Here is a 144,179-nt window from a genome sequence, read left to right as displayed (position 1 = left end):
AGATTTTAGAGGGAAAAAAAGTTTATCCATTTAGTTCAACCTGAGCTGATTCAGATATGCAAATGATGAGGGCTAATTCTAGTTTATTCTACAAAGAAATGGTCAGGTGGTAGAATGAGTCAAATGCTGCACTGCTAACAAAAACATGGCAGTTTGAGAAAAAATGGCAGATTGCAAAAAGATCAACCAGTCAACACCCTTGCTGTTTCAGAAACCCTGCTAAGCTTTTGCTGCTCTATCCTATGAGGTCACTATGCGTTCGAAATGACACTCTAAGCAGGCTCTTGTGTGTTTGCTCCTTTTACTTTTTAAAGTCAAAATGTAGATATTTTAAAGAAGCTAAATTTAGATACAATAAGAAACACTTAAGAGCAATTAAACTTTATTTTAGTAGTGTCTTGTAGTTCATAATAAATAAGATCATAAATGCTTAAGATCTTTTAAGCAATTTGCTGATATTAAAATTGAGGTAAAAGATAGTTGTTTTAATTAGAAGTTAACATTTTTGGGGAAAGATATAGCTATATTCAAATCTGCTAAATAGTGTTTATTTTTCCTTTATTTTGTTCATTTTTCCTCATTTTAAATGGTTACTATAAGAGATATATAAGAACAATGTTTAAAGAACTCATTAATGATAGATTTATTTCATATAACCCAAACTACCCTTCTGACTGAAAGATTCATTATTTTCAATTTTTAAGGGAGGAATATTAATATTAAATAATATTTTTAAAATTTATTTCTGTTTTGAAACATCTGATTCAGTCTTTGATTGTGTGCTTCGGAGTAAAGAGTGGATTGGATTTACCAAACTACATGATCATTAAAAAAAGCTAATGATCTGGCATTTCTGACAGATCAAAGCTGCATGGGAAGTCATGTCACCTAACTTATTTCCTTTTTGGTAGGTAGCCTAACTGTGTGTCCTGTTTGCTTTATTCCTCATCCCAACATTCCTAGAAAAAAAATTTTTTTTCATGACTTTTGTCATTGCTCTACAACAGAGATTATGTCTGGATAATTTGACTTGGAGGAACAGCTAAGACTATTCCATGCATAGGGCCAGTGAAACATCCAAGGAGATTGTTCAAGCTTCATAAATGCCACTCTGATGGTTTTATCTGGTTGCTATAGTAGATATTTATATCTCGTGACTATCATTTTTATTTAATAAGACAATCTTAACTTTTTAACTGTTTTTATTTCTAATTTGTTTCTTTTAAATCTATTCACTTACCTACAGGCTTAATTAAGATTTACCTTTTAAACTTGATGTCTTCAAATTAGACATTCCTTGATTAAAAATTGTGGGTTATATTCAATTGTTAAAATAATGCATTTAGAGTATGGCACCTACATGCAAGAACCTAGTGCATTCTAGGCTAATAGATATAAATCACCTTAAGAACTGAAATAAAAATTTTAACATAGACCGACAAGTTAGAAAGAAGATGGAATGACTGAGAGAAATTTTTGTACTTTGTTATTTTTTTAGAGGGAAAAAGAAAGTAGTGTTATCTCAAAATAGAATGTCTGTACCATAAAGTGAGAGACAGTAAAGGCTAATTTGAGGTTATGTTGGTAAGTTGTAAAAAGTCTGAGGTGAAGTGAACTTTGGTTTAGTATAGAGAACCAGAAACAATGAAATGCTTAAAAATTGTATGAGATTAGGTCAGATTTGGTGTATTTATTCTTAAGATAAAAAAGGCTGATAAATCATCACAAAATGATCTATGAGTGATAATTCTAAATTAACAATAGGATCATAGTCATTTTAAAGGGGTTAAGTAAACCTAGAGGCTATATCATGGCTAGCTTATAACGATGATCAGTTCAAGTAAATGTTAATTATCATGTTAAGTACTTTTGGCGAGTAGAAGTGAAATTGAGAAATGATTTCGTATAGACCACATTGATCCTTGATAGAACTGAGAAACAATGGCAGAAGGTCTGGTAACTTAGGTTTGATGTTGTATTTTGAATTTTCAAGCATTGTAATTTGTTATATTTCAATTTGGTCTGATATCTGTCTGACTTTTAATTATCTTTGTTTATATTTGCATTGGTTCAGAAATTTCCCATCAGATATGAATATGTGCTGGGTGGTGCAGAGCTTCAGTAGTATGCCTTTTTCCCACAAGGCCAGCATTGAGCAATTAGTTCTGAGTTAGTGCACCTAGTGACATAGCCTTGGAAGGTTCTCTCTGGTCACAGTGAATTTTTTCATGAAAGCAGTTTCACTTGACTTTCATTTTTGTGATGACTAATTTAAAAGAACAGCATGCAGCTGTGAAATTTTATTTCCTCCTCTGGAAAAATGCCACAGAAATTGTGTTTTTGTTTGTTTGTTTGGTTGTTTTTAAAACGTTTTATTAGAGGCCCATACAACTCTTATCACAACCCATACATACATCAATTGTGTAAAGCACATCTGCACATTCATTGCCCTCATCATTCTCAAAATATTTGCTCTCCATTTAAGCCTCTGGCATCAGGTCCTCATTTTTCCCCTCATGAGCCCTTGATAATTTATAAATTATTATTTTGTCGTATCTTGCCCTGTCTGACGTCTCCCTTCACCCACTTTTCTGTTGTCCGTCATTCAGGGAGGAGGTCACATGTAGATCCTTGTAAACTGTTCCCTCTTTCCAACGCACTCTCCCTCTATTCTCCTAGTATCGCCACTCACACCACTGGTCCTGAAGGGATCATCTGTCCTCAATTCCCTGTGTTCCTAGTTCCTATCTGTACCAGTGTACATCCTCTGGTCTAGCCAGATTTGTAAGGTAGAATTGGTATCATGATAGTAGGGGTGTGGGGGGGAAGCATTTAGGAAGTAGAGGAAAGTTGTATGTTTCATCATTGCTACACTGCACCCTGACTGACTCATCTCAAAGTTATTTTTCATAAGGTTTTCCCTATTATCTGTCCCCATCCACCATTGAAACCAAAAGCCCAGAGGAATACGTGCCCTTGTTGCTATTGCCACACACGTCAGGGTAGCAAGCAGCCTCCAATTATCCCCTCTCCCTGTAGCTATAGTCCTTGGACAATATTTGCTGTACCAGCATTTTGGAGGATTGAAGGACTGACCTTCCTCAAGGGAATTATCCCCTATCACTTCTTTCACTAGTCTGCACAGGGTGCATAAGATTGGGGCAAAATGGGGAATGAAGGACCTCTAATACCCTATCGTACCCTAAAAGCTTGGTAGTTTTTTATTTTAGTGGGGCAAGGATAGGTTTGACCTTATCAATCACCACATCAAGGGCCACCTTGTCTTTATCTAACCACACAACCCCCAGGAACTTCACAGGGGCAGGAGAACTACAGATGAACACAACAGTATCGATATAAAAGAACCTGTGCACTGCCACAGGCTTGACTCACCTTTCTAGATTCTGTCCCACTAGACCACAGCATGCATTGGAGTTGTGCAAATACTCCTGAGACATGACAGTGAAGGTCTAGCTTTCACCATACCATTGAAAGGAAAAACTGTCCCTGTCCCAATGGCATCGGGTGCTGTGGAATGTTTATGATTTTATTTATAAGTTGAATCTAATTTTATGTATTAAAGAATATAAATTATATATATTTAAATCATTTTATTGGGGGTTCATAAAAGCAGTTTCTTTTATTTTTATTAAAGGCATTTATTGTCCATCTTTACTGAGATTTTTTTTCAAAGGGAGGGGCTAAGCACCAAGACTGACAATTCCATGTTGTTCAATAAAAGTAAACTGAGTACAAGTATTTCAAGTTATGCCATGAACTTACATCTCTATATAGCTGAATCCTTTGAATTGGGATCACAAAACGCAACACAAATTTGCCCTATTTAAAAACTTCTATGTTGGCCCCTCTCTGGACACCAAGGAGTGTTTGTGGGGAGGATGACAGCGCTGCCCTGAAGGATGACTGGAGACAAAGGGCTAAGGGGCATATGACAGTAGTGACAGGTGACAGCCCCAGCAGAGTACTAAAAGGGCTGAGGTTACCGATTCTCCTGTGCAAACTGATCCCTAAAGAGCAAAACCTCTACGGAGTTACTCTACAGATTTCATAGTGATTTATTTCTTTCCCCCATTTCCCTATCCTCTGGCCTTTCCCTAGCCCACAATCAACCCATGCAGGACTCACCATCACCGCGAGTAATGAAGACCCAGATACGCGATCCACAGCCGCTGCACCTCCACAAGGTCACCGGCATGAGCAGCAACACCCGGTTGCCGAATTTCCCAGCCTGGAACACGTTGACCAAGACCCTGCTTCGCACCCGCGTGGGGAAACTGCAGCGGCAGCTGCGACAGGGAGAATATGACTGCTTGAAGGGTGCTGTCCTGTTTGAAGGTGACTTCATGCCGGTCACCAGCGAAGGCCACACTATAGACATCCATCGCCATCCAGAAATGGTGACCATGGCCATCACCTGCACCAGCCCTCTCCTGCCCCTGCCCGACGTGCTGCTGCTGGCCCGGCCAGCCTCAGGACCCCCCGGGGCCCCCAAGGGAAAAGGCCAAAAGGCTCCCAAAGCCTTAGAGCTCACCCGGCTGGTGCCCTTGAAGTTTGTGAGGGTCTCCGTCCACAGTCGGGAGAAGCAGCAGCTCTGCTTGCAGTTTGCCTCCGGCCGCTCCTGCTACCTTCAGCTCTGCCCCATTGATCCAAACGATTTCCACCTTTGGGAGCAATTAATAAAGGTAATTTTCTCCCCAGGGGACCGTGGGTGTGGCGCCAGTCTTGAAAGGGGTACAGCCACCCCCGCTCGGGCATCCTCAGGAGAAGCTGTCCAGGGCCTCCCCACGACCCCCAGCATGTTGGAAGTGGCTCGCAGAGTGGTCAGCCTCTACGCCCACCCCAACCGGCCCGAGAAGCCTGCTCCAGAAAGTCCACCTCCCGCGCCTCCGCCCACACCCCTCCCCAGCAAGCCGGCGTCTAGTGAGTCGTGGGGCAGCCATGTGGACTCCGGGTCCAGCACGACCCCAGGGAGGGACAAAGGAACGGAGGCAGCGGAGGGAAAGAGGGAGGAGACCAGCCATCAGCTGGAGGGGTTTCCTATCATATGTGAGAGGCCTGCATCCTCCAGCCCTGCAACTGTGGGGTGCAAAAGGGCCAGACGCCGCAGGGAGACCTGCCCTGGCCGCTCAGGGGGCCACGGATTCACTACCCCCAAGCGCCCCCGCCCCCGCCCACTGCAACTGGTTCTGGGACATCAAGATCCACAGGAGTCAACCGGCTCAGGTCTCTGATCCCGAGCGCGAAGGGCACTCTGAAGGGTGACTCCCAAACTTGGTCCCACTTGGTGAGCAGTGGCCTTGAAGTCAAGCACCGTGCCTGAGAAAACAGAGGGTGACCAGGCCCTGCAGGTGACCATGCCAAGTCAGAAAGGACGACAGAAACAGCCAGAACTAAGACTGAGTATAGAGACATATCCCCAATAATTTGAAACTATTAAATGTGCAAAACATAGATGGTGTTCGTGTTTGAATTTTCGTGAATCTCACCAGCCTGTCAGTGACACCGCAGTTGACTCTGATAGCAACGCTCCTGCCTGAGAGCTACTCTCCTGCCCAGTTAGCTGTGGCCCACTTCACAATCAGCTCCCATCCATTCACATGGAGGCTCAGCACCACCACCAGTCCCCTTTCTGGCTTGAGTCCCTGAGGTTATGAGTAAGACTCAAAATGAGGGCTGGAAAGCTCCACTACCTTCCCCATCCTTTAAAACAAAAACTTTCCTCTGAAGCTTTCTTAGGAACAGTCCATTCGGACAGCAGCCCCACGAGAAGACATTATAACTAACCAATAGACTCTTCAAGGGGATGCTAAATAAGTATGGTTTGTCGTGACGCACTCTGGGTGTGTTAGTTGCCCAAGTAATTCCCAGATATTTAAGAGGGTAAATGACCACCAGAGAAGCAATATTTTCTGGTCGTCTTGCCCACAAATGGCCCACGGGCCCACTACACAATGTCACTAGGTTGTGTCTCAGAAATATGCCAAGGAAAAAATAAAAGAGTCAGTTTGGGCTAAAAAGCTGGTAAACCCAGAGCACCTCTCTTATTTTTCTAATCTTTAGCTGCTGCTTTTAAAAGATACAGGATTTTATCTTAGGCTGATTTCCCCCACAAGTTTTGGGACAAATAGAGTCAAGGTGTAGTTTTACTTTGTGGGTCTTATGAGAATTTTCCAACCCTCAAATGATCATCTTTACTGGGTTGGCACTTTCTGTAAATCCCAGAAGTCATTTGAAAGTTCTTTTGATCTTGCCATCTCCGTTTGCTGATTCCTGTACCTCCAGGGAATTTAACAGTAGACTCGAGCTAAGACTTTCAACTCTCATGAGGAGGTAGAATAACACATTCTTGGAAGTTAAAGATGTGTAGCCTCACCAGATAGAGGTGAGGTAGTAAGGGGCTACCCAGGAAAAATTCTGGAAACATGGGTTTGGGCTCCTTCCCAAACAGATTTTTTAACATGTTAGAGAATATGAGGATGTGTAAGGTCCCTATCATGATCTCCTCTGCTCTTTTTCAGATGAGAAACCAAAACACGGTATCTATGGATATACGTTGGGGATGTGTTCTTAAAAACAGAGACAAGTCTGATCCTTGGACCTAGAAAGAAACAGGCTTAGAGAGATGTAGACATGTGCTTCAGAGAAACATAAGATTCCTTCTACCTGGCACCTGTGGATGCTAGGCAACATTCTCATAGACAGAATCATCCAATGTACTAATAAAACTTGGCTTGTATTGAACAAGCAAGCCTGTGAACATGCTTTTGACATTTCGAAGCATCATTCAACTGGCAACCTTCAGTACTCCCCAGAACAATGTTGCAGACTAATATGCTGAAGGAACTAACCATCTTTCACTGCAGTATACCCCTGAAAATCATTTTGTGCATCCTGCTGTTTTCCAGCAGAAAAGGCAGGACGAAGCTTGGATTATTTGAATACATTCATTAATCTCTGTGTAGCCCGAGATGGCTTCTTGTATTCAGTGAGTAGATAAAAGCGAGGGCATCTTTCTTTCAGTTTGTATCAAAACAACCAAAGATGCACAGAACTTTGAGGGGAAAGGAAAGGCAGCTGGAAGACCATGACTTAGCAGAAAATGGCCGGAGCATTGAGCAATTACGGAAGAGCTGGGGCATCCTCAAAATCTTGAGAAAACTAGCTTACTGGTTCAGTGAGGCCATTCCCCAATGGTTTTCTCCATCTTATTCCTTGTGGAAAGAGATTTTCTACCTCCTGAATATCCAACCTGAACAAGTATCTCTAAGTTTCAATAATTGGAATGCAAGCTAGAATCATCCACGTGCCAACTCTCATGAGCTAAGTCACCCTGGCTGCTAGCTAGACATATATAATGGCTTCCTGGCATCAGAAATGTCTACCGATATTAGGATTTTCCTCTTACAGCAAATACTGAAGAAGAAAAGAACGAATCAGTTAACTTGTGGCTATCTTTACTTAGATAGCATCCTTAATACCTGTGTTAACATTGGTAGCAATGTATGCCAGTGAACAACATTAAAATGACCGCCTCCTCTTAAATACTTGTACTCACACAGCAACCATCTAAGTGAGGCATCGACTAAGTCCATGTGGAAGAAGCACGCCAGTCTGTGTGCTCTAAGAGTTGTAAATAATATAATCCACATCTAAAGGAGGAAGTTATATGAGAGCTTAAATTGTGAGCATCTGGTTTTCGGAAGCATATGGATGACAGTGGAAACCCAAAATTCATTTGCAGTGACCACATATGGATTAAGCATCTGGTCAATGCCCTCTGACCATAGCTGAGGGAGATGAGAATCCCTGTTACTAGACACAGGCTATTGTACAGTTCAATTATGGCAGATACGCTTATATCATTTGATATCATAACTTTTGACCTATTTGAAAGCTGCTTCAGCTTTTTTGTTAAAAAATGTGTGTGTGTGTGTGTGTGTGTGTGTGTGCGCGCGCGCGGGCGCGCTTACAAACCTGGTTACCCCAGAGGATGTACACTGGTGCAGATAGGAACTGAAAACACAGGGAATTCAGGACAGATGACCCCTCAGGACCAGTGGTGAGAATGGCGATACCGGGAGGGAGGAGGGAATGGAGGATAGAAGGGGGAACCAATTACAAGGATTTACATATAACCTCCTCCCTGGGGGATGGACAACGCAAAAGTGGGTGAAGGGAGATGTAAGGCATGACAAAACAATAATAATTTATAAATTATCAAGGGTTCATGAGGGAAGGGGAGCAGGGAGGGAGGGGAAGGAAAAAATGAGGAGCTGAATCCTGGAGCCCAGGCGGAAAGCGAGTGTTTTGAGAGTGATGAGGGCAACGAATGTATGTGCTTTACACAATTGATGTGTGTATGGATTGTGATAAGAGTTGTATGAGCCCCAATAAAATGTTTTTTAATGTGTGTGTGTGTGTGTGTGTGTGTGTGTGTGTGTGTATGTGCAGGAGGGGGGAAATACATGTAGATTAAGTCTCTGGTGAGTCCCTTCTGACTGTAGATCAGAGTCTGGTGAGTCCCTTCTGACTGTAGATGTGGATAGCCTTGCTAACATGGAGAAGAATGCATTGGAAAGTGGATTGTTCCAGAGGTAGTTAGGTTACAATTTAGCACCCTACCATGTGATCTCCCTTATTGTCCATTTAATTTTGTTCCAGTTTTTAGTCTTTTCTGCTTTCTTTTCGACTGAGGTTTTGGTCTTTGTTATTCCTGTTAGTTTTTATTTATTTTTAAATGTTTTCCTGTATATGAAATCCAGGATAGGTAAATCTACATAGACACAGGAACTGGTTTAATGGTTCCTTGGGGGTATAGTAGGGAAGGTTGGGGGAAATGGGGGAGCTTATAACAACAAGGCCAAGAATGAAGAAATTGTTCAAAAACTGATTCTGGTGATGATTGTATGAGTCTTCTTGATGTGATTGAAGTATAGAATTGTTTGATATGTGAATTATATGCTAATAAAACTGTTAAAATGGTCTCTATTACCTATCTTGTCTGTTGTTGTTAGGTAGTATTGAGCAGCCCTATATACAACAGAATGAAACTCTCCCTGGTCCTGCACCGTCTTCACAATTGTTATGTGGAAGCCCATTTGCACAGCCACTTTACCATGCCATCTCCCTGAGGAACTTCCTTTTCTCACTGGCCTTCTAACTTGCAAAATATGATGTCCCACTCCAGAGATTGGTAGCTCTTGATAACCTGCCCAGATTATATGAGTCAAAACCTTGTGACTCTTGCTTCTAAAGAGCATTCTGACTGGACTTGTTCCAAGACAGATTTGCTTGTTCTCCTGGCAGAACGTGGTTGAAATACATCAATTCTGCCATATTCTTTATTCATTTTTTAAATTTCCCATGCATATGAAGTGACTAAACCTACCAAAATTTGAGTCAGGTGCACCTTAATCCTTAATCCTCCAAGTGATATCCTGGCTCTGCAGCACTTTAAAGGGGAGCTATGCCCAATGCAACGTCATTTGATTTATGGACTACTGCTTCCATGAGGGTTGATTGTGAATTCAATCAACATAAATCCTTGGGAATAAAGCTGTCTGTTGGTTCAGTGATGAATATTTTTGTTTCCTTTCCATTGAGCTGCATTACATACTGAAGGCTGCAGTCCTGGGTCTTTGTTAGGAAGGGCTCCAGGTCATTCTCTCTTTTAGCAAGCAAGAATGTGTCATGTGCGTACTGCAGGTTGTTAGTAAGCCTGAGTCTATTCCTGGTGCTGCATTCCTCTCTGAATAGTTCAGTATCTTGGATTGTTGCTCAGAGTACAGTTTGAATTTGTATGGTGAAAGGACACGACACCGATGCACACCTTTCTTGATTGTAAACCATGCAGTATTCCCTTGTTCTCTTAGAAAGATCACTTCTTGGTCGACACAGAATTTCCACGTGAGCATAAGGAAATGTTCCTGAAATCCATTTACCTAAATGTTACACAGTGTGTTAGAGTCCACATAGCCAAATATCTTTGCATAGTTAATAAACCATGAGTAAATATCTTTCTGGTATTCTGTTTTCAGCCAAGATCCACCTGACTTCAATAATGGTATCCCTCATTCAGCATCCTCTTCTGACTTCAGCTTGAATTTCTGTCAGCCTCTTTTTTTTTTTTGCTGTATTGTTATAGCCACTTTTAAAATTATCTTCAACAAAATTGTACTTTCATTAAATATTAATGATATTGCTAGATAATTTCCACATTCTGTTGGGTTATCTTTCTTTGAAATCAGCACAACTATGGATCTCTTACCATCAGATAACTCGTTAATTATCTTCCAAATTTATTGCTATAAATATATGAGTTCTTCCAGTGCTTCATCAGCTTGCGGAAACATTTCAGTTGGCATTAGCCTTGTTTTTTGCGAATCCCTTCAGTACAGCCAGGACTTCTTCCTTCAAGACCATTAATTCTTGAGCCTGTGCTACCTCTTGATATGGTTGAGTGGCTACCGATGCTCTTTGGTGGAGCGACTGGGTACTCCTTACATCTTTTCTTGCTGCTTCCTCCATGGTTCAATATTTCACCATTTCAACTCAAGACTGGAATTTTTTCCTCAATTATGTCAGCCTGAGATATGCTTACTGTATCTGCCTTTTTGGCTTTCTAACTCCAGGTCCTCACACACTTCATTTTAATACTCTACTGCATCTTCATGGGGTTTCTCTTGAAATGTTCTATGAATCTCTTTTACTTAATCATGTCTTCTTTTTGCTTTACCCCTCTACAATTAAGAGCAGGTTTCAGAGTCTCTTCTGACATCTACTTTGGTATTCTCTTTCCTGTGTTTTGTAATGACCTTTTGCTTTCTTCATCAATGATATTCTTGATGTCATCACACAGTTTGTTAAATCTTCTGTCATTACTGTTCAATGCATCAAATCTCTTCTTCAAATGTTCTCTAAATTTGGGTGAAATATAATCAAGGTCATATTTTTTGGCTCTTGGGGATTTATTTTCATTTTCTTCCTCTTCAGCTTTAACATTCAGAGGAGCAATTTATGGCCTGTTCTACAGTTGGCCTCTGGCCTTATTTTGGCTGATCTTCAGCTCCTCCATTGCCTCTTCCCACAAGTACTGTCATTTTGATTCCTGTGCATTCCGTTTGGTGAGGACCATACGTAAAGTAATCATTTGTGTTGTTGAAAAAATGTTTGCAACAAAATCTCTGGCCTTGCAAAATTCTATCTTGTGCTCTCTCCAGCTTCATTTCTGTCTCCAATCCAGTTTCCAGCTACTGTTCCTTCCTCTTTTTCCAACTTTTGAATTACAATCACCAATAAATTATCAATGCATCTTGATTTCATGTTCAATATGTTTCATACTGAAAAGTTCCCAGAATACTTCAATATCTTCATCACCAGCATTAATGGTGGGTTTGTAAATTTAAATAATTAATTGTATCAGCTGGACTTCTCTATAGGCATATCATAGCATTGTACTTTAAAATACATCTTAAAATGTTCCTTCTGATGATGAATGTGACACCATTCTTCTGGGATTTGTCATTCCTGGCATGAAAATATATACATATCAATGCATGACTCAAAATGGCCAATTGCAGTGAATGTCAGCTCACTGATACTTAGAATATTAATCTCTTGTGATGGATCTCTTGTGCTCCAATTTTATTTTTGATGATTTCTAGTTTTCCTAGATTTGTATTTTGAACATTCAACAATCCAAATTTTTTTTTGTTTTAATCACCTTTAATTCTCCACGGCATGCTCATTCTTATTCTTTTTTTTTTTTTTACATTTTATTAGGGGCTCATACAACTCTTATCACAATCCATACATATACATACATCAATTGTATAAAGCACATCCATACATTCTTTGCCCTAATCATTTTCAAAGCATTTGCTCTCCAACAATCCAATTATTAATGGATGTTTACAGCCATATTTTTCTCATTTTGGGTCATGCCCCATGACCAAATAAAGGTCCCCAAAGCTTTCCTCCATCACATCATTAGGTAGACTGCCTTTAGGTGTCAGCTCTTCCCCACTCTTATTTTGAATGCCTTCCATCCTGAGAACATCTCATCTTCTGACATGACACCTGGCAATGTCCTGCTGCCATTCATAAGGATTTCAATAGCTAGACCCTCAGTAGTGGAGAGCCTACTCCTTCTTCATGGCCTGTTATTCTTCTGGAACCTCTGCTGAAACATGTTCACCTTGGGTGATCCTGATGGTATTGGAAATACCAGCGGCATTGCTTCCAGCTTCACAGTAACATGCAAGCCACCGAAGCACAACAAACAAGATGTGAGATTCAGGTGATGCATCCAGTCTGGTGTGTCACATAGCCCTTGAGGGTTGTGGTTTTATTTCTCTGTTTAATTTTCTTTCAAAAAGATTATCATGAAGTGTACCCAACACAGCAGAACCAGTACTACTGATAGCAACAGCAAGAGGCAAAGAAGAAGTATGAATTTGGAAGTAAAACAGTAAAAAAAATTAACACCAAAACAGTGAAAGCAATTGTTTGCAATTTAATCATATTAGTAACATATCCAAATCACACAAATCCTATTTCACAGACAATACCATTGATACGAAGTGACATACGGCAGTAAAATGATAGCTTTCTCAAATAAGTAAGAAATCAGTTGGGACTCTCTTGGGGCTCTCCTTCCTGATGAGGGTGTTTCCAATGTTCGACTTAGGATCCTTTACCCACCTGTCCATTTATCACTCATGCAGTTCGCTGTTTGTATGTTGTCGTCAGTTGATTCTGACTCATTGTGACCCCACCTGTGCAAAGCAGAAATGCCCATTGGGTTTTCAAGCTTGTGACCTTCCAAAGCTGAATGCCAGGCTTGTGCTCCAAGGTGCCTGACCTCTTAAAAAGACAAATGAATTTTGAACTACTGGATATTTCAAGGGGGGAAAAGTCTTAAAAGACAACTGATGCTATAGTGAGTGGATATGTGAAGGGGCTTTGAAAAATTGAGGAAAATGGAACTAAACAATAATGGAATTTGTCCATGAACTTTTTGAAGCTGCTTCATACATGGAAAAATGAATCATCTCCATTACTTCCTGCCATATCTAAAACTTGATTAGAAGTTTATGGTAGACTTAAATATAAAAGCTAAAATTGTAAAACTTCCAAAAGAAAGCATAAGATAAATTTTCCTATCCTTGGGGCGTGGCAGCCTGTTCACTAGGAATGATCTTTTACTTAGGAGGGTGGAGTGTCGGGGTCCTATTTGGTTTGAGGTCTAAGCTGTGCTGACCCATGTAACTCTAAGTCACTGGCACATGGAACTGAAATTGCCTGCTTTCTATTTTCACTCTGGGTCAGTACTGAGAGAAAAAGAGAATGAGGATTACTGGCACTCCTGACTACCAATGTCCAAGAACACACGAGTCTAATGTTTTGTTTTCCTTGGACATAGGTATTACTAGCTTTTTGAAGGCATGACAAGAGTGAATGATAATGGTTTCTAAAACTTCTGATATCTCTGGGAGAAGCCTGCTAAGATTCACAAGGGACCACTAAGGCAACTATTTTGTCCAGCCTGTTCTTGGTAACTGTCTCTTTTTTCATCTCTGTTGTGATGTTTGTGTTTAAGCCTTCTCAGATAATTACTGGGGTGAGAATTGGCAGTTGAACACAACTATCAGAACCCTATCAGTGTCTGTGCCCTCTGCCATCTTCCTTTTCCAATTCGACTTTGGCAAGATAGGCAGAATTATCTCCAATCATGCCATCAAAGGACTCCCCTATTAGCATGGCCCCTTGGTCACCAAAGCAGCAGCCTGATTCTCTGAAACAGGAAAAGCGGTCCCAGCTCCACAATGTATCAGTCTCATCCTTTCCCCTCCATGTGAAGCTCTTGTCACATCCATTAGGCAAATCCGTGTCATAGCCATGAATGGCAAAGCATATATCAAAGGATGAGAAAACAGAAGTGAAGAAAAACACTTTAGTTTAACAAATGAACGAAAAGAATTACAGAGCCACCCACTGAGTGTGGAGCTTTGAGCTCTGCTTTAAATGCAAACTAAAGTTACCCGCTGGAGAAATTGTATCACAGGGAACATTTCCCTAAGAGAAATAAATTGTGGGCATTGGTTAGAGAAATTTCAAAAGTTCTCTCCTATTAGATGTCCTGTAAACCTACATGGTGTGATTTTTTAAAATTTTCAAATGCCCAGTAACAGCTATTTGAAGACATTAAAATCTCATTATTAGTCACCTGGTGACACTTAGTCGCAAGAATTGCAGTCTTCAACGTGGATCACAGTACAATGTGAACACAATCAAAATCCTCACAAGTCGACTAACAGGTATCATCATGATAAAGCAGGGAAATATTAAAGTTGCAAGAATTTCCCCTCATTTGAGACTTAATCAATGCTCATGAAGACAGCAGTCAAGAGATTAAATGATGCTTTGCACTGGGTAAATCCACTGCACAAGTGTTGAAAAGCCAGGAGCTACTTTGAGGACTCTTACCATAGTGAATGAAGGGGGAAGTGCAGAGTGGAGACCCAAAGCCCATTTCTCAGCCACTGGAGATCCCCTCACAGAGGGGTCTAGGGGAGGAGATGAGTCAGTCAGGGTACGATGCAGCACTGATGAAGCATACAGCTTTCCTCCAGTTCCTAAATGCTTCCCCCCCACTCCCACCAACTATTATGATCCGAATTCTACCTTGCAAGTCTGGATAGAGCAGAGGATGCACACTGGTGCATATAGGAGCTGGAGGCAGAGGGAATCCAGGGTGGATGATACCTTCAGGACCAGGGGTGTGAGGGACAATACTGGGAGGGTAGAGGGTGAGTGGTTTGGAAAGAGGAAACTGATTACAAGGATCTACATGTGACCTCCTCCCTGGGGGATGGGCAACAGTAAAGGGGGTGAAGGGAGACGTTGGACAGGGAAAGATATAACAAAATAATAATTTATAAATTATCAAGGGCTCATGAGGGAGGGTGGAGGTAGGAGGGAGGGGAAAAAAAGAGGACCTGATGCCAAGGGCTTAAGTGGAGAGCAAATGCATTGAAAATGATGAGGGCAAGGAATGTACAGATGTGTTTTACACAATTGATGTATGTATGGATTGTGATAAGAGTAGTATGAGCCCCTAATAAAATGTTTTAAAAAAAAGAAGAAGAGGACTAAGGTGCATCTGACCCAAGCCATGATGTTTTCAGTGGTTTGTAATCCACACTGAAGGCTGCAGTCCTTGATGTTCATCAGCCAGTGCTTCAAGTCCTCCTCAGTTTCCGCAAGCAAGGTTGTGTCATCTGCGTATTGCAGGTTGTTAATAAGCCTTCCTCCAATCCTGAAGTCCCTTTCTCCTTCATAAGGCCCAGCTTCTCTGATTATTCTCTCAATACAGAATGAATAAGTATGATGAGAAGATACAACTCTGACACACATCTTTCCTGACTTTAAACCATGTACTCATTCTGCCTACACAACTCCCCCTTGATCCATGTAGACTTTCCCCATGAGCACACTGAAGTGTTCTGAAATTCTAATTTGGTTTTTTTTTTTAGTCATTTTATTGAGGGCCTGTACAACGCCTTTAAAATTTTTTATATGTTTTTTAAAAATCATTTTATTAGGGGCTCATACTACTCTTATCACAATCCATACATACATCAACTGTGTAAAGCACATCTGTACATTCATTGCCCTCATCATTCTCAAAACATTTGCTCTCCACTTAAGCCCCTGGCATCAGCTCCTCATTTTCCCCCTCCCTCCCTGCTCCCCTCTCCCTCATGAACCCTTGTTAATTTATAAATTATTATTTTGTCATATCTTACACTGTCTGACGTCTCCTTTCACCCACTTTTCTGTTGTCCATCCCTCAGGGAGGAGGTGAAATTCTAATTCTTTTCAAGACTATCCATAGTTTGTTATGGTCCACACAGTTGAATGTCTTTTCATAGTTAATAAAACACAAATAAACATCATTCTGAAATTGATTCAAGATCCATCTGACATCAGAAATGATCTTACAAACAAACAAACAAACAAAAAGAAATGATATTCCTTGTTCCACATGCTCTTCTGAATGCAACCTGAATTTCTGGCAGCTCCCTGTCAGTGTACTGCTGGGCCCATTCTTGGATGAGCATCAGGAAAATTTTCCTTCCATGTGGTATTAATGATAATGTTCTATGATTCTTCTTTGGCCTTCCTTATTCAGTGTCCAACTTTCACATGCATATGAGGGAATTGAGAATACCACGACTTGGGTCAGGTCCACTTTGGCCTCAAGGTAATATCCTTGCTCTTCAACACTTTAAAGAGGCCTTGCATTGTTTAGTCTCTTCACTACTGCTTCCATGAGAATTGATTGTGGTTTCAAGCAACAAAAAATAAATCCTGACCACCTCAAACTTTTCTACTTTTATTATGATGTTACCTAATGGTCTCCTGCAATTCTTGACAGACAAGAATTGGTAGTAAAGTGTAGAGGCTTTATATTGTAATTCAGGGGAGAGCTGCCATTTCCTCTGGGTAATTTCTCCATCTTTTAGGCAGTCCAGTTGGGGACCAAACATATAAGCACACAGTGAATGGTTCACTTAACCCAAACAGAGACTTCAGTGGGATTGCTATATGAATGGTGGTAAAGACATTGTCTTTCTCCTGAAGCTTCTGGCTTAGGTGTATGAGTCACTGCAGCAAGCAATAGCCATCTTCAATGACATTGGAAAAGAACCTGACTGAACAAGAAGACAAGTGTGTGAACAATATATGTAAGAGGTGAATGAGAGAAACACGGGTGCTGTTGATTTTGAGTTTCTCGTTCTTGGCTCTTAAGGTCCGGTGCTCAGCTCTTCTTTTATATTTTGAGCAACACAGTATCTTTCTCTACCTGAGCCTGAAAATGCATTTTTCCCACTTTGTTTGCCCCTTGGTATATATCTACAATCCAAATAGTCTTGAAAAAAATCCTGCACTAAGAAAATATATGATTTTTAAGAGAGAATGAGGCAGTAGGAGAAAGACACAAGGAAAAGCATATTGTAGAGTGAGCATTTAGAGTCAGTACAGAGGATAAATTGGGTGTAGAGGGAAGGTCAGGGACCTATGCCTGGAAATAGAGGGGAAGACTAAATCCAAAACAAACAAACACACTGCAATCCAGTCAATTCTGACTCATCGTGAGGCAAAGAGTACTAGAGGTAGCCTGCTGTTAATCAGTGCTGGGAAGGTGACCTGGCTAAGATCGTGTCTGTTTAAAACTTGGTTTGCAGAAAAACTCAAATGTAACAGCCAGCCCCACGTCCCTTGCAGTGAAATGCACCTTCAAATTTCAGAATGTTCTAGATCAGCAGGTTAGGAAAAACAAAACCATCTGGGCAAGCAGGGTCCTTCAGATAAGGGATGGAGCCTAACGCCTGAGGGAGGGACAGGATGCCTCCGGTTTCTGTGAACCAGGTCTCCTCCGTCCCATTGCTGAAGCCCTCTGATCATTATATTTAAAAATAAAAAAATAACTGTTAAAACTCCATCAACTTGCCACATCGTTCAGGGAACATTACCTGCTCGCTTCTCACTGAATCTCTGAAGCAGTTTGGGGCGTTTCCAACCCTACTGCTTCCTTCTGTCAAGTCCTGGAGAAGTACGCTTAGAATGTCTCAAGTCAACCTGGTCTCTGCATTGGACTGAAAAATGACAGGCATCCTGGACCTAATCACCTGGCATCCATCACGACCCTGTAAGACAGAATAGAAATGCTCCATAGGATGTTCAAGGCTGAAGTCCTTTAAGGAAGCTGGTGGGTTGCAATGACTGACAGCTGGTGGGTTGCAATGACTGACAGCTGGTGGGTTGTAACGACTGACCTTTTTTTTTAGGAGCTGAGTGCTTCGGCCCCTGTGCCACCAGAGACCCATGGCATAGAGGGGAAGGGAAAAACTCCAAACCCAGCGCCAAAGAGTCACTACTGATTCACAGTGGCCCCCTGTGTGCTTCTGAGCCTGAAACTGTGTACTGGAGTAGAAGCCCAGTCTTTCTCCCAAGGAGCTGCTCGCAGTTTCTGTAGGAACCCAACTTAGCACGAAGGACTCCATTATGTTTAAAACTGCCAGCACCAGGCTGGCCCTACCGTCCGTCCCCTCTCGATATCCTGAGGGCCTTGACTCTCTTGAGATGTCTCCAGACCCCTCCTAATATCCTGTTTGCCCAATAAGCAAGACATGTAATCTATCCTGCCAGACTCTGATGTGTCACCTGCAGGGGTTCCCTCTTAGGCCCACCCCATGTCTTGCCTGCCGGATAAGCAAAGGATGTGCCTGTCTGAATGTTCCCCCTTCATCCAGCCCTCTGCCTTAACTGTTATATAAGAACTCTGATTCCTTTGCAGGGGGTCGAGAGTGAGTTAGACACTAGTCATCTCTCGTTCCAGCAGCAATAAGGGAGTTTAGCTTTATTAAAAGTGATGTGATTTGAATCTCGTCTGAGTCACAGGAGTTTCAAACTGCCAACCATGGGCATCAGAGGCCAACACATAACCACTACACCACCAGGGCTCCACAGAGGGAAAGAAGAGCAGTAGAAAAGACTAGATAGGCATCAAGAAGAGGTTCATCTGGCATGAACCAGATTTAGGAGACTTTTGGTAAAATCTGCTATTGCTAGGTTTCTCATACGTTTATTTTAGAATTAACATTAAAAAAATTCTGTCTGGTGGTGATGACAGCACAATCTTTTCAGTGATTGTTGGGTGCTGCTGACTTGCTTTCCGTTCATAGCAACACTGTTGGACGGAGTAGAACTGCCCTGTAAGGTTTCTCAGAGGCAGACTGACCATCTTTCTTCTGCAGAGCAGCTCAAGGCTTCCAACCACTGACCTTTCTGCTAGCCGCTGATTGCTTAATCACTGTGCCACCAGGTCTCCCTCATCAGTGATTGGAGACTCCAGGTGTTTTCCTTTGAGCAGGCAGGTTGACACCTGGAGTTTGAAAACAATAAGAAGTCACGGAAGAGTTTTACACTGCGTAGATGGGAGGTGATGGTAGGTCACATTTGAATATTTAGAATGATCGCTTTGACCATTGTGTAGAGAATGGATTGAGTGAGAACAAATACAAAAACTATGTGGCAGGTGTTGCTCTAGAGTCTGGAAGTGGGTCTTGAACTAAAGGCTAACGTTGCTGTCTTGAGAGAGCTCCCCACGTTAGTGGAGGAGTTAGACTAGGCACACACGAATACACTCATGTACACATTAGAGGGAACTGCACATTTCCTTGTAAAATTTGAATGACAAGGTAATGTATTTTTTTCATGATTTTTTGGAAGCTCCTTCCAAAAAATATATTCCAGTTGATGAGATGTGCTAGCAACAAAGTAAAGCAGGACATGAGGACATGGAGTGCAGGGATTTCAGGATCCAGGTTGCTGTTTCTTTACTAGAAAATCTCATTTAAGCAAAGACTTGGAGGAAATCAAGGAATTCCAGGTACAGGTAACAGCAAATTCAAGGTAGGTGTGTTTGCAAAACAGCAAGGAGACCAAGAAGGCTGGAGGGAAGTAAGCAAGTGGGGAAGTGGTAAGAAATGAGAAAGAAAGGTGGTGAGAGTCAGAGCACGCCAAGTGCTGAAGACCAGTGCAAAACGTTGTGTTTAACAGTGCACGCGAGGAGATGCCAATGGATGATTGTGAATAGGGAAGAATTACAACCTGAAAGAACTTGGAAATATTTGCTCAGCTGCTTTGTGGAGAGTAGACTTTGGTGGGGGGAGTGGGGATGGGGAGTGGGGGTAGAGCACTTCGGAAGCTATTTGTATTAAACTAGATCGAGGCTTCTCATCTTTAGCACTATTGACATTTTGGAGCAGATAATTTTTTTTGTTCTTGTAGGAAAGTCCTGTGTGTTGTAGAATGGTTAGCAGTATTCCTAGGCTCTCAACCCCTTCCTCCTGCTGTGACAACCAAACATTGCCAAAATCCTCAAGGGAATGAGGTGGGCAAAACCAACCGCAGTCAAAGGCCCTTGATAGAGCTAAGAGATGATGTAGACATGGAGGGGTGGTAACTGTGGGTGGGGAGACATAGGGAGATCCTCATTGCAGGCTGAAGGCAAGACACACAAGATCTGTTGATACGTTAAGTGTGGAATGTGTGAAAAAGATGAATCAAGATGGTTTCAAGAATCTTGACTTGACCCAATGGGAGCATAAAGCTGCCATATACTAAGATGGAATAAAAAGCAGGAGGGTCAAATTTGAAGAGAAATCAGGAGTTAGAGGTAAGATATGTTGCATTTAAGAAGCCTGTTGAATCCCAAAGGAGATGCCAAGTAGGCAGTTGCACACATACTGAAGTCTAGAGCTCAGGGATGAAGTCGGGCTAAAGCTATAAATGGGAGAATCATTAACTTGTATATGACATTTAAATACATGAAACTGAATGAGCTTATCTAGATAGTGAGTATGGATAAAGAAGGTGTGCTTAGCAGATGTCATACACTGTATGATAACCTTCCTTTCAATGGAGCAAGGACCTGGGAGTGGTTCCTATCCAGCAGAATCTGGCAAGGTGATAGGAAGTCACTCCTATTCCATCCCATAAGACTATTCTAATAGATTGACGTGAGAGGCTCTCCTGCTGACCTTGAAGAAGCAGTCATGCTGCAAACTTCCTGGGGAGAGGGCCACTTGACAGAGACTGCATGTGGGGCTCTAAGACCTGAGATTGACCTTCAGCCAAGAGCAAGTAAAATGCTGGGGCCCTCATTTATGCTGGCACCAGGAAATTCATTCTACAAACAACCTGAGTGATTGTAAAAGTAGATTCTTCCCCAGTTGGGCTTCCAAATGAGAACATAGCTTGGCCAATAGCTAGAGAAAGAATCTGAGCAGAAGACACAGCTAACTGGTGGGTGGAAACCAGGAATGCTGCTAAATAATCTAGATTGCATGTTGTTGTTTTCCAAAAGTTTTATTCAGCTATAATTCACATATCATATCATATACTTCCAAAGTTCATTTATATTTAAAAAAGGAGCTGTATATACATCACCACAATCAGTTCCAGAACATCCTCCCAACTTTGTATTCATTATCTGCTCCACATTTCCCTCCAACCACCCCTGCTGTATCGCCAATAAGCCTTTATATCAGTTATATTGTCTCTATACATCTGTCTATCCAGTGTTTCTTATAATGGAAAACATACTCATAGAAAACAATTTTTTTAAGAAGAAAGAAAAGACCATGATATTAAATAAAATAAGCCGGAGGAAAAACACCCCTATCAAAGAAAAAAAAGCAGGAAATATTGAAAACTAAAGCAAATCCAAATGTGTCTAAAGGGTGATCAAATAACCAGGTACCATATTTAAGCCTAATTAAGTCTGCCGTAATTGAGTTCATAATAGTCTCACTTTTCTTAACTGTGGTCCAAGATGATACATTAGAGGCTTACTCTTAATCGTAGGGATCCTGCAGATGGATTGGGGCTTCCACTATTCTCCATAGCTGCCTGCAATTTGGGTGTTGACAATTTAAGCTCTGATAAATTTCCCATCATCATATTTGAATTTTGGTATTTATCACCCTTGTGTCACACAGGATGATGTGCTTTTCCATGTAGACTTAGTTGACGTCTCACTTAAGTAACTACTTGCTTGAATATAAGCCTGTGGTAGTTATACATTTTCATGTCAACTTGTTAAAAGAATGAAGGAGTGGAGCCTAGCCTGTCAATTAAGTCACAGTATGATGATCCCTCCTTGTGGGCGTGGCCTTCTCATGAAGATTCTGGGAACTTTGTCTCTCTTGACTCTCACTAAAAGAGGTGGGCCACTATCTCTCTCCCTCTCTGCTTCACATTCCAGTTGAAAATTCCACATGGAGCACTGCTGATGGCATCCAGAGCCCTGGAGATCTGTCCGCTGCCATTGGATCCACAGGATTGTCCACCTACTGGCCTGTGATCTTCCTGCATTTGGCATCACTGCATGTGCTGTGCTAGTCTAAAGAGGAATTCATGGGCTACTATCAGGCTTTTGGGCTAATATCAAACTTGGGGGCTTGATCTGGACTGGGCTGGGATGTTTTGTTGATGCATAATTGCTACTCGATATAAAGTTCTCTCTTACATATATATGAATGGCTCTGGATTTGTTTCTCTAGTCTACCTGATCTAACATATTATGGTACCTTGGTAGTGGGGTACTAGAGGAACAAATCATGAAGATGGAGAATGGATGTGTGTCTGACCTCTGTCTCATGGTACTTTTTCCTCTTTAGCTAGCCGGAGGTCAGACATAGCCATGCAACTTACTGGGTTGTTTTCTGGAAAGAATATGGCAGTTAAAGTTTTGATTATTTCCTTTGGTTGTTGTCTTTGGTTATTCTGGTTTGAAACACCAAAAATAGATGTGATAAATATAGATTTTGAACTCAGGGGGAGAAATTGCCCTTTGAATTTCCTAGAGACCATGCTGCTTAGTGAAAATAACTGACAGAGGGTCAAAATGGCTGACAGAAAGCCTGGTCCTGGCTTGATGCTGTCAGAGGCCTAAGGCCATATCTTGTCTCAATGGCATAGTTTTAGACAAGAATTAAGATAAGATAGATAAGGATTGAACTTGATTGTTTAAAGGGAAAATGAGTTTAGGATCTGGCTGTATTAGGTTTATACTGCTTTCTTCTGCCTCTTGTTATTGATATAATGATTGATAGAAATAATTATTGGAAAGTATACCTAGAGAGTTTGTAAGCCTACTTGCTTTTAGCCATCAATTTGAATCTTTAAATGGGTTAGGACAAGCCTAAAAAAGATAAACCCCACCCAGTGCTTTGGAATACTCAAGACATTTGCATTCAAAGAGACTTGACTAGGACACTGTTGACAGACTGAAGAAGGAAAAAAAGGTTCTTGGATTGGGTTAGACTTAAGTGCAAGCCCAAAATCCATTAACTTGTCTATGGATTACATATGTCTCTGGTTTACTTTAGAGACCTTATTATCGTTTCATGACAAAGAACATTGCCAATGTTCCCTTAGGGTATAAGGTAATGCTATTGATAGTGCCATTAATTTATCTAATGGTATAGAATTACACATTCTATTGAAAGAAAGGAAGTTATACAAGTATAGGAAAATATGGAATGATTCACAAATGTGTGTGTTATCATTATTCAGGGGCCCACTTCTATATAGAGCTCCAATTTTAGTATATGTCCTGCTGACCTGAGCCCAAGAATACATGTTGACTAGAGTGAACCAAGAATGGGGAATGAAAACAGGAAGATCAAATGTGTACACCAATGTTTTCTAGTAGTGTTTGCATTTGCTCACATACACTTTAATAGAATTTATGTTCACCTTGAACATTTTTAAGTTTACACCTGAAATTTTTCATCATAAGTTTATATAAGTCTTTTAGTAGTTAGAGATTCAAAATATGAAATAGTCTCAAAGGATGGAATTGGTGTAATTAGAATAGATTTTTTCCTAGTACAATTTTATTTTTAATAATAAAAATTGTGTTTACATCTTTTCATTGAATAAATCACACTGAGTACAAAATTAACAGAAACATATTTAAACGTTGGTAGTCTTTTTCTCATGTATGTGTTAAAAATAAAAAAGGAAGTCCCTCAAAATATTTCAGTTTAAGTTCAAATAATTATTGTCACAAAATCAAGCTGAAAACAAAACAAAACAAAAAAACAAAATCAAGCTGATTTTGTTTTTCTGATTTCAGAACATTGCAACATCAGCCTAAATACTCTTTTCGAATATCAGTCTTTGAGTTTAACAGCAAGAGAGTAAGCCTTAGGTTTAAAGGTAACAAGATTAACCATGGAAGGAGATGACCTGAAATAAAAGCACTATGTCAGTTTATTCTTTGACATTCCCCCAAGCAATTCATTAGAATCAAATTTGGGAGGGGAGATGTACACTACATTGTTGCAAAGTGAGAGAAGGATTGAGATATCAGACGCATTCTTGGACATATCAAATTTATGAAGAATACAAATGGAAGTAGACAATTTCAAAATAATTCTTTTAAAATTATCTGTGCACAAATATTTTGGAGTGTTTTAGACATTCTCGGGGCCTCACACCCCAGTGGGGTGATCACTACATAGGCAAATCTTTCAGAAAGGATCATGTGAATGGGAAGGTTAAAGAAATGTAGAAGTTGTTGGACGAAGCTTATTGTATTTTTTATAAAGGAAGGATTTATGGGAATGATGCATTGGAAATGCACATTAATATGAACTCCAAGAGAGGTGTTTGTAGAGGGCTGGGAAGCACAAGTTGGGAGCAGGGTCCCGAGGACAGGAACCAAAAACCCAAATTCACTGCTATCCAATCAATGTGGACTCAGAGTGATCTCCCATGGGTTTCTGAGACTGTAATTATTAACAAGAGTAAAAAGCCCAGTTTTATTTTCCCACCAAGGACAGTAGGGGCACATAATTTCTGATAACAGCTTCACACACCTCTTCCTCTATGACTTTGCTTTATCTTTATCTTTTGATTTATTTACTGTACAATTCTTCAACTACAGTAATCCATACTGAAGGCTGAAATTCTTTTTTTTAAAAAACATTTTATTAGGGGCTCATACAACTCTTATCACAATCCATACATACATCAAGTGTGTAAAGCACATTTGTACATTCATTGCCCTCATCATTCTCAAAGCATTTGCTCTCCACTTAAGAAGGCTGAAATCATTGAACTTCATCAGCAAGTACCTCAAAATCATTCTCACTTTCAGCAAGCTACGGTATGTTATCTGCCTCTGGAAGGCTGTTATGAAGCCTTCCTCCTATCCTGATAACCCAGTCTTCAAATAATCTGGCTTCTGTAATAATTTTCTCAGCATACAGACTGAATAAGCATGGTGAGAAGATACAACCTTGACACACATTTTTCTTGATTTTAAATACCAGGTAGTATTTCCTTGTTCTGTTTATATAAGTGCTTCTTGATCCATCTACAGGTTCCTCATGAGCCCAATAAAGTGTTCTGAACTCCCCATTCTTCTCAAGGCTATCCATAGTTGATAATGAGCCACACAGTTGAATGCCTTTACATAGTCAAGAAAACACAATTACACATTTTTCTAGTGGTCTCTGCTTTCAGCCAAGATCTATCTGATGTCATTGGAGGTCAATGATATCCCTTGTTCCACAACTTCTTTTGAATCTGGCCTGAACCTCCGGCAACTCCCTGTCACATATTGTTCCAAATTTGAGCATTCTGTTATGTCACATTTCTTTGTAATAGGTACAAACATGCATTTCTTCCAGTCAGGTGGCCAGTTACCTGTTTTGCAAGTTTCCTGGCATAGATGAGTAAGAGATTTCAGTGCTTCATCAGCCTGTTGAAACATTTCATTGGTATTCTATCAATTCTGGGAGCCTTTAAAAAAAGTATTATTAACTGGGAGTTAATACAAATATTATTCCATAGTTCAATCACATCAAACAGAATTGTACAATTGCTACTACAATCAGTTTCCAAACATTGTTTTTCTTCCTGGACTCATTGACATCATCTCCCTTTGACACCCTCGACTCTCACCACCACTGTGCCTCCTCCACCCTCAAAACCCTTATTCTACTTGCCGTCCCTGTCAGTTCATTAATCCTCAGTTTCATAGACCGAAACACAGGAAAACATACAACACAACTTCATGAAGGTGACCTCCAATGACATAACACCTCTGCGATACACCCTACTGTGAGAAAATAAAACAGAATATCCATGACAGGTTTGCTGGAATAGTACATATCTTACTACAGCATCTAGGGCATTGATGTAGCAAGACTGTGTTCGTCTGTCTACCAACAGCTCAACAGTCTTGGCACAGCTGTCTTCCCCTTCCTCAGACACCATGTATTTTCCAACTTGAGTCCTCAGGTTACAAGTGTGTCTGAGGAAGAGACCAGTTCACCCAGTGGAGTGTCCACATGGGATCTCACTGAGGCAGCCTCGGGAGCATGCTGTGCACCTTGAAGATCCAGGATTCAGTGTTCCAGTGCTCAAGAGCACCAAGCCTGAGTCCCCAGAATGCACCCAGAAGACCAGCTCAATGTGGCCCATACAGTGCCTGAAAGCATTTTCTGTCATTCTTCTCCCGAAATACAAGTCAGCCCTCCCTCTTTTCCTACCAACAGTCGTGCATTTGTGTTCCTCCAGACCTGTTTGCTCCCTTTCCCCTCTCCTGTCTTGTTTTTCCCATCAGTATCCTTCATTCCTCTGACAGGGCTGTCTACCTGTCTGGGGGTACCTCATCATAGACTTACATTGGAGCCTTATTTCTGACCAATGCGTTTAATTGCAGCTTGAATGTCTTCCTTTAGCACCACTGGCTCTTGTTAATATGACAGATCTTGGTTGAATGTCGACCAGTTCTTTTTGATACAGTGACTATTTTTTTTCCATCCTCTTTGGGTGCATCATTCACTATTTTTCCTACAGAATCTTTCTATACTGCAATTCTAGGCTTGGATTTTTTCTTGAGTTCTTTCAGTTTAAGATACGTTAAGTGGATTCTTCCCTGGAACTCTGAAATTTGCTCTTAATTGTAGAGCAGCTAAGGCAAATGGAAGAAATTATGAAGTCAAAGAGCTGAACAGAAAACTTCAAAGGGAAGCTCAAGAAAACAAAATAGAGTATTATAATGAAATGTGCAAAGACCTAGATTAGAAAACCAAAATGGAAGATGATGTTCGGGGAGAAATAACATTATGAAAATGTGAATGCTATCTAAAACAATCTTTAAATATAACACAATTCTGATCTGGATTCCAGAATCATTCTTTAAAGAGATGGAAAAACTAAGCACCCTTTTTCCATGGAAAGGAAAGGGCCCCAGGGTACGGAAAAAACTATTAAAGCAGAAGAATAAAGTAAGAGACCTCTCACTTTCTACCTTCAAAACACAGCCAAAGTATTCAAAACAACTTGGTAGTGGTACAGTGAGAAATCCGTAGATCAATGGAACAGCGGGGAGATCCCAGAAATAAATCCATCCACCTACAGACAATTCATTTTTGACAAAGGGCCAAAATATGTCAAATGGGGAATTATAATCTCATCAATGAATGTGTTGCCAAAGTTGATTTTTATTTGCAGAAGAGTGAAACCGGACCCATACCTCACTCCACACAAAAACAAACAAACAAACTCAAGTGGATTAAAGACCTAAAAGTAAACTGTAAAGCTCATCATTGAAACAATAGGGACAAACTTAAGGGCTTTAATGCACAGTATCAAATACAATGAAAAACATAACAGATGACAAAAATAGATGTTTAGGACCTCTTAAAAACAAGATATTTAAGCACATAAAAAAAGTAAAAACCAAAACCCACAGATTAAAAAGAAATTCCAGGCAGTGATATATTGGACAAAGCACTACTCTCCGAAGTAGTCATTTTTTAAAAAATGGGCAGAGGTCATGAACAGATAGTTCATCAAAGAAGACATCTAGGCAGACAAGCATATTATGAAGTGTACTTGATCACTAGATTTGAGAGATGAAAATAAAAACAATGATGATATAACTGTTTGAGACAAGGGACAGGCTGGGAACAGGGAGGGATGGGTTGTTGCCAGGGAGGGATGAAGAATGGGATGGGGAAGACAAGGAACAACTTATATGGAAGGGTTAATAGGATACTGTTGTTGATTTCATGGCATGAGATGGGCTGTGTAAATATATCGTATGTTTTTGTTAATTAACTTATTTTTTCTTTTCAAATTTTTAAAACATTTTATTAGGGACTCATACAACTCATCATGATCCATACATGTACATATATCAATTGTATAAAGCACATCCGTACATTCTTTGCCCTCATCATTTTCAAAGCATTTGCTCCCCACTTAAGCCCTTTGCACCAAGTCCTCTTTTTTCCCCTCCCTCCAGCTCCCCCCTCCCTCATGAGCCCTTGATAATTTATAAATTATTATTTTGTCATATCTTACCCTATCCGGCGTCTCCCTTCACCCCCTTTTCTGTTGTCCCTCCCCCAGGGAGGTCACATGTAGATCCTTGTAATAGGTTCCCTCTTTCCAACCCACTCACCCTCTACCCTCCCAGTATCGTCCCTCCCACCCCTGGTCCTGAAGGTATCATTCACCCTGGATTCCCTGTGCCTCCAGCTCCTAAATGCACCAGTGTACAATCTCTGCTCTATCCAGACTTGCAAGGTAGAATTCAGGTAGCACCCTGACTGACTCATCTCCTCCTCTAGACCCCTCTGTGAGGGGATCTCCAGTGGCCGACAAATAGGCTTTGGGTCTCCACTCTGGTAAGATTTTTTTTTTTATGATGCCTTATACCTGATTCCTTTGGCACCTCATGATCACACAGGCTGGTGTGCTTCTTCCATGTGAGCTTTGTTGCTTCTGAGCTAGATGGCCGCTTATTCACCTTGAAGCCTTTAAGACCCTGGGCACCATCAGCTTTCTTTGCCACATTTGCTTATGCACCCGTTTGTCCTCAGCGATCATATCATGAAGGTGTGCACCCAATGATATGATTTTTTGTTCCTTGATGCCTGATAACTGATCCCTTCACAACCACTCGATCACACAGGCTGGTGTGTTCTTCCATGTGGGCTTTGTTGCTTCTGAGCTAGATGGCCGCTTGTTTTTCTTCAAGCCTTTAAGACCCCAGACGCTATCTCTTTTGATAGCCGGGCACGATCAGCTTTCTTCACCACATTTGCTTGTTCACCCACTTTGGCTTCAGCTGTTGTGTTGGGAGGGTGAGCATCATAGAATGCCAATTTAATAGAAGAAAGTATCCATGCATTGAGGGAGTGTTTGAGTAGAGGCCCAAGGTCCTTCCGCCACCTTAATACTAAACCTATAAATATAGGCACATAGATCTATTTCCCCATCCTCATATATATATTTGCATGTACATGTCTTTGTCTAGACCTCTATAAATGCCCTTTGCCTCCTAGCTCTTTCCTCTATTTCCCTTGACTTTCCTCCTGCCCCAACTATCATGCTCCGTCCCCACCTGGGTTACAGCTATACCTCTTCGTTACGTTACCTTACCCTTGATCATTCTCTACCAGGCCTGCCACTCCCACCTCACCACCAATTTGGATCCCATGTTGTTCCCTTGTCCCTGGGTTTGTTACCACCACTTCCTTACCCCCCACCTCCCCCTATCCCAAGTCTCCCCGGAACTATCAGTCCCATTGTTTTTCCTCCAGATATTTCATCCAGCCTGTCTTATTTAGACAGACCTGCGGAGATAATAACATGCACAAAAACAAGACAGAGGAAAACAAAGCAACAGTATACAATAAGATATCGTATGTTTTTTTGGGGAAAAAATTCCCCCCAATTCCTTATCACTCAAACCTAAATAGTGATCTGAGTGGTTTCCAAAAAGAGAGGAAGAAAAGTGAAATTGTATGTATTTGGAGTCTTAAGCAATAAACCAGTTCATCTCAAAAACAAAAGAAAACAAAATAATGATGCGTCAACACCTTACACTGGCATGGTAAGCAGAGTTCAAAAAGTAGAAACCCACAATTGCTGGAGAGGGTGCGTGGAGAGTGGACCCCTTACACACCGCTGTGAGGCTATAGAAGTGCACAGCCATAGTGGAAGGCAGCATCGTGCTTCTTTAAACAGCTGGGAATAGATAACACGGTATGACTCAGCGTTCCCTCGACTTGGTGTACACCCCAAATCCACACTAAAGCACAAACAGATACACGGACAGCTGACAGGTCTCTAGATTAGGAAGAAAACGGGGTGTCTTCCCAAATGCCTCCCTAGCAGGGCCACAATAGAGGGGTTGGAAAGAAATTGTGCACGCTAGTTAGACAGCCACGGGAAAAACGCAACCTGGGCCACACACAGTACTAGTACCAGCCACATGACACCACACAGGTATGCTTAAACTCAGTCAATAAGGTGGAACAACACCCTCAACCATGCCCCCATGCCACCCCCCCATGTGGAGATGAGGGTGTATAAAAGCACGGGGTAAGCCACTGCCCTTGGCTCTTCTCTTTTTCAGGTGCGCCTTGCAAGTGGAGAGTGAGCCCCGCTCTCCTGGCCTCTGGGGATTTCCCTGCACTTGGTTCAGCATGCATGGCTGCACGCCCCTGTTCAGTATTCTTTGCACGGGGTTGCGTGTTCAGTCTCGATCTCCCACGCAGTCCTTGAGCTGCCTTGCACACTTTCCAGAAATGGCATGTACTTTGGAGACTGTCAAGCCGGAAACTTCCCTTCACCTCCTAAAAATCACTTGGATTACAACAGTGCTCCTGCCTCATAAATTCTTTCAGCTCCGGGAAACAAGAATCAAGGCATACCACTTCCAAAACCCAACACAGCTATGTACATTCATTGGCACACTACTTCCAACAACAAGATGGAAACAACCAAACAACCCACCAGTGGAAGAATGGCTAAATAAAATTTGGTACACACACCTAGTAGAATATTATACAACGCTGAAAAATAATGATGCAACTGAAATACCACATGACATTGATGGATTTGGAGGACATTATCCTGAGTGAAGTTAGTCACACACAAAAGGATCAATAAAGTAGGAGGCCACAGTTAAGCAAAAATTAAGATAGAGCTGACCATACCTAGAGAAGCAGGCTTTGACAATTACTAGCAGGAGGGGTGGAGGGGTGGGAAGTAAATGGGTAGAGCACAGACAGGTGCTATTTTGATGAAGGGGAAGTTCAGATCCCACAAAAGGGAGATGGAAAAGAAGGGAGGAGGCAGGGCAAGCTAATGGGAGGGTTGATCAATTATTAATGTTGGAAAATACAAAACTGATGAATTGATATGTACACTCCCACATAATTTGCGATATAAATAAAAAAATTAACTATCCTGGAATCCCTGTCTGAGGTCTCCACAAGTCAAAATTGACTTGAGGGAAGTGAGTTCGGTTTGGGTTTAATCATAGTTCTTACTTTAAATGATGCTAAGGAATAATTTTTCTAGAGATAAATCATGACTCTCATACAAATACAAAAAGAACATTTGTCAAATATCTGACTTAACTTTTTAATAATTAAGAGATCCTACATGTCCAAACCACTATAAGCAAGAATTCAAGTAGACACATATAATCAGTGGTGCTGAAATGATTTTGCTTCGTAGACCTCTGACTTCCTCCAGAGATGGGAGAGGGTGAAGATCGTACTTTCAGGAAGCAAAACTCATCTGCAAGCCTATAGACAAGAATCTTTTGTATTGATAGCAATTACCTACAATTTAAAGACTGATAAAATAGCTGAAATCCAAGAAAGAAAAGATAACCACATAGAATCAGATAATCTGGAAAGGTGCACTAGAACCACTTATTTTTCCATTAAGAAATCTCTAAACTTTTCAAAGCTTTTCATGGTTTTTTCCTATAATGCAAACATAAATAAATAAATAAATAATCTTTACAATTTCTACTAGTTAGTTATGTCATAAAATACACATCACAGTATATTCAGGTTAATGCTCAGGGGTCCTAAATCCCACTTCAGTGTCCCATAAATAGTTATTATGATCACTGGGTACTCATAATATTTACTCATTAGAGACATGAAGTAGAATTTGGGACACCTTGAGCATTTATTTGTCACCTAATCGTAACGGGAAATATTCAGGAATCAAGCCAACCCACCTTAAATCATCTTTGAAGTGAAAACCAAACACACACACACACACACACACACACACAGCCATTGAGTGATTCAGACTCATGGAAACTTTCTGTAATGTTTCCAAGACTGTAAATATTTACAGAGGGAAACACAGCCTCATCTTTGAAATCTTCTCTGAAATGAAACAGGCTGTAAATGTTCAATTGACCCTCGTGATTCTGTTTTCACAAAAGAAAAAATCAAAGAAATAGAAACACAAGACTTATTCTGAGCAACGTAGAGGGAGGCCACCCTGACGTGTAAGCAACAAAGCAAATAGCTCCGAGGATGCTAGTTGCAATGAAGTTTCTAACACTAGAAGGAGAAGTATACATCGACCAATGGCTAATCTTAACATGAATTGTTTAGATCAATTGATAGCAGATTAGGAGTGGTCTCTGGTCTGATTACGAACACTTTTACTATTGACTGCTCTTGGAATATGAAAGAATGAATAAGTCCTAGAAACCACAAACAGTTCAAGAATTGTTACAGTAAATATTTTCGTGGGTGAGAAAAAAGCCCATAAACTCAAATTAAGATATTTATTAAATTTCAGGGGCAGATTACTTATAGAGAACAATTTCACATGACTATTTTCATATCTTTGGGCATAACAGAATGGGAATGCAGTAAGGAAAGCAAGCCTGAAAGAACACCAAAGATACATGAGCCATTGTAGGGCGGGAGAAATGCCTCCACCCGCCCTTTAAGCCACTCTAGTCCGTTTGTGATTTCCCTGCAGAGCGTGCTCAGGCAGCAGTGCCACCGCCGACTGCACGGGGGCAGTATAGCACACTGAGCTCTGGGGTGGCGGCCCAGGGCCCCTCTTGGCCACGCCCTCAGGAGGCCCCGCCCGGTGCCCTCGTTGATTGGTTGCGGGGCGGGCGCTGCCATGTTGGCGGAAGCAGTGCCCTGTGGGCAGTGGAAATTGACCGTGGCTGCGGCCGGCGCGTCTGTGCAAGGCCTCCTGGTCTTTTTACCTCGTGTGCGTCTCGGTCCTGAGAGGCGGCGGCTAGCGGCATGGAGAAGACGAGGATGAACCTCCCCAAGGGACCGGACACTTTGTGCTTCGACAAGGATGAGTTTACGAAGGTGCGCGCCCGAGCTTCCTGTCCCGGAGCCGGGCCAGGCGTTAGGTTCTGGTGCCGTCCCACCCCCGCCCCGGCGCTCTCTGCGGGTTTCCGCTGTCGCTGCCGCGGTCCTGTGCAGCGCACGCCCCCTCCCAGTACCGGCGGGGTGGGACTCGGGAACCTACCCTGTTGACGGGTCCTTGAAGGAGCCCTTGTAGCACTTTGCAGTGAATCTCCTGGCTCACAGACGTGGCCTCGAGTAAAGCCCGCTGTGAAATGGTACAGATTTGGGTGCAAAGGCTTCCAGGTTCCGGGCAAGGGGTTGTGAGCTTAATGTTGAAACCCTCGTTATTACCGGATCCTGTCTCTGCTGTGTGGTCAGATTGCCAGGGCCCCTGTCAGACAGAATCTTGTGTGAGCACTGCCGTGTGCACATAGAAGCTCAGCAATTCTTAAACTCGATGCACGTCTGCTAAGATCGAGTTGGCGGGGGTGGGGTGGGAGGCACTTAATCTAAAACTCAAGGAGCCCGGGTGGTGTAAAGTTTACGCGTTGGGTTATGACCCACAGTTAAAAACTGCCAGAGAAAGCTAGGGCTTTCTATTCCCATAAAGAGTTAGTCTCGGAAACGCACAGGGGCATTTCTACCTTCACCTACAGACTCGCTTTTAAGTCGGTATCGACACAGTGACAGTAGTGAGTTAATCTAAACCAGCATTCATCTTAAATTTCTAGATCGAGACATGGGATATACTCCCTAATTTTGTTACAGTTCAGCAAACAACCGTTTCCTTTTCTAAAGTTGCTGTATGTCTCTTTATAAGATGAACCTAAAGTTAGCCTGCAGATAATTGTAGGAAATAATTTTCAAGAAAATAAATGTGAATTGAAAATGTTTATTGATAAAGAGTAATCAAGTACAGCCTTGAAAATGCCCAGAATTTGAATCAGAGATAGAGGAACTTTGGCTACTTCTTTGGTATATTCTTCTGACCCCATTTATTGACACCACTTAACAGCTACTTTTAGCGTTTAAAAAGTTAAAAATTTTGACTCATGGTAGATATCTAAAATTTTGGAAGACGAAATTTCTCTTTCTCAATACATTTTCAAGTTAAAATGCATGCTTGTTTCATTCTCCAGACAAATCATTCTTTCTGCTTTTTTATATTTGCATTCAAATCACAGCTCTCAAACTTGAGATTAAGAAACTGTTTTTAGCTGGATCATTTTTAGTGTGGCTATATCATTTTTAAAAATCATTTTACTGGGAGCTGTACAACTCTTATCACAATCCATACATACATACGTTGTGTCAAGCACATTTGTACATTTGTTGCCATCATCATTCTCAAAACATTTGCTCTCTACTTAAGCCCCTGGCACCAGCTCCTCATTTTGTCCCTTCCCTCCCCACTCCCTCCTCCCTCATGAACCTTTGATAATTTACAAATTATTATTTTGTCATATCTTGCACTGTCCGACGTCTCCCTTCACCCACTCCTCTGTTGTCCGTCCCCCAGGGAGGATGTTATATGTAGTTCCTTGTAATTGGTTCCCCCTTTCTACCCGACCCTCCCTCCCCTCTCCCCCCTCCCAGTGGCTATATCATTTTTAATATGCGAGAACCATATACATCTAGGAATAATGAATGGTTGCTTTGAGCTTGCTAAACCGCCAGAGTAAAACATGTAACCAGAGTGGTTGTGTCCACAGGAGGTTGTTAACTTTCTGGTTTAGGAATTGGTTTCACCTCCTGGCTGAGTGCAACTCTGAAGTAAAGGAAGCATGAACTAAGGACACATGATTGGACAAAGGACACAAACAGATTAGGAACATTGTTCTGACTTTACGAATACAGGAGTACAGAATATCTTGTTTATCTTTATTTCATCAGACCTCTTTTGTTCTCAACACTGCCCCATTTCCTTTCTTAATCTTAGGTGACAGAATATCTTTGGAAAATGAAGTTTCAGGACGTAGAAATCGTAAAATATTACTTCCAAGAGATAAGAGAGGGAGACAACTGGAAGGGGTAGCAAAAATACCAGTAAATCTGTGTTTTTCCTTGGAAGTATTATAAAATTTATTTCTTGAATAAATGAACTCATGGCCCCTTGAAACACCGATTTTTACTTGTGATATTTCTTTGAAGTTAATAGCAGGAAGCTTAAAAATAGGTTAGTTTTGTTTCACTTGCCTTATTGCATTTCAATTTTATTTTGCGCATTTACGTAACAGATTAATTGCATATTGAGGCTTGGGGCTTTTTTTTTTTTTTCAAGTTGCCCAGAGCTGAGAACTCAAGTAAATAAGTTGAAAAGTAGGCTAAATATGCCATAGATTATCATCTTTAAATTGGGAGAAATAGGAGAGGAAGATAAGAAATCTGGCATGAAGCATATTAGGTACTCAAATATTAGTTAACTAGATGAATAAATTTTCCAATTAGAGATTTCTTTTGCCGTTTCAGAAATGCACAAGTAGTCCTTAACAATGTTTTGAGTTGCAATGACCTGTTATGATAATTTTTGGGTGTACATCTTACCATTAGTAATATGTACTAAATACATTATTGTGGTGTTAATGTGCTAATGCCATCATCCTCAGATATTCATTTATGGTGTCCAAGGATAGGATACACCAAGATAACATAATGATAGGCAATAATAATGGGGGGGGCGGGGAAGATATCCTACTTATCAGAACCAACTTAGCAACAGTCACTGTAACAAAACCCTGTCATAAGCTTGGGACTGCCTGTCATGTCAAACACAGGTATAATATTAAACGAAGGAGCTAGACATGAACTTTAATTAATCATTAGAAAGAATAGTAGTTCTTTATAATTTGTTATTTCAGCATATTTTAAGACAGTCTGTTCATAGATGGTAGACAGAACTCTTGCATACATTGTTTCTCAAGCTTGAATTATTGGGTAACCAGATAAAGATTTCGATTTAGGGACATGATCTTAACTTCCAGATTTGTTGTGTCCTGTGCAGCGGGAACACCCAGTCTCACAGCCGGGACTAGATTTGAAGGCAGGGGCTAGATGGTACAGTTTTAGGGTTGTGGTATGGATTTGGGGTGCCAGCCCCCACCACTAATCATTGAGAGATAGAAGAGAGAGTCAAATAATGGAGTCAGACACAATTCATGGTAGCATGCTCACCTGGATGGCCATGATCTTACCAGCCAGGTCCACACACAGTGTGCGCCGAAGGGAGGTGGGGTGGAGACTCTGCAGGAGGCTCGAGGACCAGGTCCAGCGTGAGGCTGTAGAACCTGCTTACTGCTAAACAAGGGTTATATTTCCTTGGGGGGGGGCATGATTACAGGTAACCACACATAACAGGAAGGGGCAGTACAATAGACATACACATTGTAGGAAGGGGATGTATGATAGGCATAAGTGTGACAGGAAGGGGATGAACTACGGGTATGCACCTAGGAATGGGAAGGTCTAGGGGTATACATGTGATAAGATGTGCAGACCCTAGATTCAAGATGGCAGCCTAGCCTTAGTCATCCTTGGGCACATTTGACCTCTCTGGGGTCTCCTACAAGGAAACAGACAACTACTGTCCTTATCAAAAGGGAGTGGGCCCTATTTGTTGTGGGATAAACAGTGGTGTCTGCTTGGTCTAGATAGCTGATAACCTTCAGGGAGAACAACCCCTGACCTACTTCTGATGACCTCCAAGTGCATAGTCATTCGTAAGCAGCCAAGTTTGGCATATATTTTGGGGAGACAGCTTGGGAGAAATCCTTCTGTCTCCCACATAGGGTTGTCAGTCATCGCCCACTGTTCCTTAGGGCAGTAACACTCTTATGTTTCCTCATGGCTAGCTCCTTTGTCAGTACTTTTTCTGATCATCTGAGTTAAAGTACCTCCCCTCCACTGCTCTTCACGGTGCCCTTTTAATTTTCTTTCTGGCACTTATCACAATTCATTAGTATCATGCTGATGTATTGTGCCATTTTCCCAGGAGAATATTTGCTCCTTGATAACAGTTGTCTTTCTTTTTTGATATCTATATCCCCAGTACTTAAAGTAGTACTTGAGGCACATAATAATTATATTTTATTATTGAATATACAAGGGCATTTGTTCATCTCTGTAGCCCTTTAATCTTTGGAAATGGTTTGAAACACATTCACATATGTTTACATCCACATAGATCATATTAATATATTACTTCCAACCCTTATTTTATTCAGTTTAGCCCTTGATGCTTTATTGTATAAACTTTTGTCTCAATGAGATAGTACAAGATTCAAGGAGACAGATCATATCTTAAACATTGTGTTCCTTCTTTGAAATATTTCCCACGATAATGAATATAGAGTGATGATTCCTGGGAGAAGTTTGATCCTGTCATTACTGTATATAACTAGATGTTACAAACGTTGTTGTCAAAGAATTTGTCTTACATGGGTCCATAATCATTGCTCCTGGAAGTAGCAGTCAGGAGATCAAATGACACATTGCATTAGGTAAATCTGCTACACAATATTATAGGATGTTACTTTGATGACCCAGGTGAGCCATGGTATTTTCCCTCATCTTAAATACATGTGAAAGTTAGACATTGAATAAGGAAGACTGGAAAAGAATAAATGCATTAGAATTGTGCTAGAGAAGAATATCGAAAGTACCATGGGCTGTTAAAGGACAAACAAATCTGTCTCGGTAGAAGGTACCACCAACATGCTTCTTAGAGGCAAGGTTGATGAAGACGTCAATGTGCTTTGGACATATTGTCAGGAGAGACTGGTCCCTAAAGGACGACATCATACCATGCTTGGTATAGTGGAGGGCAGTGGAAGAGAGGAAAGTCCTCAAGGGGATAGATTGAGCCAGTGGCTGCAACAATGGGCTCCGGCATAGAAACAATTGTGAGGATGGAACAGGACTGTGCAGTGTTTAGTTTTGTTGTACATAAGGTCACTATGGGTCACAACTGGCCCCATGATAAACGTCTACCTATCAATGACTACGGGATAGTCTTCCATTTGGGTAGGTCTCTTTTGATTTCTTGTAATAGGTGGTGTCTTTGGTGTTCTTTGTGTCGGCCTTTTGTTTCTTTGGGTGGGTACATTCCTATGTATTTCATTTTTCTGTAGCTATTATAAATAGTATTGATTTCTTCATATCTTTTCAGAGCTCTCGCTGCTGCTTTACAGGGATCCAGTTGATTTCTGCCTGTTAATCTTATATTCCGCTACTTTACCAATTCTCTCAATTGCTTCTAGCAATCTTTGTGGAATTTTGAGGGCTTTCTTTATATAAAACCATACCAACAACAAAGAGTGAGAGTGTCATTCTTTTAATGAATTTTTATTAACCCTCCTAAAATATATTTTCCCATGGTTTTTCCAAATATTTTAGTGTAATCGGGTATTGTGGAAATAGATTTCATGAGGAAAGGTGAGAGAGCAGAGTGATAGAAAAGGCAGGAGAGACGTGTAAGCAAATATTCAGCTCAGAAGATGATTTCTGTATGTGTCTTAGTATTTCCATTCACACACACACACACACACACACACACACACACACACACACACACACACAATGACGCCTCACCTCGGTTGTCCAACAGCTCCAAGCTCCGACTTCCACTCCTCGAACAGCAAAGTTCAAAAACATTTGCTCAATGTTCTTAACTTTGCTTGATAGTAAAACCAAAAATCCAACTTGAAAAAACTTGTACAGTCTGAGGATGAGTCACTCACGGCGTGTCAACACTTCATTGTAAACGCTGCTCTCTCAGACAATATAATGCTTTGTTAGTGCGCTAAAACATGTCATTGTGCTTTATTTGCATGAAATATCATAACCATGGCTCCAAAGCAGGTTAGTGATCCCAGCAGTAAAGCTAGAGGAAACCTGAGAACCCTGACAGACTGAAAGAAAGAAATCATTGCAACGTTTGAAACAGATCCCTGCCTGTCTGATTTGATGGCCAAACAACACGGCTAACTCTCAGCATCATCATTTTTGTGGGGGTAAATGTGATTAAAGCAGCAAATGTTGTGAAAAGGGTGAATTGTTAACCATGAAGCAGAGATCATCAAAGAGGTTGAAAAGTTAATGTGAGTTTGGATATATCAGAAACTCGATTGGTGATAGTGTATCTGAAATGGTGACATGAGAGAAGGTCTTAAACAGTGATATAGGAGAAGGCTAATAAGCCTCTATAGTATTCAGAGTCCTGAAAAAATGAACTTATAAGTGTAACTTTTGGACCTCAGTACCAGTTGCTTGGTTTTCCATTATTTCTTACTGGAACAATGCATCCAGTTCTTTTTCTTTTTGAACACTTGAGTTTAACAACTGAGGTATCACTGATATATAGAAGTAGAAGAAAAGATGGAAAGAAAAGGAAGAAACAAAAAGATAAGAAAAAGGAAGCGGTGTAACTGGGCTGACAAGAAAAAACAACGGGGGGGGGGGGGGGGGGGAGTGTAGGGTGGAGTTCTATTGCAATGATAACCCGAATTAATAGCAGGACTGCTCTGGGGGTGGGGGAGACTTGGTTTGAAAAAGTGTATAAACCTGAATTGGGTAGGTGTGTTTGGATGTGCAGTTGTGCCGATGTTTGGGAGGTGCCCATATCAACACCCCCTCACAGGAAGAGAAGTAGGCAGAAAAAGGGAGCAAAGTACAAATTCTTTCCCCCAAATAAACGAAGTTAAAAAAAAAGTGCAGTTTGGGTAGGAATCCCTGATTCTTTGGCTGTGTTGCTGTGTGCTTGGCATCAACCATGTGGGTTGGCGGCATGGGAGAATGGTCACCGGGCAGGGGTTAAAAATGGGAGAAAGCTTTGTTGGGTGGTGAGGATGGTTGCATCACGCAGCCCATGTGATCTGCTATCCATGCAGGGTCAGTGTGGCTTGGCTCACAGATAGGGAAGGATCCGCTAGTCCGGGGATGGGGAGTGCTCAAACGCATCTCAGACTTCTAGTTAATGGTGAAGGGGAGTCAGTGACATTCAAATCTCCAGCTTTAAGAAACTCTTAGATTTCTCAGGTAACAAATCACCTTACTCAAGAGAAAGAATTCACGCTGAAGCCTGGTTTGTGGTCCAATTGGGCTTTTCTAAAGGATAGAGTTTAAGGCTATGCAGTCGCTGAACACAGGCACCCTTGGGCGGAGGAGCAGCTGGAAAAGAGAATGGTGGTCTCCAGGTTCCGGCCTTTAGGGCCTTCAGCTGGGAGGCGTAGTCAATGGTACTGATTGACCCCATTGGCTTAGTTGGGCCCACCCAGGTGTTCCGCCTTTCTGGCTCAAAGGCCTGATTTGGTGCATGCCTTTTAGCTTTTACAGGCTTCCAACTTCCTGTAAGGGGGTGGGTGGTGGGCCTTGGCATGTAGAGGAACAACCCTTGTTCCTGTTTCTAGCAACTTAACAAAACTGGTGTACTCTTAGTTTGTAAGCTTTTTTCTGGCTTCCAGGGAGCACTGGTGGGACCTCTGGTGGTTGCCGAGACACTTTTGTGCTTCTTAATTGGCAGCCATGTTCCCCGAGTCTCCATCCTCTTTCACTTTTCCGAGAGTGTCCTTTGGTGCACAAGAGTCTTTAATTTTTACGAAGTCTAACTTAAAAACATTTTTTGTTGCTGTTAACTTGTGCTTTTGCTGTCATGTTTTTCAAGAAACTGCTGCCAAATCCAAGACCATGCAGATTTTTGCCTGTTTCCTTCTAAGAGTTTTATAGTTTTAATTCTTACAGTTAAGTGTTTGCCCCATAATGAGTTCATTTTTATAAGTGGTGTGGAAATAGGAGTCTACACTGCGCTGCAGGGGACACAGTGTGGGAATTGTGCCTGGTCTGACACGCCTCTGCACCTCCCCCCCCCCACACACACACACCAGGTAAAAACATGAAGGATGCGCAACAGAGCAGCAAGGGGAGCAAAGCAACGAAGTTCCCAAGGAATCCCAAAGATGGACTTCAGACTCAGAGGGCTTGGCCCCTCACCAGACTCAATCAGAAAACTTAAATAAGGGTCAGCAGACAGACCTGGAAGGATTTATAGCCCCGCCCCCTTATTTTTATTTTCTCATGTCTGTAGAGCTAGGCAAGATAAACAACCCTGAGGAGTAAACAATGGGACCAACAGTTTTAAGGAGACATGAGAAGATAGGGTGGTGGGGAAAGAGGGGGGAAAGCCAAGGACAAGAACAAGAAGAGATCTGAAATCGATGGCATGGAATCCCTGCTGGGGTCCTATCAAGGGCAGTGTAGCTGAGAGGAATTACTGAGAGCCAAATGAGGGTCCAACATGATAGTGGGAGAGGAGGAAAGCAAACGGTACTAGAGGGTAGAACTAGCAGGCAAAAGACATAGAGGTCTAAAGACAGGCGTGTGCATATGTAAATATATTAATATATAATCATGGGAACATAGGCCTATGTATATATATATTTATATGTTAAGTATTAAGGATGCGAACGAGTGGAAACCCAACGCTCATCTGTAGAGAGTGGGCGTCCCCTCACAGAAAGGTCCCAAGGAAGGCAGGAGTCAGCCAGGGTCAGCATAGCACCGAGGAAACACACAACAGCTCTCTAGTTCTTTAATGCTTTCCCCCCACCCCCGCCCTCCCACTAGCATGACCTCAGTTCTACCTTACAAACCCAGCTAGACTGGGGCATGTACTCTGGTACAGATAAGACATCCATGATGGCAGGGGAAAGTGGGAGGAGAAAGGGAACCGATAGCAAGGATAGACTTATAACACCCCCCACATCCCCCACCCCCGACAAGACAAACATAGGTGAAGGGAGACAGCAGATAGTATACGATATGAAAACAATGATTTATAGTTTATCCAGGGTTTAAGGGTGGAAGGTAGGAGAGTGGAGAAGGGAGGGTAAAAAGAGCTGATACCAAAGGTTCATTTAGAAAGAAAATGTTTTGAAAATGGTGATGGCAACATATATACAAATGTGCTTTATACAATTGGTGTGTGGATTGTTATAAGAGCTGTAAGAAACCCCAAAAATAATTTTAAGAAATTAGGGGTCCACATTCATTCTTTGCATGTAGAAATACAGTTGTCCTAGCATCATTTATTGAAAAGACCATTCTTTCCCAATTGAGTAGTCTTAGCACATTTATTGAAAGCTGACTACAAGTGTATAGTTTTCCATTTTTTTTCATTATCACTTCGTTTTCAATTACTTTTAAAGAACTACAATGTAAAGTAAAAGTATTTGTGGTTTTTGAAATTAGTGGTTGTTGTTATAAAGCTGACTAATCTAGTACTCACTGATATTCTAAGTAACTTGGGTCTTTATATTAAGCAATATTTGTTTTTCTGAGAATAAATACATAATGGGAAAGTTTTGTACTAATATTACCTAGTAATATTTTTCCATTGTAACTGCACTGTACATTTTACAGTTGTATCATGGAGTTTAGCTCTGGAAAGAACTTTAAAGAAAGAATAGTTAACGGGCTCATAAATGGTTTTTCTACAGTCATATATATATATATATATATATATATATATAATTATTAAGGAATAAGGACAAATATGTGAAGCACTTCATAACATCGATGAACCTTGAGGACATTATGCTGATTGATATTATAACTCACAAAATGATAAACAGAGATCATTATTATAAAAAGTCAAGTAAGTCACAGGCTAGAGGCTAGATAAATGTTACCTTGGATTGCTATGGATCAGATCTGACTCAATAGCACCTCAAAGCATGATGGAGAACAAGTGATGAAAGCTTGGTAGCCATAAACACCTTGAAGGAATGAGTCACGGAACCCTGGGAATCAGAACAGTAGTTTTGGGGGACCACAAGGTAAACTGGCATCAAATAGTTCACAAAGATAGTATTCTGTCCCTACTCTGGTGAGTACCTACTGGAGTCTTAACGCTGTGAGCTGGCATCAAAGTAAAGTACAACTATTGGTCTCTCCTCACCCAGAGGAAAGAATAGGGATGGAAATTGAAAGGCTGGTAGATTTAGAAACAGTTATTGCAATGGACACACAAATCAGAATAAAGAGATGGTGCCCAACTTCCCTACCGACTCTGAAAATGATCACATTAAAAAGACATGTAGAATGAGGGAACAGGGAATGTGGAATAGAATTCAAAATACAGACCATGGCTTACTGGTGGAACCCCCCACAAGATTACAACCCTTGGCCACCCTGCAGGTGTGGAACGGAACTTATTCTGTATTTGTAAAGTCAGCTGTTGAAGATCATTGAAGCAGTGTTAACCCAAGGACAAAGTTCAGAGGGTTTGGGGAAGAAGGAAGAATGAGAACAAGGATCAGAGAGAAGTAAGACAAGTGAGGGTGCATTGAAGGGATTGCAGTGGGTGCGTTGAAATAAAATAGATGAATTGTTTAATTTAAAACTGATAATCTCTATAAACCTTCACTTATTTCACATTATAAAATTTTAAAAATAAACGTATTTAATGGGAAGTCTAAATAAATAAAGCCATAGAGAGAGTCAGTAGCAAGGCAAGGACTTCATGATGATTCCTGTCTTATTTTCTTTCTGTGGTATGCTACGTAACTCATAATGGAAGATGTTTCCTGAGATAGTCTCAAGATGCAAAACGTCCAGATTAATTCTGGCTCCAGGTAAAGAAGCAGATGGTTTTCCAATGGGTGGCTATGAAATGAGATTTGGTAAGAATGCTTATCTGACACTGTTAGGCAGATATTGGATAGATTAATTTAAAAAATCCATTTAAATAGGACCTTTTAAGGCATAGACGCCTTGTGACATGACACGGTGGGATAGACATTGGGTTTCTAACCACAAGATTGGTGATTCAGATCCACCAGCTACGCTGGGAGAAAGATGAAGCAGTCTGCTCCCATAAAGATTAATAGTCTCAGAAGCTCATAGTGAACAGTTCTGCTTTAGAACCTTGTAGAGTCACTAAGAGTCAGAATTGACTTGATGGCAGTGGATCTTGATGCCTTGATGGCAGTGGATCTCTAAGGAATAGGACACACAGATCTAGATACTTTAAAGCATATATAGGTATGTTTTTTAAATTTTATTGGTGTAATGCGAAATTATTTCTTCTGCAAAATCAATCTACTGGTTAGATTTATATATTCTCTCTCTTACATTAAGCTTTAGTTTCTCTTAGGCTATCAAACCCTTTCTATTTGTACAGTCCTTCTCTGCCTTGCACCACCCAGTTGTTGATGATTATCTTCCCATGCCTAATTTAACAGAAGTTTTTCTTAGCATCCTGCCTGTTTTAAGCCTTTCCAAAGCATTTGCCTTGGTTTCTATAAAAACAATTTTCTTATTCTCATATTTTGTTGTTCTATAGAAGACAACATAACACAAACAAGTGATCTAAATAAGTTTGAGGGAATCACAGATAAAATAGATAATAAGTAACTTTCTAAGCTTGTAAGGAATCAGGAGTATCTGAATGTTATAAAGTGGAAATGAGAAATACATACCATTTACACTCGAATAAAAGCTGACCCGAATATAAGCCGAGGCACCTAATTATTACCTGGGAAACCAGAAAAACTGATTGACTCGAGTACAAGCCTAGGGTGGGAAATGCAGGATGTGAATTCACAGAGACCAGAGGGGAGAGATGGAGCGCACCCACAGACACATCCTTACCAGTTCAGCTGCTGGAGTAAGTGAATCAATACGGGTGCTTCTGTGAATTGGAGCTGTCCACGTTATAGGACGGCTCTGATTGGTTAGATGTGAGTAAACAAACATTCAAAGCCCTGTCAGCGGGGCTTTGAATGAACAGTGGAGGAATGGCAATCACCCGCAAGATATTACACCTCGCTGGTATACCACTGACCTGTGTATAAGCCGAACCCCAGTTTTTCAGCACATTTTTTGTGCTGAAAAACTTGGCTTATACACGAATATATACGGTAGTTTATGAAACCACTACTTGTAAATTGGTTTTAAAAACCTCAACATATTTTCACTTGCATGTGCAACATCAATATGATACTAAAGTTTTATTCACTATCACAAAAAAAAGATGGTACTGTTGAGTAAATATTGTACTGCTAACCACAAGGTCACCAGTTCAAACTCATCAGCTGCTCTTCAGGAGAAAGATGAGGCCATCTGCACCCATAAATCTAGGAAATGCCATGTCAGGTCATTGTGAGTTGGATTGCTATCACAAAAAGCCCATCCTAGGTATTTTATTACATGAAGAAAAAACAGCACGAATATTAAGATGTGTGTGTGTGTATGTGTGTAGAAAAGTCTGGAACTAAAATTTGAATCATAGAAAAATATTAATAGTCCTTAATCTAGCACATCAGTGTGGGTGACTTTTTGTACTTTCTGTCATGTAGTTCTGTGTTGCTTGAAATTTTTTACCATTGAACATTAATTATAAAATTATTTTGAGCTTTTCATTTTGAGAGGAACCTTTTAAAAATGTGTCATTGTGACAGAACATCTCGCTGGTAGAGTTTAGGTAACAGGAAAGAGTAGTTGAGGTTAGTCATTCATTCCTTCTTAACGTCCTCTGAAAGTGAGCCAACCTCTTGGTGTCATCTCTCTGTAATACAGCAACGTTGCCTTAGAAAAGAACGGAAGAGGATTTCTCTCATTTTATGTAACTTGCAGTGACTTTTCTTTCTGGGTTTATTTTGCAGGAAGATTTCGATGTTGATCATTTTGTGTCCGAATGTAGGAAACGGGTCCAGCTAGAAGAACTTAGAGATGATCTTGAACTCTACTATAAACTTCTTAAGACTGCCATGGTTGAACTCATCAACAAGGATTATGCGGATTTTGTCAACCTTTCCACAAACTTGGTAAACTGAATTCCACTCTTCCTACTAGCCAGTGCATGTGCGCACACACACACACTCACATTTCTGTCAAATTTACTTAAATATGCTGTGTGCTGTTAGAAACCTTTTAAGTTGATTTTCTTCCTATAACCTTGAAAGGGTTACTAATTTCATTTATAAAATGAACAGACTTTCTTCGTTTACATTTTTAAAACATCTAAGACTGTTCTAGCTGGGTTATTTTTTTATTGAGGTAGTAAATATTAGTGAAAAATAAAAGATAATAACATCAGAGTGATTTTGTGTGTGTGTGTGTGTGTGTGTGTGTGTGTGTTGTTATCTTGCTTACTTGTTACCAGGAGTCCTGGTGGTGTAGTGGGTTATGTGTTGGGCTACTAACTGCAAGGTCAGTAGTTCAAACACACCATCTATATGCAGATCAAAGATTTACAGCCTTGGAAACTCTGAGAGCAGTTCTCCTCTGCTTCTAGGGTTGCTATGAGTCAATTGTCAATTGACTTAATGGCAATGGGTTGGTTTGGTTTACCGAATACCATGGAATAAGGTAAAATGGAGGGGCAGCAAAGAAGAGGAAGGCCCTCCACAAGGCCGATTGCCACAGTGGCTGCAATAGTGGGCTCAGGCATACCTGTAGGATGGCGCTGGACCAGGCAGTGTTTTGTTTGTTGTGCACAGGGTTGCTATGGGTTGGAACTGACTTAATGATACCTAACAACAACAGTATGAAATAAGGAACCCTGCTGGTGCAGTAGGTTAAGCATTGGTCTGCTAACTGCAAAGCCAGCAGTACAAACCCATCAGCTGGTACATGGTAGAAAGATGAGGCTTACTAATCCTTTAAATATTTAGTCCTGGAAGCCACATGGAATAGTTCTACTCTGTCTTACAGGGTCACTGAATTGAATCAACCTGACAGCAGTGGATTTGGTTGATACCATAAAATCTTGCTGATTTAGACTAATTTGCAAGAGAAAAGAAAAAAAAAGCATGCTTAAGGAAATGCTTAATTTACTTCCAGGTACATGTCTTACCCATGCTAGATTGAGGTAACATTGTTACTTGTAAGTCAATTGGTTTTATAAAATTGAAAGAATAATTTGTGATGGAGGTATAGGTTATTTGCAAAAGTTATTTATACCACCTCAGTGCGATTTGTCTTGCACTGCTTTCTGTTGGGTTTCCCAGCACAGGAGGAGTGGATGTATGATGATAGCAACTGATACAAAGTGTTGTAGGGAATGCAGGGGGAGGGGGAGGGAAAGATGGGGATTTCAGGGGTGAACAGTGGAGGCAGGAGTGGGAGGGAGCACTAGAAGTGATGGTGACTGTATAGCTCAGTTTGAAGGTGAGGTGACTGACATGGAGGGTGCTGGGGGCTCTAAGATCCATGTGATGTCCAACTCCCTAGGGGTGTGTGATTGAACAATTGAACTGTTCAACTGTTTAACATGTGAATTGTGTGCCAAGAAAGCTGTTGGGGGAAACTAGTGGTTTAGGAACCTTGCATTTTAGTACTCACAAAGTTTGTCTTTCATCTTCTTGTTCAAATTTTAATTTCCTTTATTTGTCAAAGAAAGTACAGAAATTAGTCAACTCTGTTGGAATTTTAAAAGCATTAAAATTAATGAACCATATTTATTTTCATGAAACATCAACTAAGGATGTTCTAATAGTTTTAGAAAGTTAGAATATTTTATTTGAATTCTAGTTAATTTGAATTTCTCCCCCAAGGGCTATAATAATTTAAATGAGATCCGACTTTCACATCAGCTAGTTGAATATTGTAAATTAGAGACAGCTCTTCACCTCTAGTTAGAAATCTTCAAATTCATTTAAAATTTTATCCAAAAGAAAATTGTACATACAGAGGATTTCACTTATTTTGACATCCTTTATTTTTATTGTGCTCATCTACATACCGTAATTTAGTCATGGTTTATCATTATTTAGTGGTAAAGTAACGTTTCTGGTACAAAACCTAAATTCATTACATATATAATCATTAAATTGCTTTTTCCTAATTTTGATGTGTTTATATCAACATGATTAACCTTGGCAGGTTGGCATGGACAAAGCCCTCAACCAGCTTTCTGTGCCTTTGGGACAATTACGAGAAGAAGTTCTGGTAAGTCCCCAAGTAATACTACAGTTTCTCACGGAGCATGATCTATGTGTGCGCCTCCGATTTGCCAGGTTTTGTTTGTGCGTGTGTGTAGTATCCGTGGTAATAGTACTCACCCTTATGGCCCTCTCTCAGATTATAAATTATTCTCTCTTTGGTGTGTGATGTTACAACCTAAAAAGAGTGCTTGACTTAAAGATAACAGTTTCTCAGGATAAACAGCTTCAGATTGTCAGTGAAAATTCAGTTTATTAATGGCACAAAACTGTCAGTGCTCCCCAACTTACAAATGGCTTATATTTCTTAAATTTCTCATTCTCAAATTACTTTCCCAGACAATATGACAGCTTCCTCAACTGGTACACAAAAGCTATTTAGCCCATAATATAGTTGGAAGATAATATTAAAATAATATAAGAATTAACAAGTATTATATTTTAATGTTTTCTTACAAAAATGTCTGTTATGATCCCTGAGCCGTTGGTGACAGGGTTTTCATCTGGATGAACAATTGACTTAACTTAGATGTCACTTCCCACTTGCCACCTTCAGTCTGTTTTAGGGCTCCTCTTGTGGACTCCCTTACAACTCCTGTTCCTTCCATTAAACTTAGTATTATCCTATGCCTGTCACCACTGGATTAGCAGCTTCTTGTATAATCTTACTCACCTAGCTTGTAGTGCCTGGCCCGGAGAAGGTACTATTAGATAATATAAGTAAATATTTAGTACATTTATCTATGGGGGGGGACGAGGGAAAGGAATGCACAATCACAGAAATATTCAAAATCAAGGAAGACAGGAAAGAATTCTTAGAAGAGAGCTGTCTTGAATTGGGGCTGGAACTAATATTTTCAGATTCTTTCAAAGATTGACATCTTGGTGCTTGAGTGAAGCTTACACCAGCTTGTTAAATACTTTTCTTTGGCTTTGCAGCAGAGTGGCTTTTGTGGTGCACCGCCTTTGCCGGTCTTTCCCTTTCTTTTCCATTGTGCCTTTCCCGCTTCTTTCCTTGTAGGCGTTGTCATTTCCGAAATGTCAGCTTGCCACTCTTCTCACGCCAGATTCTCCTGACTTCTGCCCTGAACTCTGGTCCTTTATTCACACACACACAGACTCTAGTCCTACCTTGCTGACAGCCAGCTCCATCTCCATTTCCCCTCTCTTCCCCTTTATAATTACTTTTCTCCTAATCAATAGGCCCCAGAGCTTTGCTTCCATTGTAATTCACAAAGCTCGGAGATTTTAGGTTCTCTCTCTGAGGGATCAGGCTGTTTCTATTTTGTGTGTTAATGACCCCTCATTGACTAGCACAGTGACTGGCATTTGAGAAGTATTTTCTTTTTATAGAATCATTTTATTGGGGGCTCATACAACTCTTATCACAATCCATACATCCATCCATTGTGTCAAGCACATTTGTACATTTGTTGCCACCATTTTCAAAACAGTTTCTTTCTACTTGAACCCTTGGTATCAGCTCCTCATTTATTTTCTCCCTCTCCCACACTCCCTCCCTCATGAACCTTATAATTTATTAATTTTTTTCATGTTTTACACTGACCAATGGCTCATTTCATCCACTTTTTCATTGTCTGTCCCCTAGGGAGGGGGTTATATGTAGATCATTGTGAAAGGGAGAAGTATTTTCTTAATATTAATTAGTTAACTGAATGATTGACTTTTTATATAGAATTTATTTGCCCTGGCTTACGCTTGGTTCTCTGGAAAAGCAAAACGGGTGAAGAGGTGGTTATCAAAGAAGTAACCCTAGTTCAAAATCTTTGAGGCATATGTCAGCCTAGAAGCTTCTCTTGGCTCTAGAAGCTGTAAGAACTGATGATCCCAAATCTGCAGCTCAGACAGCAGGTTTTTGGTTGACAAGGAGAATGAACCAAGGTTGCCAGGTAAGCCAGCTGGCCCCTGAGGAGTCCCAGGAGAGGCAGGTCAAACATCAGGCTTTTGGCTCAAGTCCAAAGAATTGGGGTCAGAGGACAAACCATATGTAATGTCCAGACATAGCCAAAAACAAGCAAGTTTTTTTCTCGTCAACCTTCTGTTTGCTTGGATTTTGTGTCTGGGTTTGTACCAGTTGTGGTCCATGTCAGCCTGCTGATCCTGAGAGTGGTCTCAGCCTTGTCATGTTCCTGCTGACTTTGAATCCAGGCTTAATCTGTGTTCTCTCCACTTACTCTTTTATATTCCTGCTTCATCAACCAGCAGAAGAGGGCTTCAGCTAGCATCTGACTTAAGGACTTGAGTTGGACTGGGTTGGGCCGCTTCTATGATATAAATTTCTTTATTCACATAAAGTTCTTTCGTGTGTGTGTATATGTATGTGTGTACATGTCCTGGTTTTCTTTCTCTAGAAAACAGCCTACACACATGGGTGATTAGTTTTTCCATCTCTTTAAAGAATGATGTTGGAATCAGGATCGGAACTGCATTATATTTATAGATCTCTGGTGGCATAGTTGGTTCCTGCTAACTGCAATGTCAGCAATTTGAAACCAACAGTGACTCCTCAGGAAATAGATGGGGTTTTCTATTCCTATAAATAGTTACAGTCTCAGAAAATACAAACGGACAGTTCTACCCTGTCCTATAGGGTCATGGTGAGACAGTTGACTCAGTGGCAGTGAGTTTTCAGTAATATTGATAGTTTCACAGTTTTCCTATCCATGTACATGGAGTATTCTCCCATTTATGTTGATATCTTTTGGTTTGTTGTAGTAGTAGCCTTTTTCCCCCAACAGTTTTATTGTCACATATTTTACATATCATACAATTCAGTAGTTGAATCATTCAATCATATATCAAGAAGAATTGTATAATCATTACCATAGTTAAATCATTGAGTCATATCAAGAAAAATTGTATAATTATTACCACATCAGTTTCAGATTACACCCACCCCCGTGGTTGAGTCGCCTTTAAAGTGAGTTGTGCAATCACAGTCATTTCTAGTGCTCCCTGCCCGCTCCTGCCTTCACTGCTTATTCTGGAAATGCCCTTTCCCTCCCTATCACCTGCCCTAGAAACCCTTGTATCAGTTATTATCACTATGCACCCGCTCCTCCTTTGCTGCATAAACTGAGAAACCCAACAGAAACAATAGAAATAAAAATTAGGGGATGAGGATAAAACAACAGTACTATAAAGACAAAAATACAAATAATGAATACGAAAGAAAAGACCCCTATCAGCATTCAAAAAACCATGGAAGAAATCCCTGTCTTGGAACAAGTAAGATACTTGTACCCAGAAAAAATTCAGGTTGGGTCTATAGAGAGGTCAGTTGGCCAAATGTCAAGTTCGATCCAGCATTACCAAGATTTCAATGGTCTGTGTTTGATGGTAAGGCTGTTGGAGTCTCTTACCTGAGGCTACAGGTGCTCTGCCAGCAGCTCAGTCTGACTAGATCCTCTGCAGATGGGTTTTGGGTTCCCACTGTCCTCCATAGCCTTCTACAAATTGGGTGTTGACAATTTCAACACTGATACTTTTCCCTTTCTCATATTCGGACTATGTTATTGTCATTGGATCACACAAGCTGGTGTTCTTCTTCTGTGTGGACTTGGTTAACTCCTCGCTTGGATGGCTGCTTGTTTGAATGCAACCCTTTAACACCCCAGACATTCCAGTTGATAGCCAGGCACCATTTGCTTTCTTCACCACACTTTGCTGTAGCACCCTTATCTTCAGTGATCATTTCATAAAGGTGAGTATCGAGCAGGGCCATGTCATCACAATGAACTGTTCTTCAATTGGGCTAGAGTTGAAGCAGGAATCCAGACTCCATCAGCTTGTCCATGGGGTTTACACATTTCAGGTTTACTCTGGTAGTCCTAATATGACAAAATCAAGACCGTATAAGGCTAACTGCTCCAATAGCAGCCATAAGCCAACCAGTAACGAAATAGAACAGAGAGAGAGAGAGAGAGACTGACAAGCACGAAAGCAAAAACCCAGATAAACAAAGAAGTGCAGCATTGTCAATCCCCCCCCCCAGGGTATAAGTTGGTTGCAATATTACCATCATCAATTTTCCCAGTGACCCAGCACTCCACTCACTGTCGGGATGAGGAGTCTGTGTTCGATGAAAGTACAGTTTCATCTTGCCCTACACAGTTCAATCTCGCATTTAATTGGACTCTGTTAACCCTAAGTATGGGGATTGGTGCTGGGGGGAGACCTTCCTGGATCAGTTTTTCCAAGTGCAGATCCCTGCTCAATGGATCAGAACCTGTCGTGCCACTGCATGGTGGTCATCGAGGTACTTCATATATGGTGGTCCTGGTTCCCCTTCCATTGGATACCTACCAGCTCAGTGTGTTCCCCCCAAGGTCCAGTTCCACAGTCCTGGAGTGGCCACAGTCCTGGAGCAGCCATCCAAGTACCCCAGTCCTCAGGCCAAGGGTGCAGGCAGCTTCGAGACAGGATTCAGTTCATTCAGTGGGACTTACGTTAAGTTCTTCAGGTGCAGTCCCTGCATTATGCCATGCTGCCTGCAAGATCATCTTCCATGATCATTATGGTGCTTAGTCCAGTCACTGGAGATTGGGTAGAAACGGTTGGCTAGAAATACATGTGTAATGCCCCCCTAAGTTCCCTACACTCATTGTTTAGCATCCCTTCCCGCTGTGAGATTAGATCTCCCCAATCACCCACCATACTCACAAACAGAACTATCAGCGTCTCCTCTACAATGTTAGTCCCCTCTCCTGGTTTTGGATTGAATTTCCAGCAAAATTCTCTTTCCATTCCTGTGGGGAAACCATTGGTTTGCTCCAGCCTTGTTTCGATGTTCTTTAGTCTCAGGTGGATGGTCATTTCCCAAGTCCCCCCTCTTGTAGGAGTGACCCCAGGCATTGTGGGGTTTCGTCCTTCACGCTGGCTCTTCTGGAATGTGTTAAAGGGAGATGATGTATGAGTCATGGCCACCATGGAGTAGTAATCTTTATACATGGTTTCCCCCCCGCTGGTTAGGTTTACTCTGAAGTATTTAATCTTTGGGGTAGCTGTTGTAAACAGTGTTGTTTTCCTTTTTTTGCTCTTAAAATGCAGAGATTGATCCTGAGTCTTGCTGAGCCAGACAGCCGTGGGAAATAGAACACTACACCAAAGCTCAGGCAATAGGGAAGCTGGGCTCAGATGACATGCATGGGCTTCGTCACAGAGCAGCTCTTTCAGAGAAGGGGAAACTAGTAACCTTGGGACTGTAACAGGCTAAAATGGACAGACTGGGAAGGTGACCTTAGTGGGGGAGACTAGAAAACTTAAGGATATGGTTTTCATACAAATATCTTCAATTGAGCGTGTCAGATACATTAACTAGGGAACTCACAGTGCCACAGGGAGCCTCCATCTGCAGGGTCTGCACTTCACACACATTAATGCTCATTTCTGAATTGGTAGGCACCCATGTAATCTAATGCCATCACCACTTTCTGTATGTGAACACCCCTCGCCGCCCCCACCCCCAAAGTATTTATGTATTAATCACAGCTGTGCCATGCTTGCTTTTCTCTTCCCAGGAGCCCATTTAAACAGAGACTAGGTGAGAAATGGAAGGTTAAATCCCCTGTAGATCACGCTGACAATTAAGGAGGGGTAGACCATGTGAATTCAGTTGGTTCGTGATTTAAAATACAGCTTCTCAAAGAAAAGCTACCAATATGGACTACCAATATGGGTGGTTTCTTATTCCAGAGAGAGGTGAATCCATGAATTAACTTCCTGAAAGCCAATTGCAGTCCATTTATCCCCAAGATCCCCAGTAAACAGCCGTATAAATATCCACAGCCCTTGTACCTCAGCCACAGAACTGGAAGCAGGTGAAAAGTTTACCCTGGAAGACATGCCTTGCCTTGTAGGTGTCAGAGCCCTAGGATGGAGTTCTCCCCAGAACTTTCTGATGATCTTTGCCATTAGAAGCTTATGTGCCCCAGGTATGGAACAGCTCTGGCCACTATCCAGGCATCAAGCCAGAATGAACAAAGGACTGCACATCTGTTCTGCCCCTGACTGATAAAATAGCACCACCCCCAAATAGGTGTCCTTTTTGCCCATTGTCAAAGATTAATAGTCATGTTTTTTCATTTATTTTTCAGAATTCTCTTCATTAGTATACAGGAATATGGTTGATTTAAGTCTTTGTGATTTTCTACATATAGGAAATTATAGTGTCTGCAAATGGCGCGATTTTTACTCGTTCTTTGCCAATTTGGATGCATTTGATTTTTGTTGTTGATTTTGTTGTCTAATAGCTCTGGCTAAGGCTTTCAGCACACTGTTGAACAAGAGTAGCTATAAAGGACAGCCTCTCTACTTTAAAGGACATTCTTGCCTGCTTCCCATTCACAGAAAGAATGCTTTCTGTTTCTCCAGATTGAGCGATATGCTGGTTTTATGCCTATGGCCTTTATTATGTTAAGGAATTTTTCTTCTGGTTCCTATTTAGTTGAGTGTTTTTTATCTAGAATTGGTCTTGGATTTTTCAGATGTCTTTTCGGCATCAGTTGATACTGCATATTGTTTTATTTATATGCAGTGATCATTTTTCTTATGTTGAACTATCCTTGCATGCCTGTTATGTATTCCATTTAATCATATTTGTTTTTTTCCTATATTTTGAAATTGACTAGGATTGTGTTTAAAATGTTTGCATCTATATTCATAATATCTATTATTTTCTATTATAATATCTTTGCATGCTTTTAGTCTCAGGATTGTGCCATCTTTTTAAATATTCTGTAATAGTTTGCGTATCATTGGTGTCCAATCTCTGAATGTTTGGTTCAATTCCTAGGTAAAGCCAGTTGGTCCAGTTTTGTGTTGGGGTGTATTTTGATGGCTTCATCTGTTTCTTCTTTTGTTTGGGGTCTGCTGAGTCTGTGGTCAAATGCCTTTTCTGCATCAACTGATATTGCATGTAGTACTTTGCAGGGGGTGTTAATTTAGAGAAGTAGTGTGTTTCTAAAAATTTCTCCAAGGTTTGCAAATTGGTTGGTGTGCAAGCCTTCATGGTGTTGTGTTACCAAATTTTCCGGAGTGCTGTCCTTTGTCGTGTTTGCTGTTACCTCTCTTAGTTGGTTGTTGTGCTGTCGTCCCTTTTCTTATCCATGTTATTTGCATCTTCCCTCCTTTTCCTTTGTTAAGTTTGCTAGTGGTTTGTCAATTTTGTTAATCCTTTTACAGAGCTAATTGTTTTCTTGTGGATTCTATTTGTTTCTCATCCATGTACTTCTGTTTTCATCGTTATTCGTGTAGTTGAAGGATTATTTTGCTGCTCTTCCTCTACTTGTTGAAGATGTTGGGTTCAGGTGTTTACTTTCATTCTTCTTTTTCGATGTTTGAGTTTATTGCTATAAAATGGCTTCTGAATACATAGCAGCATCTGAAAGATTTTAGCATATTGTATTTTCATTCTTGTGTATTTTAAGGAATTAAAAATGTTTATTCCTTAATTCTTTAGTTAGTATTTTTAAGCAAAATAGTGTTCACTTTCCATGTATTTAATTTTTCCCCTTGACCCACTTATTGTAGATTTTTAATTATATAGCCCTGTAGTCTTAGAAGGTGATTTGTAATATTTTGATGATTTTATGTTTATTAAGACTTACCGAGAGGAATTACTGAAGGCTGAGTATGATAGTGGGCCAAGAAAAAGTAAAAGTAAATAGAGGAAAGAACTAGGAGGCGCAAAGGGCATTTATAAAGGTCTAAATATAGGCATGTACATATGTAAATATATTTATATGTGCTGATGGGGAAATAGATCTATGTGCATATATTCATAGGTTTAGTATTAAGATAGTAGGTTTAGTATTAAGGTAGCAGATGGACATTGGGCCTCCACTCAAGTACTCCCTCAATGCAAGAATACTTTCTTCTATTAAAGGTGATGCTCACCTTCCCGACACAATCACTGAAGACAAAGCAGGTGCATAAGCAAATGTGAAGAAAGCTGATGGTGCTCAGCTATCAAAAGATAGAGTGTCTGGGGTCTTCAAGGTTTGTAGATAAACAAGCAGCCTTCTAGCTGAGAAGCAACAAAGTCCAACCTGTGTGATCATGAGATGTTGAGAGGATCAAGTATCATGCATCAAAGAACAAAAAATCTTATCATTATGAATGAGGGGGAGTGCAGAGTGGGGGCCCAAACCCCATCTGTAGGCAACTGCACATCCCCTTACAAAAAGCTCACGGGGAGGAGACTAGCCAGTCGGGGAGCAGTGTGGCAATGGTGAAACATACAACTTTCCTCTAGTTCTCTAATGCTTCCCCCCCCCCCCACTATCATGATTCCAATTCTACCTTAAAAATCCAGCTACACCAGAGGATGTACACTGGTGCAGATAGGAAAGGGAATCCAGGACAGATGAACCCTTCAGGACCAGTGGTGAAAGTGGCAATACTGGGAGGGTGGAAGGAAAATGGGGTAGAAAAGGGGAACCTGTTACAAGGATCTACATGTAACCCCCTCCCTGGGGGACCGACAACAAAAACGTGGGTGAAGGGAGACCTCAGACAGTAAGACATGACAAAATAATAATTTATAAATTATCAAGGGTTCATGAGGGAGTGGGGAACAGGGCACAAGGGGGTAAAATGAGCTGATGCCAGGGGCTTAAGTGGAGAGCAAATGTTTTGAGAATGATGAGGGCAATGAATGTACAAATGTGTTTTACACAGTGAAAGTATGTGTGGATTGTGATAAGAGTTGTATAAGCCCCTAATAAAATGATTTTTTAGAAAAGACTTAACATATATACTCGAATATAAGCTGACCTGAGTATAAGCCAAGGTACCTAATTATTACCTCAGAAACCAGAAAAACTGATTAACTCGAGTATAAGCCTAGGGTGGAAAATGCAGAAGCTATTGGTGAGTTTCAATAATCAAAACAAATGAAAATAAAATTACTAAAAATTGAGACATCAGTGGGGTATCATGGTAATGCCCCCCGCCGCCCCCGCGACATGTTAGCCAGGAGGAGGTGGGGGAGTCCATGCTGGCGGGGGATGCAGGATGTGAATTAACACAGAGACCAGAGGGCAGAGATGAAGCGCAATCACAGGCACATCCTTACTTACGTGAATTACTACGGGTGCTTCTGTGAATTGGGGCCGTCCATGTCATAGGACGGCTCTGATTGGTTAGATGTGAGTAAACAAACATTCAAAGCCTTGAAGTGTCAGTCTTGTCCCGTTACCTGGGGGGCAAGCGAGATGTTATACCTCGCTGGGGTACCACTGACCCGTGTATAAGCCTAACCCCAGTTTTTCAGCACATATTTTGTGCTGAAAAACTTGGCTTATATACAAGTGTATACAGTACTTTGCGGCCTAGCAAATGGTCTGTTCTGAAGAATGTTTATATGCCCTGGAAAAGAATGTATGCTGTACTGTGTGTATGTAAGAGGTGTACGTGATTGTGTTGTTTAGTTCTCCATCTTAAATTAGTTTCTTTCTAGTTTTATCCTTTTTCTAGAATGATGTATTGAAGTCTCCTACAATTATTATTGTAGTATTGTATATGTGTCAAATCTATGTAGGTTTAATCATTGTATTCTGAAAGCCTGTCGTTGACTTTAGATATTTATTATGATTGCTTTTTGTTCAATTGTTCCTTTAATTGTTATGTAATGTCCTTCTTTGTCTCTCATGATGAATTTTGCTTGGAAGTCTACTTTATCAATGAATATTGCCACTGTGGCTTTTTCAATTTCTATAAGCTTGATTCCACTACCACCAGCCCCATCCTTTGGTATTTAGTCGTATTTTTGTCTTTTTGTTTAATATATGTTCCAGTAAGCAGCATATTGATGAGCCTGGTTTCTTATCTATCTGCTACTCTTTCTCTTAATTGGTACATTTAATCCACTTAGAGTAAATGTCATTGGTAGGCATGAATTTTTTTAAATCATTTTATTGGTGGCTCATACAACTATTATCACAATCCATCCATCCATCCACATTGTTTCAAGCACATTTTTACATTTGTTGCCATCATTCTCAAAACATTTTCTTTCTACTTGAGCCCTTGGTATCAGCCCCTCATTTTTCCCTCTCTCTCCCCTACCCTTTCTTCCTCATGAACCCTTGATAATTTATAAATATTTTTACATGTCTTATACTGTCTGATGTCTCTCCTTTCACCTACTTTTCTGTTGTCAGTCCCTCAGGGAGGAGGTTATGTGTAGATCCTTGTGATCAGTTCCTCCTTTCTCCCCCACCTTCTCCTTACCCTCCTGGTATCTCTACTCATTATTGGTTCTGAGGTGTTTATCTGTCCTGGATTCCCTGTGTTTCCAGCTCTTATCTGTACCAGTATACATCCTTTAGTCTAGCTGGATTTTTAAGGTAGAATTGGGATCATGATGGGGTAGGGGGGAGCATTAAAGAACTAGAGGAAAGTTGTATGTTTCATTGGTACTATACTGCACCCTGACTGGCTCGTCTCCTCTCCGTGACCCTTCTGTAAGGGGATGTCCAGTTGCTTACAGATGGGCTTTGGGCCTCTGTCCGCACTGCCCCTCATTCACAATGATATGACTTTTTGTTCTTTGATGCCTGCCTGATACCTCATCCTCTCAACACCTCGTGACCACACAGGCTGGGTGTGCCTCTTCCTTGTGGGCTTTGTTGCTTCTCACCTACTGCTTGTTTATCTTCAAGCTTTTAAGAGGCCATATGCTATGTCTTTTGGTAGCCGGGCACCATCATCTTTCTTCACCACATTTGCTGCTTTGTCTTTGGTGATCATTTCGGAAAAGGTGAGCATAATAGAAAGATAGGCATGAATTTATTACTGTCATTTTGCTGTGTTTCTTTGTAAGGAGGTTTCTTTGTTCCTCATCATTTTTTCTGCTGAGTTCATTTTGTTTGTTTTTTTAGTGTTATTGTCTTCATTGCTGTTAATTTATTGTTTACTTGGTCTTTGTGGGTCTTTTGCCTTTTTATTTTAATGTTTTTCCATTTTATTTAGCATTATGTTTTCAACTGTTATTTTCTTCTCAAGGCTAAAACAGTATGGCCTGTCTTGAAAACTACTTGACTTCCTTTCCTTTTGAATGTTTTGAACCTACCTATTCTCTTTGTTTACTTTGTATCTAATTGTCTCATTACAGAATGATATCTCTGGCTCTGTGATTTCAGACTTTAAAGTTTGTTTTACAACACTGCTTTAAATGAGGGTAACTTCAGAGTGGTGGTGTCTTGTATGCTGGTCTCAAGTTGTTGTCTGTTCTTGTTGATTGTTGAAAGTACAAATACCCTTTAGTAATTTATATAATGTTGGTCTGATTTTTACAAATTCCTTATTTCTACCTCATATTTTAGGAATAATTTTTGCTAAATATAAGATTCTTGCTTGGCAATTATTTTTCCTTCCAAGTTTTATATGTGCCATTCCAGTACCTTCTTGCCTATATGGTGTCTGCTGAAAAATCAGCGTTTAGTCTCCTTGGGTCCCCTTTGTGGATAACTTTTTCTTTTCCTCTCATGCTGTTTTCATGATTTTTTTCATTGCTGTTCATGTTGGAAACTGTGATTATGATGTTGTAGTGATAATCTTTAGGATTCTATCATGTAAGGGATTCTTACAACCTCTTGAATGGTTGTTTTCTCCAATTTCATTGTGTTAGGGGAATTGTGTTCTGGTAGCTTTTGGACCATTCTCTTTTTTGGTTTGTTTATTTCTTCTTGTTCTGGATTGCCTACCAGACATATGCTATTTCTCTTGATAGTGTCCCATGTAATTCTTAGGTTTACTTTGGTCTGTTTATGGATTGTTGTTTTGGTAACTTTTGGTGTCAAAATTTGTCTTCAAGCTTACAGATTCACCCCTCCATTGTTTCAGTTCTACTGCTTTGCTCTTTGAAATATTTTTCTAATACCTTATTATTAGTCTTCTGGATTTGTATTAACAGTTTTCATATGATTTGTAATTTTTTATTTATTTCACCAGGTTGCTCTTATAGTGCTTTCCTGAGTTCTTTAGTTTTTTTTTCATTTTTCTTTCTCAATTTCTTCTCCATCAGTTGAAAAGTACCAGTGCTAGCCAGGCTGTCTAGAGAAACACATTCAGTGACACTCATATGCAAAGTAGTAATTATATTTGAGGAAAGCATCCTAACCCAGTCCAACTCAAGTCCATACGCCTAACACTAGTCCATAAATCCTTCTTCACATTCATGAGGCCACATACAATGATACAGAATGGAGGAAGATCACAGCTGGTGGGTGTGGAGTCAGGTGGATCCGAGTTCAGTAGAAACATGGCAGGGCACCAGCAGTTCTCAGGGTCAGGGCAGTCGCAGCAAGCAGGAATGCAAAGGGACAGAGAGGGGGAGGGTCCCAGTCCCCCCCCATCCCCCAAAAGGAGGCATCATCAGGCTGTGACCTGACTGACAGATTGGAGTCCACCCCTACATTTTTATACATCTTCAAGTTGGCATACAGTCACCTTAGTGTATCACAAAGAATAACTTTTGTGAATTCCTTTTCCAGTAGATCCAATGCCTTTTCTTCCCAAGAAGGGTCCTTTGGCTGTACATATTGGTCACTTTTGTACACTATTCTATCTTGCTTTCCCTGTTATTAAAATTGTTTCTTGTTTTCAGTATATTGTGTTGATTTTATATTTGTCTCTGTTGGTCAAGTGGTAAAGGAATGGGTGGTAGCCCCTTTCCACTAGTTGTAGCTGTTGGAGATGTGAGGGGAGCTGGGATAGTTGAATTGGTCAGGTAGAATGGGAAAGGAACAATCAAAAGAAAGAACAAAGTTGGAACCAAGATTTAAAGATCCAAAATTTGAACCAACAACAAAATGAATAAGCTACCTATACACACACAAACACCCAAGCTAAAACAAGTAGCTGTGTGTTAAGGTGAGGGATAGCAACTTTTCTGATCAACAGGGACTTGTGGTGAGCTAGGAATAATTCCCTCTCATATGCCTGTGTTTCTCCATTCGTGGCTTATCAAACCATCTAAAGAAGAAAAGACCACAAGAAAAATAAACAATAAATCCAGATGCTTTTTCTCAAGACCTTGATCCCACAGATAACGTCTGTAGCTGTCAGGGGATGTATGTCAGCACCCCTATAGCTGGCTTTTCTGGTGGTTTGTAAAAACAAAGAAGTGAGGGAGAAGGAAAAGTTGCAGGCAGTCCCCACTGCTGTTTTAGTCTCAGGTGATTGGACCCTCTGCCAGAGTGAATTACCAGTGCCCAGTGAGTGCTTCCAGCCTAAGCCATCCCACATACAAGAATATATTTGTTGGTGTCCCTTCTGGGCACCAGGAGCCTGTGAGGGACGTGGGATTATTCAGCACCCACACCCACTGCTTCATTAGGCTTTGTGCTGTATCACCTATCAGCTAGTCTTCCCCTCCTTCACACCTCACCTGTGGCCCCTGGGATGTGGAGAGAGAAGTAGCATCTGCTATTGGGTGCACTAGGTTGGTTGCCGTTCATTTCTCCATTTACATGCTTGGTGTTGGAAACCACAAGGGTTCCCACGTCCTTCCCAATCTGGCATTGGGAATTGCTTTGTGTTGTGGAAGGAACCAATTGGTTCATGCTTGGCTAGTGGAGAATTCATTGTTCTCCTTTCTGGTTTTCAGACATTGGAGACTGCCCTCCATTGCAGGCAGAGCAGTTTAGCTCATCATGGGCTAGTGGAGATTTTCCAGTCTCTTCTGTGTCTATGTGTGGACTCTGTCTCCTGCTTTACCTGTTGATGTGTTCGGCTCACTCCGCTACCCTTTTCTCAGAGATCCAGAACTATAGATTTCTCCTCCTCGTGTTCTTTCTGATGCCTTAATTGTAGAGGATATTCTCTGAGTCTGTATGGGCTACCCTAACCAGAAGCCCCATTATCTTTTTTTTCCCACCCTAACTCCTAATTGACTCATCACACTGGATTTCTCTATCTGTAACCTTTTCCTTTTCTAGCCCTCTTCTTTCATCCCTTGATCCCTTATTTTCCCCAGAGATTATCAGTGCTTAAAAATTCTCATTTTCCATTCTGTAAAATCTAGTCCAAGCATTTTAATAATGCCTTCATAAATTTAACCCCTCACTATGCATGTATCCAGCTACATTTCCACTTCTGCCTGCTAAGTCTGTGCCTCACTGACTCACTTCGGCTTTCCTGCCTTTTATCTTTGCATCATCTCCTGTCCGCCCTCCTCAGCAGTCACAGGTTTCCAGATCCTCACTCACGTGTCTTCATAAAACTTGCCTCTACTTTGACGCAGATTATCCTGTTGGTAACCTGACCACCAATGAACTTCATTGATACTATTTTTATTTTGGCAGTTAACTATATGTGACCTTTTTTATGGGTCACATTTTATCCCTAAATTTTATGTATTTCTTAAACAGTAATTATTTCTGATAGTTTGTATTGTTGATAATACCTACATGACTGTCCATATTAATTTTTGTGAAATTAAGTTAAATATAGAAATTTTATAACAATGTCCACATTTTCTTTATGCTTTTAAAGAATCTTAGATCATCTGTGAGTGAAGGAATTCGGGCAGTAGATGAACGGTTGTCTAAACAAGAGGACATTAGGGAAAAAAAGGTATACTCAAGTATGTTAAAACTTCAGCTGTATAATATATATGTGATATGTATTTTCTCATATATATGGTTTTATTCTTTTTAACAACTATACAGAATACAAAAATGGTGTCTCTCTTTTATATTTAGGAAACAAGAGTTCAGAAAGGCTAGTGATAATTAGAGCCAATGTCAGAGCCCAAGTTTTTTCACTCCTGGACTAACTAAAGTACTGATAATATGACGTTTATTTTAGAGTAATTTGTTTTTAAGAAAACAAAATTACATATTCTCTTTGTGCTTTAATTTGCTCATGATAACATTACATGTTTAAATAAAGCTTTAGAATTCATGTTACAAGCCAACTAAAAGACTTCTCATGTCTTCATACTTTTCAGTGCTATAAAACATTTTTTCACAAAAGATCTTTCTGCATGTACATAGCTCAGTGGCCTCAGCTAGTGGTCTTGAACTGCTGACTTTGTGGTTAGCAGCCTAATATGGTATAGCCCACTACACTGCCAGGGTTTTTTTGCATGTATATAATTCTCTATTATAATATTATTTATCTATTAAAGAGAACACAGTAATAACTGATAACAGCAAAACACTTTAAAGGTTAAAAACCATATTATTTTTTAGCAACCTTCTAAAGAAGTTATTTATATTTTAGACAACAGGGAATTAATAGGCATGCTAAAGTCAACAATTTCAATATTCCATTTCGGTTTATAGTTTTTAAAAATGCAACAGCTTCTTATTCTGCCACATTTATTCTTCTCCCTTATACATACCTGTGCATACACTGCCTTTACTTTCAGTGATCCTGTCTCTGTACTTTGATTTTATTTTCTGATTATTTTCTAGTTTTATTATTCTCATGTTATCTTGGATGAGGTGGAATTAGAATTCAAGACTTCTCACTGTAGCATGGTACTATTTCCCCTTTTGAAATTTATTAGCATTACTCTTTTATATCTTTAAGAGAGAGAAGTCTGCTTTAGAAATTTACTTGCTTAATTGGATCCCTTCTCAGCATTTATACAAATAATCCAAGAATGCAGTATGTTTCTAAGGAAAAAATCGTAAGCCTTATGAGAGGAGGGAATTTATTAATCACCTGTGTCTTCTGTGTTTAGAAGAATACCTGGCAAATAACACATGCTTAGTAACTATTTGTTTAATGAATGACTTTTTGTTTTTCTGCTCTTTTAAAGATGAACATTTTTGCATTCCTTGGCAGCCAATGAAGAGCTATTTTTCAAAGCATAAACTATGTGTCTTATGAAATAAGTGTCTTCAATGACTGTTCACTCACACGACTATTTGCGCTGATCATTAGGTGTGTCACACACACTAAGACATGGTTAAGAACAACCTTGTAAACATCAAGAAAGGAACTTAGGAAAAAGTAGTGTAAGTGAAGACATTCGTTATGAGAAAAGAAAGAAGATATAAGAATGCAGAATATGAGAAATAATAAATGTTTTTAAAAATTATAAACATGTAACAATATTGATGATGTTTCTTATAGAAAGCCAATATTAATATCTGTATTCTTTGGAATTCAGTGTTATGTAGAAATATTCAGAATATAGAAATTCTAAGCTGACTTTTGGCTTTGTCTTTCCAAGGGAAAATTAAGTAGTAAGGATTAAATATACTGCTTTTTCCTAAATTTTATTTTTATAGATGTGTGTACTAAGGCTTATACAAGTAATTCGATCAGTTGAGAAAATTGAAAAAATATTAAGTGCTCAAAGTTCAAAAGAAACATCTGCACTGGAAGTAAACAGGTAAGTATTTTTTACTAAATATCACATCAAACCTAATTTTTATTTTACTTAGAACTGATTGCTTACAAAGAAGAAAACCTAAGTTTATGTAACTGGAGAAAAGTTGCGTATAAATAGCTACGTTTCACTGAGTGTGTGTGACAGTAAATACACATTATTGTCAAACCTCTAGAGGTTGCAGTTTTAGCATACCACATTTGTGGGGATTAAAGGTAGAATGCTTAGTGTGGGAGAGTTTTCTCTTTGGAATTGCCTCAGCCATGAGCTGAGGAAAGCCTGTTGCCTTTCAGGATGTGGAATAGCATTCAAATGTTTAAGGTATTTTTTTAGACGTGCTCAGAGTATTACAGTTGATGTATTTTGAGGTTCAAAAAGCATTGGCCGTACATCATTAGGACACAGTAAGGACACATTTAGTTAAAATAGATAAAGAAAAACTTATAAGAAAAAAACATTTCTTTTGTTGTAATTTCTTATTAACCTTCTTACTTTAAAATTTATAATCCTCCTGTTAAATTTGTGACAAAAGGCACAGAGTAGATCATATCACAATTAATGGGAAGCCCCACGACACTGTGCAAAAGCAGACTCTGGATTTAGCTTGAGATGAGTTGTGCCTACCAGCTGGGTAACCTTTGATTTCAGAGAATGTAACCTATAATAGAATGAACGAACAAGACACTGACACCACACAAGTTACCTTTTATAAAACTCAGCTACAGAATCATCCTTCCCAGGAAGTCTTCTCTGACCATAGACGCTCTGTACCTTCTTGGTCTGAATCACCTTTGAGGAGCTTTCTTTAATTCAAGTTAGAAATCTTAATCTGTACAGAAAGTAAAACCAGAGCACCATAAGTGAATCATAAATATATCGTGCATATTACCTTAAAGATATCTGGGTACTTTGTAAATAGTACATCCACAGTAGGTTATTCAGGGAAAAGCTAGGTATATTCAAGATAGACAGTTAACATTTTGCGTTGATTATACTGGGCAATTTCCTTCCTAAACTGGTTTCTTTCTCACTGCCTTTCAATCAATGCTGATTCACAGCCATAGGACAGAGTAGAACTGTCCCAGACTGTAACTGAGAGGTCAACACTGAGACACTGAACAGAGAGAGATAGGATTGAGACAAAGAACGTGAGGTTCAGAGCGGCTTCATTAGAGTAGGGAACGAGCTCCCGGGAGGGAAGGGAGCGCAGAGAGAGGGACAGGAGCATCTAGAGCTCCCAGGGATTTCCCAGACCCAATGAGTTAGGTCAGAGAAATTGCCCCAGTCTGTGGTGCGGTGGGATTTGGGTCAGGGAAATATGCAAATGAGGTGAAGAGAGCTGCTGGAGAAGGGAGGCTTCCTGGTGTGCAGCTGCAGAGTGAGTCCTTCACAGAGCAGCTTCTTGGAATGTGGGGGAAGGAGCTGTGTGGACCCCTCCCCTCCCGGAGAGATAAGCTCCATGGAATGCTGGAGGCAGGGACTGCACAGTCCAGTAGATCATCCATCTTTCCGAGAGGCTGCATGGTCCGGACCCCGCCCAAACAGTAACTCTTTACAGGAATTCAACACCTGTCTTTCTGTCCCAGCTGCTGACATTTCAGATCACAGCCTAATGCATAAAAACTACATCACCAGGGCTCCCTCTAAATTAGATTAGGTGCTTCCAATACAGAACTGAGTAGATCAGTGATGGTCTTTCATTTCATCTATTCTTATGTCGTGGACTTTTTCTTCAGTTGTCATCATCAGATACGTGGTGCTCAAGAAAGCACAGCAACTACTTCAACTGGCAGTTTTATGCTTTTTCTCCTTTCTATTCAACGTCCTTTTGAGTGGAATCAATGCTTTATAATTTATTTTAAGGGGGGGCAGGATATTGCATTTATTACACTTTGAAGCAGATAAACTGTGTAGCAAGAACTAAGATCTAGAGCATATAGATTGACTGTTCTGACAACTATTTGACAAATGTAAATTTAAAGTAAATGATTATTTTTTTGACTTTTGAAGATACCTCATTTATTACTGCTTCATAGATCCTTAAAAAATATATAGGGTGCTGGAAGGCATTCATTATGAACAATTACTGTGCCCTACGTCAGCTTTTAATTGTCAGTTTAAGACTTTGGGGCAGGGCATGAACTTCATTTCAGATTAAGATTGAAGACATTTCTAATCATTTCAGATTAAGATTGAAGACATGCTGAGCATCTGTGTTGCCAACTTTGTGACGGACTATAAACATTATGCTTAATAGAGCTTTGCTTATTGGAATAGATTGGAATGGATGCTTCTTTCAGGACTAAGTGCAAGAATACAAGCTTCTGTACATCCTGTTCCTTCCCCTGCCCCGAAATGCCCTTTTCTACACTTTTTTTGTCTATTTTTAACTCCTGCTCATCCCTCAGCTCTCCAAGCAGAAATAGAATTGGCATTTATTGAGCATTTACAGTGAACCATTATGCTAAGCACTTTTCAGGCTTGGTGCTAATTCTTCATAACCTCCATATAAAGTAAAAGCTATTTTTATCTCCATTTTACTTAGGGAAATTGGCATTTGAAAGGCTAAGTAATTTGCTGAAGGTCACATTTCATAAGGATAAGTCAAAACTAAGTAAGCGTCACAAATTGTCACTTAATGGATATATCTCTCCAGACCGCTAGCTTTTGGTTAGAGGCATTAACCCTGGGTAGTGAAAATAAATGCTTAATGTTCTCAGCTTCTAACCAGAAGCTCAGAGGGTATAGCCCACCCAGAGCTGCTTCGGAAGACAGGCCTGGTGATCTGCTTTGTGAAGACCGTCATTGAAACCCCACGGAGCACAGTTCCATTCTCGCACAAACGGATTTACCACATACAGGAGTTGATAGGCAGAGGGTTTGGTGGCTTTCATTTCTCTTATGCGTATATTCTCAACTATGTCCTCTCTAGTGAAGAATCTGTTCAAACGTCTTGCCTGTTGATTTATGGGGCTGTTGTTATCATTATAAAGGCTCTTTATATATTCTGATGATCAGCCTGTATCACATTTCTAACCACAAATATTTTCTCTGAACTTGCTTATCCTTCATTTTTTTAACAGTAATTTTCAAAGTGTAGAAGTTCTGAATTTTGATGAAGTCCATTTATCATTTTTTTGATGTCATTCCTAAGAAATTTTTGTCTGGCTCTAAGTATCAAAGATGTTCTCTTATGTCTTCTCAAAGTCTCTGTTTTAAGGTTGACATTTAGGTCTTTGACTCATTTTTGTGCTAACTTTTGCATAAGATAGAGTGTTTGCTTTGAAAAATGTTTTTTAAGTATGTGAATATCCAGTTATTCTAGCATTGTTTGCTGAGAGATTGCCCTTTCGCCACAGAATTGTTTGTGTACCTTTGTCAACTCAGTTATCAACATATTTGTCACATACTTTCTGAATACTATGTAGTCTATTAGTACCATGTTGTTTTAATTATAGGTAGTCCTTTGGCTATGAATAAATAATGACTTTAAGAATTTGTAGGTCAGCAGAACAGATACAACTGTTTCTTTCATTATTATTTTATTGTTGTTGAGGTGTTCATTTATTGTTTGACTATTGAAGAGCATGGACTGTAATCTTTTTAGAAGCAAGTCGCCAGACCAGAGTCTTTCATGGTGCCACTGGGTAGATTTGAACTGCCAACCTTTGGGTACCAGCTGAATGAAGACCACCTGTACCATCCAGAAAACTTGTGCATATAGTTCTTATTCAGTCTAACTTTTGGTACAAGAGCCCTGGTCGCAATGGGGGTCAAAAATTGATCTGTTAACTGCAATGTCTGCAGTTTGAGACCCACAAGCAACTCTGAGGAAAAAAGAGAAGTAGTCTGCTCCCATAAAGATTTACAGGAGGAAGGTAAAAGGACATAGAGGAAAGATCTAGGAAGAAAAACTATGGCTAGAAGTATAAGCAAAGGTGTGTACATGTGTAAATAATTAATTCATAAAAATTGAGGTAGTGGATGGACGTCGGGCCTCTACTCATACCCTTGCTCAATGCAAGAACACTTTGTTCTAACAACCTGGCATTCTGTGATGCTCACCCTCCCAGCAAGATCACTGAAAACAAAATGGGTGCATAAGCAAATGTGGTGAAGAAAGCGGATGATGCCTGGATATCCAAAGATAGAGTGTCTGGGGTCTTAAAGGCTTCAAGTTAAACATGCGGACATATAGCAGAGAAGCAACAAGCCCACATGGAAGAAGCACACCAGCCTGTGCAATCATTGGGTGTCGAAGGGATCAGGTAATGGGCATCAGAAGACCCCAAACAAACAATTTTTTTTAAAAAAGCATATTGTTGAGAATGAGGGGGTCGGAGTAGAGACTCAAAACCCATCTGTAGACAATGGGACATCCCTCACAGTAGGGTCACAAGGAAGGGATAAGTCAACCAGAGTGCAGTATAGCACCGATGAAGCACACAGTATTCCTCTGGTTCCTTGAAGCTTCCTCACCCCAGACTATCATGACCTCAGTCTTGCCTTTCACTACGGACTAAACCGGAACATGTGCACAGGTACACATAAGAGATAAGAGCTCATGACATACAGAATCCAGAAACAGGAATGAGAGTAGTGAAACCAGGAGGGTAGGGGGAAGGCCGGGAGAGGTGAGGAGGAAGGGGAAACCCATCACAATGATTGACACATAACCACATACCCTCCCCCACCAGGGAGATGAACAAGAAAAACCATGGGGGAATGGAGACAGAAGCAACATATGTACAAAAATGCTTGATACAATTGATGTATGAATTGTTATAAGAGCCCCCAATAAAATGATCTTTTAATAAAAATAAATATATATTTAAAAAAAGATTTACAGTCTGGGAAATCCTAAGGAGCTGTTCGGTTTTTGTAGGGTCACTGTTACAGTCAACTTGATTGCAGTTGATTGGGTTTGGTAGTGCAAGAAAAATGGATTCATTTTCAGTAATTTAAAAGTTGCACATATAGCCAGTGCTGGTGATTGTGATGAAGAATTTAGTGGGCATGGGGGTTGGTTCAGTTATTTCAGTTATAAAGTGAGGACAGATTTATATAACAGTTAAGCAGAGCTCAAAAGATGGCGGTGCCCTTCTCAAAAATAGCAGCTGGCATTGCGACTTTGCAGTTCTGCTAGTAATCCAGTCTCTGCAAAGGGCTCACTGCCTCTTCTAAGTCTCCCCCTCCAGGGCTTATTTTTCCGGTTCCAGTTACCATGACAGATCACCTAAATTATAAGCATCCCATTCTTTTCCTGTTTTGCTTCATTGGCCGTGAGAGAAGTGGTTTGAAGCCCTGCATTAAAGGGTAGATATGAGTCAGACATTCATAACCCAGAGACTACTTGTGCTATGGCTCCTTAATCAGTGTTGCAGTATGGTCGTGTGAAGAGAATCCAAGATGGTGGATCACAGCTAACACTATTCTGATAGTCAACCATTGACTGAGAAACTTAAGTGAATGGATTCGAAAGATAGCCCTGGGACCCAGAACGTCAAAGAAAGCTAAAGAAGTAGATCATTCTGTATAGCCTTTCCTCTCCCCACCCGCACCCACCCCTACACTCTTTGTGCTTTCTTTACATCCTTTCTCTCCCTCTCCCCTTACCCACTGTCCATTGGTTTTATTTTTGGAGCTGGCACACCTCATTTCTGGTGCCACACAGATAGCAACACTTACCCTAACTCTTCCTAACCAACAGTGCATTTTCACATGTTTGGGGGCTAGTACTTTTCACCCATATTGTGCTTTTTATTTTAAAATTTTGTTTTTGCTTTTTCTTCTTAGTTGTTCCTCCCCCTCTCCATTTCTTTTTTATCTTTATTTTTTTATTCATTTCCCCTGTACCTGCTTTTTGTTTTGATTCCACAGAGCCCATCCCCACTCCTTATCACAGGCTGTCATCTTTGCTCCCCAGAGTAAGCTGCATGTTCCCGCTGCATCTGTGTTTGATAGTTAACACTTGTACCATTTTTGTTTGTTGGTTTTCCTTCCCAACTCTCACCACCTTTTTGCTACCTCTTTTCACCTCTTCTTTCTCATCTTCCTTTATTCCCCCTATCTTTCCCTATCAGCTAAGAGCCAATGACTCTACCCAGCCATATACACAAAACCTGCTGCCCACCCAATGGACAAGTACTGTCATTCCAGTTCTATTGGATTGATGACAGATGGCAGCCAGCCCCTACCCAGCCTTCACTCAACTGCTCAACATAATCAATGATCAAAACGTATGCCTTTACTCCCTCCTTTACTAAACCCACTTATCCAAGATGACCCCCCAGTAATGATGCCAAATGAGCAACCAGAGTAACACATCCACTTTTTTTGCCCAAATACATTTAGACAAAAAAATCAGGGTGAAGCAAACCAATATGCAATCAACAAATTAATACCAAAACAAGACAACTTCAGTTTACACATACACACCCAAGAAACAGGGCAAAATAGCTTAAACAAGTGAGCAAAATACAGAGCTACAAAACCTTCCAGAATAAGAAATGGCATTTGATATTTATTTGCCTTCAGTTGATTAAAAGTTTGAGGAAATCACAGACAAAAGTCTAGAAGAATTAAAAAGGAAAATACAAGAACAAATCAACAGAATGGAAATGTAAAATTAGAAACTCTACAAAGTCTGCAACTAAAAGTCTAGAAGATTAGTACTAAATTTTCAGAAATGAATAATACTTTAGAAGGACAAAGACATAGCATTGAATTACTAGAAGACAGAATTCATGAGATTATAGACCAGCAGTTCTCAACCTATGGGTCATGACCCCTTTGGGGTCAAATGACCATTTCACAGGGGTCACCTAAGACCATTGGAAAACACATATTTCTGATGGTCTTAGGAACCAAGGCACCGCTTCTATATCCATCTCCAGGCGGGTCCTCCACATGCAGATACACCCACATAAGAGTACCCCAGTACCCAGTGTGAAGACTCTTACCCATGCTACACCGTGCTTCAAAACAAAACTTCACTTATTTGTAATTAGAAATAAGTATTCACAATATATAATTACATATTGTTTTTGTGATCAATCACTATGCTTTAATTATGTTCAATTTACAACAATGAAAATGCATCCTGCATATCTGATATTTACATTATGGTTTATAACTAGCAAAATTACAGTTATGAGGGTATAACGAAAATAATTTTATTGTTGGGGGGTCACCACAACATGAGGAACTGTATGTATTAAAGGGTTGAGGCATTAGGAAGGTTGAGAACCACTGTTAATAAACAAAACTCTTGATGCTATTGTATCAGAAAGGTGAAGCTGGAAACAGAAAGATCAGCCAGTGGGTAGAGAGACATGTCGATCCATGGTCAGTGGAAACATGGCAGGGTGCAGCAGCTCTCCAGGTTGGCAACCTACATAGGGCATCTCAGCAAGCAGGAAGTTGAAAGGCAAGGGGAAGGAGTAGTTCCTGGTGTGTCTATTAAAATGCCACGTGCTCATGGCAGCATCATCAGTCTATGACCTGAATGATAGGTTGGGTTCTACCCCTGCAATTTCACAAAAAATCAAGTTCACATAAAGTCTAACTACTACTGCTATTTTGTTGACAGCTATGGTGGATAAGTGTGTAATTGTTTGGGCTGCTAAGAGATTAAAGGCTAAATAATACAAATCTGTTGAACACCCTGGTTAGCTATAATGGGTTAAAGCTTGAGCTGCTACCCACAGGATCATTAGTTTGAATTCACCAGTTCTTTGAGGGAGAAAGATGAGGCTCTGTGATCCAGTAAGATTTAGTCTTGGAAACCTTCAAGAGCAATTCTATCTTATTCTATAGCATCATTAAAAATTGAAGTCTATACCAAACTCGGGGATCTACATGTAACCTATCTGTGGGGTGGGCAACAGGAAAGTGGGTGAGGGGAGATGCCGGGCAGTGTAAGATAAGATAAAACAATAGTTTATAAAATATTAAGGGTTCATGGGGGAGGGAGGAGAGAGGGGGAGGGGAAAAAAAGAAAAACTAGCTGATTCCAGGAACCCAAGTGGAAGGCAAATTTTGAGAATGACGAGGGCAACGGATGTATAAGGGTGCTTTACTCAATTGATGTATGTATGGAGTGTGATAAAAGTTGAATGAGCTCAAATAAAATGATTTATTATTGAAAAAAAAAGAATTGGAGTCTCTTAGAGAAACAATGAGAGAAAAGAACACACAAGAAAAGGAAGGAAAGCCCAAGAATTCCGTGGAACACAGGAAGGACCCAGAAAAGAGTAAAAACGTGTTGAAGATTTGTTGCGTGAAAACGCTCCTAGTTGCGTGAAAGACAGCAGGCATGTCTTCAAGGACCTCCACTGACCCCAAAGCAGACATGCTCCAAACGAAAACCAACAAGAGACAAACTCTCCTGAACTACGAATAGAGAAAGACTCCTAAAAGCAAGAGGAGAAAAATGAAACATTACCTGAAAAGCGAACCAGTAAGACTAAGCTCTGATTTCTCAGCTGAAACCAGATAGGCAGGAAGACAATGGGGCAATTAAAATGAATATAAAACCTTGAAAGAAAAACCTTTTACCATTTAAGAATTATGCAGTAATATTGTCTCAAATACAATGGTTACGTTAGTACATTTTCAGATAAACAAATTGAAGCCTGAATATAGGGAACTACAATTATTAATTTGTAAATGATTATAAGTACAAAGCAAAAAGAGGAAATAAATGATATAGTTACACAACTTCCAAATGGAAAGGAAGTCAACACAGTACCAAAAAAGAGTAAACTATTTTAAACTTAAGATAATAATAAATTACAGGATAACCGCAAAGAAAATTAATAGAGCTCACCAAATTAACAAGAAAAACATAAAAGTCTCAGTTTGCCTTAGAACCAAAGCTACAAAAGAATTGGTTAAAAAAAAATTTAGCATAGAAAAGAGTAAGAAACAAAGCATCAGCACCATAGCACCTAAAACTAAGCTGACAGCAAAATGACAGCAGTAAAATTTTACTTATTGATAATTATACTGACTGTAAAATGCATTAAATGCGCTTAACAAGAAACAGAATAACAATGGATGTTCAGGAGACACATTTTCAACTGGTAACCATAAGAGAGCAGGAGTTATTTTCAAATTAATTTTAGATAAAATAGAGTATCAGTCAAAAACCAACAAAAGATAAAAGGGATGACTTAATATAACGATTAAAGAACCAACCCAATAAATAAAACCCATTTATGTGTATCAAGAGTCTTCACCAAAGAAAATGAAAACCTACAGACTCAGGAAAAAAAATTGTAATAACATTAGACAACTAGCTAACCTTTAAGATTTATAGAAGACATTACCACTTCAATAACAGAATTACAAATAGTCCAACTGCAAAATGGGCAGATAAAGACACTTCACTAAAGATATTCAGGGGGCTAACAAACTGGTGAAGAGATGTTAGTGATTGTTAGCCTTGAGAGAAATGTCAATCAAAACAAAAACTCAAAACAACAAATTCTGCTTATTTCTAATTCCTATGGTCTGAGCGAGGTTGGGTCAGGACGCCCACTACAGTTAGGACATGAGATACATGCAGCTCTTAGGAGAAATTTAGTGACGGCTCTAAAGAGCCCCAGAGGAAAAGGTTTTTTTAAGTTTTCACCTTATAACAAGGTGGCCATGGGAAAATGTTCTCTGAAGAATGTTAAGACACACTGGATGGGAAAGCATTGTCCTTGTTAATCCACAAAATAAAAGCTCATTGTAAATGAAATTTATTTAATTGTATCTACTAGCCCACTTTTGACTGGACAGATTTTGGAGCGAATTGCCACCGAATTTAATCAGTTACAGTTTCATGCTGTTCAAAGCAAAGGCATGCCTCTTTTGGACAAAGTAAGACCAGTGAGTATTATTTTGGATTTTCAGTTTGGTGTTTAGAAATTTGATAATTTTGATTTAACCTAGTACTACCCCTGATATGGTGGATCTGTAGCTTTTTAAAGCTACCCTTGATTTGTTTTCATTAGTCTTTTTTTTTCTCCTGTGTTAGAGATTTTGTAGAGACTCAGTTATATTCTCTAAATCAGCTGTGGAGAACCTTCTGCTAAAGGCCAGGTAGATTTTTAGAACATCATTTGTGGGCCTACCAAATTATGAACTTAAAAACTAGCCTGTTTTATTTGATCATATTTAACTCATCCCTAAAATGATGGCTGGAATCGCTTCTTTGGTGAGGTGTAGACATTAGCTGTTGAGGACTTTGCAAGCCTTATATGACCCACAGGCCGAATGTTCTCCACTCCTGGTCTAAATTATAAGAGGAAAATTAATTCTGAGTTCCATATAACTGGACACATCCTAAAAGTGGCACCATCAGGTTTTATACTGCTAACTACAAAGTCAGTATTTCAAACCCAACGCCTGCTCAATGGGAGAAAGTTGAGGTTCACTGTTCCTGTAAAGTTTTACAACCTTGAAAATCCTATAAAACCTCCCATTTAGCATATTCAGCCAAGAATTTATTAGCTTTGTCTTCCTGTACACTTCTTCTTCCCCAATGCCTTACTACACTGTGCATGCTTGGTCTCCTGTTGAATGTTTCAAGCCTCCGGGAGTAGCTTTGAATGCTTTAGGCTGCTCAGCTCTCATTCCCACAACATTTTTTATAAAATCACCGTGGAAGCGTTTAGCCTTCGCGCATATCACTGCCTTGAATACACTATTGCCATCTTGTTGTTTATGATTTATCCAAAGTAACAGTAGCTTTTCAGACTCCAGTGGTCTGGGTTTTTTTATTTCATGATTAGCAATTTCACATCTTTTGCTCCATTAGGTGCTTTGATCACCTTTTTTCTTTTCTCTCCAACATGTTGATATGCCGACTTTGCCATGTTGTATTCATTCAACCACCCAATCACACACGGGGCTACCTGTTTCAAATTCCGTCGTGACCTCTTTCTTTAACTCTATAGTGCCTCTCACACTTTCCCTTTGCGCCTTACAGCTGGGATCACTAACTTTCTTTGGAGCGATAGTTATGATATTTTATGCAAATAAAGCCCCAGCAAAGCACAATGATAGATGCTTTAACACACTAACTTAAGTACTATACGTTGTCTGAGTAGGAGCGGTTCTTAGACTGAAGTGTGACCCCTTTGTGTCAAGCAAAGTTATGAATACCTGGCAGATTTTATAGAGCTTTGCTCTTTGGATGGTGGAAAGTTCAAGCTTGGAGCTGTTCAGTAACCGAAGCGTCCCTGTGGATGGTGGCTCTGAGTCAAAATCATTTCAATTACCATTTTAGTGTGTTGGGGTTTTTGCATTTTGACACATATAGCCAGACTTTGTGTATCTGAAACATTTACCTGAGCTTTCCATGATGCGCATCAAATTTTCTTTGGAGGAAAATAATATTTTTTCTCTTTCAGTAATTCCATTTAAATACCTTTCTGGTAAATGGAGACTTGCCATTATAGAGATTAGTTACTCTCTAGAATTGTTGATGTTTTAATTTCACATATATTAATGTCCACTGAGGCAGGAGACTTGTTATGTCCATATTTGAGTTTGTTCCAACTAGGAGTTCTGTTTTTTTAACTGTCTATCTTTCTTGCAGCGAATAGCTGGCATTACAGCCATGTTACAACAGTCCCTGGAAGGTCTCCTATTAGAAGGCCTGCAGACTTCCAATGTCGATATAGTACGGCACTGCTTGAGAACTTACGCAACAATTGACAAGACACGTGATGCAGAGGCCTTAGTTGGTCAAGTACTAGTGAAGCCATATATAGACGAGGTATGTGCACCTCACGCCTAATTCAGCAAATGTTCATTGAGCATGTGCTATGTGTTAAGACACTTAAGTGGATGTGAAAATATAATGGAAATCTTTCTTTTAAAATAAGCATAGTAATTATCAGGTATCAGGTGAGAAAGAGGTGACTCCTTTTTGGTTCCATTCAGCAAACTAGGAATTAGGCATACCCTCAAGTAAATTCTAGCTCTCACAGGCATTATCATAAGTTATTGGGGTGAGTGTTGCCCCAAGAATTTTACATGTCTGCAACAAAGTTTGGGAATTTTATAAAATGTATGTAAATTACATTTCAGTAAAGTTCTTTTTAGAAGTTTTAGATTGCTCCATCTAGTGAGCAGATTAAAATTGCCAAGGCAGTGGTAAGACAATATGTAAGTGCCTCTTTGGAAGCAGAAAGAACTCTGTTAGCATAGGGGGTTATTAGGAAGGATAGCAGTGGTTTATGAGAAGACACAGTGATACTCAGCTTAAGCCTTGAAAAATGAGGATTTAGCCAGACCCCAGGGAAGAGGGGGAAGATTTTCAAAGATGAAGGCCTCTCCTACTTTGAGAGATTAACAGTGTTCAGAATGTGAGTGTTCAAACAAACCCAGGGACAAGGGAACAACAAGAGATCCAAATCGATGGTGAGGAGGGTGTAGAACGCCTGATATGGTTTGATCAAGTTAAATGCAGCCAAGAGCAATTACTGAGAGCAAAATGAAGGTTGAACATGATGGTGAGACAGGGAAAGTAAAAGGAAATGGAGGAAAGAACTAGGAAGCTGTCTATATTTATAGATCAAGTATTAAGGTGGCGGAAGGACCTTGGGCCTCTACTCAAACACTCCCTCTATGCATGAATACCTTCTTTTATTAAATTGGAACTCTATGATGCTCACTCTCCCGACACAACAGCTGGAGCCTACATGGGTGAACAAGTAAATGTGGTGAAGAAAGCTGATGGTGCCCGGCTATCAAAAGAGATAGTGACTGGGGTCTTAAAGGCTTGAAGATAAACAAGCGGCCATCTAGCTCAGAAGCAACAAAGTCCACATGGAAGAACACACCAGCCTGTGTGATCGAGTGGTCCCAAAGGGATCAGTTACCAGGCATCAAAGAACAAAAAATCATATCATTGACTGCACACCTCCATGATAGGATCGCTGAAGACAAATGGGTGCATAAGCAAATGTGGTGAAGAAAGCTGATGGTGCCCGGCTATCAAAAGAGATAGTGTCTGGGGTCTTAAAGGCTTGAAGGTGAACAAGCGGCCATCTCGCTCAGAAACAAATAAGCCCACATGGAAGAAGCACACCGGCCAGTGCGATCACGAGGTGCCCAAGGGACCAGATATAAGGCATCATGCAAAAAAAAAAAAATATAAGTGTGTGTATGTATGTGTATTTATGTGTATATGTATATATGTATGTGTATATATATATTATATTAAATGAAGGGGGAAGTGCAGAGTGGAGACCCAAGGCCCAAGTGTCAGCCAATGGAGATCCCCTCATAGAGGGGCTTAGGAGAGGAGATGGGTTAATTAGGGTGTGAGGTAGTATCGATGAAGAACACAGCTTTCCCCCAGATCCTGGATGCTTCCTCCCCCCAACTACCATGATCCGAATTCTACCTTGCAGGGCTGGATAGGACAGAGGCTGTACACTGGTACATAGGAGGGTTGGAGATACAGGGAATCCAGGGTGGATGATACCTCCAGGACCAAGGGAGTGAGGGACGATGCTGGGAGAGTGGAGGGTGAGTGGGTTGGAAAGGGGAAACTGATTACAAGGAGCCTCATGTGACCTCTTCCCTGGGAGAGGGACAGCAGAGAAGGGGGGAAGGGAGACCCCGAATAGGGCAAGATATGACAAAATAACGAGGTATAAATTACCAAGGGCATATGTGGGAGGGGGGAAAAGGGAGGGAGGGGGGGAAAAAAAGGAGGACCTGATGCAAGGGGCTTAGGTGAAGAGCAAATGCCTTGAGAGTGATTGGGACAGGGAGTGTATGGGTGTGCTTTGTACAATTGATGTATGTATATGTATGGATTGTGGTAAGAGTTGTTGGAGTCCCTAATAAAATGTAAAAGAAAAAAAAAAAAAAGAAAATGATTAGGGCAAAATATGTACAGATGTGCTTTATACAATTGATGTATGTCTATGTATGGATTGTGATAAGTGTTGTATGAGCCCCTAATAAAATGTTTAAAAAAAAAAAAAAAAAAAAAGAACTAGGAAGCAAAAGACATTTATAGAGGTATAAATATAAGCACGTGTACATGTAAATATATTAATAAATAATGATAGAGATATAGGTCTATGTACATATATTTATATGTTAAGTATCCAGGTTGCAGACAAACATTGGCCCTCTATTCAAGCCCTCACTCAGTGCAAGAATACTTTGTCCTAATAACCTGGTATTCTGTGATGCTCACTTCCTGACAATGATCGCTGAAGTCAAAAAGGGTGCATAAGCAAATGTGAAGAAAGCTGATGGTGCCCAGCTATTAGAAGATATAGGGTCTGGGGTCTTAAAGAATTGAGGTTAAACAAGCGGCCATATAGCAGGGAAGCAACAAAGCCCACATGGAAGAAGCACAGCAGACTATGTGATCACAAGGTGTTGACAGGATCAGGTAGCAGGCATCAGAAGACTCAAAACAAACAATCATATTGATGTGAACCAGTAGGGTCAGAGTAGAGACCCAAAGCCCATCTGTAGACAATTGGACATCCCCTTGCATAAGGGTCACAAGGAAGGGATGAGTCGGCTGGGGTGCAGTATAGCACCAAGGAAACACAACATTCCTCTAGCTCTTTAATGCCGCCCCCCCCCATCGTGACCCCAGTTTTACTTTACATCTCCAACTAGAAAAAGCATATACACTGGTACAGATAAGAGCTCTCTGGACACATGGAATTCAGGACAGATACACTTACAAACAGTAATTGGAGTAGTGATACCATGAAGGTAGGGGGATTGTGAGGAGAGAAAGGGGGAACCAATCTCAATGATTGATGTATAAACCACACGCACCCCCAAGGGGGGCAGACAACAGAAACGTGGGTGAATGGAGATGGTGTAATAGAAGAAAATCATTTCTAATTTATCAAGGGGTCATGAGGATGGGAGGGTGGAGGAGAAAGGGGGGCAAAGAGGAGCTGATACCAAGGGCTCAATTAGAAAGAAAATGTTTTGAAAAGCTCAATGGCAACATATGTACAAATGTGCTTGATACAATTGATGTATGGATTGTTAAAAGAGCCACCAATAAAGTGATTTATTTTAAAAAGAGAATGTGTTCGGTACCCTTCATCTGTCCTGAACAGCTAAAATATAGGTTGTACCATATGAAATTGTTAATATTTGACCATTTCTGGCTTGTAGAAATGGCAGTTTCATTGGGGTCTCACTGACGGAAGTGACAGGCCCCATCTGTAGTGCTTTGAGACAATCTTGAAGTCATCTGTCAGTGTGACTGTTATTTCTGTCCAATCTGTTCTAAGCGGATTCTTCAAATGATTTCTTGATAAAACCAAGTCTTCAATTTTAAAATGGGAAAATTTAATCCCAATATTAAATATGAAATTTAGGAACTAATTGTAATAATTCTGTCATTTTTGTTAGGATTGCTAAAGAAATAACAGAGGACAAATATCATATGACCTCATGTATATTATTTCCTTATTTTAAACATATATGAGGTTATATGTTATTTTTAACTAACTAAAAGATCCTTGTATAGAGAACAGAATTTACTAAAATTGATGAGTGGTTACCTGGGTCAGGAGGAAGGGGAAAAGGGGACTTCAGAGAATTCATGGAAAATGGAATTAAAAGATAATGGAATGTCCCCACAAACTTAAAAAAAATTTCCTTTGGGTAGTTTATACTTTTCTTTTAGATACTTTAAAAAATGATATTCTTGTTAATAGGTGATTGTAGAAGAGTTTGTTCAGTCTCATCCCAATGGCCTTCAGATCATGTATTATAAACTTTTGGATTTCATTCCTCACCATTGCTGTCTTCTTCGGGAAGTCACAGAAGGAGCCATCTCAAGGTAATTTAAACTGCTATGCTTAGGACCTGCATCATGTTAATGCTTGTACCTGTGCATAAACTCAGCTGGTGATTGCGCATTGTCTGTGGGCTTTCTCACTTAATTGTTAACATGGCCCTCTTGTTAACCACTTTCTACAGATGAGGAACCTGTATGAGAGGAAGCTAAGATTAAATCCAAAGCATATACTTGTTTTTTTGTACACTTTTTCCTAAACCAGGTTTGAAATCAAGATTGGCTTCCTTCTATTGTTATAGTATCATATATCTATTAATATTCAGCTTAATTTCACAAGTTTTGAAAATTTTTCTCCTACTTTTATGCAGTTTCTGTGAATTCACAATTCTGTTTCCCAATTATCTTTCACCATTACCATTGCTCCAGTCCAGGCCTTTTGTTCAGTCATGGGATCTCCTTCCCAATTCTCCTGCTTCCTTTTCTTACCACTCTGGTCCCTAATGTTAGAAAACACTTTAAAATAATGTTTTCTCAGTAATAAAAAGTCAAATAAGGTGTTTGTCTTCTTGAAGTAAGCAAAAATGAATTTTTATTGTCAAAGCTCTCTAGCACAGTGGTTCTCAACCTTCCTAATTCCGTGACCCTTTAATACAGTTTCTCGCATGTTGTGATCCCCAACCATAAAATTCTTTTTGTTGCTGCTTCATAACTGTAATTTTTCTACTGTTATAAATCAGGCGACCCTGAGAAAGGGTCGTTCGACCCCCAAAGGAGTCACAACCCACAGGTTGAGAACCACTGCTCTAGATTACAAGGGGGGGGTTCAAAAAGTGTGTGGAAATTTTTCTTTTCTTTTTTTCACAGCTACATTGACACATAATTGATATATATATATATATGTATATATATATTATCAGTAGTGTAAACATATTAAAGATAGTTGTGCGGTCATCACTACCATCACTTTTAGGACATTTTCTTCTTTCTTGTACTAATTGTTAATAGTTCTCTATTCACCCTGACCTCCCCTGCTGTACCCCTAAGAAACCATTAATCTAGTTAGTCTTCATAGATATACCTGTGCTGGATTTCATATACAGAAAAACAGAGGGGGGAAAACCCCAACACACAACAACAATAAGACCCACTATAATAAAACAGAGACAAAAGCCTCGATTGAACAGAAAGAAGAAAATATTAAAAGCTGGAACTCATTTAAAATGGGTTCAAAAGGTGATTAAATGAAAAGGTATTACATTTTCAGCTCACTGCATCTGTCGTAATTGACTTTACATTGCTCTTTGTCTGATAATAAGGCTGCTCACATCCCTGGGCTATGATCACAGGGGATTCTTCCGAGGTTTAGTCCATGTGTGACCCCTGCAAATGGATTTTGGGCTCCCGTTGTCATCTAGTCTTTCGTAAACTGTGGGTTCTCAATTTCAGGTCTGGTACCATTCCTTCGGATTTTGATTTTATTATGTACAATCCTTGGATCACACAGGCTGGTGTGCGTCTTCCATGTGGACTTAGTCGATGCATCTCTTAGGTGGCTGCTTGTTGAAGACAAGCCTTTACAACCACCAGATGCTCTTCATTCTGGTGTCTGGACACCATCAGATTTCCCCACCACACTTGGCTGTAGCGCTCCCGTCTTCAGCACCCCTTCTTCTCTTCGTGAGGGCCACTGTCAAGCAGGGACATGTCAAAAGAACTCATTGTTCTTAGATTGGGACTAGAATTAAGTGTGAGCCCAATATACATTCACATAGCTATGATTTATATATCCCTGGTTCACTTTATAGACAACATTATCATTTTATGATAAAGAACATTATCAGTCATCCCCTGGGCATCCAATAATTCTATTTATAGTGTTACTAATTTAGCCAATGGTAAAGAATTTTTTTAATGGTAAAGAATTTAAAACACTGTTGAGAAAAGGAAATTATACCAATATAGGCCAGCTACAAATTGCACTATATGAAGTAACTGGACACTATTTACACAAACAAGAGGGGTTGGTAATAGGGCAAACTTCCAATGACATTCATTCACAAAGACAGAACCATGCCATTCTGATTAATCCATATCATAATACAGCAAGGAAAGTATTAAAATAGTAAATATATGGTTGTCCCACTATTCATTGGGCACCTTCAAGGCAAGAGATCAAACTTTAAGTTCAGGAGATACTTAAGGAGTCTTCCTTATTTATTTTAACTGTCAGAACATAGGATGTACTCTGTATTAGGCAGTATTCTAGTGTACTATAAATATATATCCTTATAATAGTCCCACAAAGTAGATATTGTTACTATCTCCACTTTAAAGATCATTAAACCAAAATACGAAAGGTAAATTGGCTTGCCTAAGACCCACGACTTCAAGGAGCGTGGCACAGTGGCGTACATGTGGGCTGCTGGCAGCACAGTCAGCAGTTTGGAGCCACCCTTGGCTCTGCAGGACAGAGACGATGCTCCCTACCCCTGGAAAGAGTTAGTCCAGGAAGCCTACAGGAGCATTTTTACCCTGGCCTGTAGGGTTGCCGTTTTTTAATCTCTGTGCCACATATAATTAATACATCAAGTTTGTTCATAAGAAATCTAAAATCCAGTGCTAAAAAAAACCCATTAACACACAAAGTAATCTGTCAAGCATTCTGGATCAGTGTGATTGAGGCTTTATATGAAAGAGAATTTTAGAAATGAGGGTGATTTTAGAGATAGCTAAGTAATTACAGTCCTTCATTGCAAGCATAGATTAAGGTGTACTGGTGTTCAGAGTGAATGCACACATGTCTCTGGTCGTCTACTACCTGTCCTCTAAGAGTTGTCATGACTGCTTCTTTTCCAAGATAGTGTGTGCAAGTGGTAGAATATTTTAGAGACCAAACCTGTATCAGGGTGCTTATATACAACGCGATCTTAGATACCAGCTTGCTCTACCGGGTGGTAAGTACAAAAAACTGGGCTCATTAAATCTCTCCAGTTCGAGATGAGACTGAGATTAAGCAATGATAAAGAAATTTGGGTCTGGAAATAACATAATTTAAAAAAGTATAAGATTAAAATAAGCTTCAATATGAAGAACCTAGAAGTACCACAAAGCAAACTTGTTCTTTGTAAATAGAAGATTAGGGTGTATTTGACTGCAATTCTGTTCTTCTCTTAAAGTGAAAATGGCAATACCGTTCCTGGATATGACTTTTTAGTGAATTCTGTGTGGCCAGAAATAGTAAAAGGATTAGAAGAAAAATTGCCCTCCCTTTTTAATCCTGGGGATCCTGGTGCATTTCATGAGGTAACTTCTCCCTATTATGCTCTTTAAACTTTTAGCCTAAGATTTTAGAATAATCATATTCTTTACATCTTGATCTTAGGCCTATAATTTATTAAAAATAAAATGGTAAGTTGCTCTATTGTTTTATCTATTCTAATGTTCTTATAAATAGTTTTAATTTTACAATGTATGTTATAATTCCTTCTGGGTAGCAGCTTTTAAAGCAAGTTTGTACATACCTTGTTAAAGTTGTATCTAGACTCAGTAGTTTCCCGTGGAAAATTAGTGTATCTTTATAATTATGTCGTTTTGTAAAATTAGGTCATTTTGAAGGCAAGCAAAACATTGTTGATATGTGATTTTAAAATATAAACGTCCTTTATCATTTAAAAGATTAGGATAGCCTTGAGAAGAATGAGGATTTCAAACCCCTCATTGTGCTCATGTGGAACCTGTACAGGGATCAGAAGGCATTGTGCAAACAGAACAAGGGAATCCTGTGTGGTTTTAAATCCTGGAAAATGTCTCACTGTACTTACTCAGTCTGTATGCTGAGCAAGTAATCAGAGAAATCTGATTATATGAAGAACTCCGCTTAGGATTGGGAAAAGGCTGTAGTGTGTAGATGGTACAACCTTGTTTGTGTCATCTACAGAGCAGGGTAGAATCCAGGAGAACTTGAAGTGCTGGTTGGTGAAGATCAGGCTTGCAACCTTCAATATGAATTATACCGTAATATAAAGAAGACCAAATACTCAAAGCTGAACCCACAGGTAACATCATTATAAGCAAAGAAAAGATTACAGTTGTCTAGGATTCATGTTGCTTTCATCCACAATCAGTGATCATGGAAGCAGCAGTCAACCAAGACACTGCATTGGTCTGATACACAAGACCTCTTTAAAGTGTTGAAAGCAAGGATGTTACTTTGAAGACTAAAGCTCACCTCACCCAAACCCTGCTATTTTCAGTCACCTCACATGCATAGGAAAGTTGGACATTGAATAAGTAAGTTTGTAGAAGAATTGATACATTAGAACTATAGTAGCAGAGAGGAATATTCAAAGCACCATGGACTGCCAAAAGAACAAACAAATCTGTCTTGGAAGAAGTGCAGCCACAGTGCTCCTTGGAAGCAAGGATGGCGAGACTTTGTCTTACTTGCCTTGGATATGTTGGCAAGAGAGACGAATCCCTGGAAAAGGACCTCATGCTTGGAAAAGTAGGAGGGCAGCTTGATGGGTTAACGTAATGGCTGCAACAAAGGCACAACCCCAACAGGAATGGGGAAGCCAGCACCAGGCCCAGGCACTGTGCGTTCTGTTCTACAGAGGGTCACATGTTCTGTGGCATACATCGCGTTGTGTACCATAAAAACTCCAGAGCCTGATGCCCTGGATTCCAGCCCTAGTTCTCCTGCTCACGACCTGTGTGGTTAAACTTCTCGGTGTTCCTCGTCCTGTTTCCTTGGGTTTTTGTTTAGTTGTTTATTCTCATATGAAAACTGTTGCCTTTTAAGTAGGCAATTTGTTAAATATACAATGATGTTAACTACTACTTGGATCATTCCTACTCTCCTATTTTGTTCTTCTAGTTTTTATTCCTCAATTCTTTCGTTTCTTACTTTTTCACGATTTTTTTTAACTTTGGGAAACTTGTTTTCCTCCTTTATTCTGTGTTTTCACATTTGCTAATTTTGAAATTATGCCTTCTATTTTTGTTTTTATAATATCTTAGAGATTATTTAACAGATTATAAAGTTAATATACCATATATACTCATGTGTAAGCTGAGTTTTTCAGCACATTTTTACTGCAGTTTTTGTGGTAAAATTAGGTGCCTCGACTGGTATTTGGATCAGTTTATACTCGAGTACATATAGTATGTTCTTTCGCCTCCTCCTGAATAATACAAAGAATTTAGAATACTTTCAGGCTACTTACTCCATCTCATAGTATGAGTTACAATTTCCAGAGCCTTATTTCCATTTTATCTCAAAAAGTAGACATTATTTTTATGGTCTTATGTAGTCATTGTCTTCTTAGAATTACCCCCTGTTTATAATTTCCTTTGCTTACTGCCCCTTCATGCCAGTCAGACATCCTTCATGGATTATTTTCTTTCTTCTTAACATTCATCTGTCAGAAGACTCTGGTAAGGCCTTGTTGATAATAAACTATTTTAAACATAAAAACCCATCTTTGTGTAGAAATAACTACCATATATACTCAAAGATAAGCTGACCCAAGTATAAGCCGAGGTACCTAATTATTACCTGGGAAACCAGAAAAACTGATTGACTCTAGTATAAGCCTAGGGTGGGAAATGCAGGATATGAATTCACACAGAGACCAGAGGGGAGAGATGGAGCGCACCCACAGACACATCCTTACCAGTTCAGCTGCCGGTGTAAGTGAATCACTACAGGTGCTTCTGCGAATTGGAGCCGTCCACGTCATAGGACGGCTCTGATTGGTAAGGTGTGAGTAAACAAATAATCAAAGCCCTGCAGTGTCAGTGGGGCTTTGAATGAACAGCGGAGGAACGGCAATCACCGGAGAGATGTTACATCTCACTGGGGTACCACTGACCTGCGTATAAGAGTTGTATGAGCCCCTAATAAAATGATTAATTTTTTTAAGTTGCATGTGCCCCAAATAAAATTTTTTTAATGTTTAAAAAAAAAAAGAAAGTTGGAGATTGAATAAGGAAGACCACAAAAGAATCGATGCATTTGAATTATGGTGCTGGCGAAGAATATTGAAAGAACCACAGACTGCCAAAAGAACAAACAAATCTGTCTCGAGAGAAGCGCAACCACAATGCTCCTTAGAGGCAAGGATGGTGAGCCTTTGTCTCACTTCCTTTGGATATGCTCGAAGGAGAGGCCAAGCCCTGGATAAGGACATCATGCTTGATGAAGTGGAGGGCAGCTGAGAAAAGAGCCACCGTTAATAAGATAGATTGACACAGCGGCAGCAACAGTGAGCTCAAGCATAACAATTGCGAAGATGGCCCAGCACCTGGCAGTGTTCTGTCGTACCTAGGGTTGCTATGAGTCAGAGCTGACTCAATGACCCCTAACAACAGCATGTCTTCATCATAACCATATTAGGCTCAGGAAATATTTCAGCTCAGATAGGAAACTTTCTGGTATAATTTTGTCTTTAGAGTTCTTTGACCAGTATTTAATGTTTGTGTGTTAAATATTTGTATTATGTTTGTACAGTTGCAGACAGGTAACTATCAATCTTTCAAGAAATACTCTGAGCTTTAAACCTTAAGCTAGCATGTTTCATGTGAATGAGAAAGATCCTTGCATTGCTTTCTTGTTGCCTCAGGTTTGATTTCAACTCCTAGTGACTTACATGACAGCACAGAACTGCCCCTAGGGTTTCGTAGGCTTACCTTTATGGGAACAGGTTACCAGATCGTTCTCCCCTGAAGCCCCTGGGTGCTTTGGAACTAACCTTCTGGCTAGCCATGGAGCACTTACCCATTTGTGCTATCAGGGCTCCTTTAGCATCTAGCATTTGTAAAAGTATAGTTTTATCCCTAACAGGAAGAATATTGCCTCTCTTTGTATCAGCTCCTTACATTGATCACACAAGGATATTCCCTAAGTGTCAAAATCTGTTAACAGAAATTTAAAACCTTTCGTTTTCTTTGAACAAAAATTTATATTTTAGCACAGACATCAACATATTTAAGTGAATGGTTTCTGAGACTGAGGTGGAGATTTGGACAGTGCATTTATGGAGTCCATGGCAATATATTGAGACTAGTTCCCCTTGCTATACCAGCTGGAAGTTCCCAAGAATCTTGAATGCCCAAACTCTTAAAGACCCTGTGTTTGTGCTCGAGAGACAAGAAAGACCAAGACTAGTCATATTGCCTGGGAAGGATGTCTTCTTCCTATGAGTTTTTAGAATAAAATTCTCTTGTGGTACCTTATGTCTTCCTAAAATAATTTTTTTTTTTTGGTGTAGGACAAGAACCTGAATTTCTATAACCCTTTCCCAAAACACCAAGCTCACTGCCATCAAGTCAATACTACCTCATAGCAACCCTGTAGGACAGAGCTGCTCCTGTGGGTTTCTGAAATGGCAACTCTTTGCAGCAGTAGGAAGCCTCATTTTTCTTCTGTAGTTAGTGGCTCAGTGACCTGGAATTGAGCTCTTTTAATTGAAAAAGCTTATGCAGCGTCCAGCAGTGTTCTCCATGGAGCCTGGCTACATGAGGACCAGAATACGCTGAAAAGCGTGTGCATTCTGCGTGAGGGCCTTCACTTTGTGCACTGGTTGGTCGTCGGCGTCTCTACTGCTGCAAAGCTTTGTTTGGGGGCTAAGTTCTGTTTGGATCTAAGCGGAAAGAGAAAATTTTACTTGACAATGGAGATACTATCAATAGCAGCAACCGTGTAGGGTAGTCCTGTGGATTAAATAAAATAATCCTAAATGCAGGGATTGCATTGTAAATGCTAAATAAATACTTTTTTATCATGATGATATTATTCCCTGTCAGTTTTTACACTTCTCATATATAAAAATGCAGAGATTGCTCACATAGTTTGATTCTCTCTTTATATGTCTTCCCCCTTCTTTTGAGAGAGGTTGATAAATTATATCACTGACTCGACTCTCCTCTACTTTTAGCAGACTGGATGATTAAGGGTGCCCAAGAATATAATTGCTGTCATTTTGTCATTTTTATTGAAAGCATTTGATTTAAGATAAAAGGGTTTCAGAATGGGCATTGTCCCTGAAGACCTTGAGCGTATCGTGTAACTACTCTGGACATTATTTTCCTCATCAGTATGCAGGGGACAGTGGGAGGAGGATCTTTTTAAGTCCTCAGCTGTAGTGTGTTAACATTCACATTCTTGCACTCGATTGCACTTTGTAACTTGTGTTTCTGATTCTGGTTCGTTTGTATTAATTAAAGCTCCCTTTGTTCTTATTTTAGAAGTATACCGTAAGTATGGATTTTGTGAGAAGATTTGAAGTGCAATGTGGGTCACAGGCGACTGTGAAAAGATTAAGAGCGCATCCTGCTTATCACAGTTTCCATAATAAGTGGAATTTACCTGTTTATTTCCAAATCAGGTCAGTAGCTTTTTACCCCACTACCACCCTTCTAAAGCAGAATAAGAGCATCGTTTAAGGATGTTGCCCCAGCTAACAGCTCCTCTTTATAATCATTGTATTACTTGGAGGGAAAATAAAAGTTTAAATGTACAAGTAGTATCATAGTTGCTCAAGTTGTAGTTCACATGATCAAAGGTAAGTTGTGGGCACTGAAAGCCCAGAACACGAGACTTAAAGCAGCTAGACTTCAAGCCCAGCTTCATGTTCACTTGTTTTGCACTCATTCAATTTGGAAAGCGTCCTCTTTGATAGAAAAAGTTAATATGGCCACTTTCCTACTGCCCATCTCCTCACCAACTTCCAATACTGGCACCGTTCCGCACCTGAAACACTGCCCCCAGTGAAGGTGCGGGTGTGGGAAGAACGCCTTACGTGTTCTTCTGTCGCTGATTCCGCCTTTCAGCTTACGAGAATTCTTGCGTGTACTTTATTACTTTCATAATCTTTATGGCATTTGTTCTCTATTCTGGAAAATGGCGACCTGTAATAAAATTGTAGTTATTTTTATATTATTTAGCTAAGTCAGTGATCTGTAGGATTCTTGAGGAAACTTGGGAAGAATACTTACCATGTGCTCTACCAGCAAAATGCAAATTCTCTTGAATGAAGTAATGGTACTCCTTATTAGAATGGCATTAACGGTAGCGTTTTACTTGATATGCTCTGAAGAAGTATAGACTTTCTGTTTAAATGCTGGGCGCCCTCGTTGGTTGTGACGTACTCTGTCCCCCACAGGACTAAGGGAAAATTTCAGAGCGAGAATGCATTTAGAATGAGGGACCTTGATTATAACTGCGTGTCATGATTGAAAATGTATGTGATCTTCTTGTTGATAATGAAGTCAAATTGCTGAGAATCAAATAGTAAGGTGGCCTTTCAGGTACAAGGCTATGCTTTATTGCTTAATTTTCCAAGGTTAAGTCATGCAGTTTATTTTTCAGTTAAAAAAATAATGATTTGCTCATAAGATATTCTTAGAGTAACTTGGAAATAATTCTTACTATGATAATCAAGATAAAGCCAGAGCAAGAAGTCCCTTTCTTTCATGACCAAAATTTAAAATAGTGAAACAATATTTTCTATAACAAAAGTTCAATAGAGATAAAATATTTAAATTTTACTATTTCTTTTGAAGTTCGTGTGTGAAGTTAGGTAACTTTAGATCCTTAATGCCATCTCCTCTCTTTACTCATGTGCTCGCTCTTTATTTTTTTGACGATCTTTTGATGCACGTAAGTGTTAGCAGGTCACAGTCATTTATTTTGTCTTCTATATGTGATTCCGTTATTATATTTGTTAGTGTGTGTATGTTCTGCAGTGTAAGGCTTTTAAGTTTGTCCCAATTTTCTCATTGATGATCCTTATAACTCTGGTCTGTACATTTAGATCTCTGGTCCATCTTGAGTTAGTTGTTGTGCAAGAGACAAGGTATAAGGTCCTATTTTGTTTTGTAGATGGAGACCCAATTTATCCAGCACCATTTGTTTTTTATCCATATGTTTGAAAGTGAATGTGTGAATTGAAAGGTGCCAGGTCTACATCAGTTTTACTTTTCCTCATTTTTCAGCCACTCAGACCAATATTTAGATCTGGTCGTGGGGTGGAGAGGGGGTTTTGATTTTTTTTTCCTCTATTTATTTATTTCTTGTTAAACCTTTTGTTTTGTCTTCCCCCTACATCTTCCCCTCTCCCATTCCACCCTCCGTCTCTGGTCTCATCACCATCAAAGTCTTGTCAATTGGTGTGTAAACCACATTTCTTCTCTTTTTGTTTTTCTGTAAAAAACAAAAAAAAGCGATATTAATTTTTTATCTTTGTAAGATTGAGTATGCTAAGCATAATATTCTCTAGTTTTGTCCATGTCTTGCAGTGTTTAAGAGAATTATCTTTGTTTTTATTGATGCCTACAATTCCATAATGTCATTCAATGTACCTGAGTGTCCATTCCTCTATAGTTAAGGTTTTTGTTGTTTCCATGTTTTTGCTATTGTGGAAATTGCTGCAATAAACATATGTCTGTTTGTGTTATATTCTTAATTCCTTTAGGGTATATACCCAGGAGAGACATTGCTGCTTCCTGAGGAACTTGGATTTGCATTTGTTTAAGGAAGTGCCATATTGATTTCCATTGTGGTTATATAGTGCTACAAATCCATCAGCAATATGAAAGCATTCCAATCTCTCCACATCCTCTCCAGCATTTATTATTTTCTGTTTTATTGAATTCTGCCAAAAGTCTATGAGGTTATATCTCATTGTCTTTTTAATTTGTATTTCTCTTTTTTTTTTGCTTCTTTTCTTTAAACATTTTATTAGGGACTCATACAACTCTTAGCACAATCCATACATACATCAATTGTGTAAAGCACATCTGTACATTCTTTGCCTTCATCATTCTTGTATTTCTCTTATTGCCAATGATCTTGAACATTTCTTATTATGGCTGTTAGCCACCTATATGTTGTTTTTGGTTATTTGTCTACTCGTGTCTTATGGCCGTTTTTTTACTTTATTATTTGTATTTTTCTTGTTAAAATGTAGTTATAGATTTTAGAGATTAGTCCTTTATCTAATGTATTATTGCTGAATAATTTTTCCAGAACTTTGGATCTCTGTTGACCCTTTGATGAAGTCTTTTGTGCATAAATATCATATTTTTAGTAGATACTACTTCTTTATTTTGTCTTCTATAGCATGGACACTTTTCATTATGTTCAATAGTGTGTTTTTTCTTTGTATTAGAATCCTTAAGTTTGTCTCTTTTTTTATTGATGACTTTAGTAATAGTGTGCTTTATATTTAGGTCTTTGATCCATCTTGAGCTTATTTGTGTACATGATATGAGGCATGGTTCTTGTTTCATTCCACAACAAGTGAAGATCCAGTTTTTCTAGCACCACTTAATGAAAATGCTGTCTCTTGTCCAGTTAGTTTGTCTTAGTTTATCAAACTTTAGATGTTTGTAGGTTCTTGGTTGCATTCCTGAATTTTATTTTATAAGCTTCTGGTCTTCCTGCCTGTCATTGTAGCAGTACCATGCTCTTTTGATTACCGTAATTATAAAGTAGGTTTTGAGGTCGGAGTGAAGGCCCTCCTGCTTTGTTTTATTTTTTTAGTAATATTTATTTCTCCTTGGTTTCTTTCCTTCAGCACCATTTCTTGAAGAGATCATCACTTTTCTAGTCAGTGTTTTCTGGCCTTTTGTTGAAAATCAGTTGTGTGGATGCAATTATTTCTGGGTTTTCTGTTCTGGAATGTTGGTCTGTGTCTCCATAAGTGCACCAGTTTCAGGATGTTTGGACTACTGTAGCTATTTAATAGGGTTTGATGCCGAGTAGTGTGAAGCCTCCTACTTTTGTTCTTTTTAGAAGTTCTTTGCTTATCCTAGGTTCACAGTGTTGTTGCTATGTCCCATTATAGTCATTTCTGACCCAGAGCAACCCTGTGCACAACAGAACAAAACACCACCCAGTCCTACACCACCCTCACAATTGTTGCTGTGCATGAGCCAGTTGGTGCAGCCACGGTGTCATTCCATCTCCTTGAGGGCCTTTCTCTCTGTTGCTGTACGTCTAGTCTGCCAAGCATGATGTCCTTCTCCAGGGACTGATCTCTCCTGACAATATATCCAAAGTGTATACGATGAAGTCTCGCCATCCTAGCTTCTAAGGAACACTGTGGCCATACTTCTTCTAAGAAAGATCAGCTTGTCCTTTTAGCAGTCCGTGGTAATTTCAGTATTCTTCTACAGCACCACAATTCAAATGCACGGATTCTTCTTTGGCCTTTACTCAGTGGCCAGCTTTCACATGCATACGAGGCACTTGAAAATACCATGACATGGGTCAGGGGAAGCTGAGTCCTTAAAGTGTGGGATCCAGCCCCACAGTCAAACGGGTCCATAAAATAAGACAGACGGACAAGTGAGGCACAGGGGGCTCATCTCCCATTTGGGGAAAAGAGAAAGAGAATGAGCTTATAGAGCTGTGAGATGTGCAAGCCTGCATCAGACACATGCAATAAAAAAGGGCATTTTCTTAATCTGGGAAGGCCCCTGAGCTCACTAGGGGAACACTCTATAATAAATATCAGCTGGCATCAAAGGGAGACAGCTGTTCCCTGAGCAGGAAGAATACAAGTCTGGTTGCTATTAACAGATAGGTATTCTCCAGCCACATAGGGAGCAGCCAGGTGCTTGACGGAGAGAGACATCACTATAGTCGCCTTTTCATGGAGGGCTGTGGTGGGGCTTCTTTCCGTCTGGAGAATGTTTATTTGACATGATCTCAGAACTGTGAAGATCTTTCTTGACTACTGGAGCTGGTCTTCCAAGCCCAGTGGTTATAAGTATAGAAGTTAGGCACCGTACACTCCCTTCCAGCTCTTCAGTTTTCCACATCAAAGTAGCATTGTTGCTTTTCAGTACTCTAAAGCAGTGGTTCTCAACCTGTGGGTCGCAACCCCTTTGGGGGGGTCAAGCGACCCTTTCAAAGGGGTCGCTGATTCATAACAGTAGCAAAATTACAGTTATGAAGTATCAAGAAAATAATTGTATGGTTGGGGGGTCACAACAACCTGAGGAACTGTATTAAAGGGTCGTGCATTAGGAAGGTTGAGAACCACTGCTCTAGAGGTACAGCAGATTGACCTAAGGCTGCATAGTCTTTTAATACTGCATGTTTTAAAATCCGGAATGGTGGGTGACCAGGTTGTATTCTTTCTTTCCATGAACACTGGATATTCTTCCATTTGTGCAAGTCTTACTCGTTTTTTTGTAATAGTATTCTGTAGTTTTCCTTGAAAGGTCTGTGTTAGTCTAGGTATTTTAGAGAAACAAAACCATAGAAACTCATGTATAAAAGAGAGTTTTATATAAAGGGTAAGTGCACATCAAGAAAACATCCCAACCCAGTGCTGCCCAAGCCCACAAGTCCAACATTAACCCATGTATCCACCACCAATCCACAAAGTCCTCCATCTCACAAAAAACAAACAAACAAAACCACTATGATGCTGACTGCAGGGGGAAAGCTGAATCAGTGAACGTGTAAGCATCTCAGCGCTGGCAGGGGTCTCCACACAGCTGCTCCAGCACCCAGAGCTGCATCGGGGTAGGTCCATGGGGCTTCTCCTAAGGGATGTCTTGCAGGAAGTCAGCCTTGCAAGCTGAAGCAGGGAACTGCTAAGGCAGCTGCACCCTGGTCCGACCATCACAAACGAAAACCGAGAACTAGAAAGGCGAGGCTCACTGAACCATTTATCCCTTTGTCCTTCAATTAACCCCACATGTGTTTATCGGCCAGGTTGGCACAATAAACTACCTCAGGGCTTTTGTTTATTTGATTTGGTTTATTCCTAAGTATTGCATCTTTTGTGTGGCTATTTTAAATGATACTGTTTCCTTGATGTCTTTTTCAGAGCTCTGTTCGCTAGTGTACAGGAATACAGTAGATATCTGCTTGTTAATGTTGTGTCCTGCTACTTGACTACCAAATCCATACGTTATTTCAAACTATCTTTGTGGAATCTTTGGGGTTTTCTGTGGGATCCAGCCCCAGTCGAGCAGGTCCTTGGGAGCAGTGTGCGCGATTAAGGATAGATACATAAGACAGAAAAGTTAGGGCCCAGTGGCTCATCATCTCGATGTTGGCATCAAGAGGAGGAGCCAGATTATTAACAGGAGTACATAGAGTAACAAGATGTGCAAACCTCCATCAGGCACATACACAGGAGACTGGGAAAAGTGTGAATCTGAGATATCCTGTGTTCTTTCAGGAGAACATCTCAAAGGAAGTGGCTGGCAAGAGAGTAAACAACAGTGCCAAACGGAGACAATCACTCTATAATAACAGTAAACAGCCGACAGCAGATACTTTTAGAAATATGCATCTTTTTAACATTGCATGTGAAAAGCCAGGCATATGTAAGGTAACTTATGTTACCTGCTTCCTCTTAACTCACAGGTAAAGAGAGAATACTGTAAGTATTAGGCAACTGAGAGACAAGGGGTAAACTGACTCTTAGTGTGACGAATACAAAAGGAGCTTAGCTGCTTTCAAAGATAGGCATCTTACAGCCAAGTATTGAAAAAGCCAGGCAACCTGTCGAAGAAAGCTTTGTATTAGCATCTTAGGACACTTCCTAGAAGAAGAAATCAATATTATCGTAGTACAGCCAGATCTTAAACTCATTCTTAAAACAATCAAATTCAATCCTTTCTTATATCAACTATCCCATGCATATGCAATATGACCTTAGGTCTCTGGCTTGATCAAGCCAGGGCCAGGCCTTCTGTCAGCCATTTTGACTAAGCAGCATGGCCTCATAGAAGTTCAAGGGGGCAATTTCTCCCCCTGAGCTCAAAACTCAAATTTATCACAATCATGGTCACTATTTCAGACAGGAATAACCAAGATTAACATCTAGGAGTCAAAACCTCCACTTCCTATGTTCTCTCCAGAAAACGACCCAGTAAACTGCATGGTCATCGCTGACCTCTGGCTAGCCAAAGAAGAAAAACGTATAAGGCAGAGGATAGACAGCATTCACTCTCCATCTTCATGATTTGTTTATCTAGTACCCCACTCCCAAGGTATCATAATGTCTTAGGGCAGTTTGACTAGAGAAACAAATCCAATGGCACTCATATGTGTAAGAAAGAGCTTCAGCTATCCAGAAGCTTTACATATCAGGAAATCATCCAGGTCAAGTCCATATGTCTGATACTAGTCCATAAGTCCCTCTTCTCACTCGTGCAGCCACATGCGATGATGCAGAATGCAGGCGATCACAGGCCGTTGGGTGCAGGGTCATGTGGCTCCAATGGCACAGTTCATCCCAGCGCTCTGGCAGGTCGCAGAGTAGCTCACCAGCAGGAAGGGGAAGGCAGAGAGAAAGTGGGACCCACCTCCAGAGAGCCATTGATCTTGATCACACCTCCAAAGGAGGTCATCAAGCTGTGACCTGATTGACAGGCTAAACTCCACCCAAATCTTCTTTCAGGTGCCATTTTGGCACCAAAAAAACTGTCACACCCCATAAAAGTGGCAGTCGAGATGATTTATTTCCTTCTCAAAACAAAAAATCTGGGGAAAGAGGTGTCTGGGACTAATAGAACATCTCAAAAAGCACTGGACCTGTCAGCAAGAACTTGACGGGGAATTCCTTTTTTGGGGAAGAAGTGTGGAATGGACAGGGTGTTATATCTAGTAGTTTGTCAAAACATTAACTCATCTCCTTGCTTTATCTCAGATTTAGAGAAATAGCAGGAACCTTAGAAGCAGCACTGACAGACGTACTAGAAGACGCTCCAGGTAACTTCCTTGAAGTGACAAATTATAAGATGTAATTAAATGAGTTAATTAAGCTCATCATATTATAACCCAGGGGCACGTTCAACATTTTCCTAGTATATAGAGTAAGGATTGAAAGATACTCAGATTAACTTCTTTAAGAGGCGAACAAAACCCTTTTTTGTTGTTGTTTATAGAGATTTCTTGCCTGATATGGTACTATGAAACATCTTGTTTTATAGAGATGGTAGATATAAAGCAGAGTGGAAAAAAAATTAAAAAAAATTTTTTTAAAGCAGAGTGTATTTCCTCCCTGGTATATATATATATATATATATATATATATATATATATATATATAGCATTTGTGTGTGTGTCAACGCCAAATAGCCCACAAAATGCTCAAGTGGTCCACCTTTTTTTATAACAAAATGTCTACTGCCTGATTTCATCTGAGGCTGAGACTAGTCTGTATGGTAAAGGACACGCATGTACCTTTTTCTCCCTCCAAAATGACTTCCAGATGGACCCTGGACTCTAATCTCCCAGAATCCAAGGTCTAGGCCTCAGGTGGTGGGCATGTAACAGACTTACCGCACACATATGCACACCCTCATTGCCATCTTTTATTTTGCATCGTTTTTTTTCTTTTTTTTGCATCATGTTTTATAAGGGGTACCCCCCCCCCAAAAAAAAAACAGGAAAAAGCCCCACTGGGCACTGCTTTCAGAGTACACATTTTTTCCTGCTAGGGAAGCCTCCAGCAACTTGCTTGGAGTTAGTGCACCCAGTGGCATCACCACAAAAGGTTCTCTCTGGTCACAGTGAATTTTTTCATAAAAGCAGTTTCACTCGAACCTCGTTTTTGTGATGGCTAATTTAAGAGAAGAGCATGAGGCTGTGAGATTTGGTTTCCTGCTTGGGGAAAATGCGGCAGAAACTTGTGATTTTGAACACAGCTTACAAGGACAGTGCTGTGGGAAAAACTCAGAGTATGAGTGCCTTTCTCATTTAAAAAAAGGTGAAATGTCAGTTGATGACAAACCTTGTTCTGGATGTCCATCAGCTTTCCAAACGGGCGCAAATGGTGACTCGTGGTGCATTTGGAATTCGTTACACCAGGTCAGATTGTTAATCAAGCTTTCTATGTAGAGGTTCTGAAAAGATAGTGTAACAGTGTGCAACAAAAAAGGCCTGATTTGTGCAGATGGGGGGCTAGTTTTGCCACCACGACAATGTACCTACTCGTGCAGCCATCTCAGTGCACCAATTTTTGGCAAAAAACAGCATGCCTCTCTTTCCCACACCTGATTCACCTGACCTTGCGCCCTATAACTCCTTTTTGTTTCTACTAATGAAGAGGGGCATGAAAGGACAGCAATTTGCAACATACAAGAGGTGAAGGGAAAAAAAAGGAAGGTGTTGTTAGCCATCTAAACAGATGAGTTTGAAAAATGTTTCCAGAATGGAATTGCAGATTAGACAAATGTATTAAGTGTAATGGAGAGTACTTTGAAGGTGATAGAGTTGTTTTTTTGTTTGTTTGCTTAAAAAATATATAAATACATAGCTGGGGGAAAAAATTCCATGTTTTTGGGGGGCCACCCCCTCGTATTCGTCCCTGATGTGTGACTATAGTAAGAGCTACATCCAGTCACTAGGTTCCTTGACTTAAGTTTCTGCTCTCTCTTGTGCAACTGAGACAGCTATCACATCTTCACTGCACTATTTTAGCTTCAGAGTCAGTTTCTTTGCCCAAACTGGGCATTTTTGTTTCTTTTATATAAATAATAAGTATGTCGTGGTGAAAAAAGAGTGAACTATACAAATGACATAGGTCAAGTTTAAAACTAAAGTTTAAGTCTTTATAAGCCACTGCCACTCCACTGTGTAGTTGTTTATTTGGTATGAAATACCTGTTTGCACTCTTGCACCCAAGTTATTTCCGAATGGTCTAATGGTTTAATTGTCATCCAGACGTTTGGGAGGTGATACATGTAAGTGATTACATTTAGTACACAATGAGCTGTGGCATTTGGTCATCCATATTACCTCCACTTAAGAATGCTGCTTTCTAAACTCTCGACTCTGAAATGGACATCGAAAATACTAGATTTTGGACTTCTTTGACTTAACTTGGTTGAAGTTCCTTCAATGTCTTTTTTCCCCTCTAGCTGGAAGTTCGTATTGCCTTTTGGCTTCTGACAGAACATGGAACAGCCTTAGAAAGTGTTGGTCAGATGAGATGTTTTTACCATTGCTAGTGCACCGTCTGTGGAAGCTCACACTTCAGATCTTAGCCCGGTACTCCATCTTTGTCAAGGAGGTAATGGCTGGCTGGTGACTGAGGGCCTAGCAGGCTGTAGGGCGCAGTGGCATTTACTATCTGTCCTCCCTCCTTTGCCATCGTGCTGCTAAGAATGGTCTTCAAAGACTATCCTGGTCATTGAAGCAGTTGCTGAAGACCACTCTGTAATCCCTGGGACAGAGTGGGATAGAGAGATTTTTCATTCAGTCCTGTGCCTGCTACGTCTTTTATTCTTGCTAGCCAACAATTTTTTGTATTCTCTCTCATGAATTACTTTGGCTCAAATATAATATGTTTTATTTTGCATTCTTTTATTGATGCTATGTACTGTTCTTTGTTTTCCCCCCTATGCCATGTTATGCAAGGAAGACTTTATTGTTTGTACAATGAAATGTGTGAGAACCAGGGCTGCCTTATTTTTCCGGTCTCTCAGGTTTTCCACCTTTGACAGTGCAGTGTTGCCTCTTTTCTATTGCTCTTTCTAGTGAGAAGTATTTTCGTTTTCCTTCTCTAGCAATTTTCCTCTTTAACAGCTTCTGTGGGTTTTACTGTTTGATTTGAAGCAAAATGAGATTTAGAGGGTTTTTTTTTAACCTTTGCTAATTCAAATTATAAATGTATTGATTAAACTTAGCAATTATTTACCTAATATGGTTAATATTTTTAAACCTGTGATATACCAGAAATTCGCTTTCCTTGGGTTTTGGAATTTACTTAGTTATTATTTACCTGTTAGTATTTAATCACCAGAAATGGGACTTGAGTTACAGTAGGATAAATGTGCATGGGGTTGTAATTTGTTTTGATTTCTTTCATAGTCCTTCATACCTGTTTGTAAAGAAATATTTTGTATTCTTTAATGATTGGAGTCTTTTCTCAGCTTTTACTCAGGCCCATCTCTAATACGAGTACCAGAGATGCTAAAAAATCTTTGGTTATTGGTAGCAAAGACCCTTCCATCGCTACCCAGGGAACTAATGACGATCAAGGAAGTGGTCCTTGTGAAACAAAGCCTGCAGTTTCCATTTCCAGTACTCAGCTGGTGTCTGTGGTTGCAGACCTCAACAAGCTTCAGGAGCAGGTACGCAAGGAGAAGGCTTATTGTCTACACCAAAGGTTCACCGTCATGTCTTTTGTGCACAAAAGATTTGGGCATGATTGGGGTTAGTTTTACAGGGCCTAAGGGTAACCGCAAGAGAAGACATCTTCTTCATCGCCCCTTCTAGGCATTTCTTTCTCTCCACAGCAGACGGTCTCCACATAAGATATCTAAAAATTCTCTACTTTTTTGCATGTGTGTGTGTCCTGGTATTTCACTAAACAGTAGCCTTGGCTTCCTTTGTAGTAGTGATAGAACCTGCTCAGAGGAGCTCTTCTGGTGTAGTAGGTTGCATTGTTAACTGCAAATTCAGCAGTTCAGATTCACTAACGACTCTATTGGGAAAAGATTTACAATTTTAGAACACCGTAAGGCAGTTGTACCCTTTTCTGTAGGATCACTATGACTTGGAATTGACTTGATAGCAGTGAGCTATTTTTTTGTTCTGTTTTGTTTTAAATGTGACTCAGAGGTAAGTCATGATCTGGTGGGGTTTTTATTTGGGGGTTTTTTCCTTTAGCGTATTCTTTGTAAGCATGCTCGTTAGTAGGCTGAGTTTTAGTTCTGCCATTGAGGCAATGCTGACTCAGCAACTCCTGGCACATGTTACCATCCAATCATCAGCTATACTTTGAAATTGTTAAAATATTAAAAATTTCTGCCTTTTTCTAACATACACATCCATTTTTTTATTTTAACAAATTTATGGGTTAAATTTGCTTTCAAATCCTCTGATATATTCTTCTGCCTCCAGTGTAAACATTTAAACAATTATAATTGTATACTTTGAACGAGTATGTGGCTTTGATTGCTCGGGGGGCGGGGGGGTATTATGAAGATGTACCAAATAAAAAATGTTTTTCCTTATTCTCTGTGCCTTTTGATAGCCATTAAACCTTCTGTTTGCCATATTCTTGAATCATTTTAGAACAGTGGTAAAAATCAAGACTATTGCTATTCTCTAAAGAAAATTATTGAAAGTTCCATCTTCACTTTACCATTTGTTAAAAAGTTTTCAAATTTATAGCTGCAAATAGAATTGCCGCTTTGATTTATAAAAGGCAACTAAATATGTAAAACATTTATTTATTTCAGCTTCCAGAACTCTTGGAAACAATCAAACCAAAGCTTGAAATGGTTGGCTTTAAAAATTTTTCTTCTATCTCAGGTAAAATGGAATCCTTAGACTCAACAGTTCTTTGGATAACACTTTTTTTTTCCAGAGACTGTGGGAGCTATTTACTGTATATACTCGAGTATAAGCCGAGTTTTTTTTCCAGCACCTTTTTAATGCAGTTTCTGTGGTAAAATTAGATGCCATGACTGATATTCGGGTTGGCTTATACTCGAGTATATACGGTAAATTGACGTGCTCATTAGTTGTAAATCTCTGGCTACATCTATATTCTGTGATTATAACTTCCTTAAATGAGACCTCAAGTTTAATTCTAACAATTTGGTTGATTGATTGATTGATTGTAGCATGCTCTCTAAAGTACTGGCAGTGTTTAAGGTAGAATTTACATCTCTACTTGAAGAGACTAAATAAAATCTGTTTATCTCAACAGCAGCCCTTGAGGACTCCCAGCTTTCTCTGTCAGCCTGTCTGCCTTCCTTAAGTAACAAGATTATCCAAGAGCTCAGTGAATCTTGTTTTAGTTACCTGAAAAGTGCCCTAGAAGTTCCAAGGCTTTATAGAAGAACCAATAAAGTAAGTACAAGTGCCAGTTGCTAGCGGAAAGGGGGGAATATATATATATATACATATATATATATATTTTTTTTTTGAGGTAAAGAACTACACATTACATTAAGGCCACGACAAAACAGAAGAAGGAGAGGCTTGTTGGGGTAGAAACAGAAATGGGTTCCCAGGAATAACCTGAGCTAGACCTAATCTATCTGTTCAAAGAAATTGTATATTTTTACAGAGAAATGAATGGCTCCATCTCGACAGTTAGATGATCAGACATAACCTTTGGACAAACATAACTTAGGTAGTTGAACTTGAGTACTGTGGACATATTCTGGATTCTCTTGGCCTTAAAACCTTTTGCAAAAGAAAATGTTTTAATAAAATATTTTTAAAGTCCAGTACTTTTTGAGTTCATGCCTTATGTTTTCAAAATTTACATTTACTTTGCTACTTGCCTATTATCACTGGAAGTGCCTGCATTTTAATGTCTGTCCGTCTTTTTAAATGAAATTTGAAGAGCCGCGTATGAAGACATTTGGGCCCATGCAGGTGTTCACAGTCATGTTCTCACATAGTGAACTGTGGCTTGGGGAGTCTGTTTTTGCCAGTTTTAAATTTACCTTAGTGAGCTCTAATCTTCATGCTTCTCTCATTTCATCCGTGTTAGAGCTCATATAAATTTCAGCCTCCCAAGGTTTTTTCTCAGTTATATAAGTTAAATTTAAACTATTTATTATTTTAAAAGATATTCTCAGAAACCAGTTGATGAGGAGCTTCCAGGATGGAGGGAGGAGAAGGAAGCTTAGCTCAGGGAGCAGTGCATTTCTGATAATGGTGGTAGAGCAATTGAGAAGGATAAAGTAGGGATTGTTTCACAACATGATGGAACAAAACCAGTATCATTGAATCATACATGTGAAAACAAAGTGGCTAATGTTTACCACATTAAAACAATGAAGAAAATGGTTTTGAAATAAAACTCCATTATTATTTCTGACTCAAATTGCCTCTCGGGAACGGTAGAAATCTCTTAAGACATTGTGCACTTTGGGATAATAAGCATATCTTCTTTGGGGCTAGCCTTTTTGTTTATTTGCTCCTGTCAGAACCTTGTCTACTGCTTGCAGTAGTCTTCCCATCTAATCAACCACTTGAATGCAATCATTCATCCTTCAGTGGCAAACTAAGATTATAGCCAACCTCTTTTCTTACTGTCTTCTTTTCATTTAAAGACCTGGTCATGCGGCAGAATTATTATGTCTGCCTTGTTAAATAATTTGCTCTTTCCGGTCTCATTTGTAGCTCCCATTTGGAAGCTGGGGAGAGACACCTATTTTTTATTTAAGAATACATTATTTTTCTTTTAGTAATAACCAAGTTTTCCTTTCTATTTAATAGGATATGATAATACATTTTTAAGTGCTTGAATTGAGTCAGACACCATGCTAAAACACTTCACATACATTCACGTCTTATGACACGGGTACCAGCATCCTTAGTGTTGCAGTACCTAATAAGCAAAGTAAGCACGGGCTTGCTTGTGCTTACTTACTAATCTGTAAGTGAACAATTTCATTTTTTTTCTTTTCTACACATCCAAGGCTCTGTTTCTAGGTATGGCTGGCATCTACCTCTCTCTCAACCCAAAAGCACCTTCCTACAGACTCAAAGTCTCTTTTCAAATTGACTCTCCCTGACAAGGATGGAACACCTTTAGGCTTAGGTGGGCTTACTAGTGAACAAAAACCCATAGAAACTTGATGTGGTGAAACCCTCACTTAATGGGTTCTCCACCCCTACCTTACTTACAGATGCACAAACCAGATCCTAGAGCCTTGCTTCTGGAATGTAGCCATTGACCAGCAGGACCACTACCTGGTGGAAGTGCAGAGCTCAAGGCCCCACCTACTGAAATAGAACTTGAACTTAGTGAGACACTTGGGTGATTTGTATGGACATCAGTATATAGCTATACTGTAAATGGTTGTGTGAGCACTTGAATCCAGTCTGATTCCAAACGTTGTCCTCACTTGCGTGGTCTTCTAGACTCTCTCCTCTTCTCTAGGTATCTTTCGGTGGTATCATTTGTTAACTTTCTTAAGGCAGGAGACAGAGTCTGTACACTTCTCAAAACTGGTATGTTACTAGTATCCTTTTGAACTTGAGATTGCGTTAACTGTTGTTCTTTTCCCTTTTTCCTGTGCATATTTAACCACTGCCAACATTATTTCAGGAGGTTCCAACTAAAGCTTCCTCCTATGTGGACAGTGCTTTGAAACCATTTTATCACCTTCAGAGTGAGCACAAGAATAAGCTTACGCAAGAAATAATTCAACAGTGGTTAGAAGGAGCACTTTCTGAGAGCACTCATAAGTAAGTACCTTCAAAATGCAACATATGAAACTTTCTTACAAGAGTCTAAGTTTAGGGCCCTAAGGCAGAGGGTACTAAACTATCATGGTTTGTGTAGATGAAGTCACTGGATACACGTTGGAGGATAGGCTCTCAATGGCTGACTCAGAATGCCTATTTGCTTTGCAGACTGAGGGGTGCTTTCTTCCCCACATGCAAGGCTCTTTGGGCCATCTTATAGCTGGCAACTGCAACCAAGCTGGTCTGTTTACCTGTCCCTCATCTCCCAGGTCACACACTGCCCCACAGTTGTGCCCTCCTTGAGTGGAGGTTCATCCCACGCTCCCGCTGTGCGTGCCACCTCTCATTGCGCTCACACCGTGCCCACTCACATCCAGGTCTCGCACCTTTTCCTTGCATGCTCCTTCCTCCTCCCGCAGCTCTGCCTGTCTAACACTAGCTGTCAGCATGCTAGATAATCAGGGAGCTAGACCCCCGGCACACCCTGTGATCAGAGAAGACGAAGACGTACATTTTGAAGTAATTACAGCTGATAAAGAATCAAGTGTCTAAAACCCTTAAAAGTATAGGGAAGTCTTCAGAATCACTGTGGTTGGATGGCTATTCATTTCTAATTAAATCTACATTTCCCCAATTGATGTTTTTTAAAATTGAGTTTTAATTTTATTTAATTATTAATTTCCTAATAAGCTTTTATTATTTCAGTGATTTAGAGTTAAACAGCCATTTGTGGGCTAATTTAGAACATAGCAACAACTTATGATTTCATGAGCTCTGTGTCCCAAGAACAAAATTGATTTGTAAACAGTTTTGAAATAAAACTAAATTATAATTTAGAAATTTAATGGTTCTTAAGTATATTTTGAAAGCCTCTCATTTTATTTTAAGTTAAAATAAGATTAGCTATTCTTAGAACTATTATAAATGACCTTGTTACTTTTATCTAGAGAATGAATTTATGCATGTTCACCCTGAATATATACTAGACAATTTAGTTTCCTTTTAGCGTTGATGATTAGAAATTTAAGCAAAACCTATGTGCCTGTCTCTTCCATTATGAGTGACTTGGTACTAGAATGTTGCAAGAACATAACTGTTCTCACAATCTTAAGAAACATTAAATATTCACTGTGGCTAAATGCTTTATCAGAAACCCATTTTTGTCTTTAAAATCTTTTTGTCCACAAATCCAGTTTCTGTATTTTATATTGTATGAAACACCTGTGTTTCGCTAGTAACTGTGTTTTGTTCTCTAGATACTATGGAACTGTGTCCGATGTACTGAACTCTGTGAAGAAAATGGAGGAGAGCCTGAAAAGATTGAAACAAGCTCGGAAAACCTCCCCTGCCAACTCTGTAGGCTCCAGTGGCGGGATGACCGATGACGACAAGATCAGGCTACAGTTGGCCTTAGATGTTGAGCACTTAGGAGCGCAGGTAATAGCATCATCACTTCTAGCACCTCTGACAGTGAAGTGTGAGGGCTAGGTCATGGCCTGATGGCTCACAGGGGCCCGGGTGCTGTCAAGGTGTCTAGAGAGTTGATTTCTCAAGCGTTAAGAGAAGAGGCAGAGCTCCAAAATACTTAGAAAGTCAGGAATTCGTGCCTAGGAATTGTGAGAAAATTTCTGAAACCTCATAAACTGAGATTCACAAGAACAAGAGTGGGTGTCCTGTTGTCTACTGCCTACAAGGTCCCCGAGACAGAATTAGTGATAAGCCAAGGTCTGTTGAAATATTTGTTGGTTTGTCATAAAAGAACTAGACAAATCGTGCCTCTCCTGTGCTGCACACAGCCTCTTTGCATCTCTGGCTAGATTTTGTAGACTCTCTATCAGTAAATTTCAGAACTATGATACATGGATGGTATTGGTGTATAAATGGATATCACTAACATGCACTTGCATTTTCATTCAAGTTACTTCCTTGTAGTTTTGTAAAACTATCTAAAGACTGGACAGGTTTTTCCATAGAGCAGTAGATCCTCAAGGAAAGGACTGGTTTTTTTTTCCAGAGAGGAAGAAATTAAATTATAAATTTCCACCATAAAATACTTGGTTTTCTAGCTGACTGAAATATTTCATCATGTACCTCAGGACCCTCGCTAAAAATCTGATTTTTTTTTTTTTCTGCTTTGAGGTAAATTTAGAGAACTATCTAGCAAAACTGAGTTGCCGGCTTTCTCTTATTTCCTTAGAGAAACTTAAAAGTTTTTTACAAGGGAGAAAGGTAGTTATAGAAACTCAATAATAAAAAGAAAAAGCAAGAGAGATGGAGGGAGGGAAGAAAGGAGAAGAAAAAGACCAGGCTCTGCTGTGCCAGGTGAATCACTGGAGGTAAATTAGCGTGTGGCTGCTCTAGCCATCGCTGTCAGTCACCTCCACACATTGAGAAGAAAAGACCAGGCTCTGCTGTGCCAGGTGAATCACTGGAGGTAAATTAGCGTGTGGCTGCTCTAGCCATCGCTGTCAGTCACCTCCACACATTGAGAAGAAAAGACCAGGCTCTGCTGTGCCAGGTGAATCACTGGAGGTAAATTAGCGTGTGGCTGCTCTAGCCATCGCTGTCAGTCACCTCCACACATTGTCATAGAACTGACCACAGAACTTTAGCAAACACTTGTGTGTGTGTGTGTGTGTTTTCCTTTTAAACAAAAATAGAAACATACTGTACCATGTCTTACTTACCAAACTAATGCGCAATAGTGCTCTGCCAGTGTTTTCGATCAGTAAGATTCTAAGAATGGTTCGTAATGATATGCTAAGAAATGAAGAGCTCAGAATAATACTTTTTGTTTTAAATTGTCTAAAACTAGTTCATTTAGTTGAATTTTCTTTTCTAGCATTTTTTAGGACCACAACAAAGGCTTTTTCCTGGTAAATGTTTAATTTGTTAGACTGAGATAAATTAATTTACTGGCAACTCAGAATAATAAGTTTTTGACCAGAAATATATATATTAGTGTTTTACAATAAGTAAATCTTTTTCTCTGTTGGAAAATATATCCTTCTAATGTTTAGGAAACTATTTGTTCTGATTTAGAGGCAGGAAATGGTGGCTTTGTTTTGTTTTTTAATATGTATCTTTTTCACATTCAATTTAGATCGTGATAATATAATTTATTCTCTCGTGAACTTTGCAGATACAAAAGATGGGCCTGCAAACAAGCAGCATAAAAAGTTTTCCAGCTCTTGTGGAGCTGGTAGTTGCAGCTAAGGCCCAGGCAACAGCAGACCAGCCTTAAGCATCTTGAAAGAACTTGCGAGGAGAGAAAGTTGGACTTGTAACCAGCAGGAAGAACGTGACTCTGCTCTCTTACCAAGTCTATGTAGCAAAGAAGTGCTTCCACTGTATTCCCAGCAACATGTCAATGCACCTTCTGGGTCTTCTGTCACCCGAAAAGAAGAGCACTATCCTTTTTCCATTGTATGGAAGATAGTTTTTAAAACATTGGGAACTTTCTACTATAGTATTCAGAGGAAATTATTTTATTTTTACTGTAAATCCGAGTGTGGAAGAGCTAATTTCTAAAGTATGGTTAAAGTAAATATGAATGTAAAAATTTGTCTCCCAACCTTGCAGGTTGAAGAAATTAGTGCAGTGGAGTTATCGTAGCTTACTGAATGGAAACACCCTTCTCTGAAATGATGTTAACTGTCATGGAGTATTGGCTTTCTGAGAGAGGCTATGAAGTGGGGGCTCTGCCAGCACTGTGTTTAAGAACAGTGCGCCTGATGAGACTCATTCCCCACACCTCTCAAGCTACAGCATTAGGAAAAATTATATTTCGTGAATAAAAGAAGTGTCTACCAAGAGTGTGTGCACCTTATATTTGCAAATCCAGCACAAGTTAAATACGACTCATTACTTTTTCCGTAAAACAACAGATGTTTTCTTATAGTAAAATGCCTCTTTTTAGTACCTTATGAAGGATTTTGTCCACTATAGCCCCATGGTGGGATTCCTAATTAGAAAAGCTAGAAATACTACAGAGGTACGGAAAGGTTCTGTTTGGTTTGTTTCCGTTTGATGATTCAATGAAGGCATTTTTATTATAGTTCTACCTCTATATTTCTTTGCATTTCAGTCTCTTATTCTTTGTTCAAGCTTAACTATACAGAGACAAAGGAAGAAAAATCAGCAGTAGGGTATTAGAATATAGATTCAGTAGAATTTATCAATTAATTTATAGAATCACAAGTTAGCAGCTCAAATTGCCTTCCTTTCTCATACATTCAGAGCACATCCCCAATATCATCTGTCAGCTCTGACAACGGGCAGGCCCCATACAATCTAAATAAAGTATCTGATAAAACTATGTCTTTAATTCTCATTTGATTTGAACATTTGCTGATTTATAAGCAGAAGCTTCAAAATAGTTGTGGAAAAGTGTATTCTCTTTCAATTCCATTTTCCCACACACTTTTTGAAGCCCCCTCATACTATATGCCACGTTTGCTGCTTTGTTAGATATGAATAACTATCACAAATGACCACCACCTGTCCGTCAGTTTGTTATGCTGTGATGCTGGAAGCTATGTCACTGGTATTTCAAATGCCAGCAGGGTCACCCAAAGTGAACCAGCTTCCAGACCAAGAACAATGAAGAAGGAATCCACTGTCAACTTTGGAGGGAGCCTCTGAAATTGCTAAGGATAGTAGAGAAACATTGTCAGATGCTAAAGGTTTAATGAATGGAAGCGGAACATTGCCAGGGATAGTGCCAGAGGAGGACTCCACAGGTTCGAAAGCAACTGAGGAGGGGCTGCCTTCTCAAAGTAGAACCAACCATGGGGACTTGAATGGAGTAAAGCCTTCCAGGCCTTCATTTGCTGGTAGGGCAAACTCAAAATAAGAAACTGCTGCAAACATCAATTACTCGGGACTTGGAATGTACGAATCTAGGAAAACTGGAAGTCTTCAAAAATGAAATGCATAAGGATTTATATCCTGGGTGTCAGTGAGTTCAGATGGCCTGATATTTGACCACTTTGAATCAAAAAATCTTAAGATTGACTATGCCGGAAAGGACACAATCAAGAGGTATGGGGTTGCATTCATTGCAAGGACATTTCAAAGTCTACCTTGACGTACAGGGCTGTCTAATAGAATTCTATCTACTCACCTTCAAGGAAATCCAATCAATACAACTATTCAAATTTATGCACCAACCAGAAAAGCTAGTGATGAAGAAATCAAAGAATTCTACGAACGTCTTCAGTCTGGAATTGCCAAGCAGGAACGGATGGTAGTTGGAAGATAGCATCTTAATGATAGAAAAGTAGCTGGAGACCACAGGACAGAAGTTTATGAGAACATTTTGTTCGTAGCAAATGCTTTTTCAACAGCACAAAATGCAGCTGTACGCATGGATTTCACAGGATGGAAGACACAGAAATCAAGTGGACTAAATTTCTGGAGAAAGATGATGGAGAAGTTCAGTAACAGCAGCTAAAAGCAGGCCAGGGACTGTAACAGACCATCAGTTATTCATAGGTAAGTTCAGGTTAAAGCTAAAGAAAAAAGTCCACAAGAGAGAAAAATCCAACCTAGAGTCTATCTCACTTGGATTTCAAGAACATCCCAAGGAGAGAAATGCTTCATCGACCACTAATGACAAAACCTGGTAAGCTGGTCATCAAAGACATCAACAATCAAGGAAAAAAGCAAAAGGTCATTAAAAAGACAAGAAAGAAAAGAAAGATCAAAGTGGATGTCAGAAGAGCTCCTGAAACTTACTCCCCATCAAAGCACATGGAAGAAATTAAGAAGTAAAAGAACTAAACATCCCCCATGTTCATTGCAGCGCAGTTCATAATAGCAAGAAGCAGGAAACAACCTAAATTCCCATCAGAAGAGTGTATTTTTAAAATGCTGGAATATACACACAATGGAATACTACACAACCCTTTAAAACAGTGATAAAACTATGGAACACCTCAAGCCATGGAGGGATCTGGAAGACATGCTGAGTGAAATTAAGCCCATAAGGACAAATGCTGTATGAGGCTACTGTGGTGGGGACATGCAGCAGAACAGGTACAACTTCAGGCTTGTAGGGCATCCAGTCTTCTGGCTGAGGGGGCAGGGCAGAGAGCCTAACCAGTGCCAATGAAACCTACATCGTCTGCTCTAGGTAAGTATAATGTAGGTGACTTGGCCAGAGGGTGCCTCAGGTCAGCTGGGATCAAATGGGAAAGATGTCTGCTAAGTGGTTGCCATGTGGATCTGTAGTGAGGTCCCTGGAGAGGGAGGCAGACCTGTCGGAGGGGTGAGGCTTATTTATGGAAGGGGCAGTGCAGGAGAGGGAATGGTCACATTTGGGAGAGCATAAGTGCATGTCTTGTGGGAGGGAAGGGTGGGCTGGCCTCCAGGTGCGAGGAGTGAGGATGCTTTGGGGGACACTAAGTGGGGAGTGTTTGGGTATGCAGCAGGTGGGTAACACTGAATTTGGACATATAGGGGTATCCCAGAATCCAGGCCAGGTGCTGTGGGACCCTGGGACACTAAATCCTGGATCTTTGGGTAATGCGGTATCTTTGGGTAATCCAAAGGCTAGATTGGTGAGACCCCATGAGGAAACTCCACTACATGGAGAAAATATATGGTGTCTGAGGAAGCAAAAGAGCTGTACCAAGAATGCTGTACTGTTTGTTGGCAGACAAGGCCTTGCTACATCAAAACCCTCTATGCTGTATTAAGATATGTGTTATTCTGGCAATCCTGGGATGTACACTATTTTGTTTATGCTTGTTCATATTAGGGTCTATCTCAGGTTTTTTGCCATTCGGGGTCATCCTCTTGAAGTTGTGTTACTTGTTTTTCAGTAAATGAAACCCAGTATTGATGAGCCTATAGGGACAGCAAATAGAACAAGGGTTTGGCAGGGGAAGGCAATACAGAGGGGGGAGGGGAGATAAAAGCAAGAGGATATCAAGAAGTCCAGGAAGGAAAAGTATGTTTGGAGAATGATTATGGAAGCAATTGTACAATTATTTACATGATTGAACTATGGAATGATATGGCATATGTATTAACTCCAAAGTAACAAAAGGGGGAAAAAAGGCATAGATCTAGATAGGGGTTTTGGGCTCACACTAAATCCTAGCTCCAACTTAAGAACAATTAGTTCCTAAATCATGACCCTGCTCAGTACTCGCCCTCAGGAAGGGAACACTGAAGATACAGGTGCTAACACAAATTGTGGCAAAGAATTTAGGTGGTGCCTGGCTTTCAGATAAAATAGGTCTGGGGTCTTAAAGGTTTGTCTCCAAATAAGCAGCCATCAAAATGGGATGTCAACTAATTCCACATGGGAATAGCACACCATCATCAATCACAGGATTGTAATCCATATAATCTGAAGTTGAAGGAGGGACGAGTTTCAGAGCGTAAATTCTGAGAATCTGATGTGCAGAAGATGCTGGATGGCAGTGGGAGCCCAAGATTCATCTGTGGAACTACATAGGAAATAAGCCTCTGGGGAACTCCCCTTCCCTAAAACTGAGGGATGGGAGGAAAGGGGTCACTAAACAGTGCTTGGAAGAGATGAGTATAGAAGATGAAAGATATAAGATCTGATTTGAACAATTAAAACTTTATCAGTAGATCCCCCACTATGATGCAGTCTGGACCTGATCTGGTTTCCAAATGTTCCTGTATTTTCAGCTTGTATTGTTTGGTTTGGTTTGGTTTTTGTTTGTTCATATTAGGGTATATATCAGAGGTTTTATGTCTTTGGAGGTTACCCTCTTGAAGTTGTTTTATATGCTTTTCCATTTTTCAGTATATGAACCCCAGAATTGACTAACTTATATGGCTAGCAAGTAGAATAAGGGTTTGTGGGGAGGGTACAGTGGTGGTGGTAGCGTAAAAGGGAGATGATGTTAAGGACTCCATGTAGAAAAAGACTGTATGGAAATGTGATTGTGCTAGCAATTGTACAATTCTACTTGACATGACTGAACTATGGAATGATATGTATTAAATCCCAATTAATAGCAATTTTTAAGGCTGAATAGAAGATTTCAAAGGACAACTCCAGAAAAAAAAAAGTCAAATATAATGAAATACACAGCCCTAGAGTTAGAAAGCCAAAAAGGAAGACCACACTCAGCACATCTTAAACTGAAAACTCGAAAAAATCCAAGCCTTGAGTTGTACTATTGAAAGATTCTATGAGCAAAATATTGGGGAAACCCAAAGGGCAGCTCAAGAAGACAAAGGCACTTATAATGAAATGTGCAAGTACCTAAAATTAGGAAAACCAAAAGGGAAGAACAAGCTCAGCCCATTGAAATTGAAAGAACTCAAGAAAAAATTCAAGTCCCAAACTGAAATTTTGATTCAGTAGGCAAAATATTGAATGATACAGGAAGCATTGAGAGAAGATGGAAAGAATACAGTCACTGTACCAAAAAAAACTAGTCAGCAGTTCACCATTTCAGAAAGTAGCATATGAGCAACAACCATCAGTTCGGAAGGAAGAAGGTCAAACTGCATTGAATGCAGTAGCCAAAAACAAGGCCCCAGGAATTAGTAAAATGCCTATTGAAATGTTTCAGAAAGCTGAAGAAGCATTGGAAGCACTCACTTGTTCATGACAGGAAATCTGAAAGACAGCCACTTGGATGAGATCTGTATTTGTGCTCATTCAAAAAGAAGGTGACTCAACAGACTGCTCAAACTATAGAATGACATGCATATCACATGCAAGTAAGTTTTTGCTTCAGATCACCCAACAATGGTTCCAGCAGTACACTGACTACCAGTAGTTCAGGTGAGACTCAGAAGAGGCTGTGTAAAAGGGACATCAATGCTGATGTCAGATGGATCTTGGCTGAAAGCAGCGACTACTAGAAAGATATGTACTTGTGTTTCATTGACTATGCAGAAGCATTCAACTCTGAGGATGATAATAAACTAGATAGAGAAGAATGGGGATTCTAAAACACTTTACTGTGCTCATTCAGAGCTTGTACATGGGTCAAGAGGCAGTTGTAGGAATAGAAACAAGGGAATACATCATGGTTTAAACTCAGGAAAGGTGTGCATCAGGGTTGCATTCTCTCACCGTACTTATTCAGTCTATGTGGTGAGCAAATCATCAGAGAAACTGGGTTATATGAAGAGAAGTGTGGCATCAGTATTGGAAGAAAGCTTATTAACCTCTGGCATGCAGATGACACAACTTTGCTGAAAGTGAGGAGGAGTTGACAGTGGGATACCAGAGGGCCGGATTCTGAAGAGAACATAGAATAAAGGATACCATTGCTGATGTCAAATGGAGCATGGCAGAACGCAGAGAATATCAGAAAGCTGGTTACTTGTGTTTTATTGACTATGCCAAGGCATTCAACTGTGTGGTTCATAAGCTATGGATAACCTCAAGAAGAATGGAAGTTCCAGAACATTCGATTGTGCTGATGTAGAATTTATACATGGTTCAAGAGAATGTTATGCAAACAAAATAGGGAATATTGTGAACAGAATTAGGAAATATCGAATGGTTTAAAATCAGGAACATGTGTTAGGGTTGTATCCTCTCACCATTCTTATTCAATCTGCTTGATGAGCAAATCATTAGACTAGATTATATGAAAAAGAATGGGGTATTAGGATTGGAGGAAGGTTTATTAACAGATGTAGATGACACAACCTTACTTGCTGAAAGTGCACTTGCTGATGATTGTGGGTGACCAGCCTCACGCCCAAATAGATCTTAAGGGGTGATTGTGTAATTGAAGGATAAATTAAAGAACCATCAGACAAAGCATGCAAGGGCTCACGTCTTCTGATTGCAGGATCAAGAGAGAGCTAATGTGTTCTCTGACACACTTACATAGTCTTTGGCTAGCAATCCCCAGTAAGCACATACATAGCAGGAAAGGGATGTACTAGAGGCATACATGTAATAGGAAGGGGAGATACTAGGTGGTGGATGGATTCTAGAATTAAGATTTCACCTTAATCTTGGTCATCTCTGAGCTGGTTTGACCGTAAGTGTCTCTAGGCTCTTCTCCAGGGGAGCAACATATGACCCTAATCAGAAGGAAGTGGACTGTACGCAGGGTGGGATGGGCTGGTTGCTTTTGATGGCAGAAGGCAGACAACTTTCAGGAAGATGAACTTTCAAACAGTTGATCTCTAAGCAGATAACCTTCAAGCATATAGTAGCAAACATGAGCTTGCAAGTAGCATCTTAAAATATGCATTATTACAGGGGGACTTTGTGGGGAATAACTTTAGTTAGGAGAATCTGACCAGGACTCATCTCCAACTAACGAACGTGGAGGTATCCTTCCACCATAGTCTCAGACTCCTTAAATATGAGCGTAGAGAATTTGTCAGCATACATTCTCTTCCCAATTCTCAGTTTCCCACAGATAAAGATCACGGGTTTGAGTCTTCAATATAGATTACAACTCCGGTCTTCTATATAGATTACAACTCGATGTAAACAAGACCAAAATCCTCTCAACAGGACCAACAGGTAACATCATGTTAAATAGAGAAAAGGTTGAAGTAGTCAAGGCTTTCATTTGCTTAGATCAACAGTGCTCGTGGAAGCATCAGTCAAGAGACCAAAAGACACAATAGTCTTGGTAAAGCTGCATAGGTCTTCTTTAGAATGTTGAAATGATAGGAGGTTACTTCAAGGACTACGGTGTGCCTAGCTTAAGCCATGGTATTTTCAGTTGCCTCGTATGCATGCGAAAGTTGGACGTTGAATACGGAATATTGAAGAAGAATGGGTGCTTTTGAATGATGGTGCTGGCAAAGAATTATGAAAGCACCAGGAACTGCCAACAGGACAAACCTAATTTAGGAAGGAGTATGGCCAGAATGCTCGTTAGAGTCAAGGATGTTAAGGCTTCACCTCACATACATTGGACATGTTGTCAGGAGACCAGTCCCTGGAGAAGGACACCATGTTTGCTAAAAGAGGAAGGGCCTCGACAAGGTGTATTGTCACAGTATTGTCACAGTAGCTACAGCAATGGGCCCAAGCACAGGAACTTGAGGATGGCGCAGGACTGGTCAGTGTTGCATTCTGTTGTGCACAGGGTCTCTATAAGTTAGAACCAACTCGATGTACCTAACCACATCACAGAGGAGGGCCCAGAACACTAATAATTTTCCTATTTATGAAAGAAGGACCTAAGTTAGCTTGAGCTAGCACTGCAGTAGATTTCCCTACAGAAATTGTACTGAGCACAACTACTGAGCTGTAGTTTAAAAGTGTCAGACTACACAGAAGGAAGCTACTAGTACCTTATGTTTATTTCTTGCGCTTATTTTGACTGGCTGATTCAGAAATAAATTAACCAGGAGAGTTGTGCAGTTTGAATTCTTGCAAATTTCAACAATTTTAATTCCTTTTTTAATATATAGTTTTACTGACATGGTTCACATATCATATGCTTCCATAGTTAAGTTATATTAAAACAAGTTGTACAACCAGTTCCAGAAATGTTCTTTCCTCTTGTATTACTGGCTTCCATTTCCTTCCAATCTCTCTGTACCCCCATGCCCTCAATAATCCACTAATCCAATTACTGTCCTATATGACTTCACCTATCCAGGACTTCATATACTGGAAAATATACCAAAAATACCAATAACAATATCAAAATAAACCAAAGATAAAATCAGGGAGTAATAAAAACTAGAACAGTTTTCTTTTCATTTATTTATTTTATTATTTTAAAAATCATTTTATTGGGGGCTCATACAACTCTTAATGTTTTCATGTCTTACACTGACCGATATCTCCCTTCACCCACTTTTCTGTTGTCCATCCCCCTGGGAGGAGATTATATGTCTATCATTGTAATTGGATCCCCCTGTCTCCCCCCACCTTCCCCTTCCCCTCCTAGTATTGCTACTCTCATTATTGGTCCTGAGGGATTTATCTATCCAGAATTCCCTTTGTTTCAAGCTCTTATCTGTAGCAGTGTACATGCTCTGATCTAACTGGATTTGTAAGGTAAAATTGGGGTCATGATGTTGGCGGAGAGCAGGGGTGGAGGAAGCATTAAAGAACTAGAGGAAAGTTGTATGTTTTATCAGTGCTATACTACACCTTGACTGGCTTGTGTGTTCCTTGTGACCCTTCTGTAAGGGATGTCCAATTGTCTACAGATGGGTTTTGGGTCTCCACTCCGTCCTCCCCCTCATTCACATTGATAGAATTTTTTTGGTTCTGGATCTTTGATGCCTGATACCTGATTTCATCGACATCTCATGATCACATCACACAGGCTGGTGTGCTTCCTCCATGTGGGCTTTGGAAATGGCTGCTTGTTGATTTTCAAGCCTTTAAGACCCTAGACACTATATCTTTTGATAGCCTGGCACCATCAGCTTTCTTCACCACATTTGCTTATGTACCCATTTTGTCTTCAGCAATCGTGTTGGGAAGGTGAGCATCATGGAATGCCAGGTTATTAGAACAAAGTGTTCTTGTCTTGAGGGAGTACTTGAGTAGAGATCCAATGTCCTTCTGCTACCTTGATACTAAACCTATAAATATATGTACATAGATCTATTTCCCTATCATCATATATAAATATATTTACATATGTACATGCCTGTATTTAAACCTCTATAAATGCCCTTTGCCTCCTAGTTCTTTCCTCTATTTCCTTTTACTTTCTTCTTGTCCCACTATCATGTTCGGCCTTCATATGGGTTTCAGTAATTCCTCTTGGTTACATTGCCCTTGATCAAGCCCTACCAGTCATCCTATGCCCTCCTTGCCATCTATTTTAGATCACCTGTTGTTCCCTTGTCCCTGTAATGCTTACTAACTCTAAAGAATAGTAACATTAATTTTGATTTCTGCTTCTGTCCACGCTTGCTTAAATCCGAGACAAATGTTAATGAGTTTTTTGCCTTTAAAGATGGACTGGAATGTCTATTTGGGACTACAATCAAAGAATCACTTTTAGATTTGAGCAATCCAGTTATAATCAAATAAAGAATCTTCTAAATTATCAAGACATTACAGTGGCTGTCATTTATTTAAACCCACTACAGTAGCACCTATTTATTCAGTTACCTCTTCATGAGGGTGAGCATTGAGCAGGGCTATGTCATAAGACCAGCCAATTATTAGATTGGGTCTAGGAGCAAGTGTAAGCTCCAAATCCATTCACATGTGTATGGTTTATAAACACCCTGATTCACTGTGGAGGCTTCACTATGATTATATGATAGACAATCAATCAGTCCATTGGGGTGTAAGGCAACATTATATGACAGACAATCAATCAATCCACTGGAGTATAAGGCAATTCTATCGATAATGTCCCTAATTTATCCAATGGTCTAAAATTGAACTCACTGTTGCAAAAAGGAAGTTATGTAAGTAAAGACCTGCTCTGAACTGCATTCCATGAATTGCTGTTCTGTAGATTAAACTTTTAAATGAGTGAGTACTATTGACATTGACAATGGGAGTTGATGATAGTGCAAAATTTCCAATAATAGTCATACATAAGGACAGAGTCATGTCTATCAGATTAGTGCATGCCATAGTACAGCAAGAAAGGCATTAATAAATAGATGGTGATGCTGGGCCTCTTTTCACTGAGTACCCTTAAAGCCAGGGATCTGAATCAAAGTCAAAAACCTGCACTTCCACAGTCATTTGGTGGCAGTCATCTATTTCTTCTCACACAGGGGAGTTTCAGTCCTAAGTCCAAGTTTGAGTTTGAGCTAAAGCCCAGTTCATTTAGTGGTGTTTCCACATCTAGTCTTTCTGGTGTGGCCTATGAGGGGTGTTGGACTTCTTGAAAGCAGCAATTGAATGGTCTTCCTTTTTCCCCTTCCTGAAGGAATGACTCCAGTGGAGGTGAGGTCACTGTTGAAGTTATTTTTAAGATGTACCTCTAAGGCTGTGTCTAGGGGCTGGAGGATAGGGGGTGATGTATGGTATCTCTGTGTTTGAGAGATGAATTAGAAGTTTATGTGACTCAAGAACAGAAGCTTGCCTACATCTTGGTGTTTATAGTAGTGGACTCAAACAATAGTTGTCCTTTTGTGATTGATTAACTTCACTCAAAACAATGGTTTCCAGGTATTTCATGCTTTCATTACTGTTTTTAGGGATGCATAGTATTCCAGTGTACATACGCGGGGTAACCCCCTTCAAAAACAAAATGGAAAAAAGTTCCACTGGGCATGGAGTGGAGCTTTTGTTGTACTCTTGTTTCCCGCTAGGTGAGAATCAAGCAACTCTCTCTGAGTTACTACCTAGTGGCATCACCTGGGAAGGTTCTCTCTGGTCACAGTGAATTTTTTTAGAAAAGCCATTTCCATTGAACCTTCTTTTTTGTGGTGGCTAATTTAAGAGAACAGCATGCGACTGTGAAATTTTGTTTCCTGACTGGGAAAAATGCTGCAGAAACTGTTGTGATGTTGAGTACAGCTTACGAGGTCAGCACTATGAGAAAAACTCAAGTGTTTGAGTGGTTTCCTCATTTCAAAACAGGTGAAATGTCAGTTGATGACAAACGTCGTTCTGGACATCCACCAACTTCCTGAACTAACAAAAATGTCAACAAAATTTGTGCACTTGTCCTCAAAGACTGACAGCATCATTGAAGAGATGGGGGCATTATCTGGACTATCTTAGAGTTGGGTTCAGTGAATTTTAACAGATGATTTGGAAATGAGAAGGGTCGCTGTGAAATTTGTGCCTCGGGTTCTGACTGACCAGCAAAAGAACACATTGAGTGGAAATATTCCGTGCTTTGAAAGAACAGCTCTAAGTGACTAAGACATTTTTTCCAAGGTCATTACTGGTGATGAGACATGGTGCTATTCTTATGACTCCCAATAGCAAACATCAATCAAGGCACTGGGTAACACCATCATCACTTTGCCCCCAAAATGCTTGTCAAGTGCAATCAAAGGTCAAGATGATGCTCATTTGGTTTTATTTGTGTGTGTGAGGGGGAATAGTGCATTTGGAGTTTGTTCCACCAGGTCATACTGTTAATCAAGCTTTCTATTTAGAGGTTCTGAAAAGATAGTGTAACAGTGTGCGACAAAAAGGTCTGATTTGTGGCAGATGGGAGACTGGCTTTGCCACCATGACAATGCACCTGTTCACATAGCTATCTCAGTGCACCAGTTTTTGGATTGTATGGATTTCCATTCTCAGCTGTTCTAGGTAGCACCATTCTAGGTAGTTCCAGTTTCTCCACATCCTCTCCAGAACTTGTTATTTTCTATTTTTTTTAATTGAACTATCATTGTGGGTGTAAAATGGTACCCCATTGTAGTTTTAATTTATGCGTCTAAGATGGCTAGTGAGCATGAGCATTTTTCATGTGTTTGTTAGCCATTTGTCATTTTTTGTGAACAGTCTATTCATGTCTTTTGCCCACTTTTTAATTGGTTCATTTGTTATGTGTTGTAGTTCTGTAAATTTTGGTAATTAGACCCTTGTCTGTTGTGTTATTAGTAAAAAAAAATTTTATCAATATGTAGATGCTTGTTTTGCTCTTTTGGTGTGCATAGTGATTTGTTTTTATTTGTAGTAGGTCCCAGTCATCTATTTCGTCTTCCACTGTGTGCTTCCTTTATTGTACTTGGCAACCCTCAAGTTTGTTTCAACTTTCTTATTGATGAACCTGATAACTCTGGGGTTTAAATTGAGGTCTTTAATCCATCTTGAGTTCATTTTTGTGTACATGGAGAGATGTGGGTCCTGTTTCATTCTTCTACATATGGATATCCAAATTTATTCAACACCATTCAGTTGCCTCTAAGTGGATGAATTTACTTCTGAGGTTTCTGTTCTGCTCCCTTGGTCTGTGTCACTATCGATGTACCATTACCAGACTGTTTTAGCTACTATGCTACTATGGCTATGAAGTAGGTTTTTAGGTCAGGTAGTGTTTTAATCAGGGTTCTCTAGAGAGACAATACCAGATTGCTAATAATTATATATATGTATATATATATATATATCACAAGAAAGGAGCAGTTAAATTATATGCAGGTAGACAGATATATAATACAAGAAATGAACAGTTAAATGATAAAGCAGTACAAATGTGAGAGAGTTGTGAGCCGCTGGCAGTCCTTCAAGTCTTGAGGGCCACCAGGTAGTCCTCTGTAGAGAGATCCAGGCTATCCCGGCACAGGCAGCAAACAGCAAGGCAGGGCACCAACAGTCAGCCAGGTCACCAACAGTCAGTCCCCAGCTCAAGAGATGTAAATTCCAATGGTGTGGCGAAGCAGGTCTTGAAGGAACCTCAATTTACAGTGACACAGTCCACAGGTTATGTGTCCCACAGGTAGTGTAGCTTGCAAATTGAGGCACAGAACAAGCAAGGCAGCCGCACATTGGTCCAATGACCAAAGAGTGAGAGACAAGAAAGGCGAGGCTCGCCAAGCCATTTATCTCTCTGCCCTTCAATTAATCCCACGTGTGTTTATCGGCCAGGCTGGCAAAATAAACTAACTACCTCAGGTAGTGTAAGGACTCCTACCTGGTTCTTCTTATTAAGAAGTTCTTTGCTTATGCTGGGTCTCTTCCCTCTGCATATGAAGTTGGTGATTAATTTTTCCATTTCTTTGAAGAATGTATTTGGGATTTGGATTGGAATGGTATTGTATCTGTAGCTTTGTGTAGTACTGATATTTTTCATTATATTAAGTTTGCCAATCCATGAACATAAAATATTAATCCATTTATGTAAGTTTTTTTTAAACTTTTCCTTTTTTGGTTTCTTGTAATAGTTTGTGCAGATGTCTGTTTCTTTGCTTAGGCTTATTCCTAAATATTTCATCTTTTGGTGAGGTGACTGTGAATGGTATAATTTTCTTAATATCTTTTTCTGAACTCTCTTCACTGGCATATAGGAATCTAATTTATTTCTGCTTGTTAAGCTTGTATCCTGCTACTTTGCTGACTCCTTTTATTGTTTCCTACAGGCGTTTTGTGGAGTGTTTTAGAGTCTCTACATGTAGAATCATATTGTCTACAAATTGTGAATTTCACTCTTTGCCTATTTGTATTCCCTCTATTTGTTTTTGTTGTCTGATATCTCTGCTAAGACTTTCAGCACAATGTTTGAGAAAGAGTGGTGATATGGAACATCCTTCTCTGGTCACTGCTTTCAAGAGAAATGTTTCCATTTTTTCCCTGTTGAGCATGATGTTGGTTTTTCATATATGGTCTTTATTATGTTGAGGTATTTCCCTCCTATTTCTGTTTGTTGATTTTTTTATCAGAAATGGCATTTCTACATCTATTGATATATTCATGTGATTCTTGGTCTTTACCTTGTTTATGTGGTGGATGGCATTGATTGTTTTTCTAATGTTGCACCACATTTGCATTCCTGGTATGAAGCCCACTTGGTCATGTTGAATTATTTTTTATATATTGTTGGATTCTATTGACCAGAATTTTATTGAGAATTTTTGTGTCTGTGTTCATGAAGGATATTGGTCTGTGGTTTTCTATCTTTGTGGGGTCTTTGCCTGGTTTTAGTTGCAGGGTTATGCTTGTGTCCTTTGAATGACTTAGGGGTTTTGTTGTCCTTTTCTATATTCTAGACTAGTCTATTGAATTAGTGATAACTCTTTTATGAATTCTTGGTAGGAAGTCATGTGGTCCTAGGCTGTGTTTTGGTTGGATATTTCTTAAAGACCTCTATTGGATCTTTTGTTATGAATCAGTTGAGATTTTCAACATCTGTCTGCATTAAATTTCATGTATTATATATTTCTAGGTATATGTCCATTTCTTCTAGATTGCAGAATTTGTTAGAGTACAGTTTTTCGCAATAGTGGGTTGCTACTATATTTATTTCATTTGGATCTGTTCTGAAGTCACCCTTTTCATCTCTTATATTTGCATATTTTCTTTTTTCCCCTTTGTCAAGTTTGCCAGTGCTCTGTTGATTTTGTTAATAGTTTCAAAGAACTGATTTCTTTTTCTTTTTTTAAAAACATTTTATTAGAGACTCATACGACTCTTATCAAAATCCATACATACATCAAGTGTGTAAAGCACATCTGTACATTCTTTGCCCTCATCATTTTCAAAGCATCTGCTCTCCACTTAAGCCCTTTGCATCAAGTCCTCTTTTTTCCCCTCCCTCCCCGCTCCCCCCTCCCTCATGAGCCCTTGATAATTTATAAGTTATTATTTTATCATATCTTGCCCTGTCCATTGTCTCCCTTCACCCCCTTTTCTGTTGTCCGTCCCCCAGGGAGGAGGCCACATGTAGATCCTTGTAATTGGTTGCCTCTTTCCAACCAACCAACCCTCCACTCTCCCAGCATCGCTCCTCACACCCCTGGTCCTGAAGGTATCATCCACCCTGGATTCCCTGTACCTCCAACCCTCATATGCACCAGTGTACAGCCTCTGTCCTATCCAGCCCTGCAAGGTAGAATTCGGATCATGGTAGTTGGGGGGAGGAAGCATCCAGGATCTGGGGGAAAGCTGTGTTCTTCATCGACACTACCTCACACCCTAATTAACCCATCTCCTCTCCTAAACCCCTCTATGAGGGGATCTCCATTGGTCGACACTTGGGCCTTGGGTCTCCACTCTGCACTTCCCCCTTCATTTAATATGATATATATATATACATACATACACATACATATATACATATACACATACATACACACACTTGTATATATTTTTTTTTTTTGCATGATGCCTTATACCTGGTCCCTTGGGCACCTCGTGATCGCACTGGCCGGTGTGCTTCTTCCATGTGGGCTTATTTGCTTCTGAGCTAGATGGCCGCTTGTTCACCTTCAAGCCTTTAAGACCCCAGACACTATCTCTTTTGATAGCCGGGCACCATCAGCTTTCTTCACCACATTTGCTTATGCACCCATTTGTCTTCAGCGATCCTATCATGGAGGTGTGCAGTCAATGATATGATTTTTTGTTCTTTGATGCCTGGTAACTGATCCCTTTGGGACCACTAAATCACACAGGCTGGTGTGTTCTTCCATGTGGATTTTGTTGCTTCTGAGCTAGATGGCCGCTTGTTTATCTTCAAGCCTGTAAGACCCCAGTCACTATCTCTTTTGATAGCCAGGCACCATCAGCTTTCTTCACCACATTTACTTGTTCACCCACTTTGGCTCTTTGTGGATTTTTGTTTGTTTGTTTATTCTTCTGGAATCCCTATAAATGATAGGTTGTTTCCCTTGATTGTGTCCCACATTGTTCTTAGGCTTTCTTCAGTCTCCTTTGCATTTTTTGGTGTTTGTTATTCTCTTAGATTGAAGTCCTAAGATGTGGGTTTCCATCTCTTCAATTCTATTTCTCTGTTCTTTTATAGTGTTGTGTAATTCTGTTATCATCCTGTTTGACTCTGTGTTTTGGTTTGGAATTTTTCTTGTAAGGTGTGCGGTGAAGTTCCTAGCTTTTCTATTCTTTCCCTTTATCTCTCACACTCTTTCTTCACCTGGTGTATGTGTAATCATCAATAGTCTGAATTATTTTTGGTAATTCCACAAGCTGTTTGATTTCAACCATTGTTTTAGGTCTGAATGCTATTCACTTATTTGCATCTGTTTCTCGTTTGGTGTTTTGTTGTTGTTTCCTTGACATCTTGGTGTAGTGATTAGGGATAGTGGAGAGGTGGAGCTGTCTAGGGGTCATTAGTACTGTTGGGTCACGCAGTGGATAAATGGTGGATACTTCAAATCAAGTATCTCAAGGAGAGTAGTGAGGGCTAGAGAAGAGATTTGAGAATGGAAGGGAAAATATTAAAGATAAGGAGGAGGAAAGAATTGATCAGGTAATGGTAATTGGAGTATTATAGGAAAGAAAAAGCGACAGATAAAAATATGTTTCCTTATTTTGCAAGATTGAATGAAAGGGTAATAATGATTGAAAATTTGTAAAAGTCCTATGAGTTTTTATTTTTAAGATAAGGAGAAAGGAAAAGGATTGAAGAGAAGAGAAGAGAAGAGAAATGAACAACCTTTTTTATTGAAAGAAAATGACAAAACAAGAAAATAAATTGGTATTTGTATGGGCTCTAAGCTTTACCCGGGATATTTTTCCCCCCACTGATATAGGGCAGAGAGATGTGTTTCCTGGAGAAAGGTGGGGGCTTGATTGTGAGAGCAGCTTGGAGGCCAGGTGTGTGGGTTCACGCATGGTTGGAAATTAAGTTAAGTCTCTCAAGTCTACCTCCAGATCAGCAGTATGGTGCGGGAAAGGATGAAATAAACTTCTCCCCCTTTCCCTTTTCCCTTATTCTCTACCACTCCCACTGCTCTGGACTGTGGGGAGGGCTTGAATCACTTATCTACTATGTTGATCTTTGGACTACTTGCTCTCCCCTCTCTCTTGCCTTGTGATTTTCTCCTAGTTCTTGGATAGGGTCTCATTCTCTGTGTGATGAGTAAACCATTTTCACACTTTGAATTCTTAAAGTTTTTATCCTTCGCTGTATTTTAAGAGAGTGATATTGTAACATTATCTAGCTCTTCGTTTGGCCACAGCAGAATAATCAGCCAATAGAAGTTAAAGAATTCCCCAGGGTTTTTTCATTCCTCTTTAGAAGAAGGCTTGTAACGCAGAGCAGTTCCTACAAATTTGTTCTCTATTAAAATGAAAGGGCTAAACACTAAAGGAAGGGGTAAGGTTACATAGTTATACTCAGTGCAATATCTGTAAGGAAACATAACTATTTTAAATGGGATTTTGAACTGCAAAGACCAAAATAAGAAGATCTGTGCCAGGTACCTACCCCATAGAGGTCCTTTGAGAGGAGAATTCTAGTCAAGTTGGATTTGCTTTAAAATAAGTGCTGTACCCCCACCCCCTAGCCCTAAACACATTTTCTAAAGAAGATACTTGGTTTGAGGTGGGTTCTGAGATGCTGCATTTGGGATCTGGATTTCTTTGGTAGGCCACGAGAAGTATTACCCCAGATGCCGTGGCTCCAGAGCTCACTCTCAGCCAGATTCTCAGACTGAAGTGATTTGTGAAGTGCATTGTCTAAGGGATAAGCACTTTCACCTCCTGAAAAATATAGAACTTAGTGAAGACATATTTAAGTGGATCAAAATGGTAGGAAGTAACCTGAAAAAGCTGGGTTATTTTGTGACTTTGAGAAATCTACTCTGATCGAACTTCCCATTTACGATCGTGCACATAAAAAAATTAGCTGGAGAACAGCGGTCTGTTAGCAACATTGTGCTCCTACTGACTGCCAGGAGCTGAGGTTCCCTGTTGAAGAATTTGGTTGATCTATTGTCAGTTGAAATTAAAAATAAAGGTACAGACAAATGTTCTGCTCCTCCAACTGCAGTGTATCAGCTATGGTTTCTGTCACTATAGGCAATAACATTTCTGCTTACATCTCAGGACGATGCCATTGGTGATTGCCGGAGTTGGCCAAGGGCTACTTGGACTGGTTTCCTGCTGAGTCCCCATGGCCCAGCACAAAACTTGGTGCACGGTTAGCACTTCTGAACTCAATAGACAATACATATTTGATTTGCGGGGGAGGGGGAATTTGTTTTAGGAGTTAAAAAGGAACTGTCACAGTGAAAGTTGCAATTTTAAGATGTGTCATCCACCTGAGAGCTCAAATTAAAAGATGACTGACTTGTAGCTTTTGCCCCTTCTAGAAACCTGTGGTGTAGTAGAGATTCTGTGCACCATTTAAAGCAGGTCTTCCTAAATATTAATGTGCATATCAGGCATCCTGCAAAATCTGCAGATTCTGATTTAGGAGGTTTGGTGTGGGTTCCAAGATTCTGCGTTTCTCAGTTTCCCAGGGGATATTCCTGCTGCTGGTCCAAGTACAGGACTGACTGCACTCTGCACCCGACCTTCCAATTGTCCCAAGACCTTTGGCATCCAATAGTTGCTTCATAAAGACCCAAATGGGAGGACCTGGGCCAGGCGCCTACCCCACACTGGGTCTTTGAGAAGAGAACAACAAGATGTGAATGAGGCTGAGTGTGAAGAGCAACAGAGGATATTTTGAGTGAACAGAATCCCCGTGTTATGGGAACAAAAGGGCTGTGCTTGGCACTCAGAATTCACAGCATTGTGGTGAAGGAGCAAGAAGCCCAGTTGCAGCCTACTCAAAGGATAAGGGCTGTGTAAGTGTTTATCTAGACAAAAGGGGAGGCTAATTATTTTGATTGTGAGGTGTGGAGGTTTCTGGGGAACTGGCTGTCCTTGCTCCGGCTCTCTTTGTTACTAAGGAGATAGAAGACCACAAAAATCAGCAGCAGAACATAGTTATGCACCTGATGGGAACTTCAGAAACCAGGAGCTGATGGAGGGAAGGGAATGGGTCACACGCGAAGGTTTACCTATGGAACCTATGAGAGTTCATCAGCAGAAATCTTCAACTCCAATTTTAAAAACAGGCAGGGTTGCTGCCTGACTCCATAAGGAGCTCAAGGCTTGAGATCTTTGGAGACATTAATTACCATCTCTGCTCCCCAAGTACCAGCTCAGCCCTTAGCTGGCGTTTGTCCTCTAGCATGGTTGACTGGGTACATCAGTGTCGGTTACCGTACAACTAAAAGGTAGTACTTTCTGAGGAGCCCAGAAACAGGGATTTGAGCTAATTCAAAACTTTTCCATTATGGTCAATAAGGCCATCTCAAAACAAAACCCAACATTTTAAATTTAGTTAAAGTAGAATGGCAGCTGAGTAGGGAAATTTACCGGCCAAGTTGTGGAATGGGAAACTTGGAAGAGGCACCTTTCAGGAGCCTGATGTAGAAGATTGTATTATTGCTAGGACCATAGAGAGTAACACACATTCACAGTAATGTGGCTGGCTGCCACCTTTGAGCAGATTCGCTTGCTGTATAGCACACATGCTTCTCTTCTTTCCTAAGAGGGGGGTTATGTTTCTAGCACGGTGTGAACCCACAATTCATCCCACTGTAGTTATCATTCTGGTTCACTCACATTTTCCAAGTTTGAGTCCATTTTAGTTTGCTCCTGACGCCATGGCAGAACCAGGAGGAAGCAGTTCGAAGGCATCATGAAGACACAGGGCCAGTCTTTGAAAGGTGCCTGATGATATGAAGCTGCCCCAGAGTGAGTGTGTCTACAAGTGCCCACAGGCACACACCTCTCTTGTTGCTCCACCTCTGCCTACAGGACTTGTGGGCAAGGAGCCATGTATTTCAGGTACAGATTGAAATGGACATTGCAGTGCTTACTCATGACTTCACTCAAGTATTTGCTATTTACTTTCCAGTAGTCCAAAACCACGAGTGCTCTGCGGGAGACAGATGAGGCTTTCTACTCTCATAAGGTAGTGCAGTGAAAACAAACAAACAAAAAAGAAGTGATGGAATCCACAGGGGCAGTCCTACCCTGTCCTATACAGTTGCTATGAGTCGGCTCCTACTCAATAGCAACAAGGTTAGTATTTTCTGGAGAGAAGTTCCCCATGTCACATCCAAAACGTTTCGTTCTGGAACATAGGGTTCTGACCACCTTCAGGAAGCGTGGCCACGTTAGAGTCTGATCAGACTTAGTTACACCCATGGTGATAGGAAGGACCCACTGCCTTCCTCAAGATTGGAGCTGAAGAGCAACATAGGAATGGGAGATGGGAAGCCGAGTGTCCTCACTCCTTGCCCTTAATGTTGAAGGATGCCCTCATTTTCTGCCCTGAATATTAAGCATTTTTTCCAATGGCAAGTTGCCCCTCCCAACATAAGTGAGACCACCTTTTCTGAAACAGCCATGTCTCCCTACCACCACCCCACTTCTGGACTTCAATTTCTCTGTGGGTCAGCTGATGGACCTCAGCACTGGGCCACGAGCTGATGGATCTTACCCAAGCTTTGAAATCATCATCTGCACCCTATTTTAGCAGCACTGTGTCACTCTGTCCCATTGGGGGTCTCCCTGTTTTACCAAGCATGACCTCCTGATAACCTTCACAGTGCACAGTGTAACTAAAAGATATGTAACTATCTTTATTCTGATATCGCAGAAAGAGAAGAGGATAAAGTGCTTTATGGTTATCTTTATGGTATTGTGAATTTGATGGTGTCAACCAGTGGCTGAGCCTGCTGGGTATCTGGCTCTTATCTAGCCTTGTCTAAGGTTTAGGAGTGATTGATGTTCCCCCACCCAGGGTGGGTGGCAGAAACATGAAACGGAAAGTACTTTGCAGATATTTCTGTGCATGTTTTGCTCCCCTAGTAAAATATATGTCACCAGAGGGGAGAAGTGCCAGCCTTCCCAATCCCGTATCAGGTGCCAACGAGGGACAGTGCCCTTCCAGGTGACCATCTGCCCACTTCCCTGATGATGGTCCTCAACGATCACTGCTTACGGATAGGAGGTTCCAACTATGAATTCTATTCGTGGTGCTTTAACGCTGAGTTGGATTTTGGATGGAATTTCCCAAAGCACTGTTAAGACCACCTATGAGCTAACGAATACAAACCTGTTCTGCTGCTGAAAGTTCCTCTCTTGGCTTATTCCTACCTGGCACTCATTTCTAACACAAAGGGAACCTGACCATGGTTTCATGGTCTAACCATTCAAATGCTTGTGTTTCGCATAAGGGATTTCTCAAAACTCACAAAGGGGGCATGAAAGAACAACTAAGGTGTTGTCAAGATTACATATCGATCACGTAGTCTCAGACTCAATAAGTCAAATATAAATGAAAAGTTTATTTTAATTTCAAAGTCCAATGTCTGGACTTCATGAAAAAGGAAACCATTTTTGGTTTCTAAACTAAGTTAGACCATGCGAACCCTATTCCTGGGCACCGCACCATAATACACATACAGCTAACCACTGTTAGGAAGTCCAGGGCTGCTATTCTATGTAGTATCTCTGCTACCAAGAGAAATGACCTCTCTCAAGCACGAAGGAGACTCGGGAGAAGGAAAAGGTGAAGACTGGTGACTGATTCTCTTCCCCCTTTGCAGATTCATGCACTGGACTGTGGGTTATTCACACGACCCAGGAAGTGGACAGTGGCGGCTCGCTGTTCACGGACGATGAACAGGAATGGCTTGTTGAGGGTCAACTGCAGGGCTTCAGGCTCAGGGAGCTGCTGGGCTGACTCTGGGGGCTGCTTGCCCTCATCGGCTTTGAGTTCGAAAAGGATGCTGGTCAGCACCTGGAAAAGAGTAACGTGAGGCGGGGCTGAAGCTGAGGGAAGGGAAGTCGGACCTACACAACCCAACCTGGTGGTACAGGGAAGGTGCTAGCAGTCTGGGCCATGTATCTCAGGGAGTCAGGGCAGGGGCAGCACCTGCCTGCTCATATGCGGCTCATCCCAAAGTGTCCAGCTTTCACCTGCCCCTCTTGTCCCTGGCAGACTTGGCTGCTACCTCAAAGGAGAGTGTAGGACTCTGCCCATCCTTCAGAGTGAGTACGGATGGCTCAAGCCTTCTGAGGTCAAAGGGCAGGCCCATGGGTGCTCCCTTTCCTCCCTCAGGGCAGCACAAGGCTAGGATGATGGCTTTGAAGGTACACCCTCTCCTGCTGGGTGCTTCCCTAAACAGGATCTGTGCTACAAGATTGGGTCTTAAGTGAAGGGAGTGAGGCATGTGGGGCCCAAGGCTTAAGGAGGTGCACCCTCTTGGGGCCCAGGCACCTCATGTTCCACATTGTGATCCCCAACCCTTCCCTCCACATACTGCACAGGAGAATGTCCTGCCAGAGCATGAGATGCCTGCCACCCATCCCTGGGGAGCCCATTCCCCCCTGCCCTGAAGCATATTCTCTCCTTCCTCTCCCCCATATCCCACCGCACGGCACCCCCAAGCTTCCCCTTTGCTCTCCTTCTACCCTCCCCAACCTCCCGGTGGCCCCACGTGCTACCTTTCCGACCCTGGGGTTGGCATCACTGATTCTGCCAAAGTGTGCCTCGGGGCCCAGCAGCGTGGGCAGCTTGATCTGCGTTAGCAAATCTTGCAGGTCACAGGAGTCCCCCAGCACCAACTGCGGCAAGGTCAGGTGGATGGCCCTGGGGAACAGATCCACGTTAGGAAAATCCTCAGGGGCTCCCACAGGAAGGCTCTGAGTCCTGGGGGCTGGGCTGGCCCCAAGGGAGGATGCCGGGGACCTTGACACGTGTCTCTGAAGACAGTTTTCTCCATCTTGTCCAGCTAGAAACAGGGTCTGCACAATAGAACGAGAACCTTTCATGTCTTTTCAAAGAACAGGCTCAGGACATAACAGTTTCACAGCAATGATCTCTGAGTGATAGACTTTCGAGAACTGTGCTTTGTTTTCTTGCTTGTAAGTTGGCCGTGTTGAAGATGTATTGCTTGGATAATTTAAAAAAATATTACACGTTTTTTAGAAAAACCCCAAAAAAATCACACTCTCCAAGCCCCTGAGTGGTTCTGTGCCCTTGATGAAGAGATGCCCATGGAAGGGAGAGGGGTGGGAGGCATCCTTGATGCCAGCTGCCGTGTGGGCATGTGACATCCACCATCATACGTAACTTCCACATAGAAAGGCCTACCTCTCCTCGCTGTGCTTTCCCTGAGAACTGATGGGTGCTTCGGGCGGCATCCAGACAGTTAAAGAAGCAGACGCCTGAAGGTCATCTGTGGGCCCCCTCGCTATGTCATTGTGCTTGTCTCAGGAGCCAGCTTCTGGGCTGCACTGGCCTGGCCCTGAGAGATTTGCTTCATTTCAACCAAAAAACTAAAGGCAACTAAAGGTAACACCCTCTCTGGGAAGCGGGGGGGAGGCAGACAGAAAATAGGGATTCTGTGCATGCAAGAAAGGTCCTTGGGACAATTTCCCATCCCGCAGATTTCTTTAGGAAGTCTGATCTTCTGGAAAGTTACCACCAAGAAGCTCTTAGAGTGCTGAAAACTGGACAGTGTGTGTAGGGGCAGGGGGTGGAGACAGTGGGGGGGGGGTGGCGACAACTCAGAAGAAGGAGAGAGATGTATGTCTCTGCTCCCTCCCAAGCAGGGGGTAACTATCAGCACAGAAAAATGAACCCTTTCTTCCCTTCACCTCACCTGCAGCCAGAAAAAAAAATAAATACAGAGAGATATCAATGACGGGTGGGTGGGTGGGTGGATGAGTGGTGGGGAGGTGAGAGAGTAAGTGAGGATAGTAGATAGGATGGATGGTTGGGGAGGTGAACGCACACCCTGCTCCCGGACAAGCTGCGGCACTCTGGGTCAGTGCCCGACGCGATGTGGCTGGCCCCGCGCTCTGCCTGCCCTCCTTGCAGAAGGTGTGACGTGGCCCCCCACTTTCCCCGGGGGTGACCTGTATTTCCAGGCAGTCATACCGAGGAGCCAGATTCTTCTTGCGGGTCAGGAAGTCAAGCTGGAGAATGTGGGCCTCGACCTTCTTCAGGTCTGCGGTGTGCTGGGGCTGGATCAGCAGCAGGTCAGCATTCTTGCTGAGAGGTACCCGGGTCACTAAGAAGTTGTTCTTGACGTCAGTCCAGTGCTGGAAGGTGCCAGTGCCCGAGAGCATTGGCACAGACACTGTGGTGGCATTGTCCACCCAGAACTCCTGGGGCTCTGGCAGCAGGGAGAATCCTTTCATCGTCCCTGTAAACCCAGACAGGACAGGAAAGGGTAGAGTTAACGGTGAGCAGGCCCCCAAGAAGCGGTACCTATTGGGGAAAGGCAGTGCAGTTGGGGACAGGGGTCAGTTCAGAGCTGAAGGAGGACAGGCAAACTCACTCATCCCTGTCCCAAGGAACTGCATCAGCCTGAGTCTCCTAGAGAGAAAGACGGGTGCCTCTGAAGAAGGCAACCATTCACAGAAGCTACCAGAAGGCCGTATTAGGATCCCATAACTGTCCCAGCCTCTCCCTGTCTCCCCCAGTGCCACGCAGGCGTGCTGCATGATCCTCAGCACAGTGCGTCATCCTGGTGCATTCCCAAGCTCCCTACCCTAAAGCCTAGCCATCTGGAATTCAATAAAATGGCTACCTCTTCTGGAATGCCAGGCACTGGACCGGAGGTGTTGCATCTACCTTCTTCTCTGAGGCCGGCAAAGAAACCATGGCCCACAACACTGACGGACCTTACCCAGCTAGACACGGGCCAGCGAAGCCCCGAGGCTGTGTCTGAGCGCAGCACAGCTGTGACGGGGCTGCTGAGCCTCTAGCTGCCCCGCTCCTCCGTCCTCACAGGTGCAGCCGGAATAAGGCCGCCACTTCTCAACACCCTTGCCACTATGGGGTCAGTGGGACATGGTGTTAGAGCAGAGGCCAGACGTGTGCTGAACCTCAAAGAGACACGGGGGGGGGGGGGGCATGCATGGAGCTAGGCTGACAGGATGAGGAGCCAGCCGGAGCCTGAGTCCTGTCACCAGGGAGGAACGGGGGCTTTCTGGCTCAGGGGAATAAACCAGCTGTCTGGTGGTCCCTGCTTGTTAGGGTCTCCCTGTTCCTGCAGCCCGAGCCAGATCCCAACCACATCCTCCTCTGACCATGTGGCCTCCTATGGCAAGGGCCTTTCTGGAAGGCTTGCAGGAGGACCAGGCGATGTTGTCCAAGCCAGCAGAGACCAGCTGGGCACAGAGCTCTCCAAAGTGAAAGGAGGGAGGAGCCAGGAGGGCAAGTCCCTGGGGGGGGATGGAGCTGGACAGGTGTCTGCGTCTTCAGGGAGGGGGCTTGTGCGCTAAGAGTGGCAGTCCCGACGTGATCTCGTCTTGAGGGTTCGAAGGTGCATGTCCCTCCTCACACCCCACCTGGGCCTGAGGAGGCTTCTAGTTTAAAGGGAGAGAGCACTAAACCTCTCGCCTCCAACAAAAGCGGCCGCACCTAACAGCGAAGCGTCTCTGAAAGACCTCCTCAGAGCACAACGCACACCTCACGAGGTTAAGTCTGGTTCCAAGGTCCAGTCAAAGGACATCGTGGACCTTGGGATGGCAGGACGTATGGACCGTGGGCGGGCACTAGTTTCTGGGGCCTCGACCTGCTCCCACTCCCACCCATGTCTGTGCTCATTAAAAACACCCAGAGGGGCACCAAGGCCATGGGACAGTATTGCCCAAACCAAACTCTCTGCCATCAAGTCAACCCTGACTCACAGTGACCCGAGGACACCTGCGCGTTTTTACGAACGGGAACCATGTGGAGGGTAAACGGGCATTCCGCTTCCCACTGGACAGAGAGGAGGCAGGGGTGGTTAGGAAGCTGGGCACAATTGGCAGGCGGAAACGAGGTGAAGGTCAGCTGCGTCCTATGTGGGGTCTACAAGTCCCCACATTTCGCTTCCCGCCTCTGCCCGTTCTGGGCCAGATCTGTAGTCCGACTCCGGTGGGTTGACAGCTTCAGAAATAAGATTCTTTCCCAAGTATTAGGCCTTCACCTTGGCTTTCCGGGGGCGCACATCTTTACTGCCCCCCTTCCTGGCGTCTGAGAGGTGGTCAAGCCTAACACCCACAAAATCCTCACAGAGGGTATGGTGCCTCACAGCCCATCAGCAATAGCCAATCATGTCTTCTCTCACCCTGGGGTCTCTTCTGCTGTGTGCAGTGTCTCCAGGGACACGCTCACTGTGGCCAATGAGCATGTGCTACCCAGACTCTGGGAGCCCCAGTGGTGTGGTGGTTTAGGCATCGGTGGTTCAAATCCACTAGCCCAGGTGTCAGCAAACTTTGGGGTGGACGAGCCCATCCTGTGCCCCACAACTTCAATGATTTGAGCGCCGTGAATATATTTTTATAAACAAATAAAATCAACGTGATGGGAAAAACAGAAAACAAACAAACAAAAATCACCATGATTGGAGCCGTAGCCTTTAACCTTTTTCCATTTTCCTTCGGCGCCACAGTGGATGCACGGAGAGAACCGCAGTTTGCTGGCCCTGGCACTTGCCAATTGTGGGCGAAAGATGAGGCTGTCTGAATGGACGACGCGGTGGCAATGGGTTTCCTTTGGGGTTTTTTTAACTTTGCCTTTGTGTCTCCACAGTCCTGCCCCAGCTGCCCATGTCTCCCTGTCTCCCCCAGGCTTGCTCATTTTTGCGTCGGTCTTGTCACTGTCTCACAAGCGTGTCCCTTCCTCACCCCGTGACCCGCGCTTGTGGACTCAGAGCCACTCCCGGAGTGCATGTCCCCGGTACAATTTGCCTGACCTGTTGCACAACCTTCAGGCTGCCCTGCTGGCCTCCAATCCACACCACGTGGGCTGCCAAGGCGGCCGTGGAGAATCGCTCTGTCCTGCTCAACCGCCCACCCACCAACGGACTCCAAAGCAGGAGCCTCTTCAAGTGTCCAAGGGCTCTCAACCCAGATTTCCAGTCCAGCCCTCCCCTGGTGCCATCTCGATGACATGCTCTGCTCAAACAAGCTGCTCTCTGTTCTCTGTCCTTGCCTTGAACTTGGAGTCCTACACTCCTAACCTTGCTGCCTGGGAGACCCTTTCTCCTGGTCACAGTCTGGTGCCTGGGAACCCCACTGAGACCTCTGCTGCACCCCAGAATGCTCCCTCTTCCTGGAGCCTCTTAGCACGTTAGGGTGCCTTTCTAGAAAGTTATTTGTCCACATGCCTTCCCTCCCTCTGCCCTTTGGCAGGCAGCATGGGGGCAGGATCTTCAGAGTTTTCCCATTGCAGGCTCAGAGCCTTTTAGAGAGCAAAGTCTCAGCAGTCATTTGCCCAGTGAATTGGCACGCTTTGTAGCAGTTTCTTTCAAAATACCTCCCCCCCCCAAGTTTGAAAGTGCTTTGACTATGCAAATGAGCCAGTGAGGGCTCATTCTTCCTAAGGGAGCACAGCCCTTCCCCTCGGAGGGTGAGGCCAGGAGATGGGGCCGCACGATGGCGCACAGTCACTGCGCGTCTCGCCGTCTCTAGTTCTTCATCAGTAAGAAAAGCAATGCTGACTTTTGATGGCGCTGATAAGTAACCATGATATTCTGAAAGTAAAGTAGCTACCACAATAGCTGCACTTACCAGGTGGTTAACTACCTGGCTGCTTTGTCAAAGCTTGACAGTTCAAGGCCATCAGGGGTACCTCAGAAGAATGGCCCAGTAATCTACGTCTGACAAACTGGCCATCCCAAAGCCTGTGGAACGCTGGCCTAGAACTTGGACACACATGGAGTCACCATGAATCACATTCTACTCTACAGCAGCTGGTTTGGTTTTTGTCTTTTTTTTTTTTGGTGGGGGGGGGCTGGGTAGGAAGGTTGGTGGATGTTCAATAACTGGATCCTTTGAATCGTTAGATTCAAGAGTCCCACTAGGACAGCCCCTCCTCTCCCCTGTTCTTCCCTCCCACCCACGTCCCCCTCTCGGAGCCCTGGCCGTGCTTAGTGTGGTGGCAACACTTACCGCAGGGCCCATAAGGGTAGAGAATGACCCCCCTCCACACTCACCTGCTTGGAGCTGGAGCACAGCCCAGAGGGTGCCTTACCTTGGAAGTGGACTAAGGTGTTGAAAAGCAGGGTGCTGTCTGGGCGGATGTCTGCCAGGGGGATGCTCATTTTCCATCCTGTCACAGCTTGGATGAACCTACGGATCTTCTCAGCAGCCAGATCTGGGTCTGTGGACAAGTCTAGAGAACGTGGAAGGGTGACAGGCGCAAAAGGCGCCAGGCCCCGAACGAAGGATTGCTTCAGCAGCAGGCTGGGGGCTGTGAACAGGCCAACGAGTGTGGACAGGAGCACCCGGGGATCACCCTGCTCCTCATCCTGGGCCACAAGAAGGCCCTGGATGGTCTGCAGAGCAGAAAAGACCTTTTGTCCATCCAGTTGGGAGGTGCAGCTCTGGGTCTCTGGGACACCCAGGAAAGTCTGTAATTTGCTGGCGGTGGAGTCCAAGGCCCCCAGGTAGAAAGAGGCCAGAGTGCCAAAGAGAGCCACTGGGGACAGCACATGGGTTGTGTGCCAAGACTTGCTCAGCTGTTTGTACAGGTGGAGGCCCTTCAAGTTGATCAGTGTTCCCACCCCCAAGGCCCTCAGTCTGTCAATCTCCTCCAGGTTCTCGACTGCCGAGGCCAGCTGGACTCGAAGGGCCTCCTCATTCACAGGGGATGTCTTGGCCTGAATCGGAACGGGTGCAAAGGTCGGATCCGGTGGTACCTCTTCATGGGTTTTCTCCAGCTCCTCACAGCTGCTCTTGTTGTAGGTGAGGAGGTGGAAGGGGTGGATATACACCCTATCACTGGTACCCAGGCTAGCCCAGGTCAAGAGGCAGAAGATGGTGGCCCCCAGGCTCACGGTGGCAGAGGTCATCTTCGATGGAGATGCTCACTATGCGTACCCTGAAACATTGTGTGAAGGGTTAAAAGTGATTATTGATCTTACTTAAGTGGACACTAGCCAAATCTTCAGTTGTCCCCATACCACCACCACCAGGTAGCCCAGGAAAAGTCTGTCCATCTCTGTATCTCATGAAGAGGAGAAATGGATTTCAAGCTCCCTGGGAAGTGTAATCTTTGAGCTAACTCCACATCTCGAGCTCTCCCCCAAGAAACTAGCCTGAGGCTTCTGTGAAAGCCACTTAGACCCAGGGAATGTACGGAAGGACATAGTCTGTGTCCTCTGACAGCTTGTAAGGTTGACAGAAGACAAGGCTATCAGGTTCTTCCTACAGTATAAACTAGCCTGACCTGAAAGATCCACCTCTGGTAGGTGAAGCAGGAAATCTACAGTTGAAGTCCTTTCTCATATTTTGGCCTATAAAATTGTGATGATAATCAGGAAAGGAACAATTGTTGCATCTCTTCACAGACATAGACAGTGGAGGTCTGAGACCCAAATAGATAGTTTGAGGTCAACAGCAGGAATGCAACAGAAAGACCACTCAAACCTACTCTTTCCCCCCACCCCCCACCCCTTTGAGCTCTCAACCCTAGGACCTCTGGACGTAACCCGGGAAGCTTTAGAAAATGTTGACACTGGGTCTCACCCCCAGAGAAGCTAATCAGAGTCGTCTGTAGTGTGGTCCAGCAATTCTGCTCTCCTTGATAATCTCCCTAGGGGCCTAATGTAGAGCTAGGTTAAGGAGTTGCTGGCTCACATCAAAACCAGTTCTCAAAGGAGCTGTACATTAGCACCCTTGCCAGGTCTCACAGACCAACTGATTCAATTGGGAGGGAGGAGGTGGGTCCATATGATTGTTAGTGTGCGATGGGCCCTAGACATTAAATAGAATGATAGTTTTCTTGATTTGCTTTTATTCCTCGAGCTTCATGAACAGTTCCTCACATTTCCTTGCCCAAAGATGTCTTCCTCTCTTAAGGCGATGAAGCAAGGTTTAAACACCAGAGCTGGGGACTTAGCTTGCACACTCATCCTCAGTGGCTGGACTATCTGATAACATTTTGTAGCCTCCTGTCCTATGAGCTTGTGATGTTTTCACAGTCATTCCCTGTGGCAAGTTTTGTAAGACATTCAAAGGAGTGATGTTTACACATCTTCAAACCCCATGGGGCTGCCTCGGTGGACTGGCAGAGCTGACAAGCCCTCCTCTCCCTTCCTCCCTCAGAGGTCACATAGAAAGCGCAATAAGTTTGCTTGAATCCTCTGGGCACTGCCAATGTGCCGTCAGGGTTGGGAGCCTCTGACCTGGCCAGGGTTTCCCAGGATGGGCTAGCTCCCTTCTCCCGCTCAGCTGGGGACTCTGCTCCAGTCTCACCTCCTACAAAGAGGGACACGCTGGCACTCCCCTGAACTCTTGGAAAAAGAAAATTCTTACGCTTGTCTTGTTAATGTATTTGTATTCTGGCTTAAGGGGAGGGATGTTCATTCCATTTTTTTTAATTCAATGTTAGACAATTTCTGTTATCTACTCACTTCATTTGGAAAGTAAACTGCAGTGCTGAGTCACTCATTAACCTTCTGGTCCACCCTCCTCCTGAATCCTCCTTCCTGCCCTTGTAGAGCTTGGGGGAGTGGGTGGGGGTGGGGCTCCCTGGGCTTTGTGCGCAGTCCCAATATCTATTGACTGCCAGTTGGCTCAGTGTGTTTTGCTGTGGGGCCACAGCATGTTATCACCACTTACGGTCATCTGGTTACCGTCTGACCCTGAGATTTTTTCCCCCCACGGACACCTATATGCACACATCCAGTCACACCACCTTATTTTTGCACTCGGTGGCCTCCCCCAGGTCTCATGATCTAGTGAAGCCACAATGCTTCAGCTCTAGTCTGTGTACTACGTTAGCAAATCGCCAAGAGAATGTTGAAGTCTGACCATGGTCCACGAGGGCTCCTGTCTTCTGGACATACTGACAAGAGAAATCATTCTCTCCTCCTCCAACTCTTTGCACTCATTCTGTAGCCATCTCCTTGACCTGACCCGCCCTCCAGAGATTCCCGTTGTCCCCATGTATTTGACAAAGGGACAAACAATAGACACGCCCCCCCCCCACCCTACTTCCCATCCCACCCCTGCCTTTCCCCCTGTCCTTTCTGGCCCTCAGGTCGGAATGGCCAGATCAGATCAAATCATCCAGGGAAACTGGAAAGCAAGGTTGCAGCAATGACCATGGCAGGGCCTGGGTCTGGGTCATGGAGAAGCGTGCAGCCCCCACCCCCACCCCTGGCAAGCACCATCTTGGGTGAAGCAATTCTAGGCATTATTTTCAACCAGAGATCGTCTGTTTTCATTGTGAACTGCTGCTGTTCCCCAAACGGGCTTCAAGTCAGCACGCAGTGGGCTCCTGAGATAAGGGACACTCCAGGAGGGGTGGAGCCAACACTCCCTCCCTGGGGTCCTGCCTTTCTCCCTACAATTCAGCCCCCCACACACATCCCAACATGGGTCTTGCTCTCCATCAACCCCACATGTCTGTTCATAAAAATCAATTTCTATTGCTTTTGAATAAAATGTTAAGAATGTGCACTTTTCATGCATCATAAAGGTATAAAGCTCTTTCACATTGTATCTGCTCTCTCAACATACATCACAGCTCCATGAGAAAGGGTCTTTTCATTAGTCCTTGAAGCTTAGAGACAAGGTGACCAGCTAGGTTGAACACAGACCCAGGACTGGAACTCAGGACCAGAGACGCACGCTGCGGGCCACCTCATGCTCCGTGCCTGGCCGCCCCTCAGTTTCCCTGGCTGCCCCAAAAAGCCTTGTTCTTCCCAGGGCAAGCCAGGGCTTGGCGGACTTGGGGCCACCAGCGTGAGGTGACTCCTTTCCCAGTACTCTCCAGGGCCAGAGACTGCAGCTCTGGCTCAGAGGAAGAAGCTCCTCTTGTGAGGCGGGAGCGGGGCTGCGAAGGGAAGACAGCCAGGGTTGGATTCCTTTGTCTCGGTTGCAGGGACTCGTGCATCCCAGCATCTCCCAGGGGTCTCGGTCTGACCTCCTCTGCAGACCGCGCTGCCCCGGTGCGGGGCATCAGAGAGAAGGAACAGGTGGGGAAGGAACTCCGAACTTACCTTCTTCGGGGTCCCAGGAACAGGGCCTTTCCCCCTAACTGAGCAATTTTCCCCAACTGAGCCCCAGGTCTGATTTTTATCTGAGATGGGGAGGGAGGAGGCGGGGGCGTTGCTAGGGACCACGAGGAGACTAATGGGTAGGATCACATCATGTGGCCTGAACATGGGGGAGGGACGCACAGGACGCCAACCAATGCCAAGATCGCGGCTGGGCTGGGCCTACTTCCAAGAAGCGATTGTGACCGATGCACCCTGGGCTACTGGACAGAACGATCTGTACCCAGTGGACTTGCGCGTAGACGGGAGCTCGCGGGAGCGGAGGCCGCGCGCAGCCGGGGGTCTCCGGGGGTCGGGGGGGGGGGGGAGTGGTCCTGGCCGAGCTGAGTGGACACGAGGGCCGGGAGGGTGGCTCATGTTAGTTCAGAGCTCCTCTTTAAAGAAGTGCAGGGGTGGACAGAAGAGGGATTGGGAAATTATATTCTCAACTCTAAAAATAGAAGGGGAAATAAAGATGTACCGAACACCTACAGTATCGGGTATATCGCTGCCGTGTACCTAACTCCAGCGGTGGGATTCATCTGATTTGCAACGCGCGGGTTGGACAGAAACAATATCTAACTTTTTTGTGTTGAGTTCTACAAACGGCTTGTTAAAAGGGACACTTGTAATCTGGATTCTCTCTCAAAGGTTGGGGGCTGGGTGGCCAGTCGCCCAAGGTAGAAATCACAAGTTTTACATGCCTCACGCTTTTTCTTTTTCTTTTTGCCTTACTTTTTCAACGTTCCTTCACATAGCAGCATTTTCTAAGAGCCCATGGTAATGTTTAAGTATGGAAAATTAGATGGAACTACGCTTGTAATATTTATTTCATAAAACTCGTGCTTTTTCATCTCGTAAAACTCATACTACAGCTTGATTCCCTTGCATTTTTTACTTCAGTAAACATATAACACATGAGAAAAATTGCTAAACTAGAGGGTGATACATTTGTTTTAGTGTTTCATTCTACCCCGAAGTCCTACCAGATTTTAGGAGTGACTCATGCAATTCCTGGAAGTGTTCAAAATAATATCAGAACAATCGTTATAAGTTCAGCAGACGGGGAAAGGGGTTTTCAAAGATGAACATAATATGTTCAGAGAAGAGAAGTCATCTGTCTCTAATATGTCAACCACATAGACTATTGTCTACTTGACCTCCCTCTGAAGGAAGAGGGTCCTACTCCTCAGTGAGAAGATGGTTAAGGACAAACCGCACAGCTGACAACGCTCCGATCAAAGCAAAGAGCATTGCAAGGGAAGGTGTCCATTGAGAAGCAATATGGAAATAAACAACAGTTTTATTTGGTCAGATATTTAATATTTTCTCATTAATATTTTTAACACTTATAAACCAGTGTTGTATACCTCTTTTATTGTTCTTATTTAAATATTTATGGTATGAAATAAGTATATCTTTTTTATACTTAAAATGATCATTAGGACAGTGAGCTAGTTGTTAAATTACTGAATCCCACTACTGCTTAAGTCTTTTCAATAGCTCTGTGACGCAAACAGTACAAGCCAGAATTGCCGGAGAGAGAATACTGAGGTTCCGAGAGGTTCCTTCATTGAGGAAATAGGGAGGATAGGTGTGTCTGTGTCTGTCCCCAGCGCCCATGCTTTTCCTGCTATACCCACTCATTGCTTCCGCAAATACTATTGAAAACCTACATACAGGGTGCCAGGATTAGGCACCGGGGGAGTAGTTGCATTACTCACAAGGGGATGTTTGGACAGAAACTTGACATTGTAGAGAGACCAAGACCCTCAGAGGGGACAGCAAGGGCCGAGTGAAGGACTCTATGGGCCTTCCCTGTCTGTTATGAGCGCTTTCCCCTAAACACACGCCCTCGGGCACATGCGCAAATACACAATTCTCTCACCTGTGTTCTCTCTCTCTCTCTCTCTCTCTCTCTCTCTCTCTCTCTCTCTCTCTCTCTCTCTCTCTCTCTCTCTCTCTCTCTCTCTCTCTCTCTCTTTCTCACTCCACACAGAAAGGTGGGAATGGCATATACCAAAGTATTAACAGTTACTATTGGGATTCGGAATCTTGGTGACCCCATGTGTGTCAGCGTAGGACTGGGCTCCATTGGGTTTTCAAAGAATGGTTTTCAGAAGTCGATCTCAAGGCCTTTCTGGATTGAATCCGCTCACTCCCTGCCATGAAGTGTCCATTCTGACTCATAGTGACCCTGTAAGATAGAGAAGAAGCGCGTGGTGGGTTCTGAGACTAACTTTCTTCAGGAGTAGAAAATCTTGCCTTTCCCCAGTTGAATCTTGGGGCATGCTCAAACTGCAGTTGGATATGCCACTAGTTTTGCAACTAGTGTATCACTGTTGAGTGCAGGGCTACTTAAAAACCAAAACCCAAACCTGCCAGTCAGCTCTGCCCCACAGTGACCCTATAAGACTGAGCAGAACTGTCCACTCCAGGTTTGCAAGGCTGTAGCCTTTACAGGAGCAGAAAGCTTCCTCTTTCTCATGAGAAGCTGCAGGCGGATTTGAACTGCTGGCCTTGCAGGGAGCAGCCCAACGCAGAGACCCAAGGGCTTCTCAGAGGATCTTTCATTTCTTCTTTGTGCTTTTCCCATTTTTCTTAAGATTTTAAAAAAATAATTTTTATTGGGAGCTCCTATAGCTCTGATAACAATCCATCCATCAATTGTATCAAGCACATTTACACATATGTTGCCATCATCATTTTCTAAACATTTTCTTTCTGTTTGAGCCCTTGGTATCAACTCCTCTTTTCCCCCTCTTTTCCCCACCCTCATGAACCTTTGATAAATTATAAATCATTATTATTTTCATATCTTACACTGACCACTGCCTCCCTTCACCCACATTTCTGTTGTTCATTCCCTTTTTTGGTGGGGGGTGAGTCATATGTCGATCATTGAGATCAATTCCTCCTTTCACACCTACACACCCCACCTTCCCCCTACTCTCTTGGTACTGCTTCATCAATTTCTGTTCCTGAAGGGTTGATCTGTCCTGGATGCCATGTGTTGAGAGCTCTTGTCTGTACCAGTGTACATACTCGGGTCTAACTGGATTTGTAATGTAGAACCGGGGTCATAGTATTAGGGGTGAGGAAACCTCAAGGAACCAGAGGAATGCTGTATGTTTTATCGGTGCTATACTGTACCCTGAATGACTGGCCCCTTCCTTGTAGACCTTCTCTAAAAAGATGTCCAATTGTCCACGGATGGTTTTTGAGTCTCCACTCTAACCTCCCTCATTCTCAACAATATGATTATTTGTTTTGGATCTTCTCGTGAGTGCTACTTGATCCCATTGACACCTCGTGATCATACATGCCGGAGTGCTTTTCCCATGTGGGTTTGTTGCTTCTCTGCTAGATCATTGTTTGTTTAAATTCAACCATTTAAGATTCAGATATATCTTTTAATAGCCAGGCACCATAAGCTTTCTTCACCACATTTGCGTATGCACCCATTTTATCTTCAGCGATCCTGTTGGGGAGGTGAGCATCACAGAATGCCTGGTTGTCAGAACAGAGTGTTCTTGCATTGAGGGAGGGCTTGAGTAGAGGCCCAAAGTTCATCCCTTTTCTCAATATATTGCCATATAAATATATGTACATAGGCCAATACTTCTATTTTTATGAATTAATATATTTTCTTATGTACACAACTATGTTTCTCCCGCTATCAATGATTTTGCTTCCTAGATATTTCCTGTTTCCTTTTGCCTTTCTCCTGCCCCACTATCACACTCACCCCTCACTTGCCTCTCAGTAATTCCTGTCAGCTAGATTACAATTGCTCAATCACCACTAGGGTCCCTAGGGCCCCCTCACCATTGATTTTAATTCCCTACTTGTTCCAATGTCCTTGTCATTGTTTGCTCACCACTCCCTTCCCCCTGCCTCCTCCTCCCCACAAGTTCCCCCAGAACCAATATTTTTTTTTACCATGACTCTGTTACTTTTGCAACAAAAATTTATTTTATAAAAAAATAAATAAGTCAGTAGGCACAGCAGTACATCAGAGATATGTAATAGGCACATTAAGAAAGAGGATTGAGTGCTGTAAACCCTCAGAACTTTCCTTGTGATGTAAATACAGTTATTGGGACCTGATTCATATAGGCAGAGTCCCACAGAAACAACCTGGTGGTGCAGACCCAGGTGCTAATACAAACATCAACACACATGCAAGCAATTTGACCTTGGGCAGGCCCTGTTGAAGGAAGCGCTACAAAGCTCATGACTTTTTCAGAGTTGCCTAATAGGCAAACACCAGGAAGCTCACTATCTCTTGGACACCCATAGCACCACCTCTCCCAGAAAAGGCAGCAAGCCAATGAGGACTAAAGGCTGACTCAGCCCCTCAGCAGGCCTTTTTCTGCAGCCCAACCCAGCTCTTCTGGGTTTGCCTGACTTTGCAACCACCAGTCCTTCCACGCAAGCGCTGTTTATTCTGTCAACATTATTCCAAACAGAAGTTGCTCCATTTCCTTCCAGCGAGTCAGGTAAGCCCTGTCTGCTTACCTTCACAGATTAGTCGTACCCACTGGATTACCCTCGTTCAACACAAATCTGTCTCCCAAACAGCTGCCATGTGCCAAGTTTGCCAGACTGTAAAGCAGTAGCTCTTAACCAACCTGTGCTATCACTTCTTAATGATCTGACAAAGCCGCAGACTCCCTCCCTGCCAACCCGTAGTCATACACCCCGGAACAGCCACTTTTACTCACCAACACGCCGCCTCAGGTCCTTGAGAAGGAGCCCAGGAAGTTGTGCATTAGGCTGCGAACTGCCAGGTCAGCAGTTCAACCTGGGTGGGTTTTCTTATAAAAGCTGACAGTTCTTATAAAGATTCGGTCTTTTAAATCATAATTAAAAACAAGATTCCCAGTCTCAAGTTCTTAGCGGCACTTGTGGTCTATCCTACAGGGTCAGCTGGAGTTGGAATCCACTTGATGGCCGTGGGAGCAGAAGGACCTTCAGTGCGTGATTACAAACCCCTGTGCTCAAGATAAAATTGAAGAAGCCGTTTTTTCCCTCCAGGAAAACAGTCTGGGCTTGTGGGGGAGGTAGGAATTGGCCCTGTCTACTGATGGTCCCTGTTCCTGATATCTTCTATGGAATTGGGTATATGGGTTCCCTTGGACCTCCGAGTGTGTCACCCCTCTTTCTAGTCTTTTCTATAAGAGATAGGTCTTTTGACACACAGCGTAATTTCATTCTCCGTTTACCAGTCTTCCCTGACTCCATGTTTCTTACTGACTTGTCATCTTCTCCTCCTGGTTTCCTCCTCATCCCAATCTCTCCTATCCATTCAAATTCAGGACCTAATGACCCTTCAGGTGACCCACAGAACCACCATCCCTGCAATCAGGCTTACCATGCCCACCCCACCTCCTGCCTTGACTCCCGAGACCCTCAGATTAAAAAATTCTCCTCCCTGTCCTCTGCCCTTTGCAATACCCACCCTAGTGTCTGCTGTGACACTATTTAATTTTTGCAAACCATGCCCTTTGGTAATTTTTAAGTATCCTTTTATTTAATAACAGACTACATACAAGGGGGCTTCAAAAAGTTGGTGGAAAAGTGAAATTAAAAGATGATGAAAATTTTCCAAAAGATTATGAAGCCCCTTCATAGATCCATGTTTTGGCAATTGTTGTATTGCTCCGATAATGATCTTAAAACATAGATGCATAAATTAAGTATAATGTGATGTAAGCCTAAA

The 144,179-nt window shown here is 41.3% G+C and overlaps 2 protein-coding genes and 2 non-coding genes across 4 annotated transcripts; 1 reads left to right on the top strand and 3 right to left on the bottom strand.

The window, feature by feature from the left end:
- Positions 1–32,586: 32,586 nt before the first annotated feature.
- COG2 (component of oligomeric golgi complex 2) lies at positions 32,587–107,393 on the top strand. Its single transcript, XM_075531952.1, has 18 exons — positions 32,587–32,786; positions 45,425–45,586; positions 47,646–47,711; positions 62,225–62,305; positions 63,976–64,079; positions 73,847–73,955; positions 75,670–75,849; positions 79,793–79,917; positions 83,052–83,178; positions 88,123–88,262; positions 95,556–95,617; positions 97,771–97,922; positions 98,785–98,985; positions 100,099–100,171; positions 100,572–100,714; positions 102,933–103,072; positions 104,329–104,509; positions 106,215–107,393. Exons 1-18 carry the CDS (start codon positions 32,715–32,717, stop codon positions 106,314–106,316), a joined length of 2,220 nt encoding a protein of 739 aa, XP_075388067.1. The 5' UTR covers positions 32,587–32,714; the 3' UTR covers positions 106,317–107,393.
- LOC142437932 (small nucleolar RNA SNORD10) lies at positions 52,760–52,889 on the bottom strand. The gene has a single exon (XR_012782431.1). It is a non-coding gene; the product is annotated as a small nucleolar RNA SNORD10 (small nucleolar RNA).
- Positions 53,646–53,790, bottom strand: LOC142437881 (small nucleolar RNA SNORA48). The gene has a single exon (XR_012782386.1). It is a non-coding gene; the product is annotated as a small nucleolar RNA SNORA48 (small nucleolar RNA).
- Positions 107,394–127,733: 20,340 nt separating the features above from the next.
- Positions 127,734–138,539, bottom strand: AGT (angiotensinogen). Its single transcript, XM_075531940.1, has 5 exons — positions 138,419–138,539; positions 134,443–135,291; positions 130,354–130,621; positions 128,916–129,060; positions 127,734–128,208 (listed from the first exon to the last, which is right to left on the bottom strand). The coding sequence occupies exons 2-5, from the start codon at positions 135,260–135,262 to the stop codon at positions 128,017–128,019; spliced, it is 1,425 nt and encodes a 474-aa protein (XP_075388055.1). The 5' UTR covers positions 135,263–135,291; positions 138,419–138,539; the 3' UTR covers positions 127,734–128,016.
- Positions 138,540–144,179: the final 5,640 nt, after the last annotated feature.

The sequence above is a fragment of the Tenrec ecaudatus genome, chromosome 1 (genome assembly GCF_050624435.1).
Source record: "Tenrec ecaudatus isolate mTenEca1 chromosome 1, mTenEca1.hap1, whole genome shotgun sequence".
NCBI classification, from domain to species: Eukaryota; Metazoa; Chordata; class Mammalia; order Afrosoricida; family Tenrecidae; genus Tenrec; species Tenrec ecaudatus.
The sequence above is the reverse complement of the archived record's forward strand: the minus strand, read 5'-3'. Positions and strand labels throughout refer to the sequence as shown.

Bases quoted from the DNA above. Each gene is read 5' to 3' on its own strand.
- COG2 (XM_075531952.1), top strand. From the start codon at position 32,715: ATGGAGAAGACGAGGATGAACCTCCCCAAGGGACCGGACACTTTGTGC. The intron at 88,263-95,555 runs GTCAGTAGCTTT...GCTTTATCTCAG, and splicing joins CCTGTTTATTTCCAAATCAG to ATTTAGAGAAATAGCAGGAA. The intron at 100,715-102,932 runs GTAAGTACAAGT...ACATTATTTCAG, and splicing joins TTTATAGAAGAACCAATAAA to GAGGTTCCAACTAAAGCTTC.
- AGT (XM_075531940.1), bottom strand. From the start codon at position 135,262: ATGACCTCTGCCACCGTGAGCCTGGGGGCCACCATCTTCTGCCTCTTG. The intron at 130,622-134,442 runs GTAAGGCACCCT...CTGGGTTTACAG, and splicing joins CACCTTAGTCCACTTCCAAG to GGACGATGAAAGGATTCTCC. The intron at 128,209-128,915 runs GTAGCACGTGGG...ACTCTTTTCCAG, and splicing joins CCAACCCCAGGGTCGGAAAG to GTGCTGACCAGCATCCTTTT.